Source organism: Pelobates fuscus, chromosome 7 (genome assembly GCF_036172605.1).
Source record: "Pelobates fuscus isolate aPelFus1 chromosome 7, aPelFus1.pri, whole genome shotgun sequence".
In the NCBI taxonomy this organism is placed as follows: domain Eukaryota; kingdom Metazoa; phylum Chordata; class Amphibia; order Anura; family Pelobatidae; genus Pelobates; species Pelobates fuscus.
Window position 1 is genome coordinate 6,119,389 of NC_086323.1, and position 144,179 is coordinate 6,263,567.

The following is a 144,179-nucleotide window of genomic DNA, read 5'->3' on the forward strand; positions in this document are numbered from 1 at the left end:
GGACAAAGGCACATCGCCATTTTAAACATAAACACAGAAAGTACATAAAAATATATAACTTTATAATAACCGAATATTCTACATTCGTATCACATATCCCCAGATAGCCTGGATCTGAGGGCATATTATTGACGAATAGCGCTCAGATCTTATGCGTATAGTTCAATCGCCATGGAGTCAAAGTTCGTACAGTCCTTCGGTATGCGATTGACTCCATGGGAAGGCTACCTGAGGTCAGTACTTTCGTATGCAGTAAACTCCCGAACATCCGGTGTTCGTACGTGATCGTTGAGACAGCTAAGCGACCCGTTGGTTCAGCGGTGTTCGGCAGAACGAGTGTCCGTTTTTAGTTCCATGAAATCCGTGCTGAACACCGCTGGGCTTTCGTGCGTTTTAAAATGGCCGCTGCCTCGTGGTCGACATACGAACGACGACCACCCTGAAGTCGGTCTAATTGAGAAGTGTCTGCGGTTAACCACAACGTTCTAATTGGGATCGAGAGGTTAACCAGCAGCACACTATTATTCTGGGTGGCCATCCGTTCGGTAGCTTTGTTCGGTCACAATAGTCATTCGTACGGTTGGGCTATGGGAAACAGTCATTATATGCACGGACAGCCAAATAGACGAATCCACCATAATAGACAAACGGATGGTTTTGTCACACTGTAATATTGTGTGTCTTCCACATAGTATATCAGAGGCAGCCTCCAGTTTCTCCCATTAGGAAGTCTGTGATTGGATTAGATGGGAAGGACTTGCAAAGCCTGCAAATAAGTTTTTAACACTTACCCCAATGAAGAAATGAATAATTAAATGCAGGCATGTTTTCATTGGGAATATATCTACTAAACAGTGATTTTTATTTGTCTGTTTATTGGTATTTGTTCTTATTTTTGTAATCGAGCTCTCCAAGGGTTAATGTCATTAGTTGCTGTACATATTTTCACATGAATGAGGAAGTCTGTTTAGTCCACTTCTCATGATGAAAAACAGGACTTTTTGTGGTGTGGCCATGTGCTTTCATTTCCTGATGGTTACCAAACGTCCAGAACGTCTGTCTGGTGCAGTCATTACAGAATCCTGAGTTGGTGGAAATGTTGGGGGTCTATCTTCTCTCTGTGACATATTTACAGATACTATCGGGGATCGTGGCCGAAATCTCATGCCGAAATGAAGCAGGACAAGCTGTGGACTGGTAAATAACTGGATACTATGGTCAGACTTTGGCGAGATCAGGATATATGGCTAGATACTGGTAGTCTAATAGCATGTGGTCATATATTGTCATACCTCCCAAGTGTCCCTGTTTAGGAGGGACAGGTCCTATTTTTGGCCTAAATCACTCTGTCTCTCTTTTCTATCCTATTGTCCCTCTTTTCTAGGAGCTCCAAATTGTTGGTGTGACGGAGTGTATAACAGAGCTCCACAGCAATAATACTCACAGTAATGTGTCTGAGTGTATAACAGAGCTCCACAGCAATAATACTCCCTGTAATGTGTCTGTGTGTATAACAGAGCTCCACGGCAATAATACTCCCAGTAATGTGTCTGAGTGTATAACAGAGCTCCACAGTAATAATACTCCCAGTAATGTGCCTGAGTGTATAACAGAGCTCCACAGTAATAATACTCCCAGTAATGTGACTGTGTGTATAACAGAGCTCCACAGCAATAATACTCCCAGTAATGTGTCTGAGTGTATAACAGAGCTCCACAGCAATAATACTCCCAGTAATGTGTCTGAGTGTATAACAGAGCTCCACAGCAATAATACTCCCAGTAATGTGTCTGAGTGTATAACAGAGCTCCACAGCAATAATACTCCCAGTAATGTGTCTGAGTGTATAACAGAGCTCCACAGCAATAATACTCCCAGTAATGTGTCTGAATGTATCACAGAGCTCCACAGCAATAATACTCCCAGTAATGTGTCTGAGTGTATAACAGAGCTCCACAGCAATAACACTCCCAGTAATGTGTCTGAGTGTATAACAGAGCTCCACAGCAATAATACTCCCAGTAATGTGTCTGAGTGTATAACAGAGCTCCACCGCAATAATACTCCCAGTAATGTGTCTGAGTGTATAACAGAGCTCCACAGCAATAATACTCCCAGTAATGTGTCTGAGTGTATAACAGAGCCCCACAGCAATAATACTCCCAGTAATGTGTCTGAGTGTATAACAGAGCCCCACAGCAATAATAGTCCCAGTAATGTGTCTGAGTGTATAACAGAGCTCCACAGCAATAATACTCCCAGTAATGTGTCTGGGTGTATATCAGAGCTCCACAGCAATAATACTCCCAGTAATGTGTCTGAGTGTATAACAGAGCTCCACAGCAATAAGACTCCCAGTAATGTGTCTGAGTGTATAACAGAGCTCCACAGCAATAATACTCCCTGTAATGTGTCTGAGTGTATAACAGACCTCCACAGCAATAATACTCCCAGTAATGTGTCTGAGTGTATAACAGAGCCCCACAGCAATAATAGTCCCAGTAATGTGTCTGAGTGTATAACAGAGCTCCACAGCAATAATACTCCCAGTAATGTGTCTGAGTGTATAACAGAGCTCCACAGCAATAATACTCCCAGTAATGTGTCTGAGTGTATAACATAGCTCCACAACAATAATACTCCCAGTAATGTGTCTGAGTATATAACAGAGCCCCACAGCAATGATACTCCCAGTAATGTGTCTTAGTGTATAACAGAGCTCCACAGTCATAATACTCCCAGTAATGTGTCTGATTGTATAACAGAGCTCCCCAGCAATAATACTCCCAGTAATGTGTCTGAGTGTATAACAGAGCTCCACAGTAATAATACTCCCAGTAATGTGACTGAGTGTATAACAGAGTTCCACAGCAATAATACTCCAAGTAATATGTATGCGTGTATAACAGAGCTCCACAGCAATAATACTCCCAGTAATGTGACTGAGTGTATAACAGAGCTCCCCAGCAATAATACTCCCAGTAATGTGTCTGAGTGTATAACAGAGCTCCACAGTAATACTACTCCCAGTAATGTGTCTGGTTGTATAACAGAGCTCCACAGCAATAATACTCCCAGTAATGTGTCTGAGTGTATAACAGAGCTCCACAGTAATAATACTCCCAGTAATGTGACTGAGTGTATAACAGAGTTCCACAGCAATAATACTCCAAGTAATATGTATGCGTGTATAACAGAGCTCCACAGCAATAATACTCCCAGTAATGTGTCTGAGTGTGTAACAGAGCTCCACAGCAATAATACTCCCAGTAATGTGTCTGAGTGTATAACAGAGCTCCACAGTAATAATACTCCCAGTAATGTGTCTGAGTGTATAAGAGAGCTCCACAGTAATAATACTCCCAGTAATGTGTCTGAGTGTATAACAGAGCTCCACAATACTCTCAGTAATGTGTCTTTAAACTACAATAAATGTGTTTAGAAATCAGTCTGTGTAAATAAGATACATTGTTGTTGTTTTAAAATACATTGGTAACGGTGTATTTTAGCATATTTTATTATTTGTTGTTTCATTCAGGAGTGATTAAGTGGCACAATAAGCAAAATAATTAACTCCAAATAATAAAATACGCTAATACACATTCTAGGTAAGAGAAATACCGTACAAGTTAGTTATTTTGCTTAAATCACAGCTGAATGAAACTATAAATAATAGAATACCCTAAAATACTCCTTTACCAATACATTTTAGTCCGATAAACTGTTATTAGTAACTTTAGTAAAATCAGATATTGGGGTCTCTGGGTATATGGTCAGATATTAGAGCCTCTGTGTATATCATCAGATATTGTGGTCTTTGGGTATATTGTCAAATATTGGGGTCTCTGAATATATGGTAAGATATTTGTGGTCTCTGTGTATATGGTCAAATATTGGGGTCTCTGGGTATATGGTCAGATATTAGAGCCTCTGTGTATATGATCAGATATTGGTGGTCTCTGGGTATATGGTCAGATATTGGTGGTCTCTGGGTATATGGTCAGATATTGGGATCTCTGGGTATATGGTCAGATATTGGGGTCTCTGGGTATATGGTCAAATATTGGGGTCTCTGGGTATATGGTCAAATATTGGGGTCTCTGGGTATATGGTCAGATATTGGAGTCAGATATTGGTGGTCTCTTGGTATATGGTCAGATATTGTTGGTCTCAGGGTATAGCATAAGATATTGTTGGTCTCAGGGTATATGGTTAAATAATGCGGTCAGATATTAATGGTCTCAGGGTATATGGTCAGATATTGTTGGTCTCAGGGTATAGCATAAGATATTGTTGGTCTCAGGGTATAGCATAAGATATTGTTGGTCTCAGGGTATTTGGTTAAATAATGCGGTCTCTGGGTATATGGTCAGATATTGGGGTCTCTGGGTATATGGTCAGATATTGGGGTCTCTGGGTATATGGTCAGATATTGGGGTCTCTGGGTATATGGTCAGATATTGGAGTCAGATATTGGTGTTCTCTTGGTATATGGTCAGATATTGTTGGTCTCAGGGTATATCATAAGATATTGTTGGTCTCAGGGTATAGCATAAGATATTGTTGGTCTCAGGGTATATGGTTAAACAATGCGTTCTCTGGGTATATGGTCAGATATTAATGGTCTCAGGGTATATGGTCAGATATTTGTGGTATTTGAGTATATGGTTGTCACGATTCCGGGAACCAAACACGCTAACACACACACAGAACAGGTGCAGTACCGGACCTTAGAGTGGCCGGGCTAAGCACACAAAGAATAGTCAGGAGACAAGCCGAGTAAGGGGAACCAGAAGACAGAATAACGAGAAACAAGCCGAGGTCAAAGGGTAGGAGAAAGTCACAAAGTCAGATAAGCAAGCCAGAGAGTACGTAACCAGAAACACAAGTTCAGTAGCAATACTAGCAAGCAAAGACCACAACAGGGCACTGAGAGACAGGAAAGGTAAGTATTTAAATCCTGAGCTTAATTCTGATTGGATAACTTCCAATCAGAATTAACAATCACACGTGGGAGATATCTATACCCCCCTCTGTGATTATTGTGCTGTAGCTTTAGCGCCGGGTGGCGTTCAGATATAAGTGCCGGCTCCCAGCGTGCAGCGTTATACATGCTGCCGCTGGGAGGAGGAGAGGAGGACGCGAGCGGCGTGTCAAGAGGAGAGGACGCCGCTAGTTGACAGGCAAGGGGAGAGGGGACCGCGGGCGGTGACGGACCGAGGGTGAGTGCTGCGAGAGGATTGCAGCCTCCCCTCACAGCCCTGACATAGGTCAGATATTGTTGGTCTCAGGGTATATGGTCAGATCTTGGTGCTCTCAGGGAATATGGCCAGATATTAATGGTCTCAGGGTATATTGTCAGATATTTGTGGTCTTTGAGTATATGGTCAGATATTGTTGGTCTCAGTGTATATGGTCAGATATTGGTGCTCTCAGGGAATATGGCCAGATATTAATGGTCTCAGGGTATATGATCAGGTATTGGTGCTCTCAGGGAATATGGTCAGGTCAGTGTGACGGATCGATGGCACCCCGACCGGGTACCTCCGTCAATCAATGTTCCTAGTGCTTTCTGAGGGCTCCAAGCACTCCACAAGAGAAACTCCATAAGCACTGCAGACCCCACTTCCAATGATGCAGCTGCGCTAGGGTCTCACCGTCCTTCACCCACCCTGGACGCAAGACCAGGATCCAGCTCCCAGTGGGTAGACCTCTCCTCCTCCAGAGAGCATAGCAGGAACAGCTCTTAGAAGAGCTAGTGATTATACTCAATCCCCAGAATTTAGCTTTCCAATCCCCCAAACATGAGCCAGGACTTCATGAAGGGGTAAAGCAGGTCTGTTTAATACAAGCCAGCACTTACAATTTATACATACATTTCAACCCCCAAGAGCCTCATTTACATACAATAGGTTACATAGAGCACTATAGTACAAGGAAGGGTGGGGTCAGACAATAGCAAGGGCTGATGGGAGATTGAGGAGGGACAAAGCAGCCAGTTTAAACTGGTCTGGCAATGTCCCTGGGACAACGCCCTGCTGGGGAAACACTAGGACAGGAAAAAGGGGGAGGGGGAGAGGCACAGACAAGCAATACATTCAACATACTCCTCCTCTGTGTCTGAGAGATAATTATCTCTAGGTACAAAAAGAAACACACCATTTACAAACACCCCAAAAGTACCCCCAAGATCCACGGAAACCCCACAAGAGTCACATCCTCGGATAGCCCTGATCTGGGTGACTAACATATATAAAAATCACCCAGATCGGTTCAGTGGTTTGGTTTTTCCATGGAAGTCACTTTTTAACATGTCTTTTTGCAGGGCCCATAATCCTGGGGCAAGAGGCTGGCAAGCAGGCCCCTCCAAGTACCGGTGGCGAGGTTACTTTTGCCACAGTCAGATATTGGTGCTCTCAGGCAATATGGTCAGATTCTCATGGTATATGGTGGGATATTGTGGTCTCAGGATATATTGTTAGTTATTGTTGGTCTCAGGGTATATGGTCAGATATTGGGGTCTCGGGGTATATGATCAGATAATGTTGGTCTCAGATATTGTTGGTCTATTGTTGATCAGATTTTGGGGTCTCAGGATATTTGGTCAGATATTGGAGTCTCTGGTTATATGGTAAGATATTGGTGGTCTCTGGGTATATGGTCAGATATTGGTGAGCTCATGGTATATGGTCAGATATTGGTGGTCTCAGGGTATCTGGTCAGATAGCGGTGCTCTTAGGATGTCTGGTCAGATATTGTGGTCTCTGAGTATATGGTCAGATATTGGGGTCTCTGGGTATATGGTCAGATATTGGAGTCTTAGGTTATATGGTCAGATATTGTTGGTCTCAGGGTATATCATAAGATATTGTTGGTCTCAGTGTATATGGTTAAATAATGGGGTCTCTGGGTATATGGTCAGATATTGGGGGTGTTAGGGTATATGGCCAGATATTAATGGTCTCAGGGTATATGGTCAGATATTGTTGGTCTCAGGGTATATGGTCAGATATTGGTGCTCTCAGGGAATATGGTCAGATATTGTGGTCTCAGGGTATATGGTCAGATATTGTGGTGTATGGGTATATGGTCAGATATTGTTGGTCTCAGGATATCTGGTCAGATATTGTTGGTCTATTGTTGGTCAGATATTGGGGTCTCCGGATATCTGGTCAGATATTGGAGTCTCTAGGTATATGATCAGATATTGGTGGTCTCTGAGCATATGGTCAGATATTGGTGGTTTTGTGGTATATGGTCATATATTTGTGGTCTGAGGGTATCTGGGCAGATAGTGGTACTCTCAAGGTGTCAAGTCAGATATTGTGGTCTCTGAGTATATGGTTAGATATTGGGGTTCTCCAGATATGTGGTTAGCTATTGGGGTCTCTGGGTATGTGGTCAGATATTGGTGTTCTCCGGGTATATGGTCAGATATTGGTGTTCTTCGGGTATATGGTCAGATATTGGTGTTCTTCGGGTATATGGTCAGATATTGGTGTGTTAGGGTATATGGCCAGATATTAATGGTCTCAGGGTATATGGTCAGATATTTGTGGTCTCTGAGTATGTGGTCAGATATTGTTGGTCTCAGGGTATATGGTCAGATATTGGTGCTCTCAGGGAATATGGTCAGATATTGGGTTCTCATGGTGTATGGTCAGATATTGTGGTCTCAGGGTATATGGTCAGATATTGTGGTTTATGGGTATATGGTCAGATATTGTTGGTCTCAGGATATCTGGTCAGATATTGTTGGTCTCAGATATTGTTGGTCTATTGTTGGTCAGATATTGGGGTCTCCGGATATCTGGTCAGATATTGGAGTCTCTAGGTATATGATCAGATATTGGTGGTCTCTGGGCATATGGTCAGATATTGGTGGTTATGTGGTATATGGTCATATATTGGTGGTCTGAGGGTATGTGGTCAGATATTGGTGTTCTCCGGGTATATGGTCAGATATTGGTGTTCTTCGGGTATATGGTCAGATATTGGGGTCTCCGGGTATGTGGTCAGATATTGGGGTCTCCGGGTATGTGGTCAGATATTGGGGTCCCTGGGTATGTGGTCAGATATTGGGGTCTCTGGGTATGTGGTCAGATATTGGGGTGTCAGGGTATATAATCAGATATTGGTGTTCTTCGGGTATATGGTCAGATATTGGGGTGTCAGGGTATATGGTCAGATATTGGTGTTCTTCGGGTATATGGTCAGATATTGGGGTCTCCGGGTATATGGTCAGATATTGGGGTCTCGGGGTATATGGTCAGATATTGGGGTCTCAGGGTATATGGTCAGATATTGGGGTCTCAGGGTATATGGTCAGATATTGGGGTCTCATTGTCAAACGATAATTGTGTCAGGTTGATGGCTGAGTTACACTGAGGGGAGTGATGTCCATCTGTAACAAGGTTTTTGCACAGTAACAGTTATGTTTAGGGGCAGCCAGAACCCCTACCTGATTTAGAAATACTGTTCCCATCATGCAGTGCCAGCCTTTATGTCTACCTTATGGTCTGCCATTGGTCTGCCATTGGCCCGCCTGGTTTAGTGGGCTGATTCGGCAGCACAGAGGGCATTCTTTAAGGATTTTATGGGTTTTGTGATTCAGTGAGTTCTTCCAACTGGTTGAATCGTTTGGTGTCCGTGCTGTACGGTTTGGGAATGTGGACTATTTCTAATGGTTTTATTAAGCGATGATTCTTTTTTCTTTCAATAGGTTTGTTCTTTATAAGTTACCGAAGTATAACATTAATGAGAGCGCCGGATCCGGACTGAACTATCTGTATCTGGATTCAATGTCTGAAGGATGGCAGCCAGGCAGGTCCCTTATCAATATGACAGAGAGCGCAGTAGGACGGGTATTGGAGCAACTCTACCGAACGTACCGGGTGAGTTTATTCTGCCCACTGTCATATCATGTCATATACCTCCAAACTCGGTTTCACTCGACGCCAGTGGGAGGGGCTAAAAGCAACTCCTTAAAGGGAAACTCCGGTGCTAGGAAAACCGTCCGTTTTCCTGGCACTGGAGGGTCCCTCTCCCTCCCACCCCCCAATCCCCAGTTACTGAAGGGGTGAAAACCCCTTCAGTCACTTACCTGAGGCAGCGGCGATGTCCCTCGCCGCTGTCTCCTCCTCCATGACGCTCCTCCTCTGTATTGCGTCGGCCGGTGGGCGAGACTGATCCCGCCCACCGGCCGAGTAGACCTAATGCGCTCCCCATAGGAAAGCATTGAAAACTAATTTTAATGCTTTCCTATGGGGATTTGAGCGACGCTGGAGGTCCTCACACAGCGTGAGAACGTCCAGCGACGCTCTAGCACAGGTTTCCTGTGCTATGAAGGAGGAAGTTCCCTCTAGTGGCTGTCTAGTAGACAGCCACTAGAGGTGGAGTTAACCCTGCAAGGTAATTATTGCAGTTTATAGAAAACTGCAATAATTACACTTGCAGGGTTAGGAGTAGTGGGAGTTGCCACCCAGACCACTCCAATGGGCAGAAGTGGTCTGGGTGCCTGGAGTGTCCCTTTAATAATGGGACTTGTGTCACTAGCCACATCTAAAGGGTTGACACTCCCAGAAAGGGGCGGATTTGGTGGTAGTATTGACAGGCCTGCCCACTGTTTCAGTGCTTTCTGCAGGGTCCTAGTGCCCTGAGAATAATGTGCTCATACTATGAGTGTCGGTGACAGTTCCCTGGTGTTCCGCTTTTGGGGGACGGCAGGACAGGATCTGAAAATTGGGGTGGGTAAAAAATGAAAATCAGGAGATTTGGAAGTCCGGATTCATACTGCACATTACTGTAAGTTTTATAGCTGTGGAGCTCTGTGACACACTCATACACACCGCACATTACTGTGAGTTTTATAGCTGTGGAGCTCTGTGATACCTTCATACACACTGCCCATTACTGTGAGTTTTATAGCTGTGGAGCTCTGTGATACCTTCATACACACTGCCCATTACTGTGAGTTTTATAGCTGTGGAGCTCTGTGACACACTCATACACACCGCACATTACTGTGAGCTTTATAGCTGTGGAGCTCTGTGACACACTCATACACACTGTACATTGCTGTGAGTTTTAATGCTGTGGAGCTCTGTGATACCTTCATACACACTGCCCATTACTGTGAGTTTTATAGCTGTGGAGCTCTGTGACCCACTCATACACACCGCACATTACTGTGAGCTTTATAGCTGTGGAGCTCTGTGATACCTTCATACACACTGCCCATTACTGTGAGTTTTATAGCTGTGGAGCTCTGTGACACACTCATACACACCGCACATTACTGTGAGCTTTATAGCTGTGGAGCTCTGTGACACACTCATACACACTGTACATTACTGTGAGTTTTAATGCTGTGGAGCTCTGTGATACCTTCATACACACTGCCCATTACTGTGAGTTTTATAGCTGTGGAGCTCTGTGATACACTCATACACACTGCACATTACTGTGAGTTTTATTGCTGTGAAGCTCTGTGATACACTCATACACACTGTACATTACTGTGAGTTTTATTGCTGTGGAGCTCTGTGACACACTCATACACACTGTACATTACTGTGAGTTTTATAGCTGTGGAGCTCTGTGATACACTCATACACACTGTACATTACTGTGAGTTTTATTGCTGTGGAGCTCTATGACACACATTCACAGTGCACATTACTGGGAGTTTTTTTGCTGTGGAGCTCTGTGATACACTCATTCACAGTGCACATTACTGGGAGTTTTATTGCTGTGGAGCTCTGTGATACACTCATACACAGTGCACATTACTGGGAGTTTTTTTGCTGTGGAGCTCTGTGATACACTCATACACACTGTACATTACTGGGAGTTTCATTGCTGTGGAGCTCTGTGTTACACTCATTCACACTGCACATTACTGTGAGTTTTATTGCTGTGGAGCTCTGTGTTACACTCATTCACAGTGCACATTACTGTGAGTTTTATTGCGGTGGAACTCTGTGTTACACTCATTCACACTGCACATTACTGTGAGTTTTATTGCTGTGGAGCTCTGTGATACACTCATACACACTGTACATTACTGTGAGTTTTATTGCTGTGGAGCTCTGTGACACACTCATACACACTGTACATTACTGTGAGTTTTATAGCTGTGGAGCTCTGTGATACACTCATACACAGTGCACATTACTGTGAGTTTTATTGCTGTGGAGCTCTATGACACACATTCACAGTGCACATTACTGGGAGTTTTTTTGCTGTGGAGCTCTGTGATACACTCATACACACTGTACATTACTGTGAGTTTTATTGCTGTGGAGCTCTGTGTTACACTCATTCACAGTGCACATTACTGGGAGTTTTTTTGCTGTGGAGCTCTGTGATACACTCATACACACTGTACATTACTGTGAGTTTTATTGCGGTGGAGCTCTGTGATACACTCATTCACAGTGCACATTACTGGGAGTTTTATTGCGGTGGAGCTCTGTGTTTCACTCATTCACAGTGCACATTACTGGGGGTTTTATTGCTGTGGAGCTCTGTGTTACACTCATTCACACCGCACATTACTGGGAGTTTTATTGCGGTGGAGCTCTGTTATACACTCACACACATTACTGAGAGTATTATTGCTGTGGAGCTCTGTTATACACTCAGACACATTACTGGGAGTATTATTGCTGTGGAGCTCTGTTATACACTCAGACACATTACTGGGAGTATTATTGCTGTGGAGCTCTGTTATACACTCAGACACATTACTGGGAGTATTATTGCTGTGGAGCTCTGTTATACACTCATACACATTACTGTGAGTTTTATTGCGGTGGAGCTCTGTGATACACTCAGACACATTACTGGGAGTATTATTGCTGTGGGGCTCTGTTATACACTCAGACACATTACTGGGAGTATTATTGCTGTACATCTCTGTTATACACTCAGACACATTACTGGGAGTATTATTGCGGTGGGGCTCTGTTATACACTCAGACACATTACTGGGAGTATTATTGCGGTGGAGTTCTGTGTTTCACTCATTCACAGTGCACATTACTGGGAGTATTATTGCTGTGGAGCTCTGTTATACACACAGACACATTACTGGGAGTATTATTGCTGTGGAGCTCTGTTATACACTCAGACACATTACTGGGAGTATTATTGCTGTGGGGCTCTGTTATACACTCAGGCACATTACTGGGAGTATTATTGCTGTGGGGCTCTGTTATACATTCAGACACATTACTGGGAGTATTATTAGTGTAGAGTTCTGTTATACACTCAGACACATTACTGGGAGTATTATTGCGGTGGGGCTCTGTTATACACTCAGACACATTACTGGGAGTATTATTGCGGTGGAGTTCTGTGTTTCACTCATTCACAGTGCACATTACTGGGAGTTTTATTGCTGTGGAGCTCTGTGATACACTCATACACACTGTACATTACTGTGAGTTTTATTGCGGTGGAGCTCTGTGATACACTCATTCACAGTGCACATTACTGGGAGTATTATTGCTGTGAAGCTCTGTGATACACTCAGACACATTACTGGGAGTATTATTGCTGTGGAGGTCGTTATTACACATTACTGTGAGTTTTATTGCTGTGGAGGTCGTTATTACACATTACTGTGAGTTTGGGATTAGGGTCACACTGGAGGACATTCAATGATATAAGTATTTTATAAACTTTCTATAATTTCAGACAAATAGTGCTGTATATATGATGTATAACGACGCTCCACCCAGCATGAAAAACTATACTACTAAACTTGGACATAGTAAAGGTGAGTCAGTGATTATCCCTCAACACTGAAACAATGTATTCACTGAACGGTGTGTAATAATGGGACCATCCTCACAATATATAATGACTATACTGATACATGAGATATTTAATACACATATTGATATATGTAATGTATAATATGTACAATGCTATATATTATTATTCAATAATTGTATAATGACTTTATTATCATCCTCACAATATATGTAGCGGAGTGAGAGTGTGAACTGCAATATCTCCGCTGGTAGACGTGATCAGCATGCACATAAAGAGTAGCGTAGTACTTCCAATCCCATTCCCCAACAACTGGACAAAACACAGCTTTGGGTCAACTGATTTTTATTGAACCACAGCTGGCTTTTATGCAATTCCTATGCAAGGGGTTTCTGTAATGACATTCCAGGGGTTTGCCCCTGGTGGACCTTGTGGAGGACTGGGAACAAAGCCATATTTCCCATGATCCTTTTCTGTACTTGGAAGATAATTGCGTAAGAACAATGATTTAATTAGATTATCTCCCAAGTACAGAACATTAAACAATATTTCCAAACATCATAACTCTCAGAATATTAAATCAGAACTCCACTGAATAGCAGGGATCTGAGCGCCCAATCTGTCGAAATACCACTCAGATCTGTTCGAGTGAAGTTTTGGTCCGGTCAGCCACAAGGTGAAGCCCCTAAACAGATTGCGATTGACTATTTTGACCGGTCTTTCTTTTGGGAGTTCTCACGAACAAACTAATGAATGTAAACGTTCATAAACTGGGTAGTCGTGTGTCTAATGGTAGTTCGTTACATTTAGTCAAATGCCCTCCGTTTGGACGAAAGGAAACGGACGTACGAACAGGATGGAAGTCCAACGGTGTTTGCGAGGTTGAGTGGCCGATTTTAGTTCCAGACACTCGACGACAAAACACCGCTGGGTGTTCGTCTGCAAAGATGGCCGCCACCACCACGTGTTTGTTTATACAAACGGTGGCCACCCATCCGACCATTAGAACCTTGTGGTTTCAAAGTGTTGCAATCCTTAATTGGAGACACACGACTCCACTGTGTTGTCTCCCGTCCGGTAGTTGGTTCGACTCACGAACAATATGTCTGTATTCTGTTCGTGAAGTAGAAATAGTCGAACCAACTCAGTCTTTTACACAAAGAAGTGGCTAGGTTCTCCACAATGCTCCCCCCAGAACCACAAGCCGGCATACACAGTCTGATACCAACGGATCGGCTTGGGGATGTCTGGAGGAGTACTCACAGATCACTTTTCAAGTTCAGTTTGTCTGGACAACCCGTCAGTGTTGCCATTTCATCAGGGGCCATGTAGCACTGCACTGAAACGCGCGTCGGGCGTTTGAAGCTCTGCGTGTTCACTTTTTCACTGGGCACCTTCTTTTTTGATTTAACATGTTGTTCTAATTACTTACTTTAACTTTTTTCCTCCTTTTTGTTTCTATGTCTATCTAGCAAGATTACCTGGGAGGGAGGCTTTGCTACATTACTAATTCATGCCAGTATTTTACTGACATTAGAACGTTCTTGCTATCCTTTCCTCTCCATTACTTGCTTTCTGTGATTATCTGAGCACAATGCTTGGCTATAGACAGCATAGTTCCATTGGACAGCTTGTTGGACTAGTTGTTATAATCACAATCACCTGTTGATATATATCTATACAACCTAACAAGCCACTAGTATTCAGAAAGAGTACTTTGACAACTTGCTAAATAACTCTGTCTGTCTGTTTTGACATTTGACTGGAAGCTGTGCTTTAGGATTACTCAGACCCATCTAAATAATACACTCAAATAGTAACTCTAACACTTCTGGTTTATATATTTCTTTGGAGCCATACCAATAAAGCTTGTTTTACCTAATCAGGAACAATACTGCGACCAGTATCTGATTTTTCTTATATGGACATAGGAATTAACCCTATAGGGTTATGACTACACAGACCGGGTGTGTTTCATGGCTGGCAATTCTCTAGATACCTATTGATACACTGCTCACAAAAATAACACGTCCTAGATCTGAATGAATTAAATATTCTTCTGAAATACTTTCTTCTTTACATAGTTGAATGTGCTCACAACAAAATCACACAAAAATAAAAAAAATGGAAATCAAATTTTTCAATCCATGGAGGTCTGGATTTGGAGTCGCACTTAAAATTAAAGTGGAAAAACACACTACAGGCTGATCCAACTTTGATGTAATGTCCTTAAAACAAGTCAAAATGAGGCTCAGTAGTGTGTGTGGCCTCCCTACAACGCCTGTGCATGCTCCTGATGAGGTGGCGGATGGTCTCCTGAGGGATCTCCTCCCAGACCTGGACTAAAGCATCTGCCAACTCCTGGATAGTCTGTGGTGCAACATGACGTTGGTGGATGGAGCAAGACATGATGCCTCAGATGTGCTCAACTGGATTCAGGTCTGTCCATAGCATCAATGCCTTCATCTTGCAGGAACTGCTGACACAGTCCAGCCACATGAGGTCTAGCATTGTCTTGCATTAGGAGGAACCCAGGGCCAATCCCACTAGTATATGGTCTCACAAGGGGTCTGAGGATCTCATCTCGGTACCTAATGGCAGTCAGGCTACCTCTGGCGAGCACATGGAGGGCTGTGCGCCCCCCCAAAGAAATGCCACCCCACATCATTACTGAGCCACTGCCAAACCGGTCATGCTGGAGGATGTTGCATGCAGCAGAATGTTCTCCACGGCGTCTCCAGACTCTGTCACGTCTGTCACATGTGCTCAGCGTGAACCTGCTTTCATCTGTGAAGAGCACAGGGCGCCAGTGGCGAATTTACCAATCTTGGGGTTCTCTGGCAAATGCCAAAAGTCCTGCACGGTGTTGGGCTGTAAACACAACCCCCACCTGTGGACGTCGGGCCCTCATACCACCCTCCTGGAGTCTGTTTCTGACCGTTTGAGCAGACACATGCACATTTGTGGCCTGCTGGAGGTCATTTTGCAGGGCTCTGGCAGTGCTCCTCCTGTCCCTCCTTGCACAAAGGCGGAGGTAGCAGTCCTGCTGCTGGGTTGTTGCCCTCCTACGGCCTCCTCCATGTCTCCTGATGTACTGGCCTGTCTCCTGGTAGCGCCTCCATGCTCTGGACACTACGCTGACAGACACAGCAAACCTTCTTGCCACAGCTCACATTGATGTGCCATCCTGGATGAGCTGCACTACCTGAGCCACTTGTGTGGGTTGTAGACTCCGTCTCATGCTACCACTAGAGTGAAAGCACCGCCAGCATTCAAAAGTGACCAAAACATCAGCCAGGAAGCATAGGAACTGAGAAGTGGTCTGTGGTCACCACCTGCAGAACCACTCCTTTATTGGAGTGTCTTGCTAATTGCCTATAATTTCCACCTGTTGTCCATCCCATTTGCACAACAGCATGTGAAATTGATTGTCACTCAGTGTTGCTTCCTAAGTGGACAGTTTGATTTCACAGAAGTGTGATTGACTTGGAGTTGCATTGTGTTGTTTAACTGTTCCCTTTTTTTTTTTTGAGCAGTGTATATACCTTTTTTTTATTTTTTTATTCTTTTTAGCTTTATATCCTCTATATATTAAACTGACTACTACAATTTTGGTGTACTTGCATACCTCGTTTATAATTTTTGTAATGTTGGCACTAGTGGGTTAAGCTCTTAGAGAGATCCCTGGAATCTCTCATCGATGCTCTGTTAGTTTGGACCACTGAGACATAACCGTTTTATGGTCTGTCATAGTTGATCCACACTGATTATTTTCTCTACAGATACATTCACTGTGATACATGTAATATGTGATATACACAGATACATTCACTGTGATACATGTAATATGTGATATACACAGATACATTCACTGTAATACATGTAATATGTGATATACACAGATACATTCACTGTGATATATGTAATATGTGATATACACAGATACATTCACTGTGATACATGTAATATGTGATATACACAGATACATTCACTGTGATACATGTAATATGTGATATACACAGATACATTCACTGTAATACATGTAATATGTGATATACACAGATACATTCACTGTGATACATGTAATATGTGATATACACAGATACATTCACTGTGATACATGTAATATGTGATATACACAGATACATTCACTGTGATATATGTAATATGCGATATACACAGATACATTCACTGTGATACATGTAATATGTGATATACACAGATACATTCACTGTGATACATGTAATATGTGATATACACAGATACATTCACTGTGATATATGTAATATGTGATATACACAGATACATTCACTGTGATATATGTAATATGTGATATACACAGATACATTCACTGTGATACATGTAATATGTGATATACACAGATACATTCACTGTGATATATGTAATATGTGATATACACAGATACATTCACTGTGATACATGTAATATGTGATATACACAGATACATTCACTGTGATACATGTAATATGTGATATACACAGATACATTCACTGTGATACATGTAATATGTGATATACACAGATACATTCACTGTGATACATGTAATATGTGATATACACAGATACATTCACTGTGATATATGTAATATGTGATATACACAGATACATTCACTGTGATACATGTAATATGTGATATACACAGATACATTCACTGTGTTACATGTAATATGTGATATACACAGATACATTCACTGTGATACATGTAATATGTGATATACACAGATACATTCACTGTGATACATGTAATATGTGATATACACAGATACATTCACTGTGATACATGTAATATGTGATATACACAGATACATTCACTGTGATACATGTAATATGTGATATACACAGATACATTCACTGTGATATATGTAATATGTGATATACACAGATACATTCACTGTGGTATATGTAATATGTGATATACATATGCATACATATGCTTTTAATACATTCACTGTGATACATCTGGCCACGCTAGGTTTGCATATTACAAAGATATTACTGCCTAAAACCTTGCTCACAGCACAATGGCTGCCGGGAGTTGGGGATAATCTTTATAGGCTCACTGGGTTATTCAATAAAGTGAGTATTCTCAGGAATTCAAAGTGAATTCTGTCTGTCAATCAATTTCTCTATCGATAGATCGGTCTGTTTGTCTATTAATCTATTTCTCTATCGATAGATCGGACTGTCTGTCTATCAATCTATCTATTTCTCTATCGATAGATTGATAGACAGACCGATCTATCAATAGAGAAATAGATAGATTGATAGACATAAAAGATCTATCGATAGAGAAATAGATTAGTCTGTCTGTCTGTCAATCTATCTATTTCTCTATCGATAGATCGGTCTGTCTGTCTATCTATTTCTCTATCGATAGATCAGTCTGTCTCTCTGTCTATGTTCCATAATTCTACCAAAAAAAATCTACCTAATTTTAAGTCTACAAAAAAAACAGCAACTTATATTTATTGTGTACGGATTTACTCTGGAACAGTGCTGGTTTTGGTTTGATAAACGTCTGTCATAGTGTAATTAGATTTCAGTGAGATTAATGGTGCAAGCCAGAGTTTGATATTTTCTGAATTTCTCATGATGCAGAATGTCCATGATCCTCGCTGGTGGATAGGGGTCATGGATTGCAGTGGCCGCAGGATTCTGAACCCTTTGCCCAGTTAAATCAATGAGATGGTTAATAATTAGGTTTTTGTTGTTGAAAGCCTTTCAGAGGCTTGTCAGCCGTATTTAAATCTCCCTGAAGCCGCTGCAACAGGCGTTCCTCTGGATGTTTGTTTGGGATGTTCCAGTTAAACACAGGTTTTGATGCCACAGCGTGCGGCGTTGAACTTTGTACTAAGGCTGACTCAGCAGCGGATGCATTAACTTAATAATAATAATAATAGCAGTAATAATTATAGTAATAATACTACCTTTAACCCAGCCAGTACCTGACTGTAATATAGTAATAACTATCAAAAATATTACTAGCAGTGATAATACTACCTGTAATCCAGCCAGTACCTGACTAATATAGTAACAATAATAATAATAATAATAATACCTTTAACCTAGACTTTATCCGAGTGTAAAATAGTAATAATATAAATACTAGCAATAATGATACTACCTGTAACCCAGCCGGTACCTGACTGTAATATAGTAACAATAATAATAATAATAATACCTTTAACCTAGACTTTATCCGAGTGTAAAATAGTAATAATATAAATACTAGCAATAATGATACTACCTGTAACCCAGCCGGTACCTGACTGTAATATAGTAACAATAATAATAATAATAATACCTTTAACCTAGACTTTATCCGAGTGTAAAATAGTAATGATATAAATACTAGCAATAATGATACTACCTGTAACCCAGCCGGTACCTGACTGTAATATAGTAACAATAATATAAACACTAGCAATAATAATAATAATAATACTAGCATTAATAATAATAGTATTTTTTTATTTTGTTGCTCATAACTCATGGGTAATGAAATGGCAATCAGATTGTTCACAACGTACTTTTATAATGTTTGTCCCCGCAGAGTCGATCACTAATTAATAAGAGTAGATTGGACTAGTGGGAACTACGTATAGCAATAGGTTACACTATATATTATTAACAAATTACACTAAAGTACCGAATTTTGTTTACGAGATGTTCACGAAAGTTATAGGGAGGGGAATATAGGACAGGGGGGGTTGGATGAAGCGAGAAAGAAGGAGAGAGAGTTTCCTTTTTTATTTATTTTTGTTGTTGTTGTGGTTGTGGTTGTGGTTGTTGTCTTCCCGATGCCACTTGCTCAGCTGCATTTAGACAGAATAATAAATATATAGTAACCAGTCATAGGTTCAGCTTGGTGCCGCATGTGTGGATCACTATGTACCGGAGTCTGGGATGACGGGATGGAATATCTCAGGATTCCTCAAAGAGTTTTTCCACCATTTGAGGAGGTTTTTGGGGGGTTTTTTTTAGTGGATTGTCACGAAATCGCTTTGCCTAAGCTTTTTGTGACAAACAGGTGGGAGTGTATGCTGTCGATGGACTCGCCATTGGCACAAGGGAGACAATAAAATATCAGATTATAACATTAGAATAATTACTGTGAAAGCTCATGGTGTTAATTCGCCTCAAAAAATAAGTATATTTCTAAATTTAGAAGAACAGATCCATATATATGGAAAGAAGGAAAAAAAAAACACCTCCCGTATGTACATACTTCACCACTAACTGATTAGAAAACGAGAGGAGTGGCTATTCTCTAGTAAAATCTCAGTAAATATCATACATCAGGAAAGTGTGATAGAGTCCTAACCTCAACATCTGAGGAAAGGGATTTAGGGGTGATTATTTCTGAGGACTTAAAGGTAGACAGACAATGTAATAGAGCAGCAGGAAATGCTAGCAGAATGCTTGGTTGTATAGGGAGAGGTATTAGCAGTAGAAAGAGGGAAGTGCTCATGCCATTGTACAGAACACTGGTGAGACCTCACTTGGAGTATTGTACACAGTACTGGAGACCATATCTTCAGAAGGATATTGATACCTTAGAGAGAGTTCAAAGAAGGGCTACTAAACTGGTTCATGGATTGCAGGATAAAACTTACCAGGAAAGGTTAAAGGATCTTAACATGTATAGCTTGGAGGAAAGACGATACAGGGGGATATGATAGAAACATTTAAATACCTAAAGGGAATCAACACAGTAAAGGAGGAGACTATATTTAAAAGAAGTAAAACTACCACAACAAGAGGACATAGTCTTAAATTAGAGGGGCAAAGGTTTAAAAATAATATCAGGAAGTATTACTTTACTGAGAGGGTAGTGGATGCATGGAATAGCCTTCCAGCTGAAGTGGTAGAGGTTAACACAGTAAAGGAGTTTAAGCATGCGTGGGATAGGCATAAGGCTATCCTAACTATAAGATAAGGCCAGGGACTAATGAAAGTATTTAGAAAACTGGGCAGACTAGATGGGCCGAATGGTTCTTATCTGCCGTCACATTCTATGTTTCTAAATAATTAAATCTATACTCTAGCTCAGGCCTGCACAACATACAGACCGTCAAAGCATGTTGTGTAGCCCGCACACTATGAAGGCCCATCAGGTGGGCACTTAGGGCCACCTGATGGTCTTTTGTCAATACGGGCCCGGTCGAGCGTCATGGCGCTTTATCAGTGCGACTGGGCCCCATTCTTATCAGCAGCCTGGGAGGAAGTGAGTGCTGCATGCAGGAGGCTGTAAGGAGGCTGTAAGGAGGGGGCCAGGCTGGGAGAGACAGGCTGGGAGAGACAGAAGCTGCATGGAGGGAGCAGACAGGAGAAGGCAAGAGAGGATGGGGTGCAGGCTGCAAGAGCCAGCCCATAACTGCCAATATCCTCAGCCTTTACACTGGACGTCCGGAAAGCCACCTTCCAGCACCCAAAAAGGTAAGAAACTGGAAGGTGGCTATAAAAGTGTATATTTTGGCCTGTCTATCTGTGTGTCTGTGTCTGTCAGTGTATCTATGGGTCTGTCAGTGTATGTCTGTGTAGCTGTATGTCTGAATGTATGTCCGTCAATGTGTGTGTGTGTGTGTTTTCTATGTGTCTCTCAGAGTGTGTGTGTGTGCTTCTGTATGACTGTATGTCTGTCAGTGTGTGGGTATCGGTATGTCTGTCAATCTGTGTATCTGTCGGTGTGTGCTGGTATCTGAATGCCTGTATGTATCTGTATTTGTCAGTGTGTGCGGGTATCTGAATGTCTCTGTGAATCTGTATGTGTCAGTGTGTATCGGTATGTTTGTTAGAGTGAGTATCAGAATGTCTGTCAGTGTATCTGTATGTCTGTGTGTGTGTATCTGTATGCCTGTGTGTGTGTGTATCTGTATGCCTGTGTGTGTGTGTATCTGTATGCCTGTGTGTGTGTGTATCTGTATGCCTGTGAGTGTGTGTATCTGTATGCCTGTCAGTGTATCTGTATGCCTGTGTGTGTGTGTATCTGTATGCCTGTGTGTGTGTGTATCTGTATGCCTGTGTGTGTGTGTGTGTATCTGTATGCCTGTGAGTGTGTGTATCTGTATGCCTGTCAGTGTATCTGTATGCCTGTGAGTGTGTGTATCTGTATGCCTGTGTGTGTGTGTATCTGTATGCCTGTGAGTGTGTGTATCTGTATGCCTGTCAGTTTGTTTGTGTATCTGTATTTTTATATGCAATTTAATACCTTTACTTGGAAAGTGAAGGGCTAAAAACCTATCTGCGGCCCGAAAAACCTTAGCCTATTTAATGTTGGCCACTACCTACTTCCAAGTTGTGCAGTTCTGCTCTAGCTAGTGTATATGCACCTCATCATTCCAAACAAGAAAGGTCAAAAAAATAAAAATAATATCGACCCCATGGACTGACCACAATGCCATCTTGTTGCAATTAAACGTATTTGACAAAAAACAATTCTTTTGGAGGTTAAATGATTATTGTCACGAACTGAACCTCATCACGGGCTCTTGGAGGGGCCTGCTTGCCAGCCTCTTGCCTCAAGACTATGGGCCCTGCAATATGCCTTGCCCAGTGCACTTTAAAAGGCTCCGTTCATGGGACTAATGTACTTTTGTACTCCATGAAGAGAGACTGACCGTTAGCCCTGATTCCCTGGAACTGTTTTGGGCATAGAACCATGTGCACGGTCGGTCAAAATTATGACTTTCATGGAAGTCCCGAACCCCTGAACTGATCTGGGTGATTTTTGGATATGTTGGTCCCCCCGATCGGGGCTATCAGAGGATATGACTTTTGTGGGGTTTCCATGTGTTTTGGGGGTACTTTTGGGGTGTTGTTAAGATGTATGTTTTCTGTGCCTGGAGATAATTCAATTTAGTATCGTTTCTGACTCAATTATCTCTCAGGCACAGGGGAGGGATTGTCTTGTTTTGTGTGGAAGTGTCCTGGACCTGAGAGCCAATGCAATTACAGTGTGTACTTTCTCACAGTTCCCTCTCAGGTCCAGTGGGGAATGCTATGAATGTTATGGAAAACCCCTTGCAGGGACTTGCATATAAGGCCAGTTGTGGTCACCATTAAACAGTTCCTCTTCACCCTCAACATAGAGCATCATCTCATGTGTGGAGGGGACAGTTATATTCCCTCTGGGGATTGCTCTAATTACTATACTCCCTTGAATTACAACACTTGCTCTTGTAAGAGCTATCCGGCTATACTCTCTGGAGTAGGAGAGGTCTTGGGTCCAGGGTGGGTGGAGGACAGCGAGTCCCCAACCAAGCTGTAATGCTGGCTGTGGTGTTTACCGTGGTTATGGTGTCCGGTGCAGGTTGCTTATGGTACTCAAGGACTACTAGGAAGCTGCGATTGGCGGAGGCACTCGGTCGGGGTGTCAGGCGGTGCAACACAATTATATATTGAACAAACCTCAACACGTTGAATATTTGAAACAAACAATCTTTTTCTTCAAAGAAAATAATAATGAGGAAGTCCCCCCATATGGGGACCGTTAATAAAAATTTGGGCATATTAAAAGAAAAATACATCCCTAGGTTACGCAAAATAGTATATAAAACTGAATTTTTTTTTCCAAAATAAAAACACTCCTAATGAAATTACACAAAAATGAATAGAGGTTGAAAAGAAAATTAATGAAGCATTGATAAAAATGACAAATTCTATGCTAAATAGTGTCAAAAGGATTTGGTATTATAAGGGTTATAGATCCAATACTCTTATCAAATCAAATTAAAAATTGAATAACTGTATTTCCAAGATACAACATAAGGACCAAATGGTTTTGATGTCGGAGAAAATATGACAGGTCTTTGTGGAATACCACAAAACCCTTTATAATCTTCCAACATCTTCTTCTAGAAAATATATCAAATCATTTTTGGGAAAATGCAGTATTCCAAAAATTTCCCGAGAGCAGCTAAATCTATTAAATACTCATATTAGGTTAGAAGAGATTGCAAGAGTAATTGAGAAACTTCAAATGGGCAAATCCCTTGGACTGGATGGATACTCAAATATATTTTAAAAAATATATCTGTATCAAAATACAGCTCTTAAAAACTTTTAATAGTTTTTGTGGAAATAATTCCTTTCCAACAGATGTTACAATCAAATATGGTCCCTTTTTAAAAACAAGGGAAAAGCAGTTTGGAGCTTATTAATTACCGCCCAATTGCAATACAAAATATTGATGTGAAAATATACTCAGCAGTTTTGGCAAATAGCATAAATATAATTAATCAAGGATACCAAACATCCGGACCAAGTGGAGTTTGTCCATGGAAGATCTTCAACACATAATATCATCCGACTAATTGATATAATGGAGGTGGTCCCAAAAACAGAGACTCCTCTCCTGGCCCCTATCACTTGGTGCTGATAAAGCATTTGACAGGGTCAGGTGGAGCTACTTACAATATTCTTTAAAATCCTTCGGGTTGGAGGGATATATCTTGGTTGCAAATATGGTAGTGTATGCCAATCCGGAGGCAAATGTGGTTGGCAGTGGTTTCAGCTCTGAATGGTTCACATTGGGGAACGGTACCAGACAGTGCTGTCCATAGTTCCCACTGTTGTATATAATGTCATTGGAACCCCTTGCAACTGCCATAAGGGAGGGCAATGGGATCAATGAATCTAGATCAAACAGACTCACTCCAAGTTAAACTTATATGCAGATGACGTAGTATTATATTATAGCTCTATAGGACCCGGTAAATTCCATAAACGCTGTAATGTATATCATTCAATATTTGTCCATGATTTTAGGCTATAAATTGAATATTGAAAAAATTATTGCCATAGAGAGGAATACAACATATCTTGATAGGCATTGTGATTTTAAGTGGGCCTCCAATTCATTAAACTTCTTAGGGGTTCAAATTAGTATTGAGGTTTCAAAAAGTTTTGGATTAAACTTCTTACCTCTATTTAAACAAACCAATAAAAAGTTGATGGGCTGTAAAACTAGGTTGATCTCTTGGTTGGGCAGAGTAAACATACTGAAAGCATACGTCCTCCCAAGATGGATATACCTGTTTAGATTAATTCCACTCAATGTTCCAACAAGTTGGCTAAGCATGGTACAGGCAGGACTTAGGAAATTTGTATGGCAAGAGATACCACAGAGAACCGATACATTGCTGTTAAAACCATCTGAGGGGGGGGGAGGGAATTTATGGCCAGTAGAATTTGGCAGTTCAAACACAATCAAAAACCACAATTAATGAAAATTGGTATAAAATAGAACAGAGCCTACGCAATGGTCGTATCCTCTGTTTAAACCTCTTTTAAAGGTTATTACAGGCCTGTTCCAAAATTGGAAAAATATTTAAATTAGTCTGGACTTGATCAACAAAGTTATTGGGGAAAATCATATCGAAATTCTTAAATATAATATATTAAAAACATCCATCTTAAAAGATGGAAAGAACTGGGTATACATAAAATAGATGATATAATAGCACAAAATGAATTAATGCCTTTCACCCAATTACAGCACAAATATAATTTACCAGGTAGAGGGATGGTGACAGTGTGGGGGTGGGGATGTTGTGAGAGATCGTGACAGTAGGGCTGATGGTGACTGTGTGTTTGGAAGGGTTACAGTGAGAGGGGGAAGGTGACAGTGTACGAAGTGGTGACAATGGGGGGATTGTGACGGTGTGGGAAGTGGAGACAATGGGGGGGATTTTGACGGTGTGGGAAGTGGAGACAATGGGGGATGGTGACAGTGTGGGAAGTGCTGACATTGGGTGGGAGATGATGACAGTGGTGGTGACAATGGGGGGATTGTGACGTGTGGGAAGTGGTGACAATGGGGAGGATGAGGACAGTGGGGGTGGTGGTGACAGTGTGGGAAGTGGTGACAGTGGGTTGGATGATGACAGTAATGGTAGTGACAATGGGGGGATGGTGACAGTGGGGGTAGTGGTAGTGTGAGGGATGGTAACAGCTGGGCGTGTGTGGTAGTGTGAGGGGATGGTGGCGGGGGGTAGCATGTGGGGAGACTGTGGCCTAAATACCCTTTTTTGTGTAATCCATTCCCTGTTGGTCCAGTGGTGTCCTCCTCCCTGGTGATCGAGTGGTGAGTAGTCAGACACGGTTCCAAAGGTCAGGGTAGGAGGTTTCCTCCTCCTGGGTGGTCCAGTGGTCTCCTTCTCCCCAGTGATCAAGTGGTCTCCTCCTCCTTGGTGGTCCAGTGGGCTAGATATCCAGTCTGCAGCTCCGCCGGATGCAGAGCTACAGACCATGGAGTAGAGATCTTGTGATCTCCAGTACTTGATGTGTCAACGCATTGCCGTGGTAACCCGCGGCACCGCTCTGACTGGCCAGAGATCGCAAGATTTTTACTCCATGGTCTTCGGCTCTGCACCCGGCGGAGCTCCAGACCAAAAGGTAGTGGCAGACTACACGGAAAGGCTCCGCACCCGGGCAAGCCGCCGGGCCCCTTCCTGGTGTCGGACCTCGGTCATGGACCGAGGGCCGACACCTCAGTCAGCCAGGTTAATCACTGGTTCGGCGAACTTGTTACATTTTAGTAACAGGTTCATGTGAACCGGTGTGAACAGGCTGAATCCCACCACTGGATATATCAATAAAGATGTGTCCAAGGGAAAATTACACCCAATAGAAAGATTGGTAACCTTGCTTCAGAGAAAAAATGACAAAAAAACTTGCTCATTGTACAAAATTGACAGAGGATATTAGAAGAACCTGTCAAAATAAAAGCCTTAGAAAAATGGCAACAATAATTAAACATTAATTGAAACGAAGACTGGCTTTACTCCTTGAACTATGCCAAAAAGGCAATACACTGTTTAAATAAAAATGGAAACACACTATAAAATCATGAATAGGTAGTACAGAGTACCCTCGTTATTGGTCAAGAAATACCCGGTGAAAGAATACCCCATCACTTGTTTCATTTTGTTTCATTTATGTTCGGTTATTTGTTCGAACCCACCTGGTTCGGTTCTTGAATGAGGACCACCCCAGCACCTCATTAGAACATGGAACACTAAGTATCCAGTATGAAAACCACAACGGAAACAATTAATAGAATGCTCCCATGGGTGGCTGCCATTTCGCGCAACCAAAGGCACGTGGTCGACAGAATGGATGGCGGCCATTTTGTCTCCCGAACACAGGCAGCGGAACTTGGTCATTGAGTGCCTGGAACTGATTCAGCTAGGCACTCCTGCGCACACCAATGAAGATGGAACTGCTGCCCATTCAAGTTCCTAAACACCTATACGAACGGCATTCAGGAGATACGAACTACCGACTGCGGGGAGCATTCGACACATAAAAGCTTTCATATGTTGTGTGTGGTTTTCGTTTAAAACCTGCAAACTGAGACCGGCCCTTGCCACGATTCCTCTGGAACTATTTTGGGCTTACACCTCGTGACCGACCAGTCAAAACTTCCCCTCGATGGCAATTCCAAACTACCGAACCGATCTGAGTGATTTTTGGATATTATAGTCACTCACATCAGGGCTATTCGGGGACTCTTGAGAGGGTTCCATTGATTTTGGGGGTACTTTTGGGGTGTTGTTAAATTGTATGTTTTCTGTACCTGGAGATAATTGAGTTTGTACAGTTCCTGACTCAATTATCTCTCATGCACATCGGAGGAGTTTACTGTATGTATTAATTCTGAAGCTTTGCCTACATTAAACAGGTCTACTCACTGCATTCAGTCTCGACTAAAGTGTGGGGGGAAGGGTGATACCAGCAATATTTATTCTCAGGAGCATTGGAGCTATGATATTGAGGGAAAGGGAATCCGTGGTGGCGATATATTGGCGGTCCGCCACATACTCAAACTCATCAGATCTGTGCTGGAGATGTGGGCTGAATAGGTGGGACTTTCTTCATGTGTGGTGCCTCTGTTCACCTTTGCAATTATTCTGAGAGATAAGAAAAAAAAATAGTACACTATTGCAACGTAAATATTACTTTTCGTCCAGAGACCTTTCTTTTACATTTGGGGCTAAAATATAATTAGAACGTTATTATCCATACATTAATTGCAGCAAAATGTACAATAACGAGACATTGGAAAACATCAGGGACCCCCTATTGGCAAGAAGTAGAGGCACAATTAAAATATCAAATACAAATGAAGAGGGGGGCGTGTCCTGACTGGAGAACAGAGCGGTCGCATGCACTAACGGCTCCGTTCCCACCCGACCTCAAATGAGCAATTAATCCCGACAAACCCGGAATTAACAACCGCAGTACAGAGATGTCACAGCCCAAGGGGAAGAGGACCACTGACAGGTCCGAAAAAGCAAATTTCTTTACCTCCAGAGCCGGTCAGCACAGAGCTCAGCAGCCGCACGAGCAGGCCCAAGATGGCGACGATGATCCTGCAGACCATGCGGAGCAGACGGCGGATCACACTCCTGCCCTGACACAAGAAGTACTGAAAGCTCTCCTGGAAGAAATGTCAGGTAAAATCCTGAGCAAGCTGGTTGCTGCAATGAAAGACATCCACAAAGATCTGCACGAGCTGAGTACAAGGACAGCACAAATGGAAGACAAAATGGCGGATTATGAAACGGCCCATAACTCCATGGCGGACACCATAGACGGCCTCCTAACCCGACTCGAAGAGCAGGACGTTAAAATTGCAGATATGGAGGACAGAGCCCGCAGAAACAACCTGCGCATAAGAGGTGTATCAGAATCCGTGAGTACACCAGACCTTATGGCTCACATCACAGGGCTCCTAAAATGCCTACTGCCTGACTGGCCACAGGAGATGCTCCTGATAGATAGGATTCACCGTACGGCAAAACCAAGTTTCCTACCACCTGAAACCCCACGGGATATACTGCTCCGCATGCATTATTTTCACGCTAAGGAGGCAGCTTTAAATGCTAACAGAACGAAGAAAATATTGCCGGAGACATACAAAGATATTTCCATATACGCAGACATCTCCACTTATACACTAAAACGCCGGAGAGAGTTCAAAGACGTCACGCAAGCGCTGCGAGACAACCATCTCCCATACCGCTGGGGGTACCCAACCAAACTCCTCATCACTAAAAAGGGGAAAACAACAACCGTGAGAACACCAGAGGACGGTCGCGACCTCCTAAAGACATGGAATATAACTCTGCCAGACGCCTCGCCTGGAAAGAACACTACCAGATTATCCACGGACTGGAAGAAAGCAAAAAAGCGCCAGAACTGATTACCGGCTCAGCATATTCAAGTTGAAAACACGATCAAAAGGAAAAAGTGCACGATAGGAGAAGGCCAAGACTGGGTAACGTAACAAAAAAAAAAGAAAGGGACATATACCCGTGAAACGGGGACATTTTTATCTCAAAACCCGTATCTTAACATTTTTGACTAGCTGGGCGCAGTTACTGTATGACCGTTTAACTAAATGTTAGGAAAATGTCGGATTCATGTAACCCACCTGAAACACATGAGACATCCCAGGCCCTCCTATACATCCAACCACACAGAGCCACTCTGCACCACCATATAAACGTATGCAACTCTGACTGATACACGACGGTTAGTTTACACAGACCGTAATACCCTATATGAGGTTTAGGGTTAGAGACGGTACAGGACGAGAAGCTTCGCTTCAACCCCTAGGCACGAAGATGCAGTGACCAGCCACACTTTTGGCAATGTTGTTCAATGTATATACTTTTGTTATAGTTGTTAAGTTTTTCCTTTATATGTCTTCCTGGGTTCAACAATATACTGCTCCCTACCTTCACAACACCATCACACGAGAGAGATCAGGGGTTACAATTCTGGAGGCACCATCACTCGGCTTGAAAGGCTGGGGAGGAGTGATGGTTGCCATTGCCATAGAACGGACAGATTATCACACACAAAAGCGCTACAGAGAGCCACCGTGAAGATCTGTACTTACAATGTACGGGGGCTTAACAACCCCGCAAAAAGACATCTACTCAACAGAGACCTCAAATCCCTAGACGTACACATATTGTGTCTACAAGAGACGCATTATAGACGAAACGACCACCCACAGTTCCAGATAGCAAACTTTCCACACCAATTCCATTCAACTTCACCACACAAGTCCAAAGGGACGTCTATTTTCATAGGCAAGCATGTTAATTTTATCCTACATAAACATGAAGCTGACGAAAATGGTAGATATGTCATAGTTACGGGAACGATAAACGATATACTATATACGCTGGTAAGCATATATGCCCCTAACACCAACCAAAGAAATTTTCTGCATAGTGTCCTAACCAAATTAACCAAATTACAACAGGGCATCACGGTGATATGCGGAGATTTTAACCACGTATTGGATGCAACACTTGATACCACACTGCAGCAACATCGTCATAGACACCGCCCACTACTAAGGCAATGTAAAAACATACAAAAGCTCCTCCACGACCACCATCTGTACGACACATGGAGAATTACACACCCAGAGACTAGAGCCTACACACATTTCTCCTCTGTCCATAACTCTTACTCAAGAATCGACAGGTTCCTCCTGTCAGGCCCTCACCTAGACCAGATACACACATGTGATATCCATCAGATTACGTGGTCAGACCACGCTCCAGTGGTGCTAGACCTGAAAAACACTTATGATTTTAAACATCGCAGCCCATGGAAACTGAATAATGCTCTAATACAAGACCGGACCTTTTGCAAAGATCTCGAAAAAGACTTGGACTCATATTTTTGTACAAACGACAATGGGGAAGTAACACCAACGACCCTATGGCAGGCACACAAATCTGTGATCAGGGGGCTGCTGATCAGGAGGGCAGCCTACATTAAAAAAACCACACACACTAAACTCCAACAATGGAAAAAGGAACTATATGACCTCAACTCCTTGAATCAATTACAACCCACAGCAGAAACCAAACAGAAAATAGTACACATATCCAGACTGATACACCAACAAGCCCTAGAACAGACACAAGCACACATGACAAATTAAAAATAGCTCACTACATGCAGGGAAATAAAGCAAGTAAACTACTAGCGTCGCGCCTTAAGCAGAAACAAACGAATCAAAAAATAGCTTATCTCATAGATAACAAAGGCAGGAAAATCACTAAACCCAAAGACATAAGTGATGAGTTTGCCACGTATTATCATAGCTTATACAACCTAAAAGAGGATAGCAACACGGCTACCCCTACAATTTCGAGCATTCAAAAATATCTACAGCAGATTACACTGCCAACACTCACGACACAACAAAAGGCAGACTTAATCAAACCTATAGACGGACACGAAGTCGCGACGGTCATTAAAACATTACCCACTGGCAAATCACCCGGACCGGACGGACTAACGAATCAATACTACAAAACATTCAGCTCGACTCTAGCGCCATACTTAGCCTCCACTTTCAATTTTGCGACAATAGCGCGATCACTCCCAACAGACAAGTTGCTAGCCCATATAGTCACGCTACCAAAGCCCAACAAACCCTCCACCACCCCACAAAATTTCAGGCCCATATCGTTACTCAACACAGATGCGAAAATCCTAGCGAAAGTATATGCACTGAGACTGGGGCAAATCATCCCGCACATCATACACGAAGATCAAGTGGGATTTGTGAAAGGGAGACAGGGGTCCGATAGCACCAGGAAGGTGGTGAACCTATTGTACAAACTCCAGTCCCAAAAACGAGGGGGCCTCTTCCTATCTTTAGATGCGGAGAAAGCCTTTGACAGGCTGCATTGGGGATTTCTTAAAGAAACCTTGCACAAATTTGAGATCCCACAAGAATTCGTAGCAGTAGTGGACACGCTCTATAGTGCACCATCGGCACAGGTCCTAAATTCGGGCTTCTTATCAAAACCCTTCTGTCTAACGAATGGCACCCGCCAGGGGTGCCCCCTATCACCACTGCTCTACATCCTGGCCCTAGAACCCCTAGCCAGTAAAATCAGGGCAAATACGAGCATACATGGCATCAAGATAGGGCACAAGGAATATAAAGCAGGGCTGTTCGCGGATGATGTGATCCTGACACTCACACAACCATTCATCTCGTTACCTAACCTCCTTACCAAAATTGTCACGTATGGGCAACAATCATACTACAAACTAAATCTCAATAAAACGCAAGCTATGGGCCTGGGAATACCTGCCACGACACTGACACAATTAAAGGAATGCTTCCAGTTTGACTGGAGAGATGATTACCTGACCTTCCTGGGTCTGAGAATCCCTAAACAGCCTGCGCACTTATTAGAGCTGAACTACGGTAGACTAATGCGAGAACTAGGAGACACGCTGAAGGGATGGGAGGGTAAATTCTTATCCTGGATAGGAAGAATGGTGGCCATTAAAATGATGCTATTGCCCAAATACCAATATTTATTACGCACATTGCAGATATTTCTCCCAAAATCTTACCTTAATAATCTACAATGGCTAATCACTAGATTTGTATGGGCGAACAAAAAGGCTAGAGTAGCTACAACCCTGCTATGCAAACCAGGGACCAATGGGGGGTTGGGTCTCCCCAATGTACACATGTACTACAAAGCAGCTATTATGTCGACAGCAATACAGACGTACAAAACACAAATAACAGGAGGCAGACCACAATGGGAGGAGATAGAATCTGCTAGGGGTGCCACACTGGTTTACGCCACATGTTTTGGGTACCACATAACCTAAGACCAAAACCCCCAACGCTACTCCCGACAACAGCATTGACACTGGATATCTGGGACTCTACGAAACGACAAATGGGACACCTTAACAAATGGGCAAAACAGACGCCGATGCAGAGTCTGACCATTGTGAACCCCACACTGAATGTTCGCCCATGGGTACAAAATGGTTGTTCAACTCTGGGCCAACTATTCTGTGATGACAAAATCATACCGTATACAGACCTAAGACAGACATATAACTTACCTAGTAACACGCTGTTTTCCTATCTTCAATTGAAATCGCTATTAGAGAATAATATGGACATGACTCCCTCTCACCCTCTTGAGATGCTATATACACTATGTGGACCGGGTACCATACCGACAAAACTGCTATCTAAACTCTACACAACCCTAAACACCAGCCCGCACAATGACACACTGGACAAATTCAAGGAGCACTGGCACAACAAACAGTTCACAGATGCTCAATGGCGACAGGCTTTTATAGCACATAAAGGGAGATCGAGGTGTTCTTCCCACATAGAGCTGATGAGGAAAATCCAATATAGATGGTACTTAGTACCGACTAGACTGGCGAACATCTATCCAACCACATCCACACTATGTTGGAGATGTGGGGGAGATGAAGGTAGCATGTATCACATATGGTGGAAATGTCCGCGGATAGAGAAATACTGGGAGCAAGTGGAGGAGTTTATAAACGGTTCCTTACACACGAGACTTACCCTGCAGCCGGAGACTGGGCTGCTTTTTATGCTTCCTGACACGCTAGATAGAGCACAAAAGACACTTCTGTTCCACGTACTCATTGCTGCAAACACACTGATTGCAAGAGCATGGAAACAGACCACCTGCCCTAACCTCACAGAACTCCTATCCCAGATTTCCATAAATCTAATGTATGAAACGATGCTTAGAATACGATATACTACCACAAACCACCTCTTAGAGGCCAGACAACAATGGGAAAAGTTCGTGATCGAGAAAGACAATAACCACACACGCACTCTAACACAGAACACATAGGAAAGTCACACAGATGAGCAAAGCCACACAACAGGTCGTACCACAGATTTAGATCGGTACCTTACTGTCATGAAGGCTCTGCGCAGCCTAAGCTATCTTAATGTATGTCTAATGTATGTACAATGTGGCAAAGCAGCCATCTGTTGAAACGCTGACGTTAGACCTTGCTTATGGTAAACTGTTGTAAATAACAAGCACTGTACACTGTTGCAGAAAGTTGTATTAACCATGTCACTTATTAAGTTTTCATGAACCTGAATGATTTGTTCCCCCTCCCTCCCTTTTTCTTTCTGTACCCCTTTATGTTTACGATGACTGAAAAAAAAAACTCAATAAAGAATAATTGTAAAAAAAAAAAATACAAATGAAGAGAGGAATCTAGACTTCAAAGTTCCAGATAAAACAGCAAATGAGAATTCTGGCGCTTGTTTCTAATATGTACAGCAGCTAAACCTTCCCAAACCAGAGTCTCTTCTTTCTGGTCGTTGATACAAATAGAACTGGGAATGTAGGGAAGCAGCGCTTGACAAAGAAAAATTCTTGTGTGGAATCCAATGGAGCCAATATAAAAGAGAAAACAAAACGGGACAGGAATACTAGTATAGTGCAGTATGTCTATAAAAGCAGAGGCAAAGTATAAGAAAAAAATATTGCACTCACACGTTTCTGGAGCTAAAGATCAGCCCCAAATCACAGCGTATGGACGGTACAATCCCCGTCTGTGGATGTCAGGATGGTCCTGATTGCCTCTGGTATCATATCCTTGTACCAAGGATCCACGTGGTGCCGGCGCATGCAAAGTCCTTTGTGCAAAGAGGTGTCGGCACATGCGCAGTCCTTGGTACACTATTCCTGTTCTTTTATGTCCTATATCTATCACTGGAGCATCATCTTGAATACACCACGTGGATCATTGGTACAAGGATATGATACCAGAGCCCATCAGGACTCTACTAATATACCTGTCCCATTTTGTTTTCTCTTTTATATCTGCTCCATTGGATTCCACACAATGATTTTATTTGTCAAGCGCTGCTTCCCTATATTATCCAAATCTAGACTTACCATAAGAACCATAAAATATTGGGGTTGTTCCTAGATAAATTGATACCTGAGCAGATTAGGACAACACAAATATAGATTAAAAAGGTATATATAAAGTGGACGTAATGTGAAAGACAAAACAAAAGCAAAAAAGGTTTTGCCTGTAAGTGATAAATATATAAATTAACTTACCGTATATACTCGAGTATAAGTCGACCCGAATATAAGTCGAGACCCCTAATTTTACCCAAAAAAACTGGGAAAACTTATTGACTCGAGTTGACTTATTGACTCAAGACTAGGGTGGGAAATGCAGCAGCTACTGGTAAATTTCTAAATAAAATTAGATCCTAAAAAAATTATATTAATTGAATATTTATTTACAGTGTGTGTGTGTATGAATGCAGAGTGTGTGTATGAATGCAGAGTGTTTGTGTGTGTGATGCGGAGCCTTGGTGGGGGGTGGGAATTTTTATTATTTTTTTTAAATTGTTATTATTTTAATATTATTATTTTAATTTTTTTATATATTATATTATTTTTATTTAATTTTAAATTTTTATTTATATTTTTTTCGTCCCCCCCTCCCTGCTTGTTAGCTGGCCAGGGAGGGGGCTCTCCTTCCCTGGTGGTCCAGTGGAGGGGCTGTAGGAGGGGGGCTGGCAAAGAGCTGTACCTAACCTTCACAGCAGCTCCTGTCAGCTCCCTTCGCTCTCCTCCGGTTGGCTCCCCTGTCAGCAAGTCTTGCGGCTGCGCAGAGCGTTGCCACGGTCTGACCCCGCGGCTCTCACGAGACTTGCAGAGGGAGCCGACCGGAGGAGAGAGAAGGGAGCTGACAGGAGCTGCTGTGAAGGTAAGGTACAGCTCTCTGCCAGCCCCCAACAGGACCGCCGGGCTTGTAATGAGCCCGGCGGTCCTGGTCTGTATTATGGCATTGTAAGTTGCCATAATACAGACACTCACTCGAGTATAAGACGAGTGGGGGTTTTCAGCACAAAAAAATTTGCTCAAATATATACGGTAACAAAATGTCCAGGTAAGGCAGTTCAATAGTAGGTAAGGAAAGGTTCTTTGTGGAGCAGCAGACTTATTGATAGTAGTGATGTCACATAATAAAACTTGGGATCCAGAGGACATGTGGAGAGAAAGCAAAGGGGAATTAAAATGGTATGGTATGTGTGTATAGTATATTCCAAAAGGTATATAAATGAGATACTACTCACATTTCTTAGAGCTAAAATCCAATGAAGCATGAAGTGGAATAATCCCTACTCAAAGATATATGTAGTTCTCCAAGCTTCCAATCTTGTGTAGCAGCAGCTTAATCCAACCGAAAAGATAAAAGGTGGTAGAATATAGTGCTCACTGTATCTTTAAAAATCAAAGTAAAATATATTAAATATACTCACAATTTGCCGAGCAGACTCACTGGTCGGTGTATAGTGTGGGGGTGGTATAATCCCCACCTGGGATTGTTTGTGCTTCTTCGAAACAGCAAATGTGATGTCAGGCCAAAAAGTATAAAAACTAAAAAGAATGGAATGTGGTATATAGGCAAAAAATTCCTTTATTAAACAGAAAAAACACTTTTTTTTAGATATAATCCTTGTGGCTTATTAGCGCTGACATATACATATATATATATATATATATATATATATATATATATATGTCAGCGCTAACAAGCCACAGGCACGACAGCATGAAAGACCCCATTTGCACAAAGTTGGATGCCGAGCTACTCATTTCCCGTTCCTCCTCCTCACACAGAGCAGAATAGGGACTGTTCCCCCTACATAGGGTCACTTGGCAGGTATGGATTGCACCGATCCTTAGGATCCCTGATACACACTGACAAATAGCAGAATAGGGACTGTTCCCCCTACATAGGGTAACCATGTGCCTTTTTTTTTGGTTTGGTTTTTGGAGCCACAGTGCAGCACCAGAGGGCTGAAAAATTAGGCATGTACACATGCCTGAAAAATTAGGTATTGTTGCAGCCGCTGCTGTAGCAGCGGCCATAAAGATTGATGTTTGTTTCCCAGGCAGAAAGTGCCCTAAAACATTGCGGCTTGAACCCTAGTTGGTGGCGGATAAGTCACGCAAGTCAACCGGCATTCAGAGCTAAAATACAGCAGCGTGTGGACCATTTTTAGCCCAAGGCAGCTCATCTCATCAGGCCTTTTTTAGTCGAATGTATCGCCCAGTGTCAGTCCCTTCGGGATCCATCCCTCATTCATCTTAATAAAGGTGAGGTAATCTAGACTTTGACCTAGGCGACTTCTCTTCTCAGTAACAATACCTCCTGCTGCACTGAAGATCCTTTCTGACAGGACACTTGAAGCGGGGCAGGCCAGAAGTTCTATCGCAAATTGGGATAGCTCAGGCCACAGGTCAAGCCTGCACACCCAGTAGTCAAGGGGTTCATCGCTCCTCAGAGTGTCGATATCTGCAGTTAAGGCAAGGTAGTCTGCTACCTGTCGGTCGAGTCGTTCTCTGAGGGTGGATCCCGAAGGGCTGTGGCGACTTAAAAAGCTCTGCATGTCCTCCATCAACAACACGTCTGTAAAGCGTCCTGTCCTTGCCGGCATGGTCGTGGGAGGAGGAGGATGACTTCCACCTCTTCCCCTGTAAGATTCCCGTTGTGCTGTGACATCACCCTTATACGCTGTGTAAAGCATACTTTTTAATTTATTTTGCAAATGCTGCATCCTTTCCGACTTGTAATTCGGTAACATTTCCGCCACTTTCTGCTTATACCGGGGGTCTAGTAGCGTGGACACCCAGTACAGGTCGTTCTCCTTCAGCCTTTTTATACGAGGGTCCCTCAACATGCACGACAGCATGTAAGACCCCATTTGCATAAGGTTGGATGCCGAGCTACTCATTTCCCGTTCCTCCTCCTCAGTGATGTCAATGAAGGTATGTTCTTCCCCCCAGCCATGTACAACACCACGGGTACCAGATAGGTGACAACGAGCACCCTGGGATGCCTGTTGTGGTTGGTCTTCCTCCTCCTCAAAGCCACATTCCTCCTCTGACTCCTCTTCCTCACAATCCTCTTCCAGCGTTGCCGCAGGTCCAGCAAGCGATGCTGATAAGGCTGTTTCTGGTGGTGATGGTGACCACAACTCTTCCTCTTCCTCTTCCTCTTCAGGCTCATCTACGGCCTGATCCAGCACTCTTCGCAGGGCATGCTCCAGGAAGAAAGCAAATTGTATGATGTCGCTGATGGTGCCTTCGGTGCAACTGACTAGGTTTGTCACCTCCTCAAATGGACGCATGAGCCTACAGGCATTGCGCATTAGCGTCCAGTAACGTGGCAAAAAAATTCCCAGCTCCCCAGAGGCTGTCCTAGCACCCCGGTCATACAAATATTCATTAACGGCTTTTTCTTGTTGGAGCAGGCGGTCGAACATTAGGAGTGTTGAACTCCAACGTGTCGGGCTGTCGCAAATCAAGCGCCTCACTGGCATGTTGTTTCGCCGCTGGATATCGGCAAAGTGTGCCATGGCCATGTAGGAACGCCTGAAATGGCCACACAACTTCCTGGCCTGCTTCAGGACGTCCTGTAAGCCTGTGTACTTATGCACAAAGCGTTGTACGATCAGATTACACACATGTGCCATGCACGGCACATGTGTCAACTTGCCCAACTTCAATGCCGCCAACAAATTTGTTCCGTTGTCACAAACCACTTTGCCGATATCCAGTTGCTGCGGAGTCAGCCACTTTTCCACCTGTGCGTTCAGGGCGGACAGGAGTGCTTGTCCGGTGTGACTCTCTGCTTTCAAGCAAGTCAAACCCAAGACGGCGTGACACTGCCGTATCCGGGATGTCGAATAGTACCTGGGGAGCTGGAGGGGTGCTGTTGATGTGGAGCAAGATGCAGCAGCAGAAGAGGACTCAGCCGAGGAGGTTATGGAAGAGGATGGAGTAGAAGGAGTAGAGGAGGTGGCAGCAGGCCTGCCTGCAAGTCGTGGCGGTGTCAACAACTCCTCTGCAGAGCCAAGCATTCCACGCTTGGCAGCCGTCAGCAGGTTTACCCAATGCGCAGTGTAGGTGATATACCTGCCCTGACCATGCTTTGCAGACCAGGTATCAGTGGTCAGATGGACCCTTGCCCCAACACTGTGTGCCAGACATGCCATTACTTCCTTTTGCACAATCGAGTACAGGTTGGGGATTGCCTTTTGTGAAAAGAAATTTCGGCCGGGTACCTTCCACTGCGGTGTCCCAATAGCTACAAATTTTTTGAACGCCTCAGACTCCACCAGCTTGTATGGTAAAAGCTGGCGGGCTAATAGTTCGGACAAGCCAGCTGTCAGACAATAGGGCAAGGGGGTGACTTTCTGACATTGGCTTCTTACGCTCAAACATGTCCTTGAAAGACACATGACTGTGGGCAGATGAGCGGGAACTGCTGAAGGCGGGAGACGGAGTGGCGCATGGTTGAGAGGGGGCAAGGAGGACAGCAGTGGTTAACGTGGCTGAAGATGCTGGACCAGGAGGAGGATGGCGGCTTAGAGTTTGCATGCCGCTTGTACTCATGTGTTGATCCCATAGGCGTTTGTGATGTGCGATCATGTGCCTACGCAAAGCAGTTGTACCTAGGTGGGTGTTGGACTTCCCACGACTCAGTTTCTTTTGGCACAGGTTGCAAATGGCATCGCTGTTGTCAGAGGCAGACACAAAAAAAAAATTCCACACTGCTGAGCTCTGCAATAACGGCATTCTGGTGGTGGACACAGCATGCGTTGATTGGCGTGCTGTCGGGCTGACCCCGGGTGCCGATGCATGCTGTCTGACTGTGCCACTAGCTCCTTGCGACGACCCCCCCCCCTGCTTCCAACTTGTCTCCTCCTCCTCTCTGTCTCCCCATCTGAACTTTCACCCTGTTCTTCTTCTTGCCGAGCGGGCACCCACGTGACATCCATGGATGCATCGTCATCATCAACCGCTTCACTTGTATCTGACAACTCAGCAAAGGAAGCAGCAGCGGGTACAACATCATCATCATCACACCGTACGTCCATGTGTGTAATGCTGCCTGCCTGAGACATATCCCTGTTATCTACATCCTCTGGCAATAATGGTTGCGCATCACTAATTTCTTCAAACGGATGTGTGAATAACTTCTCTGACATACCAAGTAAAGCGGCTGTGGTGCTAGTTTTGGTGGTGGCGGCAGGCGGGTGAGTGGTATCTTGAGAGGTGCCTGAAGCTAAGCTGGAGGAGGATGGAGGATGGTGTCAAGGTTCCGAGCGGAAGCTGTAGAAGATTGGGTGTCCTGTGTTAGCCAGTCAACTATGTCCTCAGAACTTTTCAAGTTCAGGGTACGTGGCCTCTGAAAACTGGGCATTATTCTAGGGCCAAGGGGAATCACAGCACCACGACCACGATGGCCCCTGCGGGGTGGCCTGCCTCTGCCTGTCATTTTTTTTGGATTAATGGTACTATGCGTGCAAGCTACTGTGAGACCAGATATGAGTGGCAATGTGCACTTGCAGAGGTTGGCAGAGTACACGCTGTAGGCCTGACACACCCGCTTGAAGACAAGTAACTGCTATTCAATCTATAACAGTGAAAACAATTTTTTTCCTTTTTTTCTTTGTAAAATCACGCTATAGTCACACCAGATATGAGTGGCAAAGTGCACTGGCAGAGGTTGGCAGAGTACACGCTGAAGGCCAGACACCCAGACGCTTGCAGACAACTAACTGCTATTCAATCTATTACAGTGAAATTTTTTTTATCTTTTTAAATGTCAAGCTTAAGCTATTGTGACACCGGATATGAGTGGTGGCACTGGGCACAGTACACAGAAGCTGGCTGTCAGGCAGGCAACTGCAATTAGATTACACACACAAAAAAAAGCAGACTGATGTTCTAGCCCTAAAACTGGCTTTTTGGGGTGCTGTTCTTACAGCAGAGATCAGATGAGTCCTTCAGGACTGTAGTGGACACTGAATACCCTAGCCTAGCTATCAATTTCCCTATCTAATGAACAGCAGCTACACTTTCCCTCCTCTCACTAAGCATGCAGCTTCAGAATGAATCTAAAATGGATACTGGGAGGGTCTGCTGCTAATTTGCTGGAATGTGTCTGCTGACCGTGAGGCACAGGGTCAAAGCTTAGTCAATGATGAAGAATAGGGGGCGGATCGAACCGCGCATGTGTTCGCCCGCGGTGGTGAACGCGTTATGTTCGCCAGGAACTATTCGCCAGCGAACAGTTCGGTACATCACTATTGGGGAATGGGATTGGAATTGTCACTCTACACTCTTTGAATGCTGATCAAGTCTACCAGCGGAGATATCGCAGTTAATACTTCTACTCCGCTACAATTGTATATTATGGTATTATTGTGAAATAATTGTACAACGTCTAAAAATCAGTGCATGGATTGTACAATGTGAATGAAGAATATATAATATGGATTTCAAATAGAAAAAATATATAAATGAGATTAAAAAAATATATATATTTATAATACCACCTGTAACCCAAACGTTACCTGACTGTAATACTAGTACTACTACTACTGATAATCATAGTAATAAAACTACTACTGGAGGGGGGCGGGGCCTGACTGCGGAACGGAGCAGTCGCATGTCGCTGCTGCTCCGGTTTTCAACCGTGCTCACTGCCGAATACCGACAGATTGAGGCTGTAAATCACATTACAGCAACTCCCAAACGACTGGGGCCACCGTGACCTACGCGTAGACACCAGGAAAGCTGATCTTAACACCGATCCCGACTCGCACGAGGATGCGGCTTACGAGCATGGCGGCGGGGGGAGAGACGGCCGCTCTCTCGCCGCTGAAACAAGCTACGGGACAAGGTCTGTGCCTCCGTTCCCCCCCCATGGACCGGCGGGGGTTATCCCGGTCCCCACCAACGGGACATACGCGAAATCAGAAACTGCAACCTCCCACCTAAGACGGGACTCCGGAGGTTCTGGGCCCAGCCATTTAACGGACACCTCAAAGAGCACACTCCTTAAGCCGCTCAGAGACGCACTAGAGTTCCTAAACCAGCTAGGCACACGCATGTGGGGAGGACACATGCCCAAGGGACTGCCTTACAAACGAGAGATCAGAGCACTGGCGGCCTGGATCCGCCCGGCCGTCCGGCGCCAAATGAGGGTACTCCCCACGCGAACAGCCAAGGTGGCATCCCAGCGGAACCACAGCCTAAGCGAGCCTCTCCAAAACATGCCGGCAAACACGGGGCGGATGCAAGACCCGACTCATGCGAGCTCCTGAGCGCTTTCCAAGTAAACCGCCAAACGCACCCAGCCACTAAAGGGGCCACACGCTCTTCTTCCGAGCTGGGGGTTCGTCAAGGGGTAACCCTCCCAAGCCACCCATACACCCGAGGAGACAGCCGAGCACCGGCAAGCCCTTGGGCCCACGACCCTGTTGATGGGGTCAATGGAACTGTGGCAAGAACCCCTACTAAGGCCTCGGGCCGAGGACACATGGTCCCCAGACACCAAGCAACAGGACAGAGCGGGCAGAGAGCGGGGAATCAGAAGACTCCAGGCAGACACGATGCCGAGAGTACCGTGCCAGACCACGGAAGGGTCTGCACCCGGAACCATCCCAGTGGCATCGGGTGACATCTCTCAACCATCCGCACCCCAGCCACCAGTCTAGACACTGAAAGGGACTTGGGACGCTTAACATTGCTGTAATTGTACAGCCGCACAGTACCGTTAATGCTGCTTTACTTTTCTCCCTTACCTTGGTTTAAACAACTCTGGGTAATCTTTCTCTACTTGCCCAGCTTGAAGGTCTAGGCCTCTTTCATTACAACGTTAATGCATGCAAATTGTGTAGCAACGTCCTAAGCCTGTTTAGCCTGAAACTAGCTCAGAATAACCGTTGACCAGGTTGCGTATCTCATAGCCTGTTTATTTCTATGTTATTTCCATGCCAAGTTCCGCATAAACTGTACGTCAGATGATGCTCATTAGTTTTACCCTGGTTGCCTTTACATTATTGCTGACGGTATCACCGTATAGTTCGAATAATATGCCATAGCCTTGTTTATCTAGTCTTTAATTTAAAGCATAGACATAAGCATTATCACATTTTAGACCAAACTACTTTTATTACTTTTGTTTCTCTACAAAGCCTGTATTACTCTGTCTACATGATTGTTTAAAAAAAAAAAAAAAAAAACCCATGGCAATCATTCTTTGAGGTGCATTGTACACCGTCTCGATATTGTTAACTCATGTTATCCCACAATGCTTCCTCTTTCTCTTCTGTACCCCATGACGCATATGCCATAATAAAAGAAAGATTTACAAAAAAAACTACTACTGGATATAATAGTAATAATTCCCCCCCCCCCCTTTTTTTTTTTTAAACCTATTCTACCCATTCCCCATAGATCTTTTTCCTATTCTGCCCAATCCCCTGGGATTTATTCTTACTCTACCCAATTCCCCCGCATCGTATTCCTATTCTTATTGGGTAGAATAAGAATAAGACCTGGGTGATTGGATAGAATAGGAATACGATCCAGGGGAATTAAATAGAATAAGAATAAAATCCAGAGGAATTGGGTAGAGTAAGAATAAAACCCAGGTGATTGGGTCGAATTGGAATAGGAATCAGGTGAATTGCCTAGAATAACCTCTTAATCACTGTGACAGATCCTCTGTCTCTGGGTAATAACTCTATCCTCTGGTTCGTCTGTTTGTTCACCTAAAAACCCCTTCCATTCCCTTTCTGCAAAATGGCACTTCGGATACAGTCGAAGTGCCGAATTGTCCGCCATTCGTATAGTCCAGGGATAGGCAACCTTCGGCTCTCCAGATGTTGTGGACTACACCTCCCATGATGCTTTGCCAGCATTATGTGTGTAAGAGCATTATGGGGGATGTAGTCCACAACATCTGGAGAGCCGAAGGTTGCCTAACCCTGGTATAGTCGAACACGTGGCGGTGGCCAACTTGTTTAGTCGAACGTGTTCAGCTGTGTTTTGTCACCGAGTTCATGGATCTCAAATTGGACACGCGATGGCACAAACACCACTGAACAGTTACCTTCCAGAAAACTTTGATTATTCAAACAGGAGTCGAACGGCGTTCAGTGAATCGAAGCCCACGAGCAAGAGACACACTTTAACTATTGCTATTCACCATTCCGTTCAGTAATTTGAACGGTATTTCGACTGTTTTAAATGGACCAGCTGCACAGCCTAATTCTCTGGAACTGTTTTGGGCATGAAACCATGCGTGCGGTCAGTCAAAAAAGACTTCTCTGCTCCCTGCCGGACACACTGCCTCTGGAGAGGAAGGACGGCACCTTCAGCTCCCTGTGACTCACTTGAATGCTGGGGAGAGGGACCAACTATCTCCTCTCCTAAAAACACACACTGCCGCTGGGGAGGAAGGACAGCACCTTCAGCTCCCTGGGATACATACTGCCGCTGGGGATCCTCGCAGGACCAGTCTAGGAGGTCCGCTACCTCGGGTACCGCTGGTTGCTGTTGAGGAAGAGGACCGGTTGTCTCTTCTCAGGCCTCATTGACGAGTCGCAGGTAATCCCACTCCAGGTCACATTCCTTGGCGACCAGATACCGTAGGTCTGCCTCAAGGTCAAAGCGCTAGGGAGACCCAGCATGTCTTCTCGGTCGTAACACAGGTCTTAAGAACGAAAGTCTGTAGCTTTACCAAAGTCCTCATCGTCAATATTATCCCAAAATAGGCCAGGGCCAGCGTAATCTGCACCCTCTGGGAACTCATACTCTGCCATTTTGGGGGGACACTGAGCTGCGTACCACTGTATCGCCTGGTATGCGTCGTCGAGCATCAGTTCTGCATATACTAGAATCTCGATTCTAGTCACCCACGCTTCTTCGGTCTGTTTTCTCAGGAGGGGCATCCGCTCTGCCATTCGAGCCAGGATTTGCTGCCTTCTGCTGCGGCGCCGATCCCCTCGCCAATACTGTACTTTCTCTAGGGCTTCATCCCACAGCCCGGCTCTGGCAATCTCTCTGTAACTCAACATGTCCTCCTCTGAGACTGCTCCAGACCCCAGGGATACGTAACAGTACAACCTATCTTGAAACTTCTCCTCCATTTTCTGAGTTCCTTTGTAGATAGGGGCGCTGTATGGATACTAGCGTTACCCTCAATTTGTAAATCCAGGGAATGGTGTTACCTTGTAGAGGTCCTTCTGGGCTGTGAGAATGATCCCACCGCTGCCACCAATTGTAACGGACCGTTACACAAGAGGTTAAAAAACGTTTAGGCGATATTCCCCTTTCAGATGCACAGGCAGCTACTGCAATCACCAATCTCCCGAACTGCAAACACGCGAATTCTCCAACTCCCGAACTGGAACCATACGAATCCTCCAATTCCCGAACAGGAAACACACGAATGCTGTTAAACAGCCGAACAGGAAAAACCATACGAACAGTTTACAATCCTGGCACTATAACAGCATACAATCCAATTCCCCCCAAGAACGAGACAACACTTCGTTTGAGGGTCAGCAGAACTGATTTACTGGGGCTACCTACCCGGCTTTTATGCAGGTCTCCCACCTGGTGGACACTCCTCTAGGGGACCAGATGGGAAACTGGGACACAAAGGGTAAAAGGACCAATCACAAGCTTACACATTTAAATAGATCCCACAATGCATTGCAATCCCTACTCTCTGTCCTGGAGATAATTGGGAAGTAATCCAATTATCAACAAGGACAGAGGCAACACTCCATAAGCCACATGTTAGTAAAAATACATAAAAGTACACAGGGTTAAAATTACTACATAAAACATATACATTCAACATATCCCCAGATAGCTTAGATCTGAGCGCACATTATTACCGAATGGCGCTCAGATCACATACATACAGTTCAATCGCCATGGAGCCAAAGTCTTTCGGTATACGAATGGGCTCCATGGCTTAGCTATCTGGGGTAACACTGCTTATTAGGAAAATAAAAGGTTTTTAATGCAGGGCCATAGTCCAGTGGCAAGAGGTGGGCAACCAGGCTCCTCCAGTGGCGAGGTTGGTTCCCCACACCATTCTACTCAATTTCCTGGGTCTTATTCCTATTCTACTAGATCCCCTACCTCCCTCCCTCCCTCCAGATGTGCAAATCTGGTAGAGTTTAATTCAAAAGACAGACTATTGTAACCGCAGTGAAAGATTCTTCTACCAAATATTGTCTCAGCCAGGTACTTAGACAATACTTATTTATATAGCCCACCAAATGCCTGTTTTGTGTTTTTTTAAAGTGTACACTAAAAGGGTTGAATACTCTACCCATTCCAGCGGGTCTTATTTCTATTCCAGCAAGTCCCCCAGGGTCTTATTCCCCACACACCTACTAAAAATATAGATTATGGGGGTCCTCAATCCCCCTATGTCTTATCCCCCACACAGCATTATAGATATAGAGGTTGCTCAGTCCCCCTGGTTCTGTGAGCATCCTCTATGCTAAGTGAAACATAGACGAACAATGAGGAGACTGTGTTGCTTTCTGACAGAGATTGAATACAATGCAGGATTAGATCGATTTGTAAATATATTTCTCCCCAATATAGGAATCTTGCTATTTGACAAATCCCAGGGATTCTGGCTAATTCACAGTGTCCCCCGTTTCCCACCATTCCCAGAGGATGGATATGGATATCCTTCTACAGGTCAACTGTACGGACAGAGTGCCATCTGTGTCACCTACAAATACCAGCAGTTTAAAGAAATCGGTGGGTTTTACTGGCTCTTAATAATTTTGTAACTGTGCTATTTACATATTGACAGTAACTGATAGCAGTGATACACAGATGTTTGGTGAATTTACAAAGTATATACAAACGCAGAGAGAGAAAAAAAGTCTGCAGTGCCAGAGCTATGTATAAATATGAATAAAATCATGTAATTATTACCTCATCGCTAAGAGCTTCATGGTGCGACAGTGATTTTTGATTTCGGAATTAACTTCCAAATAAAGATAGTGACGAAACCTCGGTCATCAAAAAATTGTGTTTGAGCATATTATAAAGATAATTTCATTCACTTCATTAAAATTACAACACAGTCAAAGGGTATTTTAAGAAAAATGAGGGACTAATTTTTTGGGGGGTCTTATGGTAAATCTTTGCCTTGACAGAAGTCAGATTTATCATGGTCAGTCTCTATTATCTTCCCCCCACCATCACTAGCTCATTGTGAGAATATATCTATGGAGGTTGCCATGGTCTTGCAGGAGCATCCATAGGCATCAGTGTTGTACTCTTGTGCATGAGAGAACAGTACTGAGGTGGGCTCCAGGCAGATGAAAGTGCCAGGAGCCGAGGCTTGCAAATTGTGGCACCCACAGGAGACTGAATCAGGTAAGTCTAACTTTCTTGGGCTGCACCCATAGGCCTCCTCAACCTGAGTCATATGTATTGAAAGACCCTGGAAGGTGAGAGAACTGCTTTAAATCGGGTTTTAAAATTGGAAAAAAAAAAGTTGAAAAGCGACTCCACCTAAAGAAACTCATATGTCAAAACTCAGCGATTCCTTAAAGAGGGCATTCCGCAAGGATGCCAAAGCAGTTTATCACACTGAAAATTGGCATAGTGAAACACGGTGGTGGGAGCATCACAATGTCAGGATACTTTTCATCATCGTGTACTGATTGACTGACAAGGAATGATGGATGGAGCCAAATAATGTGAGTCTGCAAGATCCCTGAAACTTGTAGCGAAGGCTCATCTTCAAAAGAATGTCCTCCGATATGCAGCAAATGATACACTGCAGTCATTTTAAACAAAGAACCTGAATCTTTTCTTGTTTAGTCAAAGTCCAGACCTTAATTGGAGGTAAAACTTGGAATGACTAATGACCCCTTTTAACCTGTAGTGCTTGAGTCATTTAGCAAGAAAATTGGCCTTAATTCAGGCTCCAGCTGTGCAAATCTGGTAGGAGTTTAATTCAAAAGACAGACTATTGTAACCGCAGCAAAAGATTGTTCTACCAAATATTGTCTCAGCCAGGTACTTAGACAATACTTATTTATATAGCCCACCAAATGCCTGTTTTGTGTTTTTTTATGTGTACACTAAAAGGGTTAAATACTCATCCAAGGCACAATTTGTTTGTGTAGGGGGAAAGAAAGTGTCTGTGTGGGGTGAAGAGGTGAAAACTCCGTTCCTTGATATGGATCTTCAATATGTCCATTAGCTCAACAAACACGTTCTCTGCCTAAGATAATTTTCACAATAGATTTCTATCTGATTTTGTTTTACAGCCATCCAGATGTTCTCCTACAACCCAAATGTCTATAACTGCTCCATTCCTGGGGAATACTGGGATGACCTATGGAGTCTACAGAAAATATGTCTTGGAAGCCACTTTCCCTGGGTGGAACCAACTCATCTCATCACATTGGAGTCAGCTAATGGAGATACCTTCCTCAGCTTTGCCAAATCCAAGTATTTTGTTGATGGTAGGAATAGCTGTGAGCACATGGTAGTTGGGTCACAAACCAGTTATCAGTGGTCAAATGCGACAGGTAGAATGAACCCAGCACAGAATGGGCACATGGTATAGGAAAGTATTACCAGTAATGAGTGCGCACATAGTATAGGCAGTTATGATCAGTAATCTAATCTAGAACCCCCTCCCTGCCTTTCGTACGTAGTATGGATACATGATGGAGAACTAACCTAGAGCCATCTATTATACTTGTTATGCATATATGATGGTGATATAGCCTAGAACCCCCTCCCTGCCTTTAGTACGAACTATGGATACATGAAGGTGATCTAGCCTAGAACCCCCTCCCTGCCTTTTATACTTAGTATAGAATCATGAAGGGCTATCACAGTGGGCCAGTTCTCCCACCCATGTAGCTGGCAATAACCTCAACCTCATCTTCTCTTACAGTATGTAATATCTGCAACACTCCATTTCCTCTCTCTGATCACCACCTCTTATCGTTTGCTCTTGAATACCCCCTCACCCAACAACCTCAGCCTAACACCCTCAATTTAGAAGGAACCATAATTTTTTTGACCTCCAGCAGCTGTCAGATGATATTATAATGTTATTATTTATATAGCGCCAACAAATTCCATAACGCTTTACAGTGGGTGGACGAACATACATGTAGTTGTAACCAGACAAGTTGAACACACAGGAACAGAGGGGTTGAGGGCCCTGCTCAATGAGCTCACGTGCTAGAGGGTGTGGGGTAAAGTGACACAAAAGAGAAGGATAGTATTAGACTAATAACAGTTGCATGAGAGGAATCAGTCGGGAGCTATTAACAGTTTAATTGATACGCTTTTATGAAGAAGTGGGTTTTTAATGATTTTTTTGAAGGAGTGAAGACTGGGTGAGCATCTAATGGAGGAGAGAAGTGAGTTCCACAGGAATGGTGCAGCCCTTGAGAAGTCTTGAAGGCGAGCATCAGAGGTGGGAGTACGGATAGAAGATAGACTTAAGTCTTCAGCAGAGAGTAAGGGCCTAAACGGGACATACTTGTGTGTTAGTGAGGATAGATAGGTGGGAGCAGCATTATGTAGAGATTTGAAAACAAGAACCAGAATTTTAAATTGAGCCATATATTTTACAGGAAGCCAATATAGGGACTGACAGAATGGTGAGGCGTGGGAAGTGCAGGCGGACAGGAAGATGAGCCTTGCCACTGTATTCATTATGAACTGTAATGGCGCAAGTTGGGAGCACGCAAGACCACTGAGAAGCAGATTACAGTAGTCAAGACGAGAAAGGACAGTGGAATCGACCAGCACCTTAGTCGCATCTGGCGTTAAGTTGGGTTGGATGCGTGCAATGTTTTTGAGATGGAAGCGGCAGGATTTGTTGATAGATTGAACATGAGGCTTGAAGGAGAGGTCTGAGTGCGTGGTGGAGCTGATGGTAGCACTTGGAGGCAAACAGACACAGGAGTAGCAACATTTGAGGGAGGAAAGACTAGAATTTTAGTTTTGGTCAAGTTGAGTTTAAGGAAGTGGGCAGGCGTCCAGTTAGAAATAGAAGAGAGGCAGTAAGAGACACTAGTCAAGAGGGACGGGGAGAGATCAGGAGAGGACCGATAGATTTGCGTGTCATCCACATAGAAATGATATTGGAAACCAGAGGAGCTAATGAGTTTACCAAGGGAGGCAGTATAGATAGAGAACAGTAGGGGACCAAGGACTGAGCCTTGGGGGACACCAACAGAGAGGAGTTGGGGAGAAGAAACAGAGCCAGAGAAAGAAACACTGAAAGAGTGCTGGGAGAGGTGGGAGGAGCACCAAGAGAGAGCAATATCTTGTAAACCGATATTGCGGAGGATGAGAAGAAGCTGTTGATGATCAACAGTGTCAAAAGCTGCAGACGGGTCAAGGAGAATTAGGATAGAGTAGTGACCACGAAATTTTGCAGCGAGTAGATCATTGGATACTTTGGTCAGTGCCGTTTCCACAGAGTGCTTAGCGTGGAAACCAGACTGAAGCGGGTCTAGCAGAGAGTTAGACTCAAGGAAGTCTGTCAATCTTGCATACACAACTCTTTCAAGGATCTTGGATGCAAAAGGCAGTAGCGAGATAGGACGGTAGTTGGATGGGAAGTTAGGGTCAAGGTTGGGCTTCTTTAGAATTAAGGTTACAGTTGCATGTTTTAAGGGCGATGGAAATATTCCAGAAGAGAGAGAGAGATTGCAAATTTTAGTGAGAGGTGGAGAAAGAGAAGACGACAGAGTACGGATGAAATGTGAGGGAATTGGATGTAGGGAGCAGGTGATGGGGCGGGAGGACTGGAGCAGAGCAAAAACCTTTTCCACTGTAGCAGGTGCGAATGAACATAGAACAGCAGAGGGAGTGAGGTTAGGGGAAGAAGAAAGATGAGAACTCTTCCCTGATTGTAGAGATCTTGTCAGTGAAGTGAGTTGCTAAGTCTGAGGCGGTCAAGTTAGTAGTTGGAGGAGGAACAATAGGAACAATGTGTGAAATAGTCGTTTGGGTTCGCTGGAGAGTGTGGTTATGAGGGTATTGAAGTAATTTACTTTTGCAGAGGACAGCATAAATTTATAGTGGAGAAAGTCAGACTTTCTCCGACAGCATTCAGCAGTTCTGGAGCATTTTTTGAGGTATCAAGTCAGCTTGATGTGCAAGGGTTGTTGTTGGGGGCACTTGCTGTAATAAGAGGCAGTGTGTCTGACAGACTATCTATAAAATGTAATAATGGTGAAGGGTGGGCATCAGGCTTGCTTATAGCAGTATTGGGGTTTGGAAGTCAGGCTGAATGTGCCGTCCTTCCTCCCCAGCGGCAGTGTATACCCCAAGGAACTGAAGGTGTCGTCCTTCCTCCCCAGCAGCAGTGTGTACCCCAGGGAGCTGAAGGCGTCGTCCTTTCTCCCCAGCGGCAGTGTGTACCCCGTGGGGTGCACACTGCTGCTGGGGAGGAAGGACGGCACCTTCAGCTCCCTGGGGTGCACACTGCAGCTGGGGAGGAAGGATGGCACCTTCTGCTCCCTGGGGTACACACTGCCGCTGGGGAGGAAGGATGGCACCTTCTGCTCCCTGGGGTACACACTGCCGCTGGGGAGGAAGGAGGGCACCATCTGCTCCCTGGGGTACACACTGCCACTGGGGAGGAAGGACGGCACCTTCTGCTCCCTGGGGTACACACTGCCGCTGGGGAGGAAGGACGGCACCTTCAGCTCCCTGGGGTACACACTGCCGCTGGGGAGGAAGGACGGCACCTTCTGCTCCCTGGGGTACACACTGCCGCTGGGGAGGACGGACGACACCATCAGCTCCCTGGGGTACACACTGCCGCTGGGGAGGAAGGACGGCAACCCCCCTTGCCCGCTCTGATTCCCACGGCAAGTACTCTCGCACTGCTTTCTTCACAAGCTGCACTATACTCTCCAAGGGGTTGGGTCCGCATAAAGCCAGCATTGCGGTGACCTCTCTGTCATACGCCTCTTGACTGTAGCTGGGTGCCATGCTTGCTCTGCTGAAGTTGGTTCCTTAGTAGATAGGGTCGCTGTACGGGTACTAACGTTGCCCTCAGTTTGTAAATCCAGGGGATGGTGTTACCTGTAGCTGTCCTTCTGGTTGTAGGAACGATCCCGCCGCTTGCCACCAATTGTTGCGGACCGTTTCACTCAGAAGGGGATAAAAACCGTTTAGGCGATAATCCCCTTTCCCATAGACCAGCAGCTACTGCAATCACCAATCTCCCGAATTCCAAACTGTACGAATTCACCAACTCCCGAACTGCAAACACACGAACCCTGGAATCAGCCGAACAGGAAAAGCATACAATCCGCTTACACTCCTGGCAGTCAGCATACGATCCAATTCCCCCAAAGAACGAGACGACACATCGCTTTGAGGGTTAAGCAGGAACTGATTTACTGAGGGCTACCTGCCCAGTATTTATGCAGGTCTCCCACCTGGTGGACACTCCCCTAAGGGACCAAATGGGAGACTGAAAAAGCAGACAGACATGCATCACTTTAGTACATACAGCCACAATACTTTCCCACAATGCATCCTTGTTTCCTTTTCTCTGTCCTGGAGATAATTAGAGAAGTAATTCAATTATCTCCCAGGACAAAGGCAAGACTCCATTATGCACGTGGTGATACAAAACAGACTATCACTTTAAAATACACAAAGTTACTTTTTGCACATAAAACACAGACATGTAACATATCCCCAGATAGCTCAGGTCTGAGTGCACATTATTAGGTGAATGGCACTCAGACCACACAAATACAGTGTTACAAAAACCTTATTTCACTGTGTGCCTTTAAGTGCTATTTGCACCTTTTTCTCTTCAATACAGCCGTTCGTATGGTTCAGCACGAATCCTTTGTGTAAACGTATAGATGGCCGCCATTTCGGGACTTTGCACGTGTTCGCGGCCATCTTACGTTCGAACAGCGGTGTTTGCCAGCAATCGTATGGAACTAAAAACGGAGACGCGAACAGGCGAACACCGCTGAGACCTCCAGGATATCATAACTACGTGCTGGACCTACCGAACGGCCCACAGTCGGTAAAGACGATTACTCCTCGCATGGGGAGTACAGCGACCCCCGGGGTAACTATGGATGGCAAGGGGTTCGTGGAGTTTTACAGTACGAACAGAGACCAACCGCAAGGCCTAAACGTATGGAACTATTTTCGGCTATAAAGTCTATGCGGTCGGTCAGAACTTTGGAACACCATAACTCCCGAACCGTTCATCCGAACGAGCCAGTTTTCGGATATGTTGCTCCCCTGAACGAGGTCTATCCAGCGGTGCAGGATTTAAAGGCGTACCCCCTGGTTTTGGGGTACTTCCAGAACTTGGGTGCAGATGTGTATAATATAATTGTTTTAACTGTTTATCTGAGGGGAGGGGACATGTGGGTTGCACCCAATATGTGATTGGTGATTTTATGCCTCCCCCTTTTTGTATGTGACCACAATAAAAAGCAGGCTGGGCATCCCAGTCCTCAGTTCTTGTTTGACCCTCAAATCGTAGCCTTGACTCGTTTTGTGGGCAGAAGGGTATCCTAGCTGTGCTATAGCTAGTGGGATTATTCTATATTTACAGGACTCGTATGGAATACTATGGAAAGCAGCTTCTCCCTTCTTCAGCAATAGGAATCCAGACTACTAAGCGGTCCAACTCTCAGCAAGACTAAGGGTAACCGTAACATTTAGTGGCAGCGGTGGGATTATCCTGGATTTCCTAGGAGAGGTACGGAACGGATGGAGAGCGCTTACGAAAAATTGAAGCGTACAACCCTAAAGGATTTACTTGAAAGCAGAGGAGGGTACGCCAGCAACCGGGATTGTTCGGGAAAGCCTCCCACTATATGGGCCGAACCCACCCATAGAACTGGTGCAGAAGTTAATGGCAGAGGCGGACGAGGATATACAAAAGGCTCGAGCCCACGAGCTCAACCTAGCCAACGCACACCACAATGCTGAAGCCCCGCAGGTAATTGTTCCTGTCGAAAATGCTGGGAGGCCCAAGATACCCTATGCTGCATTTCGACCCTTCCTAGAGAGCGAGACCGGAATAGATGAATACTTGGCGGACTTCGAAAGACAATGTGCCCTGCACCAGATTCCTCACAGAGAATGGCCCACGATATTGTCCGGGAAACTATCCGGGCGAGCCCTGGAAGCCTTTCGTACTCTGGGTGCTGAGGAAGTGACACAGTATGCGCTAGTTAAAGAGACACTGTTAAGACGGTACGCTGTAACTCCCGACACGTATCGCCGACAGTTGCGGTGCACGAAAAAGAAGCCTAACGATACCCATATGGAATGGGCGCACCGAATGCGGAGAGCGGCAAATCACTGGATGAGCGGCAGTAAAGCTGTGACTGGTGAGCAAATTTTACAATTGTTTCTCTTAGAACATTTTTATAATGGCATGGAGCAGCAGGGGAAGGAATGGCTGCGAGACAGGCGACCTTCTACCCTAGAAGAAGCAGCCAAATTGGCCGATGAACATTATGACTCTCGTCTGCACGAACCCACGAACTACCGAGCTCCCGCACGGGTCGAGCCCAGAGAGGTTTACCGTGCACCCCCTCGTGCTGAATTTTGAGCCCCGGTGCCTGCAGGGCCCACTCGACACCCAGGACCACCCACTAACAACTCTGATCGTCCCAGACCGACTTGCCACCGATGCAAGCAACCAGGGCATTTCATGGCTAACTGCCCCCTTAATACGCACCAGACCCCCAGGAATTGCAATTACCCCTCTGGGTCATATCGTCCTGCCCGGGCCCTCTGTGTTAACCAAGAGGCCCCTATGGAGGAATATTTGGGGCCGCTTCACGAGGCGGACCCTGTATATGCTGCTTCAGACAACCGCCAGCACCATCGGCAGAAGGTATGGCTCGAGGGGCGATCTACAGAGGGATTGAGAGACACAGGTGCTACTATCACGCTGGTACAGAGCCATTTGGTACCAGAGCACAGGCAATCAGGACAGACTGTGGGCGTTAAGAGTGGCGGGGGGGGATGTGTACAAAATTCCGACAGCTAAAGTGCATCTTGATTGGGGAGCGGGAAAGGGGGCTGTGAACGTGGGCATAATAGATAATTTACCTGCCGAAGTACTACTGGGTAACGATTTGGGCCCCATGACTTCTGCCTATGCTCCAGTATACAACAACGAGGCGAACCCAGTGACTACCCGAGCCCAAGCCCGGACAGAGCGAGAACTCTCACCAGTGCGGGAGACACAGGTAAGACCTACCCCGACCTTGCCTGACATGTTAGGCCCCATACCCTGGGACACCCCCGATGCTTTCGAGACAGAGTCTAAGACTGACCCGACCTTACAAAAGTACCGAGAACGAGCAGAGACCGGAGGGGGCGGGGCAGATAACAAAACATTTTTGTGGGAAAAAGGGAAACTATACCGCTTGACAGAGAAAAAGGGACAACGTAGGCGACAGCTGGTAGTGCCCCACAAGTACCGACGAGAAATCCTCAAGATAGGACAAGACATCCCCTTGGCAGGCCACCTAGCTGTAACCCGTACACTACACCGCATTACCCACACGTTCTTCTGGCCAGGGGTACACGCTGACGTTAGGACTTACTGTAATACTTGCGATGTGTGTCAACGAGTAGGAAGGCGAGGCGATCACCCTAAAGCCCATCTAGTCAATATGCCCATTATAGAGGAACCCTTCAGCAGGGTTGCTATTGACCTAGTAGGACCACTGGCTACCCCTAGTCCCTCCAGTAAGCGCTACATCCTTACCGTAGTGGACTACGCGACCCGATACCCCGAGGCTGTCGCCCTATCCAACATCCAAGCGGATACGGTAGCGAATGCCCTAGTACAAGTGTTCTCTCGGGTAGGATTTCCAAAAGAAATCCTGTCCGACCGAGGCACCCAATTTACGGCCGAATTGACCCAACAACTCTGGCAGGTGTGCAAAATTAAGTCCCTCCTGAGCTCCCCATACCACCCCCAGACGAACGGACTTTGTGAGAGGTTCAATGGGACCCTCAAACAAATGCTCAAGACGTTCACTCAGGAATACCGAGACTGGGAACGCTTCCTGCCGCACCTCCTATTTGCGTATCGGGAGGTGCCCCAGGAAACAACAGGGTTCTCTCCCTTCGAGTTGCTCTACGGAAGGAAGGTACGGGGACCACTAAACCTGATCCGGGAGCGAGAGATAGAAACTGACGGTGTCCCCATTGTGCCATACGTGCTGGAACTCAGAGACCGAATGGAGCAATTAGCCAAATCAGTACAGGCTAACCTCCAGTCGGCCCAGAGAAGACAGAGGGTATGGTACGATCGGGGGGCCCGAAGGAGAATCTTCACCATAGGACAAAAGGTGTTAGTACTTAAGCCTGTGAAGACCGACAAATTGCAGGCGTCCTGGCAGGGCCCTTACCAGATCGTAGAGAAGCGTGGAGACACCACTTGTGTAATAGCCAGCTGCCACGACAACAATCTTAGGAAGACGTTCCATGTAAACATGCTCAAAGAATACTTGGAGCGACCCGAGAACGTGACGGCCATATGTTGCTTAACCAGCTCCTACAGCTTAACCAACTCCTACAGTCCAAAAATCTCACTTTCTCCCAGAAGCCAGGGTACCAGGTAGATACTCCGGGACAAGCTCCCTTACGCCAGGCCCCGTACCGAATCCCCGAGGCAGTTAGGACAGGAATGAAGAAGGAGATCGATGAGATGCTCCAACTCAGGGTAATTGAGCCCTCCGATAGTCCATGGGCCTCCCCGGTTGTCCTGGTGCCCAAGAAAGATGGGACAACCTGGTTTTGCGTAGACTATCGGAGGCTCAATGAAAAGACAGTGACGGACGCTTACCCTATGCCCAGGGTAGACGAGCTACTTGATCGTATAGCCAGGGGAAATTATCTGACCACCATAGACCTCTGCAAGGGTTACTGGCAGATTCCCCTGGCCCCGGAGGCTATCCCCAAGTCGGCATTCGTCACCCCATTCGGCTTATACCAGTTTAAGGTGATGCCGTTTGGGATGAAGAATGCCCCAGCTACATTCCAGCGCTTGGTTGATAGACTCCTGGATGGCTTCCAGAGTTTTGCTTGCGCATACCTGGACGACATAGCGATCCACAGTGAGTCCTGGGAGGACCACTTAGCTCACGTAGGAATGGTTCTGGATCAGATCAGGGCTGCTGGCCTGACTCTGAAGCCAGAAAAATGACACTTTGGGATGGCCGAGGTACAGTACCTGGGTCACCGGGTGGGGTGTGGGAAACAGCGACCAGAGCCAGCCAAGATAGAAGCTGTCGCCAACTGGCCTACTCCCATCACTAAGACTCAGGTCCTAGCCTTCCTGGGCACGGCAGGGTACTACAGACGGTTTGTACCGGACTACAGCACACTGGCCAAACCACTGACTGACCTGACCAAGAAAAACTTACCTCAACAGGTCCTGTGGTCTCCCCACTGTGAAACGGCTTTCCAGGCCCTCAAAAATGCTTTGGTTAATGCTCCTGTCTTGGCGGCCCCAGCTCTTAACAAACGTTTTATCGTCCATACAGACGCTTCCATGTTCGGGCTGGGAGCCGTCCTCAGACAAGTAGGTGAAGACGGAGGGGAGCATCCAGTTGCCTACATCAGCCGGAAGCTCCTGTCCCGCAAAGTCAGCTATGCAGCGGTCGAAAAGGAGTGCTTGGCTTTGGTGTGGGCATTAAAGAAATTTGACTCCCTATTTATATGGACAAGAGTTCACTCTGGTCACCGACCATAACCCGTTGGTGTGGCTAAACCGGGTCTCAGGCGATAACGGCAGACTATTACGTTGGAGTTTATCGTTGCAACCCTTCAATTTCACCATCACATACAGACCTGGGAAACAGAATGGCAAAGCCGACGGGTTGTCCAGACAAACAGACCTCAGCCCAGCATAGCCAGCGGTCTGGACAGCCTTAGTCTGCCCCGAAAAGGGGTCAGACAGTGTCTGCCAGAGTGTTCCACAAAAAGGGAGCACTGTTACAAAAACCTTATTTCACTGTGTGCCTTTAAGTGCTATTTGCACCTTTTTCTCTTCATTGCAGCCGTTCGTATGGTTCAGCACAAATCCTTTGTGTAAACGTATAGATGGCCGCCATTTCGGGACTTTGCACGTGTTCGCGGCCATCTTACGTTCGAACAGCGGTGTTTGCCAGCAATCGCATGGAACTAAAAATGGAGACGCGAACAGGCGAACACCGCTGAGACCTCCAGGATATCATAACTACGTGCTGGGCCTACCGAACGGCCCACAGTCGGTAAAGACGATTACTCCTCGCATGGGAAGTACAGCGACCCCCGGGGTAACTATGGATGGCAAGGGGTTCGTAGAGTTTTACAGTACGAACAGAGACCGACCGCAAGGCCTAAACGTATGGAACTATTTTCGGCTATAAAGTCTGTGCGGTCGGTCAGAACTTTGGAACACCATAACTCCCGAACCGTTCATCCGAACGAGCCAGTTTTCGGATATGTTGCTCCCCTGAACGAGGTCTATCCAGCGGTGCAGGATTTAAAGGCGTACCCCCTGGTTTTGGGGTACTTCCAGAACTTGGGTGCAGATGTGTATAATATAATTGTTTTAACTGTTTATCTGAGGGGAGGGGACATGTGGGTTGCACCCAATATGTGATTGGTGATTTTATGCCTCCCCCTTTTTGTATGTGACCACAATAAAAAGCAGGCTGGGCATCCCAGTCCTCAGTTCTTGTTTGACCCTCAAATCGTAGCCTTGACTCGTTTCGTGGGCAGAAGGGTATCCTAGCTGTGCTATAGCTAGTGGGATTATTCTATATTTACAGGACTCGTATGGAATACTATGGAAAACAGCTTCTCCCTTCTTCAGCAATAGGAATCCAGACTACTAAGCGGTCCAACTCTCAGCAAGACTAAGGGTAACCGTAACATACAGTTTAATTGCCATGGAGCTAAAGTCTTTAATTATACGAACAGGCTCCATGGCAGGCTATCTGGGTTAAAGCATTCACATAAAACAAACTACCAAATTTACATGCATTCATTTAATCCATACGAATTAGAACCAGGGGCTGGAGGTTCAGCGGTGCCTGCACGTAAAATTGTCCGGGTTTGGTGCATGAAAGCGGGGCAGAAAAGCGCTGGCTGCCCGGGGAGCTCCAGACCAGCGCCACCTAGCGGCCGCTAAGTGTAACAGCGGCCACACAGTTAACAGGCAATTAACCGCAGCTTCAGGGAGGTAAATTGGCAGCACACTCCAGCTCCTGGGTGGCCAATTAACGGCGCCGTCCGGCTTTCCACGGCTCTGGGGAGGTTGGTAAACGTCTGTTTGTTCGGTAGATGGAATCTACCGAACTGCTGTGCAGAAAGGGAGAAATAAATCCTTCTGCACAGTAAAATTAACCCTTTAGCTGCCGGTCCATAATCTAAAGGCAGCAGGCGAGCAACCAGGCTTCTCCAGTTCACAGTGGCGAAGTTGGTTTCGCCACAGTGTATTTCGTGTGGATACAGTATCAGTGTATATCGCGGGGGATACAGTATCCGTGTATTTCGTGTGGATACAGTATCAGTGTATCTCGCTATGGATACAGTATCAGTGTATTTAGCTGTGGATATAGTATCAGTGTATCTCGCTGTGGATACAGTATCAGTGTATCTCGCTGTGGATACAGTATCAGTGTATATCGCTGTGGATACAGTATCAGTGTATCTCGCTGTGGATACAGTATCTGTATTTCACGGTGGATACAGTATCAGTGTATTTCGTGTGGATACATTATCAGTGTGTTTCGCTGTGGATACAGTATCAGTGTATTTCGCTGTGGATACAGTATCAGTGTATGTCCTTGTGGTTACAGTATCAGTGTATGTCCTTGTGGTTACAGTATCAGTGTATTTCGTGTGGATACAGTATCAGTGTATCTCGCGTGGATACAGTATCAGTGTATCTCGCTGTGGATACAGTATCAGTGTATCTCGCTGTGGATACAGTATCAGTGTATCTCGCTGTGGATACAGTATCAGTGTATCTCGCTGTGGATACAGTATCAGTGTATCTCGCTGTGGATACAGTATCAGTGTATTTCGCTGTGGATACAGTATCAGTGTATTTTGTGTGGATACAGTATCAGTGTATCTCGCTGTGGATACAGTCTCAGTGTATCTCGCTGTGGATACAGGATCAGTGTATTTCGTGTGGATACAGGATCAGTGTATTTCGTGTGGATACAGTATCAGTGTATATCGCGGTGGATACAGTATCAGTGTATATCGCGGTGGATACAGTATCAGTGTATCTCGCTGTGGATAAGGTATCAGTGTATTTCGCTGTGGATACAATATCAGTGTATTTAGCTGTGGATACAATATCAGTGTATCTCGCTGTGGATACAGTATCAGGGTATTTCGCTGTGGATATAGTATCAGTGTATCTCGCTGTGGATACAGTATCAGTGTATATCGCTGTGGATATAGTATCAGTGTATGTCCTTGTGGTTACAGTGTCCGTGTATTTCGCTGTGGATATAGTATCAGTGTATCTCGCTATGGATACAGTATCAGTGTATCTCGCTGTGGATACAGTATCAGTGTATCTCGCGGTGGATACAGTATCAGTGTATTTCGCTGTGGATACAGTATCAGTGTATTTTGTGTGGATACAGTATCAGTGTATTTTGTGTGGATACAGTATCAGTGTATCTCGCTGTGGATACAGTATCAGTGTATCTCGCTGTGGATACAGTCTCAGTGTATCTCGCTGTGGATACAGGATCAGTGTATTTCGTGTGGATACAGTATCAGTGTATATCGCGGTGGATACAGTATCAGTGTATATCGCGGTGGATACAGTATCAGTGTATCTCGCTGTGGATAAGGTATCAGTGTATTTCGCTGTGGATACAATATCAGTGTATCTCGCTGTGGATACAGTATCAGGGTATTTCGCTGTGGATATAGTATCAGTGTATCTCGCTGTGGATACAGTATCAGTGTATATCGCTGTGGATATAGTATCAGTGTATGTCCTTGTGGTTACAGTGTCAGTGTATTTCGCTGTGGATATAGTATCAGTGTATCTCGCTATGGATACAGTATCAGTGTATCTTGCTGTGGATACAGTATCAGTGTATCTCGCTGTGGATACAGTATCAGTGTATCTCGCTGTGGATATAGTATCAGTGTATCTCGCTGTGGATACAGTATCAGTGTATATCACGGTGGATATAGTATCAGTGTATGTTCTTGTAGTTACAGTATCAGTGTATCTCGCTGTGGATATAGTATCAGTGTATCTCGCTGTGGATACAGTATCAGTGTATCTCGCTGTGGATACAGTATCAGTGTATATCACGGTGGATATAGTATCAGTGTATGTTCTTGTGGTTACAGTATCAGTGTATCTCGCTGTGGATATAGTATCAGTGTATCTCGCTGTGGATACAGCATCAGTGTATTTCGCTGTGGATATAGTATCAGTGTATTTCGCTGTGGATATAGTATCAGTGTATGTCCCTGTAACAGCACCCCTAGACACACAAGGGGTTAAACAGTCGTTTAGAGGATATTCCCTTCCAGATACACAGGCAGCTACTGCAAGCACCAATCTCCTGAACAGGAAATTAATTCTCCAACACCCGAACTGGAAACACACGAATTCCCCAGATAGCTTAGATCTGAGTGCACATTATTACCGAATGGCGCTCAGATCCCATACATACAGTTCAATCGCCATGGAGCCAAAGTCTTTCGGTATACGAATGGGCTCCATGGCTTAGCTATCTGGGGTAGCGCTGTTCACACAATAAAAAAAACGAATGGACCGGCATTCGGTTAAATGACCAAAGGCAGGAGAAGGGAGGTCGGCGGCTCAGCGGTGTTCGCGCAAATAAGTGTCCGTTTTCACTTCCATAGTTTTGTAGCTGAACACCGCTGGCCGTTCGGGAGTTTAAGATGGCCGCTGCCACCTGTTCGGTTATACGAACAGCGACCACCCAGCGTTCATCAATTAAGCTGCGGTTAACCGCAGCTTCTGGGAGGTAAATCCCTGGCACACTCCTTGCCCAGGTGGTCCCTTCATTCGTGCTTTGGTTCAGTAGATTCAATCTACCGAACGCCCAGGCAGAAAGGCACGAACAAGCCTTTCTCCATGGAAAATAAAAGGTTTTTAATGCGGGGCCATAGTCCAGTATCAGTGTATATCGCTGTGGATAGAGTATCAGTGTATATCGCTGTGGATAGAGTATCAGTGTATATCGCTGTGGATATAGTATCAGTGTATGTCCCTGTGGTTACAGTATCAGTGTATTTCACTGTGGATATAGTATCAGGGTATTTCGCTGTGGATATAGTATCAGTGTATTTCGCTGTGGATACAGTATCAGTGTAAATCGCTGTGGATATAGTATCAGTGTAAATCGCTGTGGATACAGTATCAGTGTATGTCCCTGTGGATATAGTATCAATGTATTTCGCTGTTTAACATTTAATCTCTCTCTCCCACAGATATATTTACAGGCTGGATAGCACAGACGCTGGGCACAGATATTCTGACAGAGACGTGGCAGCCGAGAGGGGACGAGTTGCCATCGAACTGTTCCCTAGCACACCATGTGTTTAATATAAAGAGACTCACATTACCGAGCCATTCTTCCTTCTACTCAAGTCACGATCACTCCAAGTGGTGCGTTTCCAGATTAGCCACAGCCCCATGGACATGCATTGGGGACCTAAACCGAAATCCTAGCCAGATCTGGAGGAGCGGGGGATTCATCTGTACACAAAACAAATTCATATACAATGCCTTTAGTAGGATGGTGTCCTATTATAAAGCGTGTATCCCCTTGTAGAAGTAGGTTTTTATATCATATAGTTATAATACATGGAAAACTAATATAAAGAAACTATAATGCAGGTTGCGTTTATATTACACACGCTAACCATTTCACACTAACAGGTTATAGAAAAAAAATATAGGGTATGTAAAAGGCTTAGTGTGCATGTTGTGTGTTAGCGTAAGTGTGAGGGCCACTTTAACAGGGGGACTGTCAGTTCTTGTTTTACTTTCCCTATACTTAACAAATATGTAATTTGTGAGGTTTGAAAAATAAAGGTACATGTAAAAATCCACATTGCTTTATTCATGCCTCCATCTTAGCTCCCTGACAATCATTTGTATAAGCTCCGCCCCTTGCACCTGTCTGTCAGCACACAGAAATCTTACAGCAGCCATTGAAAACTGTGTGCCCGCATGTTGCTGCCCTAGAACTCCTGTGATTTGAGTTGTAGACTATCAACATTTGGGGAGGGGAGTTTGAGATCTATGGTCTACAGAGATAAGAAGAAATTAAACAAGGAGGGATACTTATGAAAGTGTTTCGGAAAGTGAGAGTTACAGTCTGTCATTTTGATTATATTGATTCAAATGTAACGGGTTCCCCTTTCCTGCCCCACACTGTGTCTTGAGAAATTATTACTAACCGACTCGTGCTAGGGCATTAAACTGCAATGTTGTGTTTCCTATTCTGTTATAAAACAAGAATAAGCAACTATATTACAATATTTTCAGAAAAGGTCAGTAAGAAAAATGTACACACAAACATTTTAATATATTTATCAAAAAAAGCAAAAGTTACAAACTGTGACAGATCCCTCTGTCTTGGACTTACATGGAACTACTATTACTTTGTTTGCTTGATTCGTGTTATTTTATTTGATTTGTGATTTTCCCCGTTCGTATGGACTCCCTACACTTCCCCTGAAACTACCGAACAAAACTCCCGAACGGCCGGCCACCCACTAGAGAAGAGTGCTGCTGGTTAACCTCTTGGCCCCATTAGACGTTGAGGTTAACCGAAGACACCTCTTAATTGGTGCCTGTAGCTGAGTGGCCGCCAATCGGATCCCGAACACGAGGTTGCGGCCATTTTAAATACACAAACGCTCAGCGGTGTTCGATGATAAACGCATGGAACCCAAAACGGACACTATTTGGCACAAACACTGCTGAAGCTGCCGACCTCCCTTCTCCTTCGGTAGAAAACCCACAAAAACCCTATGTTCGGTACTTTTATTCACGAAAAGCCATACCCCAGATAGCCATCCCGTGGAGTCTATTCGTATGGAGAACAGACTTTGTGAACACTTTGACTCTGATATAGATTATTTTAAGCAAACAAATATGTTTGAATGACTATCTGTTCCTGTCCAAATCTGAGATGATTAAATTGCGTATACGCAGAAGTAAATTCACACTGACACATGCAGTTCAGGTTAAAACAACGTGTTTTTGTTGCGAACGGCGGCTGTAGCGGGCCAGGGGTAGCTCGCTCGGTTACCTATGCCAAGATACGGCGTTCACCTGGAATGGAACTGGTTAACATACGTGGAGACCCATTCCTCCCCCAGTAACTGGATGACACACTAGGCTTTATAATTTTCCCCACCACACAAGGACATTGTCCCCTCCCAGGGGTCCCAGAGCGGCACCAGAACTCTGGTCCCTTTGTCCGTTGTTCCCGCCACCCAAACACAGGGTTTCCCACTTTTGGGAACAGGGGGTCTTCTTCCCAGGATCCTTTTATGCCTGGGAGCCAAAGTGCAGGAGAAGGGGGGGTCGTTGTCCCTTTGTTTCCCAGGCATGGAAAGCCCGCCACTTAGGGTCTTCCTCCCATGAGCCTCTTTACCTGGGAAGCACCACACGGGAAAATGTGACAAAACCCCTGTTTTATGAATGCCCAGACTTTTGTATTTCGTCTGCTGTTCGTGTAGTTAGCCCTATTTCGCCCATTCCTAAAAAAACAAACAAACTACCGAACAGCCAGACCACCCGCACTGGGAGTGTGCAGCTCATTAATCGCCCAGAAGCTGCAGTTAACCACAAATATTTGTCGAACAACTGGGTGGCCGCCGTTTGTTTGAACGAACATGTGGCGGCGGCCATTTTGAACTGACGAACGCCCAGCGATGTTTGGTCGTTGACTGCGTGGAACTATTTTCGGTCACAATTTCACACGAACACTGCTGGGACTATCTAACTTCCACCTCGTTCGTTTATATATACACGAATGCTGTGCCGTTCGGTACATTGAACTCACGAAAGAGACCGACCCCAGCTAGCTCAATCTATGGAGCTAACTGTGTTCGTGGGGTCTCAGAGCTGTTCGACTATATGGAGCTACCTGGGGATATGTTGAATGATGGGGTTCCGTTCAGGCAAAACAAAGTTATGTATTTTAATTTACTTTTGTTACTTTTGTAAAATATAAATATTTTCTCTACCTGGAGATAATTAAGTTTGCTCAGGCCACTTAACCCAATTATCTCCAGGATAGAGAGGAGGGATTTCACTGTTCATGTGGGAGTGTGTAATATTTTGCTGTAAGATGGTCCCTGTGGGAGTAACCCTTGCTGGAGGACCTGCATAAAAGCTGAGCTGTGGCCATCAATAAACCAGATAGTTTTACCCCTTCATGAACTCTTGGCTCATGTTTGGGGGATTGGGAGCTATAATTCACAACACCTTCGTGTTTAATTGGATTTCGGGAGACGATGCATAGATTTACTCAGCTGGAGTGTAAGATATCCGTAACAGAAACCCCCTGCCTCTTTTTTCCCCAGGTACAGATAGCCTGCAAAGCCCGCCATTGTCCCCAAAGGACGTCCACACCAATACCTAGGGACCCCCGTAAAGGTACCTGCCTCGAAAAGCCTCCGTTGGCGGGGTCACCGTGTAAAACCAGGCAAGGGAAGCATCTTTCGGGGTAAGAATGCTCACCCTGGTTGGTGCTCGTTTATACGAATGACGGACACCCAGGGAAGCACTCATTAATTACTTCCCTTGCGGTTTCATGCTTATGTTGCGAGTTGTGAACATTCTAATTGATTGGTGCGAACATTCCAATTGGCAACCGAACGAGGTTTGAAGCAATCCGCGAATGTTCCCCCTGGATGGCGTTTGCCAATATGAATGGCTGCCCAGGGGAGGCATGCGCCAAGGCTTCCCTTGGGGTTTGTGGTTTTGACACCTTGTTACGAGGTGCGAACGTTCTAAACCAACATTCTAAATGAGGTATCGGGGTGGGCCTCGTTTGTGAGGTGAATTAATTCCCTTCGTGGAAAACCTCCTGTGACAGACTGCCTGGCACTCTGACCGGGTACCTCCATCAATCGCTGCTTTCTAGTACTTGCGAGTACCATAAGCACTGCACTGGAACACTATAACCACCGTAAACCCCACAAGCTTCCGCAGCTTGGTTGGGGTCTTGCTGTCCTCTGCCCACCCTGGACCCATGGCCAGGATCCAGCTTCCAGTGGGTAGACCTCTCCTTGTCCAGAGAGCGAAGCAGGCTGCTCTTATAAGAGCAAGTGTTGTGATCCAAGAGAGTATAGTGAAATATAACAATCCCCAGAGTGTGAATATAGCTCTCCAATCCCCCAAACTTGAGCCTAGACTTCATGAAGGGTAAAATGAATCTCATTTATTGGGAGCCACAACTGGCATTATATGCATGTCCCCATGCAAGGGGGAGGGACTACAACATAAAATCACAGACCAATAACAACAGGGATTAAATGCATGACACTCTCATATACAACATACAATCCCTCCCCTCTGCCTGGGAGATAATTGAGTCAGATACTGTATTAACTCAATTATCTCCAGGCAGAAAAAAACACACATTCTCACAAAACCCCAAAAGTACCCCAAAACACATAAAATCCCCACAACTGTTACATCCCTTGGAAGCCCTGATCTGGGTGACCAACATATCCAAAAATCACCCAGTTCAGTTCAGGGGTTCAGGAATTCTATGGAAGTCACATTTTTACCAACTGCACACATGGTCCCATGCCCAAAACAGTTCCAGAGAATCAGGCTGTGCGGTCGGTCTACTTCGGGGATTCAAAGTAAAATATAAAATACCAAACGTATATGTGACGGACCACCTGGCACTCCGACCGGTACCTCCGTCAATTGCTGCTTTCTAGTACTTGCGAGTACCATCAGCACTGTACTGGAACACCATAACCACCGTAAAGCCCACGAACCGCCGTAGCTTGGTTGAGGTCTCACTGTCCTCCACCCACCCTGGGCCCAAGACCAGGATCCAGCTTCCAGTGGGTAGGCCTCTCCTAGTCCAGAGAGCGTAACAGGAGCAGCTCTTACAAGAGCTAGTGATTATACTCAGGGGAGTATAGTGATTATAGCAATCCCCAGAGTGTGGTTCTCCAATCCTCCAATCCTCCGAAACTTCATGAACATGCAAGATGATCTGAGAGTTTAATGGTACAGGTTGGATTTTTATACAACTTTTCAGGCCAGAGGAACACCCACTGGACCTGATGGGGCACAGGACACAAATTGTACAGACCAATGAAAACAATGTAACAATGCCTGACACTCCCACATAAAGCACACAATCCCTCCCATCTGCTTGGTAGATAATTGGATCAGTAAATGTACTAATTCTAATCCAATTATCTCCAAGCACAGAAAAAACACACTTTTTCTAAAACACCCCAAAAGTACCGTACATATACATAAAACCCCACAAACATTACATCCCCTGATAGCCCTGATCTGGGTGACCAACATATCCAAAACTCACCCAGATCAGTTAAGGGGTTCAGGAATTTCCTGGAAACCCAAAACAGTTCCAGAGAATTAGGACTAACAGTCGGTCTCTCTGTCTGGAGTACAAAAGTACATACTTCACATGAACAGAGCCTTTTAAAGTATTTAAGCAAGGTCTATTGTAGGGGCCATAGTCATAGGGTAGGAGGCTGGCAAACAGGCCCCTCCAAAAGCCAGTGATGAGGTTACTTTCGTCACAGTCAGCCTTTCATCGCAGACCTTAAAAGACATGTGAACCTCTTCACCACGCTCAACAAAGCCCAGTCATCATTAAGACAAGTGTTTAGCCCTAGATTAAGGGGTATTCATCTGACTAGATCCCCAGCTCCCAAATACTCGCATATGTGGGATGTGGATCTAGTTTTAAGTTTTCTTCAAGAATGGCTAGACAATACGGAATTGTCTCTGCGTCATCTCTTGGCAAAACTTACGATTTTGTTGTGCCCTCTTATCTTTTCGATGAGTCGCGGATGTTCGAGCGTTCGACATGGACGGTTTCTCCTTCACTCCAGTAGGCGTGTCGTTTTCTATCTCATGTCGGACTAAGACAGATTCCTCCTTCGTATCAATCCCTTTTTTCCGGTTGTCCCTCACCTGCTTGGTTGACACATTAATGCGATATGTAGAACACACTCCTCCTCTATGAGAGTCTCAGTCAGGGCAACTTCTTATCTCATACGCTAAGCCTCACCATCATAGAAACATAGAATGTGACGGCAGATAAGAACCATTCGGCCCATCTAGTCTGCCCAATTTTCTAAATACTTTCATTAGTCCCTGGCATTATCTTATAGTTAGGATAGCCTTATGCCTATCCCATGCGTGCTTAAACTCCTTTACTGTGTTAACCTCTACCACCTCAGCTGGAAGGCTTTTCCATGTGTCCATAACTCTATCTGTAAATAATACTTCCTGAAATTATTATTTATTTTTTTTCCAATTTATTTATTATAGTTTCCATACAAATATATTTTTTTCATACAAAACATATTATACAAAAAAAGGCAATATGCTCATCATATCAAATCTATCACACATCCCATACAAGCATGGGAGTATCCACAAACAAATTAAGTGGGCATATAACCCTGACTCTAAAACATATAAAAACTACATTAACCCCTTAAGGACGCAGCTTCAGAAGCTGGACATACCCTTAAGGACACAAGCTATTTTTGCATTTTTTGCTGTTTGTGTTCAACTGCAATTTGCATCTCTCTCATTTATTACATCAACACATATTATATATCGTTTATTAAAGGACAAAATGGGCTTTCATTTTTGTGACATATACATGTATAAAATCAAATCTATTATTAAAAAAAATGTAAAATTAAAAAATTAAAACATTTTTTTCACAGTTTTGGCAATAATAGCGATGCATAATATGTCCAGCTTAGGAAAAGTAATTCAAAATAAATTCATTCATTTATGTGTCTTGTCTTTCAAAGTGTAAAATATGTAAAGGATTTCAGCTTATTTTAAAAGTTACAGGTCACAAAATACAAGGAGTCATATAAAATCTCAATGTGAAACAATTTTAGAAGTTGGTATATTTATTTTATTTATTTATTTATTATTGCCATTTATATAGCGCCAACAGATTCCGTAGCGCTTTACAATATTATGAGAGGGGGATTTAACTATAAATAGGACAATTACAAATAAACTTACAGGAACAATAGGTTGAAGAGGACCCTGCTCAAACGAGCTTACATTCTATAGGAGGTGGGGTGTAAAACACATTAGGACAGGAATTTGCAATCAAATAAGGTGGGCTGCCCTTTAGGAGAGGGCAAGAGACAGGTGTGTGAGGTAAGGGTTAGTCTTGGAGGCCATAAGCTTTCCTAAAGAGATGGGTTTTAAGGCACTTCTTAAAAGATGCAAGACTAGGGGAGAGTCTGATGGCGGTAGGCAGGCTATTCCATAGGAAGGGAGCCGCCCGTGAGAAGTCCTGCAAGCGCGAGTTGGCCATACGAGTGCGGACAACGGACAGGAGGTGGTCACGGGCAGAACGGAGAGACCGAGAAGGGACATACCTATGGATCTGTGAGGAGATATAAGAGGGGCTAGAGTTGTTCAGTGCTTTATAGGTGTGAGTTAGTACCTTGAATTTACTCCTATAGCATACAGGAAGCCAATGTAAGGACTGGCAGAGGGGCGAGGTGTGAGAGAAACGACTAGAGAGGAAAATCAGTCTAGCAGCAGCGTTCATTACGGACTGTAGGGGTGCAGTACGGCTATTGGGAAGACCAATCAGGAGAGGGTTACAATAATCCATGCGGGAAATTACTAGAGCATGGACAAGCTCCTTGGTAGTATCTGGTGCAAGAAAGGGGCGGATGCGGGCTATGTTTTTAAGATGGAATCTACAGGATTTGGCAACATGCTGGATGTGAGGCTCAAAGGTGAGACCAGAGTCAAGTATGACGCCAAGACAGCGTGCTTGCAAGGATGGACTGATGTTGGTACCACAAACTTGGAGGGAGAGCGAAAGAGGAGGATCAGTATTAGGAGGAGGAAAGACAAGGAGCTCAGTTTTTGAGAGATTGAGTTTCAGAAAGCGGGATGACATCCAGTCAGAGATGGAAGAAAGGCAAGCAGTGACACGTTGCAGGACGGCAGGGGAGAGGTCTGGGGAGGAGAGATATAGCTGGGTGTCATCAGCGTACAGGTGGTAGTGAAATCCAAAAGAGGTAATAAGTTTGCCAAGAGAGGCAGTATAAAGAGAAAATAGAAGGGGACCAAGGACGGAGCCTTGGGGAACTCCAACCGAGACAGGGCAAGGGGAGGAGGTATCATTAGAAAAGGAGACACTGAATGAGCGTTGGGAGAGATAAGAGGAAAACCATGAGAGGACAGAGTCACAGAGACCGAGTGATTGAAGAGTTTGAAGAAGGAGAGCATGATCAACGGTGTCAAAGGCCGCTGAGAGGTCAAGAAGAATTAGTATGGAGTTGTGGCCTTTGGATTTAGCTGTGATTAGGTTGTTAGTAACTTTGATAAGGGCAGTCTCTGTAGAGTGGAGAGGGCGGAAGCCAGATTGAAGGGGGTCAAGGAGAGAGTTGGAATTGAGGAAATGAGACACACGGGTAAAGACAAGTCTTTCCAGAAGCTTTGAGGAAAAAGGGAGCAGGGATATGGGACGGTAGTTAGAGAGGGTGGATGGGTCGAGGGATGGTTTTTTTAGTATAGGTACTACAGTGGCATGTTTAAGGTCAGCAGGGACGATGCCAGAAGAGAGCGAGCAGTTGAAGATGTGTGTTAGAGAAGGCACGAGACAAGTGGAGAGAGATCTAATAAGGTGAGATGGGACAGGATCGAGCGGGCAAGTGGTGGGGCGAGAGGAGCAAGGAAGAGCAGCCACCTCTTGGTCAGTAGCTGGGGAGAATGTCTGAAGGGTAGGAAAGGCATGATCTATGTGTGATTGAGAAACAGAAAGGCAAGGAGGGGAGAATTCTTTCCTTGCCTTTCCTATATTTAATTTGTAAGTTTAATAGCCGTCACAGAAAATAAAATTGCTATACAAAAGTATATATTTATATAAAGTAGACATCACAGGCTATTTATCTAAGGGTATTTTGACACTTTTTTTCATAGCTATTTCCCCATCAATCTCTGCTAAATATTGTGTTTTTTCTGTTTTTTGACATACACACATATAACAAGGTTTTTCTAATGTGCATTTTGTAAAGCTGCTGTGTGCTATTCCCGGTTATAACCCCATATTGTGTTCAGCTACATCTGCTGAGTACAACAATACCCTCATTTTATGCCTTTGTCACTATTTTGGGACGCTACAATGACCTATAAGAAGCAAGCCTATTTCAGTTTCTACAGTTAGAAAATTCAAAGATGGATTTGATAGACCCATGTCTTATTTTGGGGCATTACAGCATTTAGGGCATTGATAGTTCAAATGACAACACAAAGGCCTTCCATTCGTGCAAGTAGACACTCCAGGGTATCTCATATGGCATATATTGTGCCTTAAGATGTCATCATTTTTTTACCGTTATATGTCAAAGTTTGTAGTAAAAAAACATTTTTTGCATTTTTTACTTAAGCGTTACATTTGTGCTGGGCATTTTGTATATTTGATATGTTCCACCATGATCACACACCCCTAATTATGCTCAGCTAACTCTTATGCGTAAAACAATACCCCCAATGTATTCCTTTGACACTATTTCGTGACACTACAGTGCCATATAGGAGACCTGACCATTTCAGTTTTTAGAGTAGAATTTTGAGAGACGGATTTGCAGGGCCTATGTTTCAACTTGTGGTATTATAGCAGTTTGACTGTTTCAATAACTGCACAAAGGCCTACCATTTGTGAAAGTAGTCTCTCCAGGGTATCTCATATGGCATATATTATGCCTTAATATGTTGCCATTTTTTCACCATTGTATGTCAACGTTTGTGGTAAAAAAATATTTTTTGCATCTTTAACTTATCCGTTACATTTGTGCTGGGCATTTTGTATATATGATATGTTCCAACATGATTAAACAACCCGAATTATGCTGAGCTACCTCCCCTGAGTAAAACATTACCCACAATGTATGCAGTTGGCAGTATTTTGTGAAGCTACAGTGCCACATAGGAGACCTGACTGTGAAGGATTTGTATGTATTTACCTGTGTGCCTTCGGTTATGCCTTCTCCCTGCAGATTAAATTTGTATAATAAGTTTGTTTCTTTTATGTACGTTGAGCAATGTATTCATCTATAGAACAGAGACCACTCTGGGTAGCAATTAGAACTTAGAACGTTGAGGAAACCGCACTTAATTGCTCCTAGGTGGCCGCCATTCGGCATACAAACACGTGGCGAGAACAAAGGATGGCGGCCATCTTAAATCTCACAAACGCGGTCAGCGGGACTTACGCATGATTTGCCTGGAACTGTTTTCGGCATGGCAATTCCGCGAACACCCGGTCATCATGGAAGTCCCGGCTGACTACTTTCCACTTCACAAATCAAACCGGCATTCGGGAGGTGGAATCTACCGAACAAGGGGAGCAGTTCTATATAACCAAATGCAACGTTCGTATGATAGTTTTCGTGTAATTAGACGCGAACGGAGACCGGCTCTTGCTGCTGATTTCATGGAACTGTAAAGCGGATACCACCACATGGCGAGCCGGTCAAACTTCCACACGATGCGACACGGAAACTACCGAACGGAATTTCGTGAGATTTGGATATGTGACTCCCAGTATCCTCAGCTACCCAGGGATGTAAATGTTATAATTGTATGTGTTATGGAAAGTATTTTTCTGAAAATGCTGTAAATTGTAATGTTTCTGGACATCAGATAATTGAGTTTAGTATGTTGCTGAAACTCAATTATCTAGCCTGGCCCAGAGGAGGAGTCTGTTACTGTTTAAATTGAATGCCTGTTGCTTCCAGTAAATCAGTCCTGTTCCAGCATTAAGCTTTGGCTCATGTGTGGATTATTTGGCGATACCAGCGATTTATTACTCTGTGGATTACTTGGTGATTTTATTTTATGGGAAGAAGGGAATGCTTGACGGAGTAAAGAATTGTACCGTCACACTGACTATTTCAGTTTTTACTGTAGAATTTCGAGAGATGAATTTGATAGGGGGTCTTGGGTCTAATAGCAGGTTGCTTATTCAAGCTTCCCCCACAAAGGCCTACCATTTTTTTTAAAGAAGACACCCCAGGGTATTTCAAAAGGGCCATTTTGAACCTTAGGGTGGGATCATTTTTTCGCTAGTTAGTACCAAGTCTAGTAGTAGTAAGCATTTTCTCTGCCTTTCTGACACACACTTTGAGATTGTACTGCATAGTTTGCAATCCTCAGGTGTGCTACGGCAGTATAACGCTTCATATGTCGCTCAGCATGTCGTCTGAGTACAGCAATACCCCACATGTAGTGTCCATGTCCCATTTTGGGTCAAACTCTGAGGCACTGTCTGTCACCTCTGAATCCGCTGTCAGAATTCTCTAAGCCTCCTCGGCGCTGAACTTCCTAAGCATTTTGAACTTTTTACACAAGAACTTTAACAAAACAATGTTATAATAATTTTTATTTTGTGTTTTTTTTTTCTTTCTATTTTTACCCCTAGCACTAAACTCCCCAATTTCCCATGAACTATCAACCACCCCAATTAACTAAATACAAGTAATAAAAAAATATATATAGAGTCAGCGGTCAGATACCAGAAGAATTACAACACAAATATTAATTGTATTGAGAATTGATTGGCTCTGAGTATGAGATACTTTAAAGCAGTTCCCAATACAAAGGCCGGGCTGATAGGGACAATCAGGGCAGTAGAAACTTGTCTCCGTTCGAATGCCCCTCCGGTAACACAGCCTGCACCTTTTTCTGGGGGGTCTTTTTTTTGGAGGGCGGGTTGGTGGTATCTGAAAGCAGAAGTGACCTGTCTGAATATCTATGCTGCCAGGCCCTGCTGATGGCTCCCCACTGTGGCACTCAGTGAGCAGCACAGAAATTAGCTGGAACTGAAATGTAAGAAAATTACATTTCAGCTGAGGATTTGCCTTTTTAAAAAGGATGAATGCGTTGTGAGTAGCCATTTGCATTAAATAAAAGCCCACTTTCTTATACCAGGCCCTGGTCTTTCTCATTATCAGAAATGGCTGCAGCAGTTGATCAGACAGGTCAACTCCCTAAATAAAGATATCGAGCGATAATTTGAAGCATCCGTATGTATTTTGTCTGGTTTTAAAATGGGGATTATGTTCGCTCTAATAGCTCTTTTGATGCCAGTTCATTAAAGTTTGCTGTTAAAGGTAAGATAATACTTTTCTGAAACACTTTATAAAACCTATTTGTATAACTGTCTGGACCAGGAACTTTGTTATATTCTAGTTTTTCAAGTTTTAACAAAATGGGGGAACTAGAGGCATTAGCATACACTAAACAATATGATATAATAGGCATAACTGAAACATGGTGGGATGAGACACATGACTGGGCAGTTAACTTAAATGGTTACACATTATTTAGGAAGGATAGGAAAAACAAGAAGGGTGGTGGGGTATGTTTATATGTCAACCATGAGTTAAAGCCAAATCTTAAGCAAATGGAATGCGATGAGGAAAATGTGGAGGCTTTATGGGTAAATATCTGCTTGGGGGAAAAGAAGGGAAACCAACTATTGGTTGGGATATGTTATAAACCACCTAATGTTAATATTGACGAGGAACAACAGCTGTTTGAGCAAATTGAGAAAGCTGCAAATCTGGGTAACACTTTAATTATTGGAGATTTTAATTACCCGGACATAAATTGGGATAGAGGGACCAGTACTTCAGCGAGGGGAATCAGGTTTTTGAATGTGTTAAACGACACCTTCATGTCACAACTTGTACAAGCACCAACTTAAAAGGATACTTGTCTGGATCTCGTTATAACAAACAATGTCGATCTTTTGATCAACATTCAAGTAGGGGAGCATTTGGGAAATAGTGATCACAATATGGTCATTTTTAAAATAAACTCAAAGAAGCAAAAGCACGTGGGGTATACTAAAATATATAATTTTAAAAAAGCTAATGTCAATAAGATTAGGGCAGCTCTACAACATATCGACTGGCATAAACTCCTTAGTGAAAAAAACACTGAAGATAAATGGTCTTCAGACAAATATTAGAAAGGTACATTTCTCAGTATGTACCATTGGGTAATAAATATAAAAGAAACAAATTGAAACCAATGTGGCTTAGTAGAGAAGTAAAACGAGATTAAAATTAAGAAAAGGGCATTTTAAGCATTTAGATCGGGCAAATCAGAGGCATCCTATATAAGATATAAGGAAGCCAATACCGCTTGCAAAAAGGCAATTAAAGTGGCTAATCTAGAAAATATAAATTAATAGCCAAAAGAATGCAAAACCAACCCCAAAAATGTTTTCATGTACATCAATTCTAAAAAGAACAAAACATTTAAGTGTATGTACACTGGAAACAGAGATGGGTCTGTTAGCTAATGAAGACCAGGAAAAGGCAGACATTTTAAATAACTATTTTTCTTCAGTATATATTGATGAAGATCCTATGGCAAGAGATATGCAAATGATTGCTGCAAAAAACTTGCAGATAACTTGTGATTGGATAACTCGAGTGCTACAGCTATTAGAGAAAATTAATGTAAATAAAGCTCCAGGGCCTGACGGTATTCACCCACGAGTACTTAAGGAGCTAAGTAGGGAAATAAGTGAACCACTGTATTTATTTTTTCAAGATTCTTTTGTTTCGGGTATTGTACCGGAGGATTGGAGGAAGGCAGATGTCATTCCTATATTTAAAAAGGGTTCAAAATCCTTGCCTGGAAATTATAGACCTATGAGCTTAACTTCAGTGACTAGGAAAATATTTTAAGGGCTATTAAGGGATACTATTCAGGAATTCTTTGGGAAGAACTTTGTTTTTAGCAATAATCAGCATGGTTTTATGAAACATAGGTCATGTCAAACTAACCTAATTGCATTCTGTGAATAAGTAAGTAGAAGTATAGATCAGGGTGTTGCAGTGGATGTGATCTACTTGGATTTTGCCAAGGCATTTGATTTGGTTCCTCGCAATAGGTTAGTCTTCAAACTAAAAGAAATTGGTCTAGAGGATTATTCTTGTTCTTGGGTAGAACATTGACTTAAGGATAGAGTACATGAGTTATCATTAATGGTAAATTTCCAGGCTGGACAAAAGTGGTGTCCCTCAGGGTTCAGTTTTGGGACCGCTTCTGTGACGAGACCAATCTCGCCACTGTGCATTGGAGGAGCCTGGTTGCCTGCCTGCTGCCTTTTGACTATGGCATTTAAATACTTTATTTTCCTATGCAGAAAGGTCTATTCATATATTTCTGGCGTTCGGTAGATTCTCTGATTTACTGAATTAACTCATTTAACCCAGATAGCCTGCCATGGAGCCTATTCGTGTAATAAAAGACTTTGGCTCCATGGCAATTGAACTGTATGTGTGTGGTCTGAGCACCATTCAGTAATAATGTGCGCTCAGACCTAAGCTATCTGGGGATATGTTGCATGTCTGTATTTTATGTAATAAATGTAACCTTGTGTATTTTATTGTATTTTACTGTATTTTTACTGCCATGTGCTTAATGGGGTTTTGCCTCTGTCCTTGGAGATAATTTGATTATTTCCCAATTAACTCCAGGATAGAAGACTCTGTGGAACTGGTTTTGGGCAGAAAAGCCATGCTTCCTTTGGTCACAAAGGACTTTGATCTATCTTTTGAACCAATGGACCAATGTGGATGATTTTGACATATGTTTGTATTTGGAGTATGCTGATTCTGAAAATTTTATGTGAATGTGATGCATACTTTTAAAGTTATGAATAATGTGGAAAAACTGTATTTCTCTGCTTGTGATAATTACATTACCCATTGTGTAAGGTAATTGTATCACAGGCAGAGGGGAGGATTTTGTGTGGGAGTGTCTGAGTGTATTGTACGTGTTTATTGGTTGTTTTCCAAAACCCTGTGGGTGGTACTAATGTGTATATAAGAACAATAAACCCACAGCTCTGTCTGTTCCTGCTTGACCCTCTAAACAGAGCCTTGTCTCGTTCTTGGGGGGGATTTAATGTATGCTGTTCCAGTTTGACTGCTAGGAGTGTAAACCTATTCGTATGGTGTTTCCTATTCGGCTGTTTACAGCATTCATATGCTTCTCCAGTTCGGTGGATTGGTGTCTACAGTAGCTGTGCCTGTGTCTCTGGAAGGGGAAGATCTACTAAACGGCTGTTACCCCCTTTTATGCCTGGGGGGGCCGTTACATTTGGTGGCAGCAGCGTGATGGCATCCTAGTGCGAGGACCAGCAGCTCGGAGGCCCCGGCGCAGCTGTATCGCTGGAAGTGGTGTCTGCAGTGCTGATGGTGTCGGTTGGAGTGCTTGGAGTCCTCAGTGAGCACTAGGCGCATCGATTGGCGGAGGTACTCGGTCGGAGTGCCAGCGTTCCGTCACACCAGGCAATCGCAAAAAGAGCGAGAGGATCGAGACAGACCATTACATATTTCTCTAGTAACTGCCGCTATCAACAAATCATCTACATATTGCAATAGTACACACTCTCCTGGGATGGACTTGAAATCCAGTAAGTCTTGACTTAAAGCTGATCCAAATTGGGTAGGTGAATTTTTAAACCCTTGGGGCAGTCTTGTCCAAGTCATCTGGCGTTTCGAGCCCGTTACAGCATTTTCCCATTGGAATGCGAAGATACACTGGCTTTCCGCAGCAATTCGAAGGCAAAAGAAGGCATCTTTGAGATCTAAGACAGTGAAATAGGTAGCCCCGCCCGGAATTAAAGCAAGCAGGTTATATGGATTGGGCACAACTGGGTGTATACTTACGACCGCATCATTGACTGCTCTCAAGTCCTGCACAGGGCGATACTCATCTGTACCGGGCTTTTGAACAGGCAGCAATGGGGTGTTCAAGGGGGAAGTACAGAATTTTAGGATACCATACCTTATGAACTTATCCAAATATGATTGTATATTCTTCTTGGCCTTTTGTGGGATATGATATTGCCTTAAGCTCACTGGATTTCAGTTCGATTCGAATTGGTGGGATATTGCGAGCAAGTCCTGGTGGGTTGTTCTCTGCCCACACTCCTGGTATATTAAACAAGGATTCATCACTCTTAGGGTTTTGGCTAGTCAACGCTGTATAAAGTCGCCACTCTTCTTCCTTTGGTACAGATATTGTCATTATACCTGAAGGTCCATTGAACTTTAAAGATGTTGTTCCATTTGGTAGAAACGTTATCTGCGCTTGTAGTTTTGACAACAAATCACGTCCTAGCAGTTGGACTAGACATTCAGGCATATAAAGGAATTGATGTTTTACTACGTGGCCTCCCAATGTACAGAGTCGACTTTTAAGAACCGGTTTAGCAGCACTCCTTCCAGTTGCTCCTATTACGGTAATGGTTCTTCCAGATGGAGGAGCAACTAGGTCAGTCACCACCGAATGTTCAGCACCAGTATCAATCATGAACGCACTCCTTTTTCCCCCTATTGATACATCGACCATAGGCTCCGCTCGGCCAAGGGGGATAGAGACCGGTCGGTATCAATAGTCCTCCATGACCGTGTCAGCCAATCCTACAAAGTCCCTATCTTCTCTATCGCGGGATCTGCCCAGCATCCCGGTGGAGAGACCTTGGTCCCATCTCTACCTGCCTGTTGTGGTTCCTCACAGGACCAGTCTATGAGGACCCCCACTTCGGGTTCCACCCGCCGCCTCAAGGGAAAGACGGCTAACCTCCTCGGATGCAGCCTCTACTCGGCTGCTGTAACGCTCCTGCTGCTGAGCATACTTCCTCTCTTTCGCCAACCGGAATTCTCGGTCCAGCCTTGTGTTTCGCTCGGCCATGACCTGGTTCCAGATCACTCGGCGTGTCTCCATGGGTATATCATCCCCATACTCGGCCACTCGCTGCCTCACCTCGGCCAGCCAATCATCTCCAGAGCCAGAACCTTCCATACTAGTCTGCTCCCAGGGGCGCTGCACGAGTGCTAGCGTTGCCCTCAATTTGTAAATCCAAACAGTGTCTCTGAGCTGCTTTACCTCGCACTAGGACGCCATCCCACCGCTTGCCACCAATGTAACGGATCGCCTGGCACCCCGACCGGGTACCTCCGTTAATGGATGCTCCTAGTGCTTCCTGAGGACTCCAAGCACTCTGGCAGACACCACAATCACCGAATCCGAGAAACCTTTAAATTTCTCCCAAGCATATGAATGCTGTATACCATTGAATAGGAACCATACGAATAGGCTTGTACTCCTAGCAGTCAACTGGAACAGCATGCAATAAATCCTTCCCCCCCAATAATGAGACGACACATCACTTTGAGGGTAAAACAGGAACTCTGGACTGGCTCATCCAGCCTGGCTTTTATTTCCAACTCACACATACAGGCCACACCCAGGGGGAGGCATAAAAGAACCAATGACATAGATGTTACCTCCCACACATCCCCTCCCCTTAGTGTGACACATAATCCCATTATGCATACAGTGTAAAATATACTTTTACACAACTTTCATAACTTTAAAACCATACATCACATTCACATAAAAATACATATCCACAATCAATCCATTCAGGGGAACAACATATTAAAAAATGGCATGAATCCGACCAGGGGTTCAAAAGTTACTAAAAGTATCTTTTGTTCCTTTCTGGCTGGCAGAAAAACATCCCCACAATGCACCCTGGTTTCCTCCCTTCTGCCCTGGAGTTAATTGGAGAAGTAATCCAATTACCCAGGACTAAAGGCAGACTCCATTAACCACATGGTTGCAAAACAACATAAAACACTTTAAAATACATAAAGTCACATTTACACATAACACACAGACATTTCACCTATCCCCAGATAGCTGGGATCTGCACGCACAAAACTACCGAATAGCGCGCAGATCCTACTCACACAGTACAATTGCCATGGAGCTAAAGTCTTTCCCATAGTCTTTCATTATATGAATAGGCTCCATGGTATGGCTATCTGGGGTATCACATTCCCATAAAGTCTGGTCCATAGTCCAAAGGCAAGAGGCGGGCAATCAGCCCCCTCCAAGGACACGTGGCGAGGTCGGTTTCGCCACAATGTTAATCGCCTTCTTTCCTCCAGCTTTCATGCCAGCAATAATAGCGTCCCTATAAGCTTTTAAATGAACCATGTCTGCGCCATTGACATTCCAATTTGGATCGGTGTTTGGATAATGGGCTGTGGCCCATGCTGCTGGGTTGGCCTGATTTTGTGTACGGGCCTCTTCTTCCAGGAGTAAGGGGGCGGCATAGGGATCTCAGACTCAGGGGGCGTGTCCAAAATGGGCGTAATTACGGCCTTAGTGGACAAGCGAGTCCTGGCCACCATGAGGCGACATTGTTCCTCGTGGCATACTCGGATCCATTTTGGCGAGTCTTTTACGGCCTGCCTCCAACAATCAATATAGGGAAACTGGCTGTAAAGCTCAGGCCTACCTGATACAGCCACGTGTACACGCTGTACCAGATTAGGATCCAAACTGCCACGTGGTGGCCATGCGGCAACCAAAGTAGGCCATTCCCTACTACACAATGTAATCAAGCGTGCTGGAGACATCTTTACCCCAAAATCACATACTGTATATCCCTTTTTAAAATTCTTTATCATACATCCTAAGGGATCCAAAATCGTCGAATCTGACGCGCCCATACTTAACAATGGAGCGTCGTTTCCAACAGAAACTATACAAACACTCTACCAACGGTCACACCCGTTCCCTCGGCAACAGCACCACGTGGTACAGTTACTAAGTGAAACGCACACAACAAAACACGCTACCCGAGCGCCAGCCCTGCATAGTGCCTCCATGGGCCGGTGGGGAGATCAAAGATCTCCCTCACCGGCCCAGAGACACTCAGGTGCGGCCGCCGGCTGGGGAGTGTGGGAGGGAGGGAGGCAGGAGAGAGGACCCGCGGAGCTCTAGCCAGCAGCTCCGCCGGGTCCTCTCACGAGGTCTGAGCGTTGCCGCGGCAACGCTCAGATCTCGCGAGAGTGAACTCTAGCCTGCAGGGGGCTAGAGTTCACTCTCACCACAGGACCACCAGGGAAGAATGGCAGCACGGCACCCCTCCTCCCCCCAGGCAGAATGGACCCCCCCCTCCTCCCCCCAGGCAGAATGGACCTCCCAGGATAAAGGTAAGAAGGGGGGGGATATAACTTTTTTTTTTCTTAATACAAAAATATATTTAAATAAAATATACATTCACACTCACACACACAGCACCCCCAGACACACACAGCACCCCCAGACATACAAAGCACCCTCAGACACACATAGCACCCAAACATACACAGCACCCAAACATACACAGCACCCTCAGACACACACAGCACCCTCAGACACACACAGCACCCTCAGACACACACAGCACCCTCAGACACACACAGCACCCAGACACACACAGCACCCAGACACACACAGCACCCAGACACACACAGCACCCTCAGACACACACAGCACCCTCAGACACACACAGCACCCTCAGACACACACAGCACCCAGACACACACAGCACCCACAGACACACACAGCACCCAGACACACACAGCACCCAAATACTCACAGCACCCAAACACACACAGCCCCCACAAACACACACAGCCCCCAAACACACACAGCACCCAAACACACAAAGCACCCCCAGACACACACACAGCACCCAAACACACACAGCACCCAAACACATAAAGCACCCCCAGGGTTCTGTGTGTGTGTTTGGGTGCGGTGTGTGTTTGGGTGCTGTGTGTGTTTGGGTGCTGTGTGTGTCTGAGGGTGCTGTGTGTGTCTGAGGGTGCTGTGTGTGTCTGAGGGTGCTTACCGCCTCTTGCGTGATAGATCTAACGAAAAAAACTGTTGATCTTACCTGATCTAACGAATATCTACCAAAATCAATTAAAAAAAAATAAAATTTCAGTTGAGGGGGGGCCAGCCCCCCTAATTATATATGCAATATCTCAGTAATTTGACTAGATCTAACAAAAATTTTGCCTGATCAAACCTGATCTAACGTAGAGCTATCATAATCAACAACATTTTGTACAAATTTTTGTTGAGGGGGGGCTGGCTACGGGTTAGCCCCCCCTGACAATGATTGTTAATATCGCATATTTTAGAGTAGATCTAACGAAAAAAATCGTTGATCAAACCTGATCTAACAAAGATCTAACAAATGGAATAAAGTTTTTATCAAATTCTCAATATGGGGGGGCTAACCCGGGGGTGGTCAAGTTCTGAGCCCCGGACAATAGTGCAGGCTCCTTATATAGGCACATAACTCCTCCCATATTAAGCTCCACCCGCACATTCTCTTGACCAATCAATACAAATAAGAATTAACTTCCTGCTTGACCGCATGGCTTGTCCAGCACAATGGAGGAGGGGAATACTACATCCTGTATTCTCGCACATGCTCCGTACACTACTGATCGTATCTTGCCTCGTGCAACCAACTGATCGATACGTCAGCATATGCACGTACACATGCCACGTGGTAATCTCGGCCTACTAAATTTATTTTTACCGAGATTCCACCACAGTATTTCCGGTGGGGGGAAGTATTTCCGGTATATTTCCGGTAGAAAGGGGGGCAGTATTAGCGGTCGGACCAGGCAGTATTTCCGGTAGGAGGGGGGGGCATTACTAGTGGTCGGACCAGGCAGTATTTCCGGGTGGGGGAAAGTATTTCCGGTAGGAGTGGGGGCAGTATTAGCAGACGGACCAGGCAGTATTTCCGGGTGGGGGCAGTATTAGCGGACGGACCAGGCAGTATTTCCGGTGTATTTCCGGTAGGAGGGGGGCAGTATTAGCGGACGGACCAGGCAGTATTTCCGGTGTATTTCCGGTAGGAGGGGGGCAGTATTAGCGGACGGACCAGGCTGTATTTCCGGTGTATCTCCGGTAGGAGGGGGGCAGTATTAGCGGACGGACCAGGCAGTATTTCCGGTGTATTTCCGGTAGGAGGGGGGCAGTATTAGCGGACGGACCAGGCAGTATTTCCGGTGTATCTCCGGTAGGAGGGGGGCAGTATTAGCGGACGGACCAGGCTGTATTTCCGGTGTATCTCCGGTAGGAGGGGGGCAGTATTAGCGGACGGACCAGGCTGTATTTCCGGTGTATTTCCGGTAGGAGGGGGGCAGTATTAGCGGACGGACCAGGCAGTATTTCCGGTGTATCTCCGGTAGGAGGGGGGCAGTATTAGCGGACGGACCAGGCTGTATTTCCGGTAGGAGGGGGGCAGTATTAGCGGACGGACCAGGCTGTATTTCCGGTGTATTTCCGGTAGGAGGGGGGCAGTATTAGCGGACGGACCAGGCTGTATTTCCGGTAGGAGGGGGGCAGTATTAGCGGACGGACCAGGCAGTATTTCCGGTGTATTTCCGGTAGGAGGGGGGCAGTATTAGCGGACGGACCAGGCAGTATTTCGGTGTATTTCCGGTAGGAGGGGGGCAGTATTAGCGGACGGACCAGGCTGTATTTCCGGTGTATTTCCGGTAGGAGGGGGGCAGTATTAGCGGACGGACCAGGCAGTATTTCCGGTGTATTTCCGGTAGGAGGGGGGCAGTATTAGCGGTCGGACCAGGCAGTATTTCCGGTGTATTTCCGGTAGCAGGGGGGCAGTATTAGCGGACGGACCAGGCAGTATTTCCGGTAGGAGGGGGGCAGTATTAGCGGACGGACCAGGCAGTATTTCCGGTGTATTTCCGGGTGGGGGCAGTATTAGCGGACGGACCAGGCTGTATTTCCGGTGTATTTCCGGTAGGAGGGGGGCAGTATTAGCGGTCGGACCAGGCAGTATTTCCGGTGTGTTTCCGGTAGGAGGGGGGCAGTATGAGCGGACGGACCAGGCAGTATTTCCGGTAGGAGGGGGCAGTATTAGCGGACGGACCAGGCAGTATTTCCGGGTGGGGGAAAGTATTTCCGGTAGGAGGGGGGCAGTATTAGCGGACGGACCAGGCAGTATTTCCGGTTTATTTCCGGTAGGAGGGGGGCAGTATTAGCGGACGGACCAGGCAGTATTTCCGGTGTATTTCCGGTAGGAGGGGGGCAGTATTAGCGGACGGACCAGCATGGCGGCCGAGGAGAAGGACCCGCTGAGTTATTTCGCTCAGTATGACAGCTCGGACAGCAGCGGGGGGGAGGAGGAGGAGGAGGAGGAGGAGGAGGAGGCGGAGGCGGACAGGAAGCCCCCGGGACCGAACCCTCCCCGAACTGTGCCGGACAGGAAGCTCCCCGGACCGGACCAGCTCTTCCAGAGCGTCAGCCGCCCGTCCTTCCTGTGTAACCCGCTCAGCCAGCACATAGACTGGGACAGGAGGGTCCTGAGAGCCCCCCAGGAGGTCAGACACCGGGGGGATTATACATGGGGGGGTTAATTCATTATACATGGGGGGGGTTAATTCATTATACATGGGGGGGGTTAATTCATTATACATGGGGGGGGGGGTTAATTCATTATACATGGGGGGTATAGGAGTTACTGGGGGGGGGGTTAATTCATTATACATGGGGGGTATAGGAGTTACTGGGGGGGGTTAATTCATTATACATGGGGGGGTATAGGAGTTACTGGGGGGGTTAATTCATTATACATGGGGGGTATAGGAGTTACTGGGGGGGTTAATTCATTATACATGGGGGGTATAGGAGTTACTGGGGGGGGTTAATTCATTATACATGGGGGGGTATAGGAGTTACTGGGGGGGTTAATTCATTATACATGGGGGGTATAGGAGTTACTGGGGGGGTTAATTCATTATACATGGGGGGTATAGGAGTTACTGGGGGGGGTTAATTCATTATACATGGGGGGGTATAGGAGTTACTGGGGGGGGTTAATTCATTATACATGGGAGGTATAGGGGATACTGGAAGTTAATTATTGTTATGGACCGCCTAGCATCCCGACTGGGTGCCTCCGCCAGTCGCAACTTCCTATCTGTTGCAGAGTACCATAAGCACCGTAGCCCCTTAGCTGCCGCAGCTTGGCTGGGGTCTCGCCGTCCCTTCCCACCATGGGCTATACTCCTGGATCCAACTCCCAGTGGGAAGGCCTCTCCTCCAAGAGAGTATAGCAGTGTAGTTCTTACAAGAGCTGGTGATTATAGTTGGTATAGCTGTTCTCTACAATCACGAGACGAGGCTCTGTGTTGAGGGTGAAGATGAACTGTTTAATGGCAGCTACAACTGGCCATATATGCACTCCCCCTGGACCTGAGAGAAGACTACAGTAAAAACATACACACAATTACATTGGCTCTCAGGTCCAGTGCACTCCCATACAAAATGGGTCAATACCCTTCCATGTGCCTGGGAGATAATATTATATGTTTGTGTACTCAAGTAATTATCTCTCAGTACAAGAAACATGCAATACTATCCAAAAGTCACCCTGATCGGTTCAGGGGTTCAGGATTTCCATGTAAGTCATAATTTTGACCGACCGTGCACCTTGTCCTATGCCCAAAACAGTTCCATAAATCACATACGTTTTTAAAGGGCCCATAGTCTTTTGGCAGGATGCTGGCAAGCAGGCCCCTCCAAGAACATGTAGCAAGCGAAGACTTATCAGGTACCTGACCTGCTGCCGGTCGGTACCTGAGTTAGTCAGGCAACCCACCCAAAAACAATTAGTTGGCCAGGTAGCCTCCAGTGCCAGGCTCTGTCCTACAGGTCCAAGGCTGCTGGATGGGTGTCCTTCACCCCTGGTTTCTCTAGTACTCCCAGAAATAGCATTGTGGTTACTTGGTGGGCAGAGGCCAGCTGCGATCTGTACTGTAGCCAGCGTTACTGCTGGGTAGGACAGTGGGTCGTCCGGTCCCAGAACACATGGGCCGGTAGAGCAGAGGCCGGTGCTGCTCTGTCCGGTCCCAGAACACATGGGCCGGTTGAGCAGAGGCCGGTGCTGCTTCTGCTGCAGGAGTCTGCTGGGGGTCAGGCTCAACCATACGGGGACAGGTAAGGCAGAGGCCAGCTGCCCTGATGCCAGCTCTTCTGCTGGGATGGCCTGTGTAATGTGAGGCCCTGGACAAAGGAAAGGGTAGGGCACTTCTGCTGGAGGGACCTGGGGACAGTCTGGCGCTGTGACAATGAGACCGGTAAAGCAGAGGCCAGCTGCGCTCTGCTCTGATGCCAGCTCTTACACTGGAAGGGAGTTAGTGGAGACGGCCGCCCCTTCCACTGCCCCAGGACCTGGTAGGTAATCTGCTGCTGAGGATTAATTGCCTACCTCCTCCCCATGGTATTCCTGCTGTGGCTGTTGGGGATCTGAGTCGGCTGTCCAGCATCTCTGTATGTCTGGTGCAGAGACCACAGTCCCATCTGCACCATTGGAGTCAGGGGTGCTGTCCCCCTGTAGTTGGGGAGAGGAACCATTGTCTCCTCTCCCGGTATCTCCGGCTGCTGCTAGAGGGTGAGGCCGGTTGCCTCCACTCCCCAGGATGCTTTCTGCTCTAGGGTAGAGGGACTGATCATCTCCTCTCCCTGTAACTCCGGCTGCCGCTGGGGAGCGAGACTGGTTGTCTCCTCTCCCTGCATGGTACACTGCCGCTGGGGAGTAGGACCGACTGTCCCTTCTCCCGGTACTTCCAGCTGCAGTTGGGGATATGGGCCGCCTGCCCAGCAGGCCAGTAGGGCCGGTGGAGAGACCACGGTCCCATCTCCACCTGCCATTTGGGTTCCCCCTGTGGCAAACCTAGCCACTTCTGAACTATAATATGGGAAGGTTGTCTGTAGGCTGTACTGTTTGCCGTGTATAATTGCTGTGTGTATGTTATGCTATAGTGATTCGCATGCTGGCAGCCGTAAGCTACCAGCATACAAGTACTTCGTTCGGCGAACAGCGGCTATCTAAGCCGTTCGCCGAACGAATACGGGCCCCCCTGGTAGATCACACGCTTAGGGTCGTGTGGCACTTGTTAACCGATTGCAACAATGTTGCAATCGGTAATTATAGACTATCCTGGGTGGCCGCCGTTCAACTACCGACCATGCAGCGGTCGGCCATCTTGGATTCGTCTATTTCGCAGCGGTGTTTGGTCGTCGAGTGCCTGGAACTAAAAACGGCTACTCGATGATGCAAACACCGCTGCACTTCCAGGCCATTCGGGAGCCCGGTTTTCGGTAGAATCGTTCCCCTAGATACATTCGACAGATTGAGGGGAACTTCTATGCAAAACTGTATTTGTGCGGCGTTCGGTCATTTCAGCTGGGATCTGAGCGGTATTCTCACAAAAGGTGTGCTCAGACCCCAGCTATCTACCGAACGTTCGGTCGTCTCAATGTACCGAATATTGTGTAACATATACATTTTAAAGTAAATTGTTGGTTTTGCTGCACGAGGGGATAATCCACTTAATCGTCCATTTTAGTGGGAGTATCCATCTCGTGCAGCAATGCCTGTTGGGAGAAAAACAATGCATGTTGGGAGAAATCCCCTGAATTATCTATACGGAAACCCCTTGCATGGGGAACTGCTTAAATATGTCAGCTTGTGAATAAAGCGAGTTAGTTGACTCCCAAACTGTGTTTCGTCCGGTTATTGGGAGGATTTGGGGACTTGCATTACTTTTCAGCGCTGACTGTGGATTTACCTGTGGAACCAGCGGAGATCGTGGTCTCTAATACTGCCCTCCGCTACACCCCTCCAGGACCAGTCTATAAGTTCCCTCTGTAATTGAGAAGCTGTCTCCTTCTCCGGTATCTCCAGCTGCCGCTGGGGAGGTGGACTGGTTGTCTTCCCCTCCGGTAATGTCAGCTGCAGTTGGGGATCAGGGCCAGCTGCCCAGCATCCCTGTAGGGCTGGTGGAGAGACCTTGGTCCCATCTCCACCTGCCAGTTTTGGTTTCTCACAGGACCAGTCTGTAAGGTTTCCCGGTAATTGGGAAGAGGGACCAGCTGTCTCCTCTTCTGGTATCTCCGGATGCCGCTGGGTAGAGGAACCGGTTGTCTTCCCTCCCTGTAAGGTAAGCTGCCGCTGGGGAATAGTACTGACTGTCCCTACTCCCGGTACCTCCGGCTGTGATTGAGGATCTGGGCCGGCTGCCCAGCATCACTGTAAGGCCGGTGGAGAGACCTTCGGTCCCATCTCGACCTGCCGACTGGGGGTTGTTGTTGCTGGGGGGGTTCGAAGACAAGTTGGAGATGATGGGGTTATATGTATATGTACATGTTGGAATCATGTTAATTTTTCTATTTTTTTGTCATAGCCTCCAAAAGAATTTAAAGTATGGAAGACAAATGCAGTCCCTCCACCTGAGTCATATGAGACAGAAGACAAGAAGGCTCCCCCTCCTGAGATGGATATGGCCATCAAGTGGTCCAGTATGTACCAAGATAATGGGGATGATGCACCTAACATCACAAGCTCAGCAAGGTTTCTACCAGAGGAAGAATCTCAGGAGAATGTCAGTGCGTCTGGTAAGCAGCATGGACCTTTATACATTGTATCTGGCAAACGCCATGGGCCTTTATGCATTGTGCCCAGCAAATGGCATGGGCTTTTATACATTGTGCCCGGCAAGCTCTGTCCTATGTTCATCTGACAAACAGGACACATTGCAAGCAGCTGAAGCTCTGTCCTATGTCCATCTATGGTAGAAATGAAGCACAGTGAGGGCTCAGACAGCCGCATGGCCACTGGCCGGGCAGGATGCCATTTTTTACCTGTCCATGAACTGTTATAGGAGGAAAACTCCTGTTGATATTTGTTGGTATCTGTTTGGACTAGAGGGCACACGTTTTTCATATGTGGTGGTAATGCCCAAAAACAGTATTATTTTGGAACAAGTTACTAAATTTTTGTCTGCGCTTCTTCAGAAATGGCTTAATTTAGACAGCTTGTCCTGTTTTATTGTCCTGACCAATGGCTAATTTTACTTAGTGAGAAAATAATCAACTTATGAATTACTGCCTGTGGTGGATCGCCTGGCACCCCGACCTGGTGGCTCCATTAATCGCTACTTCCGAGTACTCCTAAGCACTCCACCAGATACCATTAGCACCGTAGTCCCCACATCCAGCATTACAGCTTGGTTGGGGTCTCGCTGTCCTCCACCCACCCTAGACCCAAGACCAGGATCCAGCTTCCAGTGGGTAGACCTCTCCTAAGCCAGAGAGCAGAGCATGGTGCTCTTACTCGAGCAAGTGATTATAACCCAGGGTAGTATCATGATATAGCAATCCCCAGAGCAGATACAGCTGTTCCCCTCACACATGAGACTAGACTCGTAGGCAGGAACTCATTTATTGGCAGCCACAACTGGCTTTATATGCGGGTCCCCATGCACTCCCCATTGGACCTGAGAGTAGACTTCAATAAAAACATACACACGATTACATTGGCTCTCAGGTCCAGGGCACTCCTACACAAAACAAGATAATCCCTCCCCTGTGCCTGGGAGATAATTGAGTCAGGAACTGTACGTAACTCTATTATTTCAGGACACAGAAAACACACATATTACAACCTCTCGAATATACCCCCTTAACACATGGAAACCCCACAAAAGTCACATCCCCTGATAGCCCCGACCTGGGTGAACAACATATCAAAAAATCACCCAGATCGGTTCAGGCGTTTAAGATTTCCATGGAAGTTATAGTTTGACCGACCGCGCACAAGGCTCCTGCCCAAAAGAGTTCCATGGAATATGGCTGCGCGGTCGGTCTCTTTCGCGATTTCACGATACAACAATATGTACGAATGAAACTGTTTGTATGTGCACTTAATCTGTGTCTCTTGTTCGGGAGTGTTTCCACTGAACGCCGCTGAGTGTCCGATTATGGTCCCATGCACTTGACGACCAAACATGTTGTACACGTTTACAGCTAAGATGGTCGCCGCCACGTGTTTAGCTATACGAATGGCAGCCACCCAGCTAACCACTTGGAATGTTGTGGTTAACAAGGTGATGAAGGTTAATAAGCAGCACACGTTCTGGGTGGTCGGTTCGTTCGGCAGTTCATTCAGTATACGAACAGCATTAGTCTAATCTGTTCGGTAAGCCCCAAATAAGTCCAAAAGGCACAAACGGTGCCTTTAACAAAGGTTTATTACAGGGGCCATAGTCCTGGGGCAAGAGGCTGGCAAGCAGGTTCCTCCAATAGCCTGTGCTATTGAGCGGACATAACAGAAAAAAAGAAAATGGAATTTGCATTTACAACAACAGTTCAAGACAGACACTATAAATCCAGAACCTTACAAATCGACTAAAGAAAATATACATATACTGTCTATTTAAAGAATGTATGGAAGGAACCAGTAGATCTTTTTCCATCCGGAACTGAAATAAAAGTTGAGATATTAGCGGTCTCCTCTGAAAAGGAAGATGCGACTTCCATTGTCTTGCTATTAATATCTTGGTAGCCAAGAAACAATGTGTGACCAGGCACTTCGATGGAATAGAAGATATATTCCATTTTAAATGTAACAACGCTGTATCAGGACCTTTATTAATTGTGATATTGAATATAGATTTGAGTATTCCAAAAGACCACTCCCATAAACCTTTTACTAAATGGCAGTGCCACCATATATGGATAAGGGATCCGTCCAGGCAACCACATTGCCAGCAATGAGGATTTTGGCCCGGGTACATCCTACTAATCCTACATGGGGTCAGATACCATTTGTACATAAGCTTGTATTGACATTCTATTAAATTCAAACAGTGAATATATTTACGGGTGTCCTTTAAAGAACACCATTCACGGTCAGTAATGTCTATATCTAACTCGTTTTCCATTTATCAATTATATTTAAAGGTTGTTGATCAAAAATAATTAACATGTTAGTGGCCTTAGAGAGAATTTTTTTTAACCTTAGTATGGCTAAAAATGCCTTGAATGAGAATATCAATATTTGGGGGAACTTTCAATAAAGCCGTATTCAGAAGATTTTTCATTCTCCGATAAAATTTGGTCGTCTTGGAGGATATCTTTAATAGTCCATTGGAATTTGGACCAGTTTTTTAAAGAGATGTCTTTTATATTATCCTCCAAAGCGGCCAAGTAACACGTTTTGGTTATTTTATTAGAGATTTTAATTTCTTTTTCAATATTTCCCATGCTCTAACAGTTTGTGATAGAACTAGTGATTTACTATTTAACTCATCTGTCACATTTTTTGTTTTTTTTGCTATTAAGCCATAAGTATACTTCTAATCTGTCCTTTCCAACAGCTTCAGATTCTATTGTATACCATATATCGGTTTTGGACGATTCGACCTGGAGTCTATATATGTGCCCAATAATGTTGGCATAGTAACAATTTCTTATATTTGGGTAATTTAAACCCTTGATGGTATTTCATGGAAAGAACTTTCGAACTTCTTCTTGTTTTTTTTTTATTTCCAGATAAAGGTTTGGAAACTAGATTGTATCATAGTTAGCCAACTGTCTGGCATTTGAAGAGGGATCATCCTAAATAAATATAACCACTTAGGAATGATATATGCATTGATAATGTTGATTCTGCCAGACCAGGCGGGCTCTATCAGGCGCCATTCTTTTAGTTTGATATTTGTATATTTCAAGAGGTTTAAAACACTTGTTTCCATAAGATTATCTACTTGAGTTGAAATTATGACCCCCAAATAAAGACATCCTTAGACCATACAAAATCATACTTCTCTCTTAAGTTACAGAGGGTGACATTGTCAACCTTGGTAGTTACAGCAATTGATTTAGTTACATTGAGTTTATAATTGGATACTTTAGGATAACTTTAGCTCGGATAGAACTTGGGAAATAGAAATTGCTGGAGAAGTAAGTGTTAATAATATGTCGTCAGCATAAAGTGATATTTTTGCTTCTGACTTATTAGTAGGGAATCCCTTAATGTAATGGTTTGATCTGATACTAATCGCTAATGGTTCGAGAGTTAAAATATAAAGGACATCCCTGCCGTGTACCATTTTTAAAATTAAACCAGTTTGATAAGACAGTTCTCACTGTCGGTTCAGAATAAAGGGCCGTAGTGGCATCGTGAATCCAGCCCACAATTCCAAAAGCAGTCAGTACAGCGTCTAGGAAACCCCAACTGACCCTGTCAAAGGCCTTTTCGGCATCTAAAGACAGGGTCAGTAATGGGAGCAATGCAAGATTTACTCTGGATAGGTCTGGTTGAAATGACAGAGGGATGTCCACACGTTCTTTTTCTATACATGCTGTAACGGATCCCCTATACTCTGAGTGAGTGTATCCATTGAAGAGTCTCCCAGGTCCCAAAGTGAAGCAGTAATTATAACTCTGAGCTACCCAAACATCAGCCAAGACTTGATGAAGGATACAAGATGAACTGATTTATTATGGCCAAGTTGCCTGTTTATATACACAGCCACCAGCAGAGGTCTCCATTCAATAGATGACAAGCCCCTCCCAGAGATCTGTGCCTGGGAGATAATTGCGTTAAAGACCGGTAAGCTAATTATGTCCCAGGAACAGAGAGACAAACCCAAAATATCATTGTGGCAGAACTGCCTATTTGTGTGTTTTTCCCTGGTTTTATGTGTTTCCCCATGAATTTCGTGTCCTATACCCTATTTTCCCGTTCAGGAGCATTCTTAAGAATGGAACCCATTCGTCTCCCGAACAGGGACCACCCCGGTGCCCCATTAGAACGTTCCCAACAATTAATTAGAACGTTCACACTTGCAACATAAGTGTGAAATCGCAAGGGAAGTAATTGAGTGCTCCCCTGGGTGGCTGCCATTTCATATAGTCTAACCCCAACCAGGGGGAGCATTCGTACCCCGAAAGGAGACACTTTCTTCGTAGGTTTCAGCACAGGAACCTCGCCAACGGAGATTGGTTGGGGAATGTGCCATTATGAGTTTGCCTGAGGTTGCTGGGGACACATTTGGGGCACTGGCTGGTTTGACTGACTTTTCTGTGCCTGGGGGACAAAGGGTCTTTTTTTTTTCCCCACGTCTTGGCTTCCAGGCACAGAGGCTCCTGGGATGAAGACCCCCCTGTCGTCCTGTGCGGGAGACCCCTCGCCTGAGACAAGGGAACAAATTACTCTTCTCTGGATCTCTTATTATTCTAAGTGGTGGCTGAATGAAGATATTAGCAGAGGTAACTGGTCAGGTTACCCGGGGTCAGCTACAATCATAAAAATATACAATAACTCCTCAAATATCCCCAAATACCCCTGATCTGAGCGCCCAAGTTCTCCATATAGCGCTCAGAACCATGCAGTGTAGGGGAAACGCCACAGTGTTAAACTACTGCCTGGCCGCATATGTGGTACTATTACCAAATTGGTTTCAGGGCGCTTGGTGCTTTTGCCGGTCAACTTTCGGGAGCTCCTGCGGCCGTAATATAGGGTGCTTCGCCTGGCTCTCAGGTAGAATTTGTGCCCCTTAGTCTAAGGCATCTTCCCTCCAAAAAAACACTCTCCTGGCGGGTTGCAAAGTCGTTCAAAACCCCTGAAGCCACTAAGAAATGTAGGATTTTTTTTTTTGCTTTGTGTGGCTCCCCTTTATTTTTGCTTCTGTAAAGTGTTGATAATGTTTTTTTTTTTGTTTTTTTTTACACTAAGTTGATGGAGTTATCCTACATAACCTGCTTTGTTTTTCTGTATGTGAATACGGAAATGACTCTCTTTCCGGTTGTCTCCATAAGGATTCCGGATAAGTATCTGACTTTGATTTAATGATATGGTTGCTTGTCTAGCCCGGTGTTATATATATATCATTTTTTTTTTTTCTTGTGAGGGTTGTGGTCAAAATTATTACATCATTTGAAAAGCTTATCGAAAAGTATTAAATTGAGGGCTATATTTGAAAGGGCACTATGGAGACCATATTTAGAACATGTTTTTGTATTGGTTTATTTCCCCATTTGTCCTCCATTGTGTGTGGTATTTGTGCTTTCCTTTTAAATTTTATCATGTGTTCAACCTGTTTTTCCAAGGCGGCTGAACCATCAATTTTATATCCGTAACCCTTAAATCAACCTTTTACACAGGTCGGTAGAGTTCCTGAAATATTAAACCCTTACTCAGACATGACTATCTCCTGATGCTGCATTGTGAGTGCATGTTCATTAAATCCCAATGTGTGCTTGGTGGATATCCTCATGCTTTCAACACACTTTCCTCTTTATTGAAATAATGTGTTTGGATTAAAACGGTACTACAAGAGAGAACCTCTGTGAGCTTCTGTGGAAGGAGGGCACCAAGAGAATTGTTCATGGGTTGATAGGGTTCCTTTACCAGGGGTGAAGGCCTTGTTTTGTACAGTTTCCATTCAGGTTACAGTAAGTGGGATATTCCAGGCACAGAAATGAATGCATGCCTCACAATTCTTGTTTCTACTATATCTTCTGCTTTCCAGTCTAATTGCTCTTTCTTTACAGATGATGACCAGGAAGACCCGTCTTCGGCTAAGAAACGTAAAATTTCCTAATTGCTGGACTGGAGTGGACATGATGACTTGTCTAACCTTACCAGACTGTTCCGATTCATTACCTGGCCGACGCGCAGTGTGATGGAAGCACTGTGCTACACGTTTAGTGATGGCGCCAGTGATGTGATTCATTAGGAATCTTTAATCTGCCGTTTCTCTGCATTGTGTTAGAAGTCTTTTATAAAGAAAATCTCTTCCAGTGCTTGACGCGTGTGTTATACAAGGAGAGACATTTGGCGTGTATTTGTGTATTTTTGTTTTCACTTCTCATACAGCTCACTGGATTATTTGTGAAATTCCATGGATCGGATTTGTTGTCACAGGGCCAAATATATTAATAACATTTCCACCATTATGGGATACCGTCATCAAAAGTTGGCAACCCTGAGTATTCCAAATGGAGTATTTTAAGATGTTTGGTCTAACCACGTTATCACAAATGCAGGCCCCATTTAGGGGTTATACCTTTATTTGTCATTTTTCACAGGGCATTTCATGATCCTGATGTGCATTTGTGTAATAACGCCTCAATGTTTTACTTAGCACCAACAGTTTCCCCCATGTTCCGGTGTTCCAGGGTTTGGGGGAAGTCACATGGCCAAATATATTCGATGCCCTTTTCAACTTAGAAATTTGCTGAAATGATTTTCTTGGCCAACGTCACCTTTTGAGGCAGTGTGGAAGCTCAGGAAATAAAATGACCCCTTGATGACATATCAGTTTTAAAAGTAGGCGACCCAGGGTATTCCATGTGGTGTAATTTGACTTGTTTGGTCTAGCCATTTTATCACAAATGTTAAACTCTGTTTAGTGGGAATATTGTCTTTTGTGGTTTTTTTTTTTTTCTTTTCACACCAATGAATTCCATTCTCACAGGAAATGTCATAATCCTTATAAGAGTTAGTGCAATAAAACCTAAGTATTTTTTATTACACATTGTTTCATGAATATGAGTAGCCCCATGTACTAGTTTTTCAGGTTGTTTTTTTTTTTTTTTTTTTTGAGAGTCACAGGGCCAAATATACTAGATGCCATTTTCAATTTCTAAAATTAACAAAGGGATTTTCAGCGACTGTCACCTTTTGAGAGAACATGGCATCTTAAGAAAGAAAGAATACAGCTGTAATGGCATACAACATAACAAGTATTCGAAAATGCTACGTAGTGTTTTTAGTTTTTTGGTGTAGTCACTTTATATTTTCTGGGTTTAACATAAATAGGGAAACTTTTTCTTTGGTTTTTACTGTATGTATTGGAGCTGATGTACACTGTGGTCGTTGCTGCCGCCCAGGAGTGATGGGAGTGAGCACAGGACTTTTCTTTTTGTCTTTTTGCCACGGTCAGAGTAGTAGCAAAGCGTAGTCGGGACAAGCCGAGGTAAAAAACCCAGAATAAAATGTGCTTACCACAAAGTTTCTGGACATCTGATTCCAAAGAGGGAGGATTGGGGGACTGGGTAAATAACAGATCAGATAGAAGTGCCAACATAGTGTCAAGAAATTGGTATGGCTTTTCTATGGCTGCTTTTTTGTACAGCACATAGGGACTGAAAATTGCAACCTGGCTTAAAAAGATTGCAAGTTGCTTGTACCAGGTCCTACTTTTTGGTTCACCAGATAAGGCTATATACATGGATCAGCCAAGTCTAGTCCCCCATATAATTGCAGTAGTCTACAATGCACTTTGGCTTTTCCAGCTGCTCAGATATACATTGCTCAAAAAAATAAAGAACACAAAAATAACACATCCTAGATCTGAATGAATTAAATATTCTTCTGAAATACTTTGTTCTTTACATAGTTGAATGTGCTGAACACAAAATCACACAAAAAAAAAAATGGAAATCAAATATTTCAACCCATGGAGGTCTGGATTTGGAGTCACACTCAAAATTAAAGTGGAAAAACACACTGCAGGCTGATCCAACTTTGATGTAATGTCTTTAAAAAAAGTAAAAATGAGGCTCAGTAGTGTGTGTGGCCTCCACGTGCCTGTATGACCTCCCTACAACGCCTGTGCATGCTCCTGATGAGGCGGTGGATGGTCTCCTGAGGGATCTCCTTCCAGACCTGGATTAAAGCAACTGCCAACTCCTGGAGAGCCTATGGTGCAGCGTGACGCTGGTGGATGGAGCGAGACATGATGTGCTCAATTGGATTCAGGTCTGGGGAACGGGCAGGCCAGTCCATAGCATCAATGCCTTCGTCTTGTAGGAACTGCTAACACACTCCAGCCACATGAGGTCTAGCATTGTCTTGCATTAGGAGGAACCCAGGGCCAACCGCACCAGCATATGGTCTCACAAGGGGTCTGAGGATCTCATCTCGGTACCTAATGGCAGTCTGGCGAGCACATGGAGGGCTGTGCGGCCACCCCACAACATTACTGACCCACTGCCAAACCGGTCATGCTGGAGGATGTTGCAAGCAGCAGAAGGTCCTCTGCGTCTGTCACGTGCTCTGTGTGTACCTGCTTTCATCTGTGAAGAGCACAGGGCGTCAGTGGCGAATTTGCCAATCTTGGTGTTCTCTGGCAAATGCCAAACGTCCTGCACGGTGTTGGGCTGTAAGCACAACCCCCACCTGTGGACGTGGGGCCCTCATACCACCCTCATGGAGTCTGTTTCTGACCGTTTGAGCAGACACATGCACATTTGTGGCCTGCTGAAGATCATTTTGCAGGGCTCTGGCAGTGCTCCTCATGTTCCTCCTTGCACAAAGGCAGAGGTAGTGGTCCTGCTGCTGGGTTGTTGCCCTCCTACGGCTTCCTCCACGTCTCCTGATGTACTGGCCTGTCTCCTGGTAGCGCCTCCATGCTCTGGACACTACGCTGACAGACACAGCAAACCTTCTTGCCACAGCTCGCTTTGATGTGCCATCCTCGATGAGCTGCACTACCTGAGCCACTGGTGTGGGTTGTAGACTCCGTCTCATGCTACCACTAGAGTGAAAGCACCGCCAGCATTCAAAAGTGACCAAAACATCAGCCAGGAAGCATAGGAACTAGGCATGTGCATGGGGAAAATTTTCGGTTCGGCATTCTGAAATTCGGGACTTCCGCAATTCGACACTTCGGCAACTTCAACACTTCGGAATTTCGTGACTTTGGGACTTCTCTTGCAGCCGCTTAGTAGATAACTCCCTAATTCCCACAGTATTAGGGAGTTTATCTACCAAAAGGCTGAAAGACCTAAATTGTTCTTTCAGCCAAATTTACTAATACTAAGTAAAAATTACTTAGTATTAGTAACTTTTGCCCCTACTTGCTATACCGCGAGTAGGGGCATGTCTATTAAACAGTGAGCAACCTGTGGCTGCTCACTGTTTAAAAAAAAAAATGGTGTCCCCCCTCCCGAGTCCCCACCCGCGACGCGCGAGTGGGGGCTTTTAAAGTAAAGGGGGAACCTATTGTCCCCCCCTTCCGGCAGGTGGGGCCCTAAAGTAAAATGATGGTGGGGGGACCTATTGTCCTCCCCCCCCCCCTGGCCCCACCCTTGAGCGGTGGGTGAGGCCCCTAAATACTAATAATGGGGGGGGGGACCTAATGTCCCCTGAGCAGCGGGTGGGGGCCCTAAATTGGAATAAGGGGGAGGGGGGGACCTAAGTCTTCCCCCCTGGCCTCCACCCCTGAGTGGCGGGTGGGGGCCCTAAATACTAATAAGGGGGGGGGGACCTAATGTGGGGGCCCTAAATTGGAATAAGGGGGGGACCTAATGTCTGGCCCCCACCCCTGAGAAGTGGGTGGGGGCCCTAAATACTAATAAGGGGGGTAAACCGAGTGCAAAATAAAATAATCCATCTTCAGCCATTGAGGGCTCCGCGCAGACTGAGCTCTGCAGGGTGGGGGAAGACTTATAAAGCCCTGCAGTTAGGCTCAGAGCACTCTGATTGGTGGGTTTAAGCCATCCAATCAGAGTGCTCTGACAGGTAAATGAAGACCATTTACCTGTCACAGCACTCTGATTGGTTGGCTTAAAATCCACCAATCAGAGGGCTCTGTGTCATTTTACACAGCGTGGGAAAGTTCTTTGGAATTTTCCCACGCTGTGTAAAATGACACAGAGCGTTTCATTTGCTGCTGCACAGATTTCCCCAGGGGTATCTGGGTCAATCAAAAGTCTGTTCCTCTGGCCCCTCCTTCAAACTGCTGTTGGCCAATCCGCTTGAGGAACCATGTTCCTTTGCAGCTGAGCATTATTCTGTATCAGTTTCCTGGTTCAAGGACTCAAGCCTCGATTTTAGTCCATGACATAAGTCCGCTTTTGGTCGCCATCTTGAGAGAATGACTTCCAGCTTGCATTCCACCTTCGGTCTCAGTTGCACAAGTGCATATAACTCCAGTAAAGTGCACATACGGATAGAGAAAATCATATCAACTTTCAGTTTATTTAACCAAAAAGGAGAAAATAATCTAATATCTTCAATCAAGTTCTAAATAGTCTGATCTAAATTTCACAATTCACTAATAGTATGCAAAATCACAAAAACATCTCTTAAAGTAAACGTTTATAAAATGTACACTCCTAAAACTATCTCGCCATATAGAATACAGGATTATAAAGGTGTAAAAAATATAAAAAGTGGAAGGAAGCAAAGAGAGGCGCATCATTTGAAAGTTGTATAAATCACCCTCGGAAATTATAAAATTAAATTAAAAATAGATATTAAAAAATAGAATAAAAATGAAAATTGAAATTAAAATACAATACAAATGGAAACAAAAACCAATGGTGTGTCTACTGGAGTGGTGAAAAAAACAGAATGGTAATTAAAACCCCCAAAATTTCTTAAAAAACACACCAAATAAAATCCACGTTGAGACTACTGGGTTGTAAGGTTTTAAACTTGTGGTTGCAAAAGCCCTCCCTTCTCCGTATTTTCACCATTATATCTCCACCTCTTTCATATGGTGTGACTCTCTAAGCTCCTACACATAAAAAGTGCAGAGGGGGAAATTTGAACAGTGATTACAATGTATAGGCACGAAATGTGTAGTAATCCTCTTTCTAATGTTATAACAGTGCTCTAAAAATCGAACTTTTAGTTGTCTTCCTGTTTGGCCTATGTATTGTGCACCACAACCACATGTTAGTAAATATACCACATGGGTTGTGGTGCATGTAATATAATCTTTAATAGTAAATGATTCTCCTGTATAATTACTTGCGACACCCTTTACCCATACCACAGGTGTGGAAACCCTTTGTGTTAGGTTCATTTTCACACTTTTTATTAAAGGGACACTATAGTCACCAGAACAACTACAGCTTATTGAATTTGTTCTGGTGAGTAGAATCATTACCTTCAGGCTTTTTGCTGTAAACACTGTCTTTTCAGAGAAAATGCAGTGTTTACATTACAGCCTAGGGAAACCCCCACTGACCACTCCTCAGATGGCTGTTAGAGATCCTTCCTGGGTCATGGCTGCTAGTGATGTCCCGAACGGTTCGCTGGCAAACATAGCTTGTTCGCGTTCACCACGGATGGCGAACATATGCGATGTTCGGTCCGCCCCCTATTCGTCATCAGCAGTCAGCAGTCAACATCAGTCAGCAGACACATTCCAGCCAATTTAGATTAATTCTGAAGCTGCATTCTTTTTTTTTTTATTATTATTATATTTTTGTTTGTGTTTATTATACATTATCCTCCATAGCCAGTAACCTGTGTTTATTATACATTATGCCCCATAGCCAGTAACCTGTGTTTATTATACATTATCCCTCCCATAGCCAGTAACCTGTGTTTATTATACATTATCCCCCATAGCCAGTAGCCTGTGTTTATTATACATTATCCCTCCCATAGCCAGTAACCTGTGTTTATTATACATTATCCCTCCCATAGCCAGTAACCTGTGTTTATTATACATTATCCCCCATAGCCAGTAACCTGTGTTTATTATACATTATCCCTCCCATAGCCAGTAACCTGTGTTTATTATACATTATCCCCCATAGCCAGTAGCCTGTGTTTATTATACATTATCCCTCCCATAGCCAGTAACCTGTGTTTATTATACATTATCCTCCATAGCCAGTAACCTGTGTTTATCATACATTATCCTCCCATAGCCAGTAACCTGTGTTTATTATACATTATCCCCCATAGCCAGTAACCTGTGCTTATTATACATTATCCCTCCCATAGCCAGTAACCTGTGTTTATTATACATTATCCTCCCATAGCCAGTAACCTGTGTTTATTATAGATTATCCTCCCATAGCCAGTAACCTGTGCTTATTATACATTATCCCTCCCATAGCCAGTAACCTGTGTTTCTTATACATTATCCTCCCATAGCCAGTAACCTGTGTTTATTATACATTATCCCCCCCCATAGCCAGTAACCTGTGCTTATTATACATTATCCTCCCATAGCCAGCAACCTGTGTTTATTATACATTATCCCCCCCATAGCCAGTAACCTGTGTTTATTATACATTATCCCTCCCATAGCCAGTAACCTGTGTTTATCATACATTATCCTCCCATAGCCAGTAACCTGTGTTTATTATACATTATCCTCCCATAGCCAGTAACCTGTGTTTATTATACATTATCCCCCATAGCCAGTAACCTGTGTTTATTATACATTATCCCTCCCATAGCCAGTAACCTGTGTTTATCATACATTATCCTCCCATAGCCAGTAACCTGTGTTTATTATACATTATCCTCCCATAGCCAGTAACCTGTGTTTATTATACATTATCCCCCATAGCCAGTAACCTGTGTTTATTATACATTATCCCTCCCATAGCCAGTAACCTGTGTTTATTATACATTATCCCTCCCATAGCCAGTAACCTGTGTTTATTATACATTATCCCCCATAGCCAGTAACCTGTGTTTATTATACATTATCCCCCCATAGCCAGTAACCTGTGTTTATTATACATTATCCCCCATAGCCAGTAACCTGTGTTTATTATACATTATCCCCCCATAGCCAGTAACCTGTGTTTATTATACATTATCCCCCATAGCCAGTAACCTGTGTTTATTATACATTATCCCCCATAGTCATTTATCGTTGGACATAGGCAGCATGATGTCTTAGGCCGGCCCAGAGAGTGAGAGAGTGAGTGAGTGAATAATATAATAATGCAAACAATAAAAGATAGTGTGAAGCGCAAGTGTATAATACCACAGAATAAAATGTGATGCATGCACTGTGGTGGTGTATATAACCAATGGATAACACACAAAATACCCAAGATATATAAACAGAGACAGATATTTAACCAGAGATCAAATGCTGGGGGTTCCAATGGTATAACCCTTTTCTGACAGTCTGTTTTTCGGGTGATGGTGTGTTGTGGCAAGGAAAAATCCAAGGGGTGTTCCTCTGTGTGAAGCTTGTTCCTCAAAATGAATAATGTAGAACAGGCACACCAGTTACAAAGGTAAGTATTCTTATTTATTCATAAAAAATATAAAAGTTCTTACATGAAAGTTGTAATGATGCTGTTCATAGGTAAGTACCCAGTAGCACAACGCGTTTCGACGAACGAAGTCGTCTTCCTCAGGTGCAGTAACCATACACAAGCTTCACATACATTTAAATATACATATTAGCGCGAGAAACGGGTACTTCCAACTCGCCCCCGTCGCCAGATAGCCAATCCGCAATGGTGCTCGTCATTTTCTTTTTTGATCCCATTGGGTTGCTGTAGCCGTGCCGCGTCACTTCCGGTTTTCGGTACTTCTCACTTTATTTCCGGATTGCATGCGTTCCACGGACCACCAATGGCTGTTCACCGTTTATTTCCGGATTTCGTGCGTTCCACCTGCCACCAATGATAGTTTATGTGCGTTCCACATAGCTCGTACATCATATTTATATATTAATGGATCGCAACTTGTGATCCATATAAGTCCACAATAAAGTCCATATATAAATAAAGAGATAAAAAGATATAAGCATATAAAAAATTGTTAGAACATATATAAAACAATGGATGATGTAAAAGAACCTACATGGCAGATTTAAATATAATTATACATGTCAAAATCGATATTTAACCCTTGAGGGGAGAGGGTTTCTAGATCAAAGATCCATCTCATCTCTTATTATTCTTAAATAATCACCTCCTCTCCAGGGTTTTAAAACCTTTTGAATCCCCATAAAGTGCAAAACTCTTGTGTCTCCATTATGATTTTCATGGATATGTGCGGATACAGAATGGGTTAATACTCCATTCTGTATATTCCTTAGATGTTCACTAATTCGGGTCTTTTGTGGTCGAATAGTCCGCCCCACATATTGTAAGCCACATATGCACGTTAATAAATAAATAATATTATTGGAGCTACAAGTTATGAACTTTTTGATACTATATTCCCTTTTTGTGGTGTTAGACTGGAATTTTTCCGTTTTCTTAGTTAGGATTCTACTGGTTTTGCAAGCTCTGCAAGTTCCGCAATTATAAAAACCTTTCAGGGGATTGCCGTGTATATCTTTATTAGGTCCCATTGTCTTAGGTATATAGCTATGAGTTAAAATATTTTTAGAATTGTTAGCACCTCTATATATTACCCGGGGTTTATCTCCTATAAAAGTATCCAGATCCTCATTTTGCTTTAAAATGTGCCAATGTTTCTTTAAAATTTTGTGAAAGGAATGGCTCTGAGAGTTAAAATCACAGATGAAGGAGACTCTTTTTTCTTGATTACTGTTATCCCTTTTTTTTTATAAATTAAAAGTTCTTCTCTAGGTTTAATACATACTGCCTTAAATTGCTTTTCTATATCATCTTTCTCATATCCTTTTTGATAAAATTGTCTTTTTAAAACTTCAGATTGGTTTAAAAAGGTATCTTCTTCCATACAATTTCTCTTAAGCCCTGTGAATTGCCCTTTGGGGATGTTAGAGAGCCAGGGTTTAAAGTGACAACTGTCACAGTCAATGTAACTGTTAACGTCGATGTTTTAAAATAAGTGCTAGTCACGATCTTGTTGTTATTAATAGAGATTTTTAAGTCCAAAAAATGGACTTCTTGCTTACTGATCTCTGAGGTAAGTTTAATACCCCAAGAATTAGCATTAAGATATATCAGAAATTCATTAAGGGAAGATAGGTCCCCTCTCCAAATAAATTTAATATCATCAATGTACCGCCTATAGAGGACCAAGTTCGCACTCCAGCCATGCTGGGCATAGATAAATAGTTCTTCCCAATATGCCATAAACAAATTAGCATAGCTGGGTGCGAACTTGGTCCCCATGGCAGTACCTCTCCTTTGAATATAAAAACTATTTTCAAACCAAAAAAATTTTTTTGTAAAATCATTTGAATACCTCTAATAATAAACTCTATTTGTTGGTCCTTAAAATAATCGGATTCCTTCAGAAAATATTCCACTGCTTCGCAGCCCTTGTGATGCTCAATAATAGTGTACAGACTGCTTACATCACTAGTCACTAAAAAAAAATTCATCTGACCAAACAATATCTTGTATTGTTTGGAGGACGTAAATAGAATCCTTTAAATAGGCACGGGTAATCACAACTAAAGGCTGAAGGAGAGTATCAATATAGTGGGACAGAGGTTGTTGGGGAAAATATTATATATATATATATATATATATATATATATATATATATATATATATATATATATATATGTTTAATATGTGCTTGATTAAGTCTGTGTGTATGGGAGGTCAGGAATTATCTTCAAAGGGAGTTTCTGTTTAGATAGTTGGAAAGATACAGCACCTGAAAGGCACCGATCACATTTTACATATAAACTGGTCTCTATCTAGGAAATCACACCTTAGGTTAGAGGCAAAGGGATGGCTGGGAGAGTTAACACTTAAATAAAATAACAGGATAGACAACACTTTGGGCCTTGGGAAAGTAAATCACATTTACATATCAATTGAGCTGAGGAGTTTGCTATTTACAACATGGGAACCAATTCCTTTAAAAATAGAAGATACTGACATCACATTAGATTAGGTTTGGTAAGACACATATGCTGCACACAACATCTCACAGCACATACACAATGTAGCCGATATTATTATACACAATGTAGCCGATATTATTAGATAGATGGAATGTATGAGTGTTATGAATGTATTTTAACTATAACTCTGTACCATTCTTCTTCTGTAATATTTAACTGGGCAGATTCTAAGTAAAGATTTCTCTCTGGTAAGAACTATGGTGTTGGCCGTTTATTTGTAATATCGGTGTCAGGGTACCTGCGGTCTCTACCTCCGAAAGAGGTAGAGACTTAGCTGTTCCTCCATCCAGACGGCCTGATGGCTCCCTTCCCCAAGGTCTATCCGGTCATGCAAGGCCGGCCGCGAGGGAGTGACTGCCTTTTACAGCATCTAGGCAGGAAGTTGTCATCAGGACACTCCTCCGGAACGACCTGTCACTCAATTGCTGCAGGACCAATCAGGACGCCTCGGAGGCGTGGTTACTGCTCTGAACAGGGTATTTAACAGAGCTTCTTTCATTAGCTCATTGCCCTGTCGTGGTTCTAGCTTGTTCTAGTCACTCAGTGCTTGTGTATTCTATTATCCCTTTTGGTTTTGACCCGGCTTGTTTACCTTACTCTGCTTATCTCTGTTACCCTTGATTCGGCTTGTCTCTCGCTTACCTGTCTTCTGTTACCCTCGACCTCGGCTTGTCTTTGACCATTCTATACTGTACTACTTACGTTAGTCCGGCCATTCTAAGGTCCGGTATACGTATCTGGCTACTGTTTGTACTCTGCGTGTTGGATCCCTGTCCCGATCCTGACATTACGACAGGGCCAATGGATCCTGCAAGTACAAACAGTCAGCTTGCTTCTCCTGATCCTAGGTTTGAAGCCATGGATCACAGAATGGATCAGATGGCGCTTGCGCTACAGGCTCTATTATCTCGTACCAATAACCCACCAGAGGAGATACGTAATACCCCTGTTTCTCCTGTCGGTTCAGGTCTAGAGGTAGCCACAGTGGGTGCTTCTTCTCGCATTACCCCCCCAGTACGCTATGGTGGGGCTCCTGAGAAGTGTCGTGGTTTCTTAAACCAAATTAGTATCCATTTTGAATTGCAACCTCGCTCTTATCCTACAGATAGGGCAAAGGTAGGATTTATTATCACCCTACTTATTGAGAAAGCTCTGAGATGGGCCAACCCATTATGGGAGAACGATAACCCATTAGTTTATAACTATAACGCCTTTGTAGCTGCTTTTAGAAGAACATTTGACCCTCCAGGTAGAAAGGTTAATGCAGCCAGATTACTGTTGCGTCTGAAACAGGAGAACCGAACACTGGTGGATTATGCACTAGAGTTCAGGTCTCTGGCGTCAGAGGTCAAGTGGAATGAGCAGGCGTATATGGATGTATTTTTGAATGGCTTATCTGAAGTAATCCTTGATGAGGTTGCTACCAGAGAACTCCCTGAGAATCTAGAGGATTTAATTTCGTTCATCTCTCGTATAGATGAACGTTTAAGAGAGAGACAGAACACTCGAGAGAGGAACCGGAGACCTTCTTTTAGGTTAGCCCCCGCTTTTCCAAGTCCTGACTCCACGGTATCTTTGCTTCCTGAACCTATGCAGATAGGGTATACCCGCCTCTCTGAGGAGGAAAGACAGTACAGGAGAAGAGAGGGTTTGTGTATGTATTGTGGAGCTAAGGGTCATTTACTCTCAAACTGTTCTAACCGCCCGGGAAACGCTCGCACCTAAGTCTCTCTAGAGGACAGGCCTTGGGTGTTTCTATTTTGTCCTCTACTCCTAATTATAAAGATCACAGGCTTCTGCTACCAGTTTCCTTAACTTGCAGGAGGGAAGTAGTAAGGGCTATGGCTTTGATAGATTCCGGTGCTGCTGAGAATTTTATCGACCAAGCCTTTGCTAGTAAAAACAATTTCCCATCCCAGCTAAGGGAGACACCCTTGGCCGTTGAGGCCATAGATGGTAGACCACTACTAGACCCTGTTATCTTTCGGGAGACCATACCCATTGAGTTAAATGTTGGTATCCTACACGTGGAGAATTTATCTCTTCTGCTCATTTCGTCTCCTTCCGTTCCCATAGTTCTGGGGTACCCATGGTTGAAAGAACATAACCCTATTATTGATTGGGAGTTAGGGGAGATACTCTCGTGGGGCCAGGGCTGCCAGGATCGGTGTTTGTGCAAGGTTTCTCCATTAGCTAATATTAACATACAGGAGAATCCTACTCAGTCCACAGAAAGACAAATACCAGACCTTTACCTAGACTTAAGGGCAGTGTTTGACAAGAAGAATGCAGATTCTTTGCCGCCACACAGGTCATTTGACTGTAAAATTAAGCTTCTACCCGGGACTATGCCTCCGAGGGGCCATGTATATCCTTTGTCTGTTCAGGAAAACTCGGTTCTAGAGGAGTATATTCAGGAGAATTTAGAAAAGGGATTCATCAGGAGGTCTTCTTCTCCGGCCGGGGCGGGGTTCTTTTTCATTAAAAAGAAAGATGGCACGCTGAGACCTTGTATCGATTACCGAGGCTTGAATAAAATAACTGTCAGAAATGCCTATCCCATCCCACTGATTACCGAGTTATTTGATCGTCTTAAGGGCTCCAAAATCTTCACCAAGTTAGATCTCAGAGGGGCTTACAATTTGGTGAGAATCCAGCAAGGTCACGAGTGGATGACGGCATTCAATACCCGGTATGGCCATTACGAATACACTGTTATGCCATTTGGACTATGCAATGCTCCTGCAGTATTTCAAGAGTTGATTAATGAGGTACTTAGGTTTCAGCATGATTGTGTTATTGTTTACCTGGACGACATACTAATACACTCTAAGGAGATTGAGACTCACCATAGACAGGTCAGAAAGGTGTTACACAAACTTCTGCAACATGGTCTATACTGCAAATTGGAGAAGTGCAGTTTTGATCAGTCTCAGGTAGACTTTCTTGGGTACGTGATTTCTGGGGAAGGTTTTAAAATGGATCCTGGTAAACTCCAATCTATTTTAGACTGGCCTTTGCCCAAAGGACTCAAGGCTATCCAAAGGTTTATTGGTTTTTCCAACTACTATAGGCGCTTCATTAAGGGTTACTCCTCTATCATTGCGCCTATTACCAATATGACGAAACAAGGGGCTGATACTAAGTTCTGGTCTGAGGAAGCTCTTGGTGCTTTTAAGACTCTCAAGGAACTTTTTGCCTCAGCTCCCATTCTAGTTCATCCTGATACGACTCTGCCTTTCTTGCTCGAGGTCGATGCTTCTGAGACAGGAGTTGGGGCTGTTCTGTCTCAAAGGTTAGGGGTGGATAAACCGTTACACCCTTGTGGTTTCTTCTCTAAAAAAATTTCTCGGCCTGAGAGCAGATATGACATCGGGGAGAGGGAACTGTTAGCGGTCATTAAGGCTTTAAAGGAGTGGAGACATTTACTGGAAGGGACACTACACCCCGTTACTATCCTAACGGATCATAAGAACTTGTCTTATATTGGGGAGGCTAAGCGCTTGTCCGCCAGGCAGGCTCGCTGGGCTTTGTTCCTCACTCACTTTAATTATGTACTTACGTATAGACCTGGTTCTAAGAACTCTAAAGCCGATGCTTTGTCTCGTCAATATGAACCATCCACTATAACTGAACCACTTCTGTCCTCCATAGTTCCTAAGGGGAATATCATCGCGAACACGAATCTCAGGATTCACTCTCCATTGCTTTCTGAGATCATGAAGTTTCAGCATTTGGCACCCAAACAGACTCCTGGGGATCGACACTTCGTTCCTGCCGCTCTCCAACTGGAGGTGCTACGCTATCTCCATAACAGCAAGGTGGCTGGGCATCCTGGCATCCGCAAGACTTATGCGCTGGTCTCTAAAGATTTTTGGTGGCCTGACTTACGCAAGGATATTAAAGAATTCATCGGGGCATGTGAAGTTTGTACCAAGACCAAGCTACCCCATTCGCTTCCATGCGGATTTCTGCACCCTTTAGAGGTTCCTGAAAAGCCTTGGTCCTGTCTGGCAATGGACTTCATTGTTGATTTGCCTATCTCTAAAAAGCAGACTGTCATCCTCACTGTGGTAGACAGATTTACTAAAATGGCTCACTTCATTCCCTTACCTAAACTCCCATCTTCGCCCGAATTAGCGGAGATATTCGCTAGGGAGATTTTCAGTTTGCATGGGATACCTTCCCAAATTGTCTCTGACAGAGGCTCCCAATTTGTTTCTCGTTTTTGGAGATCATTCTGCTCCCAACTAGGCATCAAATTGAATTTCTCCTCTGCCTATCATCCTCAGTCCAATGGAGCTGCTGAACGCACGAACCAAAAAGTTGAACAATATTTACGTTGTTTCGTTTCAGAACACCAGGACGATTGGGTCGGTTTGATTCCTTGGGCGGAGTTTGCACATAACAATCTCATTTGTGATTCTACGCATTCTAGCCCTTTTCTTGAATTATGGCTTTCATCCTTCCATCCTTCCTTCGGAGTCTTCTTCTCAAGGGATACCGTCGGTGGATGTTCATGTTGCCAATTTAAGAGAGTTGTGGGATCAAACTCGACAAATCCTTCTGCACAATTCTACGCTGGTTAAAAAACACGCTGACAAACGTAGAAGGGCAGCACCGGTGTTTGTTCCAGGCGATAGAGTATGGTTAAGTACTAGAAACATTCGGTTAAAAGTGCCGTCCATGAAGTTTGCTCCTCGATATATTGGACCTTACAGGGTACTGTCTCAAATTAACCCAGTTGCGTATCGTTTAGCGTTGCCTAATGCCTTACGCATTCCTAATTCATTTCATGTTTCCTTGCTAAAACCATTAATATGTAACAGGTTCTCCTCCCCGATCGCCCCTCCCCGCTCGGTTCAGGTGGAGGGTCAGGAGGAGTATGAGGTCAATTCCATCGTTGATTCTCGAATCTCCCGGGGGAAACTGCAATATCTGGTCGATTGGAAGGGTTATGGTCCTGTGGAGAGAAGTTGGGTACCTCAGGAGGAGGTGCATGCTCCCCGTCTCCGCAGGGCGTTTCACTCTCGATTCCCTTCTCGCCCTGGTGTATTCCGCCCGGTGGGCGTATCTGAGAGGGGGGGTACTGTCAGGGTACCTGCGGTCTCTACCTCCGAAAGAGGTAGAGACTTAGCTGTTCCTCCATCCAGACGGCCTGATGGCTCCCTTCCCCAAGGTCTATCCGGTCATGCAAGGCCGGCCGCGAGGGAGTGACTGCCTTTTACAGCATCTAGGCAGGAAGTTGTCATCAGGACACTCCTCCGGAACGACCTGTCACTCAATTGCTGCAGGACCAATCAGGACGCCTGAGGCGTGGTTACTGCTCTGAACAGGGTATTTAACAGAGCTTCGTTCATTAGCTCATTGCCCTGTCGTGGTTCTAGCTTGTTCTAGTCACTCAGTGCTTGTGTATTCTATTATCCCTTTTGGTTTTGACCCGGCTTGTTTACCTTACTCTGCTTATCTCTGTTACCCTTGATTCGGCTTGTCTCTCGCTTACCTGTCTTCTGTTACCCTCGACCTCGGCTTGTCTTTGACCATTCTATACTGTACTACTTACGTTAGTCCGGCCATTCTAAGGTCCGGTATACGTATCTGGCTACTGTTTGTACTCTGCGTGTTGGATCCCTGTCCCGATCCTGACAATCGGATAGAATACCTTAGTAGTGCTAGTCATATATTTATCTGGACAAGGGGATAAAGATATATGTTAGTTCTTGGAAGAGGTGACACGGATATTACATTCACTATTAAAACACAACGCAGAGTGGATTTCTCTCAAATGGATACCAATTGGAAGTATTGGTGGTGAGAGAAGGATTATACAACAGAGGTGACAAAAGAGAGTCTACCCCTGCCACTATCGGTCTGCCTGGGGGGTGGATTGGGTCCTTGTGTATTTTGGGAAGGGTATATATTACCGGGATAACGGAGTTATCCATATTTAAAAATTTGTGTTCATCTGTGTTTAAAATCCCTTCTTCCAATCCCTGGTTCAAAAGTGCAATAAGTGCTTTTTTGATATTAGGTTCTGGGTTTATACTAAGTTTACCATAGGTGGTTTCTTCTTTTAATTGATTGGAAATTTCCTCTAAATACAGATCTTTGTTCATAATGACCACCGCCCCTCCCCCCCCTTATCTGCCGGCTTAATTATAATTTTACTATCCTTCTTTAAGTCTAACAAGGCCTTTCTTTCGCCCCATGTGAGATTTTGCTGGAACTTGGAGAGTGGTTTGATTTTTTTAAGATCAGTAATACATGCCTTCTTAAAGGCTTTCATACTAGCTGTTTTTAAGTAATAGGGGGAAAAGGTAGATTTGGGTTTAAGATTTGTATGTTTGAATCCTTCTAGCTCTACAATGGTGGATTCTGTATGTCCTTTGGTGAGAATTTTTTTTTGGGCATAGCTTCCGCATGAATCTGTTAAGATCAACAAAAGTATCGAACTTAATAATATAATAATAGTGCGGATCTGCAAAAACAAGATCATCTATAATAAACTCAAAAGGCAATACTGAAAATGAAATGCTAACATGAAGGATATACAGTGCTCTGCTTGGCTTTTAATTATGTATGTTTAGCAGCCGCTCAGGTACTCCAGCAGCTGTGCTGTATCGGCTGGCATCCTGGCTGTAGTTCCACGCTGATTGCTTAAAAGCTTAGGTACTTGTTGGCCAGGAGTGTGTTCTTATGTGGCTGCTGGCATCAGCCTCAGATGTAGAATAAAGCCTCCAGTTTAGGCAGGGTCAGTGTCCCGCTGTAGTCCCGCTGATAATAGTGGAAGATGTAGCCTCAAATATTTCAAATATGTGCCGAGCCTGTGTGACGAATGTGCACCCTTCAAATCCGTTCTCCGGCTTATAATGGAAGCGGCGGCCATCTTGGATTTTGCCACGCGGTCCCTGTTGATTGTTTCACCGCCCGGATTGCCATAGTTGGTCACTGCTTCCCCGGCGGGGTCTGGGATAACCCCCCCGGCCACAGGGGGGGAGAACGGGGCCCTCAGTAGGCGTGTGAGAGGACCCGCCGGACTAAGCACGGGAGAACGGCCGCTTCTCCCGCCAGAGCCTCACGGCAGGCTGCAATCCTGTCCGCCCAGCAGTCAGCATCGCCGGTAGGACGGGGCCAACAGCTCCTCCGAGAGTTGTTGCTCGGCTCCCCTCTGCCGTCTAACAGCTGTTGGGTGTTTTTTGGGGGGAGATAAGGTAGTTTTGGGCTGAATGTTGGTGTTTCATCGTGGAGCCGAGGTGCCCCACGTCCATCCAGCTCCGCGGTCAGGCCCCGCCCCCGAAAAACACACTTATTGCATCAAATTTACAAAGCCAAACTTTTAAAAGCTTTCTCGGGATGAGGAATATATCGGTTGTAGACTGAGGATTTCCATCTGCCCAATCTTTTAATAATATGCACTGGAGTGTCAGTGTTGAAGGAGACCGAAGCTGCCCCTATTCTAAATGAAAGACCCAAGACATGGATACAACCCAATCTTAGGAGTAGTGTTCTGATGTAGAAGATGAATTTAGCCATAGTCAGAGGGATTCAGTGAGAGTAGTGGTGAAATGTGTGTGGCATGAATGAGTGTGGGTAAGTAAGAGTCAAGTGTTTTAACTGGGCACTAATTCTAGGTTGGATAAAGTGGTATAGCGGATGGATGAGTAGTTTGGTTCGTTTTAGAGGTTTGTAGAGAAAGTATATAGTGATCATGATTTTTAGCGATATCCAATATTTTTAAGGTGGTCTCAAACAAACATAAAATGCTATATAAAATTTGTGGGAATATCGAATAGTCGTGTACAGTAAATCAGAGAGGGCTCAGAATATCAAACCATTGATCGGTAACCTGGATGAAGTAGGGGGTCTGTTTTATTAAATACGCGGTAATATGCTTTTAATGGGATAGGACGTTAGGAAAGGTGTGTGATTGGGATAAGTGGTTGTGGCTGTATTTACCTTATCCTGGGACCGACCTGGCTCCTAAGCTTGAGCCGCGCGTGGCTGGATCACTCCTGCCTCCACACGAGCCGCATGCGGCTTGATCTCCTCTTCTGACTTAGCCGCACTGACCGCAGTGATCGGTCACGTGGCCCGCCTGGCACTAGGAGCACGGCTTGAGTCACGAGCTCGCTCTTAAAGGGGCAGTGGGAGCCAAAAGTTGATTCAGGCTCTCATTGGCCCATGTCATTCCAGCACCCCCACACACGAACGTTTTGGGGGCGTAGGCATGACGTGGGCCAATCAAATGTTAAAGGATATTTAAACTTCCCTAGCCCTATCCACTTTGTCCTATCGTGGTTTCTGTGTCAGTACCCTTTAGTGCGTTCCTTGATCTATTTTGTTTATTTTGGTATTGACCATGGCTTTGTTTTTGACTCTGAATTTATCTTTAACCCTTTCCTGTCTTGTTTGCATGACTGATTACCATCTACCTGACTCTGGCTTGTTCTCGTTTTCGTAGTCTCTCTGTTACCATGACCTTGTCTCGTTTCTGATTACGCTTTATCTCTGTCTGACGTTTAGTCTGGCCATTCTAAGTCCAGGTAATAAGTTATATCCTAGTCTTGTCCCTTGCTATCCTAAACTCTGCGTGTTGGGGTATTACATCATGACATTATGATAGGACCATGGGCCCTGCAGGTTTAGGAGAGCAAATTGCCTCCTATGAGCAAGATTTTAAGAACAGGATCACCGTATGGACCAGATTGCCCAGGCCCATCAGACACTTTTGTCCAGAAATGCTTATTTAGACCCTGAGACACTGGTATGCGTACCATCTCAACCTGTACCTCCCATTCCAGAGGGATCTATCCTGACTAGAGATGTCCCGAATAGTTCGCTGGCGAATAGTTCCTGGCGAACATCGCTTGTTCGCGTTCGCCACGGATGGCGAACATATGCGATGTTCGGTCCGCCCCCTATTCGTCATCATTGAGTAAACTTTGACCCTGTACCTCACAGTCAGCAGACACATTCCAGCCAATCAGCAGCAGACCCTCCCTCCCAGACCCTCCCACCTCCTGGACAGCATCCATTTTAGATTCATTCGGAAGCTGCATTCTTTTTTTTTTTTTAATTTTTTTTTTTTTTTTTTAGACAGAAGTGTGTTATATTTGAGCATGCTAGGCTGAACGTGCGTATATCATGGCTAGTTGCACTGAGGGTATGAGTATATAGCAGTACATTGTTGTGAAAGATGGCGGTCATGTTTAGGGTGTAGCTTGCACGTTATCAACTATGTATTTATATCAGCAGCTCCACCACTAGTTATAAATCAAGTGTGAGTCGCCCCATGAGATGAGACTAGTGAATAACATAATACATGAACGGTTAAGGTAAAGGCATGTAAGGAACTACGACAATAAACTCTTTAGGAGGTGAAATAATGACATGTTTAAACGCTTGCTACTTTAAGATTAGTTAATGTGCAGAGAGCAGTTCATGTGATCAAAGGCATGGTGTGGAGGATTGGCTATAGTGGGACATGCTTGGCAGGCTGCTGTTTACTGCTTGTGCTCATCCGATCCCTTCTGGGCGCCAGGTGCAGACCCTGGGAGTCCCTGATACCTGGAACAACAAAGGCAAGTCTCTGGCTGAGTGCTGGTGGTGGAAGCTTGTTTTGTCGGGTGGTCGGATCTGTCCCGGTGGTGCTTCACCTCCGGTGCGGGATTGTGGTGGCGAATGCTTGACGTGGGGCAGGCTCTGCATTTCTGTTTGTGCCTCCGGTCCCGTCTTCGACGCCTTTTGCGTTGGTGGATTTTAATGGGGACTGCTTTGCTTAGCTGTGGTGGAGCTTGTTGGGGCTGTGGTGGAGCTTGTTGGGGCTTCCTGCTTGTTATTTGCTTCCAAAATTGATTTTAGAGTCTGTCCAGCTTAGATTCAATATCCTGCCATGCTTTGCTGGTACCAGGAGGACACGCGGCTGCCGCCATATTGGGAGAGTCGCAGATGAGTATGTCAGCCTGGGCGGCTGTGCTCTGTGCATCCATTAGCTCCAGACAGCCTTTCAGGGGTGGACCGGGATAACCCCCACCGGTCCGAGGGGGGGGGGGGGGGGTAACGGAGCTCCTGCCGGGAAGTAGCTGCTCCTGTGCATCCCAGGATTAGGAGATCGGCCGCCTCTCCCGCCCGGTGAGCACCAGGCTACACTTGCCACGCAGAGGTAAGTAAGACTCTGTTGAGTTGCTGACCGCTATTAAGCATGTCGGGTCGGTCAGGTAGGAGCAACCTTGCTGGGTCATCCCCTTCTGGGGTGAAATTCGCTTGTTGATAGCTGCTTAAAGTGAGATATTGAGGGAGCTCACACGAAGTGCGTCTTTCCTCCATGACAGCTAGGCCCCGCCCCCCGGAAGCTGCTTTCTTAGTGAGAGGAGGGACAGTGTAGCTGCTGCTGATTTAATAGGGAAATCGATAGCTAGGCTAGAGTATTCAGTGTCCACTACAGTCCTGAAGGACTCATCTGATCTCAAAAAGCCCTTTTTAGGGCAACCCAAAAAGCCCTTTTTAGGGCTAGAGCATCAGTCTGCTTTTTTTTTTTTTTTTCCTGTGTAATCTAATTGCAGTTGCGTGCCTGCCAGCGTGTGTGTCAGGCTCACAGCGTATACTGTGCCCACTTGCCCAGTGCCACCACTCATATCTGGTGTCACAATAGCTTGCATTTAAAAAAAATAATTTTTTTGACTGTAATATAATAGCAGTCAGTTTCCTTCACACGTGTGCGTTTCAGGGCCTGCCAGGGCACAGTGTCACACCAGTGCAACTCATATCTGGTGTAACAGTAGTGTACATTTAAAAAAAAAAAAAAATACAGGGGGCTTGTTGTCACCTTTCGGGGACCCTTGGTGTTGTACGTGGCTGGGTGGAGGAAGAGACCTTCAATGACATCAGTGAGGACAAGGAACGGGACATGGCTAGCTTGGTATCCAACCTTGTGCAAATGGGGAGTTTGCGGTTGTGCAAATGGACTGTTTGCGGTTGTTTGCGATGCGTTAAACGGGGAGTTTGGTCTGTCACTGTGAAGCGGGCGTAACCCTTACACTACTGATCGATACAACATCATACCTGATGTTTTAAAGCACGTTATTCCAAACAATTTAGGAATGTTAGGTGATTTATGCCCTTTATGGATTAAAACCAGACTCTGCATCAACTATGTAATTTTCCATGGGAGTTTTGCCATGGATCCCCCTCCGGCATGCCACAGTCCAGGTGTTAGTCCCCTTGAAACAACTTTTCCATCACTATTGTGGCCAGAAAAATTTGCCTGCCTATTGAAGTCTATGGCGGTTCGCCCGTTCACGAACATTTGCGGAAGTTCGCGTTCGTCGTTCGCGAACGGAAAATTTTATGTTCGCGACATCACTAATGGCTGCCTAAAATGCATCCAAACCTTCAGTATCTCCTCCCTCTGCATGCAGACACTGAACTTTCCTCAAATAGATTCATTGATTCAATTCATCTCTATGAGGAGATGCTGATTGGCCAGGGCTGTGTTTGAATCATGCTGGCTCTGCCCCTGATCTGCCTCTTTGTCAGTCTCAGCCAATCCTATGGGGAAGCATTGTGATTGGCTCACAGTATCACTTCTGATGATGTCAGCAGACAGAGGCAGTTTCAGAGGCAGATCCAGCAGCTGCAGACTTGAATACTTATTGCGTTGTAACTTTTCTAAAAATAGTTTCATTAATGGCAATAGCAGTCATCACTTTCCATGGCTTTTAGGGTGTTCCAAGGAGCCAGTTTACAAGAATTAGAAGGCACTGTACTAACCAGCACCATTTCCTAAAACAGTCAGAGGTTTAAAAAAAAAAAAAAAATATTTCCTGATCAATCACGGCAGCATTTACTCATGGGTTAGCTCCTCCCCTCACAGCAGAAAGGACAGAAAATAGAACTCTGAAACTGGTATAAATACAGGTGATACTCGAAAAATTAGAATATCAGCATCCCCATAAAGCTCGTCTGCGGAAGAAAGCATAAAGTGCTCCAAAATCTCCTGGTAGACGGCTGCGTTGACCCTGTACTTAATGATGCACAGTGGACCAACACCAGCAGAGGACATGGCTCCCCAAATCAACACAGACAGTGGAAACTTCAAACATTCTTCCTCCAGACTCTGGGTCCTTGGTTTCCAAATGAGATGCAAAAGTTGCTCTCATCAGAAAAGAGGACTTTGGACCACTGAGCAACAGACCAGGTCTGTTTTTCCTTTAGCCCAGGTAAGACGCTTCTGACGTTGTTTGTTGTTCAGGAGCGGCTTGACAAGAGGAATACGACATCTGAAGCCCATGTCCAGGATCCGTCTGTGTGTGGTGGCTCTTGATGCACTGACTCCAGCCTCAGTCCACTCCTTGTGAAAGTCCCCAACACATTTGAATGGCCTTTTCCTGACAATCGTCTCCAGGCTGTGGTCATCCCTGCTGCTTGTGCACCTTTTTCTTCCACACTTTTCCCTTCCACATAACTTTCTATTCATGTGCTTTGATACAGCACTTTGGGAACATTCAACTTCCTTCGCAATTACCTTTTGAGGCTTTCCCTCCTTATGGAGGTTGTCAATGATGTTTTCTGCACAACTATCAGGTCAGCAGTCTTCCCCATGATTCCTACTGAACCAGACTGAGAGACCATTTAAAGGCTCAGAAACCCTTTGCAGGTGTTATGGCTTACTTAGCTGATTAGAGTGGGACACTGTAAGCCTAGAATATTGCACCTTTTCACGGCACCAGTTCAGACTCAAGTCCAGAACTCAAGCTCAGAACCGTATGTAACGGTAAGCCCGGACTATTCCCAGATAGCTCAAATTCCAGCTTCAGTAAACTTGGTATCCCTAAATTTGGATAACACCCACAATATCCATATAATCTCACCAATTGCAATGAAGTTATCATCACCCTCAAAAATTCCCTGGCAAAACTCACTGGAAAAAATGGTGGATCCTGGAGATCCCAGAGATCAGTGGGAATCATCTAAGCTAATGATTATGTATACAAGATCGACACTCAGTCCCTCTATGTCAGAGATATCTGCTGAAGGAGGAAATACAGAGCTCCGCTCACTTATTGCTCAACTGCCTTCCAAAACGGATATAGCTGAAATGCTGCAAAAACTTGAACAAAGTTTTTGTGAAAAGCTGCAATTACTGTGCACAGAAGCACAGCAGATAGGAGCAAGAGGGGAGGTATTGGAGGAGGAAGGAGAAGCATTAGCAGAACAAAGAGTAGTGATTCAGGATCAAATACAAATACATAATTATTATTATTATTAAGTTATTTATATAGCGCCATCAAATTCCGCAGCGCTTTACAATGGGCGGACGAACAGACGTAGTTGTAACCAGACATGTTGGACACACAGGAACAGAGGGGTTGAGGGCCCTGCTCAATGAGCTTACATGCTATAGGGAGTGGGGGAAAATGACACAAAAAGGTAAGGATAGTATTAGACTAGTGAGAGTTGCAGAAGAGGAACTGTCAGGAGCTATTAACAGTTTAATTGATACGCTTTTATGAAGAAGTGGGTTTTTAACAAATTTTTGAAGGAGTGGAGACTGGGTGAGCATCTAACGGAGGAGTGAAGCGAGTTCCACAGGAACGGTGCAGCCCTAGAGAAATCTTGAAGGCGAGCATCAGAGGTGGGAGAGCGGACAGAAGATAGACGTAAGTCTTCAGCAGATCGTAATGGCCTAGACGGGACATACTTGTTGTAACGGACCGTTTCAGCAGACAAGGCAAAATCTACCGAACGGCTGTGCAGAAAGGGAGAAATAAATCCTTCTGCACAGTAAAATTAACCCTTTAGCTGCCGGTCCATAATCCAAAGGCAGCAGGCGGGCAACCAGGCTCCTCCAATGCAATGTGGCGAGATTGGTCTTGTCACACTTGTGTATAAGGGAGGATAGATAGGTGGGAGCAGCATTATGTAGAGATTTGAAAGCAAGAACCAGAATTTTAAATTGAGCTCTATATTTTATAGGAAGCCAATGTAGGGACGTTTTCTTCTAGAGAGATGCAAGTAATCACGTGTGCTCATATGAGAAATGACGATAGGTGTAGCAAAATCTCTGGTAACATAACATATGAAATGTTATGGTTTAGTGTAAATAGTTAAATAATTTGTAGTTTTTTTTTTTCTTTTCCTCTTTAACCCTTTAAGACCGGAGGGCGTACAATTACGTCCTTTTTTAGGCGGCTCTAAACGCCGCCGGGTGTAATTGTACTCCCTCCGTTTTTGTTTTTTTACTTACCCGGTCGCCGGCGATCCCACACCAGCGATCGCGGTTGGGGGGACTCCCAGGGAGCCCCCCGCGGCACGTCTGCCCTCCAGCAGCCCCCTCGGCCATGTGAGAGTAAGGTCCTTGCGAGGACCTCACAATCACATGGCCGGTATAGCTGGCTCAGGCATTGCCAGCAGGGGGACTAACTGTAATGATTTATATATATATGATCTAAGTATATATATACAAATATACATACACACACATACACTGTCTAGGTGTATTTTACTATTAATATATATATATATATATATATATATATATATAATTATATATGTAACGGATCACCTTCCGTTGACGGATGCTCCTAGCGCTCCTGAGGACTTCAAAAGTTAGTAAAAGTATTTTTAAAAACCCACTGCCAGCATGGCTTTTCTGGCCCAAGCCGGTTTCAGAGTCTTCTATCCTGGAGATAATTGAGAAGAAATCCAATTATCTCCAAGGACAGAGGCAAAACTCCATTATGCACATGGTGAGCACAAAGCATTAAAATACTATAAAATACACAAAGTCACATTTTATACATAAAACACAGACATGTCACATATCCCCAGATAGCTGGGATCTGAGCGCACAAAACTACCAAATAGCGCTCAGATCCTATTCACACAGTTCAATTGCCATGGAGCCGAAGTCTTTAACTACACGAATGGGCTCCATGGCATAGCTATCTGGGTTAACACATTCACATAAAGTCGGGTCCATAGTCCAAAGGCAAGAGGCGGACAAGCAACCCCCTCCAAGGACACGTGGCGAGGTCGGTTTCGCCACAATATATATATATATTAATATCAAATTACACGTAGGCTGATACTGATTAAATATATATATATAATTATTGCTATATATATATATTTATATATAATATGAAAAAAAATGTAAATACGTAAAAAAATAAAATAAAAAAATAATTAAAAACAAATAATTAAAAAATATATAGATGTGTGTTATTTCGTTCTAACTGTATTGTGATATTAATATATATATATATATATATTTATATCAAAATACACGTAGAACGAAATAATATATATATCTATATACATAAATATATACGTATATATCACTATATATATACCTATATATAAATAAAAACATAAAAAACAATTATATATATATATATATATATATACACACATATGTATATATATATATACACATATGAATTCTACACATATATTTATGTAATATTTTTACATAATTAGGTATCCTAATTAATTACAATTAGCGTGACCTGCCTGACAACCCATGCCGAAAGTATAGGAAATTTAATTTGCTAACACTATATTTAACCCTATAACTTTCCAAGACACCATAAAACCTGTACATGGGGGGTACTGTTTTACTCGGGAGACTTCGCTGAACACAAATATTAGTGTTTCAAAACAGTAAAATGTATTACAACGATGATATCGCCAGTAAAAGTGACTTTTTTGCATTTTTCACGCACAAACAGCACTTACACGGACGATATTATTGCTGCAATACTTTTTACTGTTTTGAAACATAAATATTTGTGTTCAACGAAGTCTCCCGAGTACAACAGTACCCCTCATGTACAGGTTTTATGGTGTTTTCAAAAGTTAAAGCGTCAAATATAAGGCTTGTGTTTCATTTTTTTCACATTAAAATTCGCCGGGGCGGGGCCGGACCGCCGAGCTGGACGGTCACAAGAATGAACAGCTCCTGCAATTTTCTAAACTTTAAGCCCCTAAAACAACGAATTTCAACTTAAAAGCTGACCTACAGCAAAGACCAGCGGCCCAAAGGAGGCACTGGATCCAGGGAGAGGGTGGCTCCTTGAGCTACAGTCCCCTGGAGGAGGGATCTTTGAAGCCCCAGATGGGGCCTACTCCGGCGGTGAGTGGGGCGGACGGCCTCTGCCCCACTATCCCGCCTAACAATGCCTGACCTGAAGGCCCAGAGCATAGTGGATCCGGCCCTGTTCCCCCCCTCTGGACCGGGGGGGTGATCCCGGTCCTTGCCCTGGGACACCGACCGCTACAACACAATTAAGGCCCAGTAACGAGACCACCCAGATCGGCGACCTCTGCACCTCATCCAAAATGGTGGACGCCATGTGCGCTAATGGCAGAGGAAAGGGATATTCTTCACCCACGCACAAGCCTGACAGCATTGCAGCACCTCAGCAGGCCAGAAGCTGGCGAAGCGAAGAGGGCACAATGAGCCAGCAAAACCCTACCTTTCAGCCGAAAAGAGAACTGGTCTCCAACGTAAGGGGCCGCACACCCCTGCCGAAAAAGCCGCGATGCACACCTGACAGCCGGCATGCAGCAGTAGATTGGGAAGCACACAGAGGAAACTGGCAGAGCAGAGACTCACATGGATGTTTTGCCTATGTGGCCCGCGGAACTAAACCTGCACAGTTTGGGGACTACACAGGCGAGATCCAGCACCACTGATAAACTGACCTCACCAACCGAACTAGAATTCGGCCGCAAGGGTCCTCGAGGTGATCATCTTATCTCCCACTACAAAGCTGCAGTTCTGTCCTTAAACCTTTTACTCTTGCCAGCCACCTGACAGCATAGATCTGTGGCCTGATGTCTTTATTATAATAAAATGATACAGATGTAAAATGTTAGACACCTACCAAATGTTGTGCCCTCAGTTTAACCCAGCTCAGCCAGTGGGCCTCTGCTAAGCCTCTGCCAGCCACATCACTTTACATTGTTTTACCTTATTTTATTTAGTGAAAGTGCCCCAATCATTTCTGCACCATAAAACCTGTACATAGGGGGTACTGTTTTACACGTGAGACTTTGCTGAATACAAATATGTGTATTTTATTGCAGTAAAAGCAAACAGTATTATGACATTGACAGTTAAAATGTCACGTAGAACTAAAAAAATAACATTTCTTATTTTCTCCCATTTTCTTCATATTAAATTATGTTTCATAGCTAAATATTTGATATTAAATGAAAGCCCTGTTTCCTCTGAATAAAATGATATAGAATAAGGGTGGGTGCATTTAATATGAAAGAGGTGAATTACGGTTGGACAGACAAATAGCGCAAATGCCAGGTTTTGTTTACGTTTTGTTTTGTTCACAACTTTTATTCCAGAAGTTTGGTCCTTAAGGGGTTAAGGAATATTTTTGTTTGTTTGTATCTGGAAGGGGAAACAGTTAAATACAGATCTGTGTGGAATGAGATAGGTTGCAACCTTAGTGGAGAGAGATTGAAACTTTGTTGGAATGTTGATGGTTAAGTTCAATTTATTTTCTCTGAATGTTAGGGGTATAAATAGCCCAGAAATACGCACAATATTACTACATGAGCTTGAAAGAGGCACGCTGTAAGGAAGGTTATGCCCCTAAATTGCATTCTGAAAAGATTATTTTAGCATATTATAGCAATTACCAAAAAAGTAGCTACCAGGATTACCTTTCCAGAAATAGAGCTTTGAACTGATACACAAGGGAAATATCATTTTAACCCCTTAAGGACACATGACATGTGTGACATGTCATGATTCCCTTTTATTCCAAAAGTTTGGTCCTTAAGGGGTTAAAGGAAAAAAATGGGAATAAATGATTTCCTTTTGCAAATCTTTACACACCTAATACCAATCAAATCACTTTTATTGAACACTGCCAAACTGCACAGCATATTCAAGGTGTGGTCTTACCAGCGATTTATAAAGAGACAAAATTAGATTTTCATCCCAAGAGTTCATGCCCCTATTTATACATGGCAAAACCTTACTGGCCTTAGCCGCTGCAGATTGACATTGCATATTGCTGCCTAATTTGTGGTCTATAACAGTGGGAGGGGATTGGAATTTGGTACTGGATAGAGGAGTTGACAGCACTTCATTGGGGAGGGATTTGTTGGGTCACCAAAAGACGTTACATACATATCAATTAGCAGACTGCTGGCGCACATTACACCCATCAGATCAGATAGAGATTATTCTTCCTATTCACATACCGCTAACTGCTACACCAGATTAGATGTGTTTTTCTAGCACATAGATATTTACACCTGTTGGAAGACGCATCAATATGGAATATCACATGGTCAGACCATGCCTCTATTTCTAGGACTATTAGCTTCTATATAAAAACAAAAGGATAAAGGGAGTTACCTGTACTATGATATTATAACTGGTAGCAGGTAGTAGGTTTCCCCTCCTTTTATAAAGGATATGTTCAGTTATACTGATACCGGAGAAACTGACGGAAGCCAAGTACAGAGAGATGGACACAGGTTTCTTCAGGAAGGAAGAGATTCTTTATTGGATCACCGATCGGGACTCAGAGGGACTAATGTCACCAAAATACAGCAAGTTCTGAGCCCCGGACAATAGTGCAGGCTCCTTATATAGGCATATAACTCCTCCCATATTAAGCTCCACCCGCACATTCTCTTAACCAATCAACACAAATAAGAATTAACTTCCTGCTTGACCGCATGGCTTGTCCAGCACAATGGAGGAGGGGGAATACTACATCCTGTATTCTTGCACATGCTCCGTACACTACTGATCGTATCTTGCCTCGTGCAACCAACTGATCGATACGTCAGCATATGCACGTACACATGCCACGTGGTAATCTCGGCCTACTAAATTTATTTTTACCGAGATTCCACCACATTCCCCCCTTTGATGCCTCTTGATATTTTACAATTACTTGAGGCATCACTTAACCTTGGTTTGCATACACCGCAAGTTACCTTGAACCAGACCAGACTTATCTTATGATGTGAATCTTCAACACTCATCTTCCTGCATTGGTTCTCCCTGATCTAAAGCCTTATACTTGTAAATCGCCATTATCTGTGCAGCAGCCTTCCTCTCTGCTATACTTCCTATCAGGCTTTGCACAGACCTAACTACTAGGGGTATAAGACACGGCAGGAGTAGACACAACATTAAAATCAGTAGGACTCCACCTACCACTGCCTTAAGCCCTCCAAACCACTCATACCAGCTACCAAACCAACTACTTGGATTGTACCCTTTCCATACCTGAGTAGGCACATGCGCTAGTTTAACCATATGGCTAGTAAGCTCAGCTATTGCTTGCCCTTCGTCGTCTATTTGAAGACAACAATTGCTTAGGTTAAACTTCCCACATACACCTCCCTCTACTGCCAAAAGGTAATCCAAGGCTAATCTATTTTGGTAGACTGCTGTCCTCATCCTGGTATTATGTTTCGCTAGAAGATTGAGCGCTTGTGATGTTTCATTAGTGATAATCTCAACCACCGCCTGTAATCTTATAATACGGTTGAGCATATAAATAGGGGTTCTGTAACCAAAGGTACCATCCTCAGCCCACGTGGCTGGCCCATAATAATCTATAATACGCTGGGGAGGCCATTCATTATCTTCCCAGGTGCCTATCTCTAAGGGTCCCCTTTTCTTCCTATGATTCACATCATACACTTTAACACCTAAAGTCTCACCTGTTTCAATCGGTAACAAGAAGAAGGATGGTTTGAGCATACCCAACACACATGCCCCTTCCCAGTCCTGTGGCAACTCCGAATAGGCTTTCTTACCACAGATCCAGTACAAATTTGCTGGGGCTCTCCAGGTAGATGTGATGGATAAATCAAACCACACATCCTTTAAACTGGCATATCTAGCAAACGGGTTAGATGGTTCTGAGACATTTGAAGCCGACCACCAAGTTGTATTTTTAGTATCATCATCATAAGCTTTTTGCCCTAGACAAGTTAATTCTCCTACAGAAGTATTATACATTATTCCTTTCCTTGCTATGCAAACATAACCTATGATGGAGGTCTTTAATCTCCACTCAGATTTACCTCTAACACTCAAATGATAATCGGCTTGTGTAGATATTAGTTGGTCAACTGCCTCAGAACCGGACATTACCTCCTTTGCTTCCCAAGGCCATTGGTCTCCCATGTTAGTACCTCCACACACATAGCAGTTGGTAACATTAAGACTACCGGCAATACTTTCGGCTAAATCTATGAACAGGTTTTTAGCATTATGGGGGATCTTATTATCTATACTCATCTCTTCATAAAAGGAATGGTATACTTGATGAGTTTGGGAGGATACCGTATCAGTCTCTATCCCTATAAACAATAATGTCCCAGGATCTAAACCCGTCCCGTATATTTGAAACCCAAATAAATTGCCATATTTGTCTAAGAACTTATCGGGGTTATTTATAAGTATATGGATGGGATTACATTCCATAGACTTACAATATGGGCTAGTCGGCAACTTAGTCACTATCATGTCTTTATCTACTGTCTGTCCCCAAGTCGCCCACCCCACACAAGACCAATATGGACAAAAGTTATAGTCTTTATTTGGGCATCTAGGACTTACATATTTATTTTTACTACTGGGACAAATATATTTATCATTAGACCCATACGTCCTCTCCCATGTAAGATCCCCACATACATTCCACGGCTTTCTACCACTCGATATCGCTTTACACGCATCAAATAGCAGAACACCCGAAGAATGTACGGATTCTAACACCGTCTTATTAATTAGGGTCCCCTGAGGATCTCCATTCCTGAGAGTCAACCAAATTGTACGAGGTTGATACTCTGGACTGAAGCACTTAGGTTCTCCTACTCCTAAATGGCACACACTATAGTCTATATTTAGGTATCTACATCTTGATACCTCTCCTTTACATTCGTATTGTGAATGCCAAATTAGGGTTTGGGAAATATGGTTACCTGTTCTCGTAGTCTTAATGCATACCTCACAGCTAGGAGTGTCGGTACCTCTACCTTCCTGAATATAAAAACACATGTAAATAAACACAATCAAAAGCACATCTTTCGCCGTCATCCTCAGTCTTCGTCCGTGCGATGGAACCTCAGCTTCCAGGATGTGAGGGCTGCAGGGAATGGAGTTCTGCTCGTCTTCACAGGTGTCCCTTCGAGACTTTCCTGGCTTATACACTATGTGTTGGTAAGCGGACAGGCTTTATTATGGCCTTCTCACTCACACCTGTAACAACAAAATTTGTAATCCACAATAATTCCTCGTTACTCCGACTGAGTAGTGCGTTTCAACCGGATCTTGCAGGGATTCTCTGGATCTGCTGTAACTTGCCAAGAATCGACTGCTGCTGGTTTAACCCTGGAGTGATGTATCCACGGAGTCACTTCGGCTACTTTTATCGCTGTAGGGGTAGACAAAAGAACAACATAAGGACCTCTCCACTTGGGCCCTAACGGTACATTATTCCACTCTTTAATCCACACTTGGTCTCCTGGATGATAACTATGAACAGGGGGATAAATATTCACAGGTAATCTATCTTGTACCCATTTCTGTACCTCCTCCATAGTCTTACCCAACTCTACAACCTGCTGCCGGGTAATTCCTTCTCCCAACTGACTCAAATCCCCCCTTAAGTTACCAAGTACGGGAGGTGGTCGCCCGTACATAATTTCAAAAGGAGAGAGGCCCATCCTTCTGGTAGGGGTACTGCGGATTCGCAATAGAGCTATAGGTAAGAGAACGTTCCACTTAAGTTGGGTTTCCTGACACATTTTAGCCAACTGGTTCTTAATAGTTCTATTCATTCTCTCTACCTTACCAGAACTCTGGGGTCTATATGCAGTATGAAGCCTCCACTTTATACCAAGCATATGAGTCAGTTGTTGTAGGCACTGATGAACAAAAGCTGGACCATTGTCCGATCCTATAGAACAGGGTAGTCCATATCGGGGTATTATTTCTCGTAGCAGGAATCTTACAACTTCTCCTGCTTTCTCTGTACGAGTAGGACATGCTTCTACCCAGCCTGAATAGGTGCACACAATTACCAGCAGGTAACGATGTCCACCCGATTTAGGCATCACTGTAAAGTCTATTTGTAGATCGGACATGGGGAGTCCCCCCATAAACTGGACTCCTGGTGGCTTTACTGGTCCTTGTCTTGCATTATTCTTAGCACACGTTACACATCTGCGTACAATGGCCTGAGTCAAGTTGGACAATCTTGGTATGTAGAAATGTTTCCTGAGAGATTCTTCTGTACTGTCTCTCCCAGAATGTGTCCCGTTATGATAGTTCTGGACAATTTCTACTGCTAGTGATGCTGGTATAACTATTCTTCCATCTTCTAGCTGATACCACTTGTTCTCCAAATACTTTCCCGGTTCAGTCTTTAACCACTCCTCTTCTTGAGTTGTATAAACTGGAGTCCATTGAGACAGTGGGGTTGGTATTAGAGCAGCTATATGCCCCACATACTCCTGTCTTCCTGATTCAGCAGCACGCTTAGCTGCACTATCTGCCATCCGATTTCCTTTGGTTACATCACCATCTCCTCTCAGATGCGCTCGACAATGTATAATACCAACTTCTTTCGGCTCCCACACTGCTTCCAATAGTTGTAGGATTTCGGCTGCGTATTTGATTTCTTTGCCTTCTGAATTCAGTAGTCCTCTTTCTTTATACAAAGCTCCGTGGGCATGAGTGGTTAAAAACGCATACTTAGAGTCCGTATAGATATTTACTCTTAAACCTTCAGCCAATTGTAACGCTCGTGTTAGTGCTATTAATTCTGCCTTTTGTGCTGATGTTCCTTTTGCCAGTGGCCGAGCTTCTATCACCTTGTCTATTGTTGTTACTGCATATCCTGCATAGCGGATCCCTTCTTTCACATAACTACTGCCGTCGGTGTAATATTGAACATCGGGGTTCTGGATGGGAAAATCACGAAGATCTGGTCTACTTGAAAATACTTCATCCATTACTTCCAGACAATCATGTTGACTTTCAGTAGGTTGCGGCAAAAGGGTAGCTGGATTTAAGGTGTTTACAGTCTCTAAATGCACTCTTGGGTTTTCACACAACATTGCTTGATACTTGGTCATACGGCTGTTACTAAACCAATGATTTCCTTTGTAATCCAACAACGTCTGTACTGCATGTGGGACTCGTACATAAAGTTCTTGACCCAGAGTGAGTTTATCGGCTTCAGCTACTAGCAGGGCGGCTGCAGCTACTGCTCTTAGACAAGGTGGAAGTCCGCTGGCCACTGCATCCAATTGCTTAGACATGTAGGCAACAGGTCTTTGCCATGATCCCAAGTACTGTGTCAATACTCCCACAGCCATTCTTCTTTGCTCGTGTACATATAAGTAGAATGGTCGTGTGTGATCAGGTAGACCTAATGCTGGGGCACTCATCAAAGCCTTCTTCACATCTTCAAATGCCGTTTGCTGTTCTTGGGTCCATAAGAAGGGGTCGTGCTCTGTACCTTTGATAGCTGCGTACAGGGGTTTTGCTAGTATCGCATAGCTGGGAATCCATATCCTACAGAAGCCTGCTGCCCCCAAGAATTCTCGCACTTGTCTTCTATTCTTGGGTATTGGTATTTGGCAGACAGCTTCTTTTCTCTCTGGCCCCATAATCCTTTGACCTTCAGAGATATGGAATCCCAGATACTTGACAGTTGGCAAACACAACTGAGCCTTCTTTCTAGACACCTTATATCCTGCCTTCCAGAGAATATGTAGTAGATCGTGCGTTGCTTGCTGACATTTTTCTTTTGTAACTGCTGCTATCAACAAGTCATCTACATATTGTAACAATACACATTCTCCTGGGATAGACTCGAAATCCAGTAGATCTTGACTTAGAGCTGAACCAAATAGGGTAGGTGAATTTTTAAACCCTTGGGGCAGTCTTGTCCAAGTCATTTGGCGTTTTGAGCCCGTTACAGCGTTCTCCCATTGGAAAGCAAAAATACATTGACTTTCTGTGGCAATTCGGAGGCAAAAGAAGGCATCTTTGAGATCTAAGACTGTGAAGTAAGTAGCCCCGCCCGGAATTAAAGCAAGCAGGTTATATGGATTGGGTACAACTGGATGTATACTAACAACCGCATCATTGACTGCTCTCAAGTCCTGCACAGGTCGATACTCATCTGTACCGGGCTTTTGAACAGGCAGCAATGGGGTGTTCCAGGGGGAAGTACAGAATTTTAGGATACCATACCGTATGAACTTATCCAGATAGGATTGAATGTTCTTCTTAGCCTTCTGCGGGATGTGGTATTGTCTTAGGCTCACTGGATAAACCCCAAGTTTCAGTTCAATTTTTATAGGTGGAATATTGCGGGCCAGTCCTGGTGGGTTGTTCTCTGCCCAAACTCCTGGTATGTTAAACAATGTCTCATCACTCCTAGGGTTTTGGCTAGTCAACGCTGTATAAAGTCGCCACTCTTCTTCCTTTGGTACAGATAATGTCATAATACCTGAAGGTCCATTAAACTTTAAGGATGTTGTTCCATTTGGTAGGAACGTAATCTGCGCTTGTAATTTTGATAGCATATCACGTCCCAGCAATTGGACTGGACATTCAGGCATATAAAGGAATTGATGTTTTACTACGTGGCCTCCAAATGTACAGAGTCGACTTTTAAGAACCGGTTTTTCAGCACTTCTTCCAGTTGCTCCTATCACAGTAATAGTCCTTCCAGATGGAGGAGCAACTAGATTAGTCACCACTGAATGTTCAGCACCAGTGTCGATCATGAACGCACTCCTTTTCCCCCCTATTGATACATCGACCATAGGCTCCGCTCGACCAAGGGGGATGGAGCCCTGTCGGTATCAATAGTCCTCCATGACCGTGTCAGCCAATCCTACGAAGTCCCTACCTTCTCTATCGCGGGACCTTTGCGCTGCTGGAATATACCTGTCTTCCCTAACACTTCCTCTGTTCCCATTACTCCCTCTATAACCATTACTCCCTCCGGGGCCTCCTCTACCTCTCGCTCTGCCTCTAAAGTTTCCGTAGCCTGCCCTGGGTTGGTCTCTCTCGTACTGCTCTCTTTGCGGACATTCGTTCCTCCAATGCCCTTCTTCCTTGCAATACGCGCATTGATCCCTACTCAAAGGCTCCCTACTCCATCTATTATTGCCTCTATCTGGGCCCCGTTTATCTACGCCTGCGATCGCTACCGCTAGCATATCAGCCTTTTTACGCATCTTGCGCTCTTCCTCTTTCTTACTTTCTGTATCCCTGTTCATATAGACCTTATTTGCTACCTCCATTAGTTGGGTGATGGACATACCTGCAAACCCTTCTAACTTTTGTAGCTTGCGCTTAATATCTCCGTATGCTTGGCTGACAAAGGCGGAGTTAACCATTCGGGAATTGTCTGCGTCTTCCGGATTAAAGGGGGTATACAAGCGGTATGCCTCCAATAATCGGTCATAAAAGACACTGGGCGCTTCATCACTTTTCTGAATCACCTCAACTGTCTTCGACATGTTAATGGCTTTCTTTCCTCCTGCTTTCATGCCAGCAATTATAGCGTCTCTATAGGCTCTGAGTTGAACCATATCAGCACCATTTACGTTCCAATCGGGATCGGTATTGGGATAATGTGTTGCGGCCCATGCTGCTGGATTAGCTTGGTTCAAAGCACGGGCTTTATCCTCTAATGCTTTAATGGCTGCTTGATTTATTCTTGTCCTTTCCTCATTGTTAAATAAAGTCATTAATAACTGCTGGCAATCAGCCCATGTCGGGTTATGTGTCTGTACTATGGAGGTGAACAGATCAGTCATAGCTTGTGGTTTCTCGGTATACGAGGAATTGTGGGTCTTCCAGTTTAAAAGATCGGTTGTAGTAAATGGGACATATACGAAGACAGGGTCAGCGTGTGCCATTTGACCTGCGGCATCGATATAGGCTGACCCGGGATTCAGACGAAGAGGCATCTGATAGTGCTTTAATTGTTGGGCACCAGTCAACTGTCGGGTTTGGATGGGGCTACGTAGAGAGGCGTCAGTCATGGGTTCCGGTCGGGGAGAGATAGGGTATGGGGATGTGGGAGGTTGGTTTTGGGAAAAGGTCGTAAATAAAACACTTCGAGCCGAGCTAGATGAAGCTTGACCGGAAGTCTGAAGTGGCGCCAAATCAGGATATTCGTTTCTAATGGGGGTGGGTTCTGGTTCCGGAAGGGGAGATTTAGTACGAGGGGGGGTGGATCCTGTACTGGAGGAGGAGGCGGAAGTGGATGGGGGTAATGAGGGGAGGGCTGCAGGACTTCCTGCGTTTGCGTCACTTCTTCTTAACGGAAAGTAAGGGGGCGGCAAAGGGATCTCGGACTCAGGGGGCGTGTCCAAAATGGGCCTAACACCAGTCCTAGTGGACGAACAAGTCCTAGCTACCATGAGGCGACATTGCTCCTCGTGGCATGTCTGGAGCCATTTTGGCGAGTCATTTACGGCCTGTCTCCAACAATCAACATAAGGAAACTGGCCGTAAAGTTCAGGCCTACCTGATACAGCCACGTGTAAGCGCTGTACCAGAGTTGGATCCAAACTGCCACGTGGCGGCCATGCCGCAACCAAAGTAGGCCACTCCCTAGTACACAAAGTGACCAAACGTACAGGAGACATCTTTACCCCAAAATCACAAACTTTGAATCCCTTTTTAAAATTCTTAACCATACATCCTAAGGGATCCGGAATCGTTGACTGCGACGCACCCATACTTAACAATGGAACGTCGTCGACAACGAATACTATACACGCGTACTTATTCAACAGTCACACCCGTTTCCTCTGGCAACAGCACCACGTGGTACGGTTACCAAGTGAAACGTACACAATAACAATAAACACTCAGGGAATTCCCGTACACACAGCTGCTACACCAGTCACTATATAATCAATATTATGCCCTTTGGCGTAACTATACAGTCACCCACGCTATAATTCTCTATATACGAATTACCCGTCTATAACACACCCCAGTAACATCGTCTTTTACAAATAGCGGTTACAGTACGGTTAGCATAGGTCAAAGCACAAGTTAAGGTCACAATACAATTATTAGTGGTTATGGTGTTAAACATGCAATGGACGACAATGATTAGTACTTATATACAGTGTCAGTAAATATACAGGGTTATGGTACCGTGCACTATAATACAGCAACACACTATTAACACTCTCGCTAGACGGCTGAGCTCGCGCTATCTAACAAGATATACACTTTACTAAACAATCGTTAACACATTTACAATTCCCAACTAAACTATTGGCCAGTACCTTGAATGGACTACCTAAAAACAATCTACATACGTTTTGGTTAGCCACACTGCCCAATCACCACATATATAGCGAGCTAGAGGACCGAATTTACACAGACGCCTCTTAGTCGCACTATCAAAAGTCTAGTGGGTTCCAAATTTACACGCCTTCCCACTTAGCCCAGATAGGATGAGAACTAGCGAACCGAATTTACACAGACGCCGCTTAGTCTCCCGGTCCCTCCGACCTAGCGAACAAAATGTACACCCTAGAACGCTAGTCTAGACAAGACACCGGTGTCCGGCTAGGGCTATTTACACCAGGACCCCGCCTGACTAACCAAATCAAACGGTCTGACTAAAGAGCGTTCGATCGAGCGGTGCGCCTTCGCTCCTTCCCTCCGACAGAGGGGGCAGATACACAGATTCAAAAACCCCTTTGGGCCTACCGCACAATCGGTATACCCCTAGTGGGTCCTGCCGTCTAAAACAGCAGTTGTCTTACCTCCTCGTTCCTGAACCTGAGTTCACACTCATCGACGGGGACACCCCAGCACTTCTCACGTAGAGGCCGATGATCTCCTGGACAACGGCCCAGTGGCGCCGAGACGAAGGGAGGTCCACGCAGAAGTTCAGGGGTGCAGCCGTAGAGAACGTGGGCAAAGATAGACCGTCTCACGCCTCTGCCTCTCAGCTACCGTTGAACGATGAGCTTCCCGGCCAATGCACCAAATGATACCGGAGAAACTGACGGAAGCCAAGTACAGAGAGATGGACACAGGTTTCTTCAGGAAGGAAGAGATTCTTTATTGGATCACCGATCGGGACTCAGAGGGACTAATGTCACCAAAATACAGCAAGTTCTGAGCCCCGGACAATAGTGCAGGCTCCTTATATAGGCATATAACTCCTCCCATATTAAGCTCCACCCGCACATTCTCTTAACCAATCAACACAAATAAGAATTAACTTCCTGCTTGACCGCATGGCTTGTCCAGCACAATGGAGGAGGGGGAATACTACATCCTGTATTCTTGCACATGCTCCGTACACTACTGATCGTATCTTGCCTCGTGCAACCAACTGATCGATACGTCAGCATATGCACGTACACATGCCACGTGGTAATCTCGGCCTACTAAATTTATTTTTACCGAGATTCCACCACAATACTTGGTACAATTTGCCTATGCAGAAGACACAAACACATGACAAAACATAGTGTACTCTGTATATAATCAAAAATGATAAGGGAAATATGAGGTGAAACCACTCACACTTTTCTGAGCCTTTTGAAAGTAGGCTCAGAACTTATATAGCCTTTATGTCACTTTCACGGGCATAGGTAGGTCTGATACCGGAGAAACTGACGGAAGCCAAGCACAGAGAGATGGACACAGGTTTCTTCAGGAAGGAAGAGATTCTTTATTGGATCACCGATCGGGACTCAGAGGGACTAGCGTCACCAAAATACAGCAAAGTCTGAGTACTGAATACATAGAGTACATTCCTTATATAGCACTGTAGCTCCTCCCACAATTAACTACACCCACACATACCCTTAACCTATTTAATAAATAGAGTCTAAACTCATCCATCCGGTCTAACCACGTGGCTCATCTGATACAAAGGAGAGGGACGCGTAATTCCAGTTCTTACATTCCTGCACCTGGTCAGTACAGTGATAACAGTATCTTAGCTACGTGTAATTAACTAACTGATACTACAAACACATATACATACATATGCCTTGTGGCAATCTTAGCCTGCTAAACTTGTATTTTACTGGAATTACATCACATTCCCCCCTTTGATGCCTCTGATATTTCACAATTACTTGAGGCATCACTTAACCTTGGTTTGCATATACCTCAGGTTACCATGAACCAGACCAGACTTATCTTATGATGTGAATCTTTTAACACTCATCTTCCTGCATTGGTTCTCCTTGATCTAGAGCCTTATACTTATATATCGCCATTATCTGTGCAGCAGCCTTCCTCTCTGCTATACTTCCTATCAGGCTTTGCACAGACCTAACTACTAAGGGTATAAGACACGGTAGGAGTAGACACAACAGTAAAATCAGTAGGACTCCACCTACCACTGCCTTAAGCCCTCCAAACCACTCATACCAGCTACCAAACCAACTACTTGGATTGTACCCTTTCCATACCTGAGTAGGCACATGCACTAGTTTAACCATATGGCTAGTAAGCTCAGCTATTGCTTGCCCTTCGTCATCTATTTGAAGACAGCAATTGCTCAGGTTAAACTTCCCACATACACCTCCCTCTACTGCCAAAAGGTAATCCAAGGCTAATCTATTTTGGTACACTGCTGTCCTCATCCTGGTATTATGCTTCGCTAGAAGATTGAGTGCTTGTGAGGTCTCATTAGTAATAATCTCAACCACCGCCTGTAATCTTATAATACGGTTGAGCATATAAATTGGGGTTCTATAACCAAAGGTACCATCTTCTGCCCACGTGGCTGGCCCATAATAATCTATGATACGCTGGGGAGGCCATTCATTATCTTCCCAGGTGCCTATCTCTAAGGGTCCCCTTTTCTTCCTATGATTCACATCATACACTTTAACACCTAAAGTCTCACCTGTTTCAATCGGTAACAAGAAGAAGGATGGTTTGAGCATACCCAACACACATGCCCCTTCCCAGTCCTGTGGCAACTCCGAATAGGCTTTCTTACCACAGATCCAGTACAAATTTGCTGGGGCTCTCCAGGTAGATGTGATGGATAAATCAAACCACACATCCTTTAAACTGGCATATCTAGCAAACGGGTTAGATGGTTCTGAGACATTTGAAGCCGACCACCAAGTTGTATTTTTAGTATCATCATCATAAGCTTTTTGCCCTAGACAAGTTAATTCTCCTACAGAAGTATTATACATTATTCCTTTCCTTGCTATGCAAACATAACCTATGATGGAGGTCTTTAATCTCCACTCAGATTTACCTCTAACACTCAAATGATAATCGGCTTGTGTAGATATTAGTTGGTCAACTGCCTCAGAACCGGACATTACCTCCTTTGCTTCCCAAGGCCATTGGTCTCCCATGTTAGTACCTCCACACACATAGCAGTTGGTAACATTAAGACTACCGGCAATACTTTCAGCTAGGTCAATGAACAGGTTTTTAGCGTTATGGGGGATCTTATTATCTATACTCATCTCTTCATAAAAGGAATGGTATACTTGATGAGTCTGGGAGGATACCGTATCAGTCTCTTTTCCTATAAACAATAATGTCCCAGGATCTAAACCTGTCCCGTATATCTGAAACCCAAATAAATTTCCATACTTATCTAGGAACTTGTCGGGGTTATTAATAAGTATATGGACTGGGTTGCATTCCATAGACTTACAATAAGGGCTAGTCGGCAACTTAGTCACTATCATGTCTTTATCTACTGTCTGTCCCCAAGTCGCCCACCCCACACAAGACCAATATGGACAAAAGTTATAGTCTTTATTTGGGCATCTAGGACTCACATATTTATTTTTACTACTGGGACAAATATATTTATCATTAGACCCATACATCCTCTCCCATCTAAGATCCCCACATACATTCCACGGTTTTCTACCACTTGATATCGCCTTACATGCATCAAATAGCAGAACACCCGAAGAATGTACGGATTCTAACACCGTCTTATTAATTAGGGTCCCCTGAGGATCTCCATTCCTGAGAGTCAACCAAATTGTACGAGGTTGATACTCTGGACTGAAGCACTTAGGTTCTCCTACTCCTAAATGGCACACACTATAGTCTATATTTAGGTATCTACATCTTGATACCTCTCCTTTACATTCGTATTGTGAATGCCAAATTAGGGTTTGGGAAATATGGTTACCTGTTCTCGTAGTCTTAATGCATACCTCACAGCTAGGAGTGTCGGTACCTCTACCTTCCTGAATATAAAAACACATATAAATAAACACAATCAAAAGCACATCTTTCGCCGTCATCCTCAGTCTTCGTCCGTGCGATGGAACCTCAGCTTCCAGGATGTGAGGGCTGCAGGGAATGGAGTTCTGCTCGTCTTCACAGGTGTCCCTTCGAGACTTTCCTGGCTTATACACTATGTGTTGGTAAGCGGACAGGCTTTATTATGGCCTTCTCACTCACACCTGTAACAATAAAATTTGTAATCCACAATAATTCCTCGTTACTCCGACTGAGTAGTGCGTTTCAACCGGATCTTGCAGGGATTCTCTGGATCTGCTGTAATTTGCCAAGAATCGACTGCTGCTGGTTTAACCCTGGAGTGATGTATCCACGGAGTTACTTCGGCTACTTTTATCGCTGTAGGGGTAGACAAAAGAACAACATAAGGACCTCTCCACTTGGGCCCTAACGGTACATTATTCCACTCTTTAATCCACACTTGGTCTCCTGGATGATAACTATGAACAGGGGGATAAATATTCACAGGTAATCTATCTTGTACCCATTTCTGTACCTCCTCCATAGTCTTACCCAACTCTACAACCTGCTGCCGGGTAATTCCTTCTCCCAACTGACTCAAGTCCCCCCTTAAGTTACCAAGTACGGGAGGTGGTCGCCCATACATGATTTCAAAAGGAGAGAGGCCCATCCTTCTGGTAGGGGTACTGCGGATTCGCAATAAAGCTATGGGTAAGAGAACGTTCCACTTAAGTTGGGTTTCCTGACACATTTTAGCCAACTGGTTCTTTATAGTTCTATTCATTCTCTCTACCTTACCAGAACTCTGGGGTCTATATGCAGTATGAAGCCTCCACTTTATACCAAGCATATGAGTCAGTTGTTGTAGGCACTGATGAACAAAAGCTGGACCATTGTCCGATCCTATAGAACAGGGTAGTCCATATCGGGGTATTATTTCTCGTAGCAGGAATCTTACAACTTCTCCTGCTTTCTCTGTACGAGTAGGACATGCTTCTACCCAGCCTGAATAGGTGCACACAATTACCAACAGGTAACGATGTCCACCCGATTTAGGCATTACTGTAAAGTCTATTTGTAGATCGGACATGGGGAGTCCCCCCATAAACTGGACTCCTGGTGGCTTTACTGGTCCTTGTCTTGCATTATTCTTAGCACACGTTACACATCTGCGTACAATGGCCTGAGTCAAGTTGGACAATCTTGGTATGTAGAAATGTTTCCTGAGAGATTCTTCAGTACTGTCTCTCCCAGAATGTGTCCCGTTGTGATAATTTTGGACAATTTCTACCGCTAGTGATGCTGGTATGACTATTCTTCCATCTTCTAGCTGATACCACTTGTTCTCCAAATACTTTCCCGGTTCAGTCTTTAACCACTCCTCTTCTTGAGCTGTATAAACTGGAGTCCATTGGGACAGTGGAGTTGGTATAAGAGCAGCTATATGCCCCACATACTCCTGTCTTCCTGATTCAGCAGCACGCTTAGCTGCACTATCTGCCATCCGATTTCCCTTGGTTACATCACCATCTCCTCTCAGATGCGCTCGACAATGTATGATACCGACTTCTTTCGGCTCCCACACTGCTTCCAATAGTTGTAGGATTTCAGCTGCGTACTTGATTTCTTTGCCTTCTGAATTCAGTAGTCCTCTTTCTTTATACAAAGCTCCGTGGGCATGAGTGGTTAAAAACGCATACTTAGAGTCCGTATAGATATTTACTCTTAAACCTTCAGCCAATTGTAACGCTCGTGTTAGTGCTATTAATTCTGCCTTTTGTGCTGATGTTCCTTTCGCCAGTGGCCGAGCTTCTATCACCTTGTCTATTGTTGTCACTGCATATCCTGCATAGCGGATCCCTTCTTTCACATAACTACTGCCGTCGGTGTAATATTGAACATCGGGGTTCTGGATGGGAAAATCACGAAGATCTGGTCTACTTGAAAATACTTCATCCATTACTTCCAAACAATCATGTTGACTTTCAGTAGGTTGCGGAAAAAGGGTAGCTGGATTTCAGGTGTTTACAGTCTCTAAATGCACTCTTGGGTTTTCACACAACATTGCTTGATACTTGGTCATACGGCTGTTACTAAACCAATGATTTCCTTTGTAATCCAACAACGTCTGTACTGCATGTGGGACTCGTACATAAAGTTCTTGACCCAGAGTGAGTTTATCGGCTTCAGCTACTAGCAGGGCGGCTGCAGCTACGGCTCTTAGACAAGGTGGAAGTCCGCTGGCCACTGCATCCAGTTGCTTAGACATGTAGGCAACAGGTCTTTGCCATGATCCCAAGTACTGTGTCAATACTCCCACAGCCATTCTTCTTTGCTCGTGTACATATAAGTAGAATGGTCGTGTGTGATCAGGTAGACCTAATGCTGGGGCACTCATCAAAGCCTTCTTCACATCTTCAAATGCCGTTTGCTGTTCTTGGGTCCATAAGAAGGGGTCGTGCTCTGTACCTTTGATGGCTGCGTACAGAGGTTTTGCCAGTATCGCATAGCTGGGAATCCATATCCTACAGAAGCCTGCTGCCCCCAAGAATTCTCGCACTTGTCTTCTATTCTTGGGTATTGGTATTTGGCAAACAGCTTCTTTTCTCTCTGGCCCCATAATCCTTTGACCTTCAGAGATATGGAATCCCAGATACTTGACAGTTGGCAAACACAACTGAGCCTTCTTCCTGGACACCTTGTATCCTGCCTTCCAGAGAATATGTAGTAGATCGTGCGTTGCTTGCTGACATTTTTCTTTTGTAACTGCTGCTATCAACAAGTCATCTACATATTGTAACAATACACATTCTCCTGGGATAGACTCGAAATCCAGTAGATCTTGACTTAGAGCTGAACCAAATAGGGTAGGTGAATTTTTAAACCCTTGGGGCAGTCTTGTCCAAGTCATTTGGCGTTTTGAGCCCGTTACAGCGTTCTCCCATTGGAAAGCGAAAATACATTGGCTTTCTGCGGCAATTCGGAGGCAAAAGAAGGCATCTTTGAGATCTAAGACTGTGAAGTAAGTAGCCCCGCCCGGAATTAAAGCAAGCAGGTTATATGGATTGGGTACAACTGGATGTATGCTAACAACCGCATCATTGACTGCTCTTAAGTCCTGTACAGGTCGATACTCATCTGTACCGGGCTTTTGAACAGGCAGCAATGGGGTGTTCCAGGGGGAAGTACAGAATTTTAGGATACCATACCGTATGAACTTATCCAGATAGGATTGGATGTTCTTCTTAGCCTTCTGCGGAATGTGATATTGTCTTAGGCTCACTGGATAAACCCCATGTTTCAGTTCAATTTTTATTGGTGGAATATTGCGGGCCAGTCCTGGTGGGTTGTTCTCTGCCCAAACTCCTGGTATGTTAAACAATGTCTCATCACTCCTAGGGTTTTGGCTTGTCAACACTGTATAAAGTCGCCACTCTTCTTCCTTTGGTACGGATAAAGTCATAATACCTGAAGGTCCATTAAACTTTAAGGATGTTGTTCCATTTGGTAGGAACGTAATCTGCGCTTGTAATTTTGATAGCATATCACGTCCCAGCAATTGGACTGGACATTCAGGCATATAAAGGAATTGGTGTTTTACTACGTGGCCTCCCAATGTACAGAGTCGACTTTTAAGAACCGGTTTTTCAGCACTTCTTCCAGTTGCTCCTATCACAGTAATAGTCCTTCCAGATGGAGGAGCAACTAGATTAGTCACCACTGAATGTTCAGCACCAGTGTCGATCATGAACGCACTCCTTTTCCCCCCTATTGATACATCGACCATAGGCTCCGCTCGACCAAGGGGGATGGAGCCCGGTCGGTATCAATAGTCCTCCATGACAGTGTCAGCCAATCCTACAAAGTCCCTACCTTCTCTATCGCGGGACCTTTGCGCTGCTGGAATATACCTGTCTTCCCTAACACTTCCTCTGTTCCCATTACTCCCTCTATAACCATTACTCCCTCCAGGGCCTCCTCTACCTCTCGCTCTACCTCTAAAGTTTCCGTAGCCTGCCCTGGGTTGGTCTCTCTCGTACTGCTCTCTTTGCGGACATTCGTTCCTCCAATGCCCTTCTTCCTTGCAATACGCGCATTGATCCCTACTCAAAGGCTCCCTACTCCATCTATTATTGCCTCTATCTGGGCCCCGTTTATCTACGCCTGCGATCGCTACCGCTAGCATATCAGCCTTTTTACGCATCTTGCGCTCTTCCTCTTTCTTACTTTCTGTATCCCTGTTCATATAGACCTTATTTGCTACCTCCATTAGTTGGGTGATGGACATACCTGCAAACCCTTCTAACTTTTGTAGCTTGCGCTTAATATCTCCGTATGCTTGGCTGACAAAGGCGGAGTTAACCATTCGGGAATTGTCTGCGTCTTCCGGATTAAAGGGGGTATACAAGCGGTATGCCTCCAATAATCGGTCATAAAAGACACTGGGCGCTTCATCGCTTTTCTGGATCACCTCAACTGTCTTCGACATGTTAATGGCTTTCTTTCCTCCGGCTTTCATGCCAGCAATTATAGCGTCTCTATAGGCTCTGAGTTGAACCATATCAGCACCATTTACGTTCCAATCGGGATCGGTGTTGGGATAGTGTGTCGCGGCCCATGCTGCTGGATTGGCTTGGTTCAAAGCACGGGCTCTATCCTCTAATGCTTTAATGGCTGCTTGATTTATTCTTGTCCTTTCCTCATTGTTAAATAAAGTCATTAGTAACTGCTGGCAATCAGCCCATGTCGGATTATGCGTCTGTACTATTGAGGTGAACAGATCAGTCATAGCTTGTGGTTTCTCAGTATACGAGGAATTATGGGTCTTCCAGTTTAAAAGATCGGTTGTGGTAAATGGGACATATACGAAGACTGGGTCAGCGTGTGCCATTTGACCTGCGGCATCGATATAAGCTGACCCGGGATTCAGACGAAGAGGCATCTGATAGTGCTTTAATTGTTGGGCACCAGTCAACTGTCGGGTTTGGATGGGGCTACGTAGAGAGGCGTCAGTCATGGGTTCCGGTCGGGGAGAGATAGGGTATGGGGATGTGGGAGGTCGGTTTTGGGAAAAGGTCGTAAATAAAACACTTCGAGCCGAGCTAGATGAAGCTTGACCGGAAGTCTGAAGTGGCGCCAAATCAGGATATTCGTTTCTAATGGGGGTGGATTCTGGTTCCGGAAGGGGAGATTTAGTACGAGGGGGGGTGGATCCTGTACTGGAGGAGGAAGCGGAAGTGGATGAGGGTAATGAGGGGAGGGGTGCAGGACTTCCTGCGTTTGCGTCACTTCTTCTTAACGGAAAGTAAGGGGGCGGCAAAGGGATCTCGGACTCAGGGGGCGTGTCCAAAATGGGCCTAACACCAGTCCTAGTGGACGAGCAAGTCCTAGCTACCATGAGGCGACACTGCTCCTCGTGGCATGTCTGGAGCCATTTTGGCGAGTCATTTACGGCCTGTCTCCAACAGTCAATATAAGGAAACTGGCCGTAAAGTTCAGGCCTACCCGATACAGCCACGTGTAAGCGCTGTACCAGAGTTGGATCCAAACTGCCACGTGGCGGCCATGCCGCAACCAAAGTAGGCCACTCCCTAGTACACAAAGTGACCAAACGTACAGGAGACATCTTTACCCCAAAATCACAAACTTTGAATCCCTTTTTAAAATTCTTAACCATACATCCTAAGGGATCCGGAATCGTTGACTGCGACGCACCCATACTTAACAATGGAACGTCGTCGACAACGAATACTATACACGCGTACTATTCAACAGTCACACCCGTTTCCTCTGGCAACAGCACCACGTGGTACGGTTACCAAGTGAAACGTACACAATAACAATAAACACTCAGGGAATTCCCGTACACACACAGCTGTTACACCAGTCACTATATAATCAATATTATGCCCTTTGGCGTAACTATACAGTCACCCACGCTATAATTCTCTATATACGAATTACCCGTCTATAACACACCCCAGTAACATCGTCTTTTACAAATAGCGGTTACAGTACGGTTAGCATAGGTCAAAGCACAAGTTAAGGTCACAATACAATTATTAGTGGTTATGGTGTTAAACATGCAATGGACGACAATGATTAGTACTTATTATATAATGTCAGTAAATATACAGGGTTATGGTACCGTGCACTATTATACAGCAACACACTATTAACACTCTCGCTAGACGGCTGAGCTCGCGCTATCTAACAAGATATACACTTTACTAAAACAATCGTTAACACATTTACAATTCCCAACTAAACTATTGGCCAGTACCTTGAATGGACTACCTAAAACTATATACACCCGTTTTGGTTAGCCACACTGCCCAATCACCACATATATAGCGAGCTAGAGAACCGAATTTACACAGGCGCCTCTTAGTCGCACTATCAAAAGTCTAGTGGGTTCCAAATTTACACGCCTTCCCACTTAGCCCAGATAGGATGAGAACTAGCGAACCGAATTTACACAGGCGCCGCTTAGTCTCCCGGTCCCTCCGACCTAGCGAACGTAATATACACCCTAGAACGCTAGTCTAGACAAGACACCGGTGTCCGGCTAGGGCTATTTACACCAGGACCCCGCCTGACTAACCAAATCAAACGGTCTGACTAAAGAGCGTTCGATCGAGCGGTGCGCCTTCGCTCCTTCCCTCCGACAGAGGGGGCAGATACACAGATTCAAAACCCCTTTGGGCCTACCGCACAATCGGTATACCCCTAGTGGGTCCTGCCGTCTAAAACAGCAGTTGTCTTACCTCCTCGTTCCTGAACCTGAGTTCACACTCATCGACGGGGACACCCCAGCACTTCTCACGTAGAGGCCGATGATCTCCTGGACAACAGACCAGTGGCGCCGAGACGAAGGGAGGTCCACGCAGAAGTTCAGGGGTGCAGCCGTAGAGAACGTGGGCAAAGATAGACCGTCTCACGCCTCTGCCTCTCAGCTACCGTTGAACGATGAGCTTCCCGGCCAATGCACCAAATGATACCGGAGAAACTGACGGAAGCCAAGCACAGAGAGATGGACACAGGTTTCTTCAGGAAGGAAGAGATTCTTTATTGGATCACCGATCGGGACTCAGAGGGACTAGCGTCACCAAAATACAGCAAAGTCTGAGTACTGAATACATAGAGTACATTCCTTATATAGCACTGTAGCTCCTCCCACAATTAACTACACCCACACATACCCTTAACCTATTTAATAAATAGAGTCTAAACTCATCCATCCGGTCTAACCACGTGGCTCATCTGATACAAAGGAGAGGGACGCGTAATTCCAGTTCTTACATTCCTGCACCTGGTCAGTACAGTGATAACAGTATCTTAGCTACGTGTAATTAACTAACTGATACTACAAACACATATACATACATATGCCTTGTGGCAATCTTAGCCTGCTAAACTTGTATTTTACTGGAATTACATCACAGGTCTTCCTCCCTTCACACGGATACTCCAATTGTGGAAATAACCCTCTAATGGAAAGTAGGAGTCAGGAGTTGAAGATATACTAACAAAGATTTATTTCTTATAAAACAAAGTTAAAAAAATTGTGCACAACGCGTTTCAACCAACTGCATGTGGTCTTTCTCAGGTGCTATTCAACATTACAATGAACAAAGTGCTGTTTATATAGGGTATGACATAGAAACTTAATTACACATTTATCTACACATGTAGTAAAAATTAACACCCATTTCCTTATATGGTTCGGACCGGATGTGTCTTGCCACCTCCAATATGGATCCGGTACGGACACATAGAGTGCCTGATTAATACATCAAGCCTATTATACCGAAAAATTCTATGTAGGGATTGGTTTGCCTCTTTTGATTGGGCTTTGGTGCATGTTCGGGAAGTGGGAGAGCTAATAGCGAAATTTGACATTGAATCAGCCTTTCGGTTATTGACGGTTCATCCTGAATGTTTTCAAATTCTGGGGTGCCAGTTTCAGGGGTCTTTTTAGTACGATTTGCCCCTTCCTACGGAATCTTCAATTTCCTGTTCACATTTTGAAATGTTTGCGTTGTTTTTGAGTGGGTAGTAGTGCAGTTTTTCGTGATTTTCTTTGGTTACTCTCTATCTCAGCGATTATATGTTACTTGGTCCTTGGGATGGTGATGTGTGTGCATGGTTGTTGACAGCTATTCGTGCGGTGTCATCGGAATTTGATGTCTGGGTTGCATAGCGTAAGACGGAAGAGGCCTGCAACTTTATCTTTCCTGGGCAGTGAGATTGATACGGCTAACATGGGTTTTTGTTTGCAGGATGAGAAGCTATTTGTCATCCATTGACTGGTGGATTTACTGAAAGGAGCCAAGAAGGTACAGTTGCGTCAAATGCAGATTTTGTTGGGTCATTTGGCTTTCGCTTGCAGGGTCCTACCTAGGGATAGGACTTTTTGCCGATGCTCGGCATTAGGACATCCGGCGTCAGATAAATCCCCCATAGGAAAGCATTGATTTAAAGCTTTATTGTGGGGAGGTTTAATGCGCGCCCGGCATTTGCTCCTGGCCTCTGCGGGACGTTGGAGGAGGTGAAGCTGCGAGCCACTGCTGATGGACATCAGCGCTAGGGTAAGGTAATGTAATAAAGGATTTTTAACCATTTATTCACGTCGTGGGGGGGAGGGGGGTGCAAGGTAGGGGGGAGGCTATAGTATACAGCTTTGTATTCCTGGTACTTTTATTATCCCTTTAATGTTAAATAAAGCTGTGGCCATTGCCCTTATCCCATACTCAGGTG

General features: G+C 44.6%; 2 protein-coding genes across 2 annotated transcripts; both read left to right on the forward strand.

Annotated features, from left to right (window-relative positions):
- The first annotated feature begins 1,061 nt into the window (after nucleotides 1-1,061).
- On the forward strand, nucleotides 1,062-62,671 carry DNASE2B (deoxyribonuclease 2 beta). Its single transcript, XM_063427139.1, has 6 exons — nucleotides 1,062-1,197; nucleotides 8,723-8,894; nucleotides 12,703-12,784; nucleotides 46,136-46,297; nucleotides 47,827-48,024; nucleotides 62,048-62,671. Exons 1-6 carry the CDS (start codon nucleotides 1,097-1,099, stop codon nucleotides 62,389-62,391), a joined length of 1,059 nt encoding a protein of 352 aa, XP_063283209.1. The 5' UTR covers nucleotides 1,062-1,096; the 3' UTR covers nucleotides 62,392-62,671.
- A 21,112-nt stretch (nucleotides 62,672-83,783) lies between these two features.
- Nucleotides 83,784-95,116, forward strand: C7H1orf52 (chromosome 7 C1orf52 homolog). The gene is made up of 3 exons (XM_063427141.1): nucleotides 83,784-84,097; nucleotides 87,965-88,175; nucleotides 94,119-95,116. The coding sequence occupies exons 1-3, from the start codon at nucleotides 83,828-83,830 to the stop codon at nucleotides 94,166-94,168; spliced, it is 531 nt and encodes a 176-aa protein (XP_063283211.1). The 5' UTR covers nucleotides 83,784-83,827; the 3' UTR covers nucleotides 94,169-95,116.
- The last annotated feature ends 49,063 nt before the right edge of the window (nucleotides 95,117-144,179 follow it).

Bases quoted from the DNA above. Each gene is read 5' to 3' on its own strand.
- DNASE2B (XM_063427139.1), top strand. From the start codon at position 1,097: ATGTTGGGGGTCTATCTTCTCTCTGTGACATATTTACAGATACTATCG. The intron at 8,895-12,702 runs GTGAGTTTATTC...CTATAATTTCAG, and splicing joins AACTCTACCGAACGTACCGG to ACAAATAGTGCTGTATATAT. The intron at 46,298-47,826 runs GTGGGTTTTACT...TTTGTTTTACAG, and splicing joins CCAGCAGTTTAAAGAAATCG to CCATCCAGATGTTCTCCTAC.
- C7H1orf52 (XM_063427141.1), top strand. From the start codon at position 83,828: ATGGCGGCCGAGGAGAAGGACCCGCTGAGTTATTTCGCTCAGTATGAC. The intron at 84,098-87,964 runs GTCAGACACCGG...TTTTTGTCATAG, and splicing joins TCCTGAGAGCCCCCCAGGAG to CCTCCAAAAGAATTTAAAGT. The intron at 88,176-94,118 runs GTAAGCAGCATG...CTTTCTTTACAG, and splicing joins GGAGAATGTCAGTGCGTCTG to ATGATGACCAGGAAGACCCG.